The sequence below is a fragment of the Stenella coeruleoalba genome (genome assembly GCF_951394435.1).
Source record: "Stenella coeruleoalba genome assembly, chromosome: 14".
NCBI classification, from domain to species: Eukaryota; Metazoa; Chordata; class Mammalia; order Artiodactyla; family Delphinidae; genus Stenella; species Stenella coeruleoalba.
The window spans coordinates 81,451,455-81,595,633 of NC_137160.1; the positions used below are offsets into that span (position 1 = coordinate 81,451,455).

The window sequence follows — 144,179 nt, forward strand, 5'->3', positions numbered from 1 at the left end:
TGAAGTAAAGGGTGGCATATGAATTTAGTACCTTTCTTTAAGGAAAAACCAAAGAAATCTTCAAATACCTTGTCCAGATGAAGCAGAGAACTTGAGGCACTTCGACAATTTCTTATATTTAAAATAATAGTCCCCCAAACCTAAATACTATATTAGACTTTTGGTGAAAATAAGTAATAATCCTTAAATTTAACACAGTGCTATAACATAAATACTTACTTAAAAAAGAATAAAAATTTACACTATATAAATTTTAAATAAATAGCCATGATATGTGCACCAAGTTTTATTTGTGTTTAAATGATACAAATAGAACAAATATGTTATTCAAAATAATAAATCTTCTTGAATTTTACATAAGAAAAAGAAACTGAAGTGAAACTGTAGGAATTGCTGAACTTCAGATAAATGTTTCTTCAAAACAAGAGATATTAATTCCTAAAAGATTCCTCTAAAGTTAAAAAAAGATTAAGAAAAACATTAAGCCACTGGGTTAGTATGTTTAAAAAAACCTACATGTTTCTTAATGGACATATGTTTACATTTACAGATAGTAAACTCAGTCTCCTGCCTCATAAAACACAGAAGACATCACTATGTCTAAACTAAGCAAAAAAATAAAGGACTCTTTTCCATATTAAAAAACTTTTAAAACCTAAATCTACCTTAACATTATTTTCCAAGAAAACTTAATAGGGAATGGCTAATCTGAAAGCAAAATGTTGTACAAATCACTTTCAAGAAAGGGAATACACCATGGGATTATGCTTATAGCTAGCAGTATCAGCTAAAACCCCAAACAATGACACATGAACTCAGAGTATCAGCCGGTCCTCTCCTCCCTCCTGAATTACCTGACCAATGGAAGTTTGGCTTTGTTGTTTCAGAAAGCACTGTTTCTTACATTCCATCAATTGTTCAAAATCACGCCACATTTTCACTTGTTTCATATTGGGACCATGACTTTCTCGTACAGCTTTTTGTTTTTCCCGGAGTTTCTATTGTTAAAAAAAAAATCAAGAATAATTAAATCTCATATACGGATTTACTTCTATTGTTCTAATCAGAAGAATATGGTATGCTTTGTACATCTGATGAATAATAGCTAAGCCAGGTTCTCCTATGATAGATGAAAACGAAGATGATAAAAGTTAACTAAATTTATGATAGATCTAGGACAACCTGAATTTAAAAAGAACAGAAAAATGTAAAAGAAAGGAAGGGGGGAAAAAAATAAAGGGAATCTGGAAAGTGGAGCAGTAACATGGTATATAAAAATATGCAGATTTTGGAAGTCAGAAGACTTGAGTTCCAACTCTGGCTCTGTCACTAGCTGTAGGGAAGACAATTTCTCTGGACTGTAGTTTTCTCAATTGTTAATTAAGGCTAATAATAGGGGTAATTATAAAAGTATCTGCTTTATAAGATTATTTTTTCCACATGACAATAGATATGGAAAAAATTATAAACTACCATGTGTTATACATGTTATTATTATTAAATACTGTATTCTTTCCTGAATCAGTATGCTCTAAGGGTATGCTCTATACCCAAATAAATCAAATTGTATGTAAATATTCCTCAGGGAGAAGGTCTAGTGATATTCTAAAAAGGCCCAAATCCTTATCAGAGTTGTTTTTGTTACTACTAGCCTATATAGTTCCACCTGCCAAAATTGTTCTACTTACTGACTCTAAAATTATAAATAGGAATAAGAACATTTTTCAATACATTGCAAAACTATACTTTGGTTCTGTATTATGGCAAATTGAGGAGAGTGACAAAGAAAGGGAGGCACAAAGTCAGAGACAATGAGAGGAAAGAAAAGAAGGAAGGAAAGAAGCGAAAAACAGAGATGATAGTACACACATAAGGAAACAGTGTGACAGAAATACATACACTGACACAGTGTGAGAAATCACCAAGAAGGGCAGAAAAACAAGCAAAGACACAGAAACAGATTACACAGGAACATTTCCATCTTTTCCTCTTTTAGTATACGCGGTTGATTTAACAGGTGACCTAAGCACATAAGTGAAAAGGCTGGTCATTGGTACTTGCCCAAATAAGAGGCTAAACTAAACTGAGGCCAGGTTCAAAACGCTTACTAAAGACTGCCCTCTCCATCTATGGTTAATGAAAAGCAAAGTTAACAGCAAATAGCAACAGGAAACAAAAGAGAATTAAGAAAATATAATTTAAACATAACCAGCAATTTTTTGACACAATGCCTGGCATGCAAATACATCTATTTAAGTCTATGTTACAAATAAAGTATCTTACAACAAATTTTTTTATCCTCATAAACTAAAACAAAAGTAGTAAGTCAGATCAAGAGTACTGAGCATGATTTTAAGATTAAGGTACTACTTAACTGTAACTTTTCTTATATTATTGGAATAATTTCCTTGTCAAAATCCTAACAACCTATAAAAAGTTATTTAAAGAACCAAAGACAGGAGGTGGGGACTGTCTGTATCAGAAATATTATATTACTGTCACTTATTACAGATTTATTTTGTGGATAGTTGCAATGTACAAAAAATACTTGTCACAGATTTCATTGTTCTTAAAAGGAAGAGGTGGTACAGGAGGAGGAAAGTTACAACTTTCAGTACAATATTCCATCTTGGTAAGGCAAATTCTAGTATATGATAGTGTGAATTGTAGCACTATAGCTTGGTCTAATTTCAGAAACTCAGTTGGCATGAGGAGGTCTGTGGATGTCCAGTCTTTGCTGGTTTGGAAGGCATATGCTATTGTCAGTTTCAAAGCCTAGGTATGTTCTGTGTTTGCCTTGAAAATTTAGATCCACTCTAGGAGTGAGAGGATCAAGAAGCTTTGTTTCTTAAATGATACAGCCTGACAATCGGGGCATGAACTAATCAGTGGCTCATTTTGCTGGAACATGCTTGACGTCAGACTGCTGCTACTGCTTTCCCCCCAAATCCTGCAGTAAAACACTACACTGGAAGGGGAAAGAATAACCTTTAATCATATTTAGCAATTAAGTTTGGGTCTTTGAAAGGATTCAAAGTTTGACAAATATTTCTCTACACATAGCATCCATCCAGATACTTTTCAAAACAAATGAAATAGAGGAATATTTTCATATAAAAAATTATATTATTTATGAAATACCTGGATGAAAGTCAATTATTGACAATCATACTAAATCCTAAAGCCCCCAAAATCTCTAGTTAAAACACTGTACAAATGAATGTACAACTTGATTCAAACACATAAGTTCAAATATGAAAATTATTTTTTCCTTTTGAGTATGGCATGTCATTTCATAAATGGAATAAGGTGTACAGAACTCAATTTCTCTGATGAAATGGAAGAATCAGCTTTAATGTTTCTTTTTACTTAGATTAATATGATGGACATCTATTCACAGTTCATACAAAAAGAACAGATGAACACTTTTTATAGATATGGCTGATTCCAGATTGGGGACAGGAAATGTACAGAATGAGACTTTTGTCTGGAACATTTTGTCATTCCAGAAAATAAAAAATCCATCAAAACCTAGTAGGATTGTTTCAAAAGGATTCAGGAGCTGACTTCAAGAGGCTTCCACTGGCCAAACATGGGGCAATTTGGATAGGAATAATAATAAATATTAAATAAATAAAAATAAATAAAAATAAATATAATAATAATAATTGCAATGGATTGAAACATATAAAACATGTTAAATCTGGGAGTTATAAACATACTTTTAAAGCATGATAAAAAATGAACTCATCATTTTGAAAACCAGTAATAAACAAATCAAGCAGTTATTCTGCCTTTCCTATATGACCTGTACTTTAGAGTAACCAGAGTTGGTAAGATGCTCTTAACAGAATTATTCCAGCCAATAAATGAAGAAGGAACAACATAATTAGAATATGACTGTTCTGCAACCTCTAATGAATTAATGGACTGAGGAAGTGATTTTCATTGGCTGCCTACATTACAAAAAGAGAGCTTCCCAAATATTGAATCGTATTTAATCAAGTCTCTAAACCCAACTGCCAATTCACAGGACATACTGGGGACAGAAGAACATGCTAACTGACACTACAGGGAGGCCATCAACAAAGCTCAGAATGCTGGAAAATGACAAATGATCAGGTTTTTTTTTCTTCCAACAAATAAATTGTAAAGAAAAAAGATGGACTAGTAACCTAGAGAAAAAGGGACTTAAGAAATATATCAAATAATAGCAATGTATGAACTCTTATTAGGATCCTGATCTGAACAAATAAACCATTAAGAAATTATGAGACAATTGGTGAAGTTTGAACACTGACTGGGTATTGGGTATTATGCAATTATTGTTAAATTATTTTTGGCATGATAATAGTATTGCAGTTATGTTTAAAAAAAGAGTCTTTATGATACATACTGAAATATGACCAGATAAAACAATTAAATCTCTGAGATTTGCCTAAAAATGGGCAAATCTGGGAGTGGGACTATAGATAAAACAAGACTGGTCACAAATTTAATTACTGAAGTTGAGTGATGGTTACATGTGAGTTCTTTACATTATTTCCTCAATTTTTTATTTAGGCTTGAAATTTTCCATAATAAAAACTTTTATTTTTTTAGTTCTTTTTAAAGTTTTTCTCAAAAAGACTTTTAAAAAGTCTACTTAGCAATTACTTCATTGCTTTCTACACTATTTGTTTTTCTGAAGTTCATCGTTAGAATATTACTTACAGGTTTATGGGAGCTAATTCAGCTTTTATGTAAAAGCAGATATATGTAAATATGTTTTTAATAATGACTCAAATGAAAGTAAGAATGAATAATTTTACTATCACCAATTTATTGAGTCAGACCAATAGCTAAACTGTACAATGCATTAAGACTGAAACAAAGCCATATTTTTCATTTGTACTATTAGGATGGACAAGCCTATATATGTATATAAAATCATTTCCAGGCTGCAGCCTCAAGAATATTTGAACGTTGAAATTAGACACCCACATATAATCAGTATTTTAAATGAAAAACTGCAGCCAACAATTTCTAACTCTGATGCTACAAACTTGACACTCCTATTAGAAAAACTAATAAGGAACTTCAATTTTCAACAGTGAAACTAAGTAAAGAACAGATAAAATGGCGTATAGTGAAGCATGGTTAGCATTCACTATGCAACATGGATTTAAAATCATTGAAGATTAGAATCAATTAGAAAAATCAATTAGTCATTTAAGTCCTGATGTTCAAGGCCCCACCACCTCTTCTACTAGGAGTGGCTCAGAGAACTGAGAAAACAAGACTCAATCACATGCTCCTATTTTTAGTAGCCCTCATATAAGACTGGCAGGTAGAGAGTGAGTATCTTAAGTAAAGTTTTTCGATTATTTGTATTAATTGAATCAATGTTTGTAAAGGACTTAAACTAGCCCCTGGCTCATTTGCGTTTATTAAATAAAATAAATGAATAAGTTTACACTTATAAGTATAATCCCAGTATTCCCAGATACCTGGGAATAAACTGAAACTTGTAGTTCATTAAACGTGGCATTTTGTTTGTTACGCATGAACTCTTTGTTATTTAAAACTGGATTTCCCCCCTCCTCCCAAATTCATGTGCCTTCACTTTTATAAAACTAAATTCCTAAAGAAGAGTCTTCATCTTTGAAAGGGAGTAAGAAAGTTCCAATTTCCTCTATAACCTTAAAAAATGACAATGGCATAAACATGTACTGAAAGCCTGAATAGACACATTAAAAAAAACAACATTCTTGGGACTTCCCTGGTGGTGCAGTGGTTAAGAACCCCCCCTGCCAATGCAGGGGACACAAGTTTGATCCCTGGTCCAGGGAGATCCCACATGCCACGGAGCAACTAAGCCCGTGCACCACAACTACTGAGCCTGTGCTCTAGAACCCACATACCACAACTACTGAGCCCACGTGCTGCAACTACTGAAGCCTGTGTGCCTACAGCCCGTGCTCCGCAACAAGAGAAGCCATAGCAATGAGAAGCCCGTGTCCCTGCTCGCTGCAACTAGAGAAAGCCTGCGTGCAGCAACGAAGACCCAACGCAGCCAAAAAAAAAATGCATTCTTACCTTTCCAAGATTTTCCTGTTCAGCAATATTTTTGGTATACTGTTCCCTGGGGAGTAAACATAATGATTTAGTTTACATTTACTTCAATCGATTTGATCATACAACTAAATTATAAATTAACATATCTATCTAAATATATTAGACAATACAGTTTATAGAGTACTAGAGTCAGAATGAAACCCATTATCAAACACTCCCTTTTCCAATCTTTAGTCAGTTCATCTAATAAACAGTAATATAAGGAAAAAACCAAGGCAAAATATCATGTAAGAAGTTAAGTACCATTTCCAGTTAATCTACACTTAAATCAATGGTAATCCATTTGCTTAAATTACACTTTTTTTTTAAAGAGGTTTGCAGAAGAGAGAAAGGATACACATTTTTAAAAAACATTAAATAGCATCTAACCCAGCAATCCAACTTCTAGGAAGTCATCCTACAGAAAAACTCTCACAAGTTAATAAAGATGAAAGCAAAGACTATTACTTCACCATTGCTTATAGTAGTGAAAATCTGCAACCAACTAAATGTTGATAGACGGGGAAATGTTTAAATAAATTATGGTACATCCGTTCAAAGGAATAATACAGAGTTGTAAAAAAAGAATGAGGTAGATCTATAAATACTAAAGTGGAAAAAATTCTAGATAAATTATTAAGAAAAAAACTGTATATGTAGCTTAATTTTATTTATGTATACACACATATACAGACATATTAGCAAAAGCATGGGAAAAGAATATGGGATAATATACAACAAAATATTAACAGTAGACATTTATGAGGTATGGCAGTGTGGACAACATTCAATTTCTGTGTGCTATACTTGATAATGGTTACTTTTTGTTTTTATAAGTATTTCTTTTGTAAGCTAAAAAAGTTACAAATTTTTAATGTAAAAATAGAAATACAAATAACGTATTGTATTTTTAAACAAAGGTATAATTATATTTTAATATTATATAAGACAAAAAATGAGATTTGAAGTGTTAAGGACAAAGATTGAAGGATGAGGACACAGGAACCAAGGACAAAGGAACCAGTGACAAGAAGATAAGAGACTTTAGACCTCAAATTTGTATGGAAAAAGACTATATTTCTGTGTAAAGCTACACAGTAGTACTTAACAAGAAATTAAACAACACAAAATTAGGAATCTAAGAAATCATAAACCACAAACTCTAGCAGCTTAAGTGAAGAAAGATTTGCATTTATGTCAAAAGGGAGGTAAACATGATTAGAACAGAGAGAATGGCAATCAAAAGTACCTGAAGCCCTTACAGAGCTGAAGTGAAGGTAGAATTTGTGCACAGGAATAAGAATGGAAGGGAATAGACACAATCTTGATGAACCTTCATTTTGCCCTTAAAATTTATGAGACACTAAGTCAAAATTGTTTACCTTTCTAGCTCTTCAATGAAAAAAAGCTGGGAGGAACTAAATGACATATCCCTCAAGAAGAATGTATGGTTATTATTAAGAGAGCTTTAAATAATTCATTTATTACCCTAGGCCCGAGGAATGTCCAAACTGTTTTAGAATTTCCATTTATATTTTATCAAGAAATCGACAGGCACATGCTCTTTCCCCATAACAGTAATATGTAATTTTAATTTATTCAATGAATTTATTCAAGAAATAATTACAGAGCACCTGTTATGTACCAAGCATGCCCTGGGATTTCAAAAAGAAAACAGGACAGACAGGGTCCTTGCCCTCTAGGAATTCATACTATATCATTTCTAAAATACTGCTGCATACATTATATTTAACTTGAACCTCTGTGGTATATACTATTCTCCTTATTTTATAGATGAGGAATGATTTGTCCAAGGTCACAAAACTAGGAACTGGAAAAATCAGGTTAGAAACAATTTTATGGTCTCTCTCTAGTACTTTGATATATAATATGCTGCCTCTTTAAGTAAAATTAAAATTTGCAGATGATCTTTCAAAACCAAGCTAATTTCTTACACCTTTGGCCTTACCAGGAAGTACCATAAAAGTAGAAAATGAAATAACATTAAAAATATTGTGTCTACCATAGTCATAATATTTTAAACATGTATCAGTGAGTTTAGAGTATAATTAACTCCATTTTATTCTTAACATTCTTATCATGTACTACTCTAGTCAGGGCACAGTATTTTTCTATTGGAAAACTGAGGAATGGTAAAGGTTTACAATGATTTTTAAAATGATGAAGAGGAATATCTAGCTAGAAAACTGATAAGAAAACCAATAGTTCAGGAGCTATATTTCCTTTTTTACTATTTATATTGATCACTTTGGAAGAAAAGAAACAATTTCTAAAACTTATTTTTCAAGAACAAAATTAACTTCTCACATTTGTGAAATATTAGCATTGACTATACAGATTTAATGAGCAAAGTTTACATTCAATGAAAGAATTTGTATAAGTACATTCAGTATGTTTTTTTTAATGTAGACTTATTATTTTTAAAAAATATTTATTTATTTATTTGGCTGTGTCGGGTCTTAGTTGCGGCATTTGGGATCTTTCGTTGCAGTGCGCGGACTCTCTAGTTGTGGCGCGCAGGCTCCAGAGCGCGCGGGCTTCAGTACATGCAGCACACGGGCTCTCTAGTTGTGGCACGTGGGCTCTGGAGTACGCAGGCTCAGTCGTTGCAGCATGTGGGCTTAGTTGCTCTGCGGCATGTGGAATCTTAGTTCCCTGACTAGGGATCGAACCTGTGTCCCCCTGCATTGCAGGGGGATTCTTAACCACTGGACCACCAGGGAAGTGCCTGTATGTTTAATATGTTAGACTATTAAAAAATAATATCCTATTTATAGGATATTTTTGGTCTGGCCTGCATTATATAAAAAAAATTTAGACTTTGCAAAACATTCTATTTCTTAAATTCCTTTTTGTAATATTAATGTATATGCCACTAGAAATCTCAACTGCAGTCTAGAATAAGTGTGAATCCTACACTTCATTTGAGTTCTTACCGAATGGTAAAAGCAAAACATTTGAATTACGATTAGGGGCAAAGAAAGCTTATCTTGTTCATTACTGCATTTTATCAAAGCTAGCAATTCAACTATAAACGTATTTTTTAAGACAGCATTTGATTTATTACAATATGCTGCAAGCTAGGATTACAAAAAGAAAAAATCACCATATAAGGACTAGTAGTATTTATACACCCTTCTTTGCTTTAAAGGCTGACACACCGCAGTCACACAGTTTCTAGCTGAAATGCAGTCACTCACACTGCACAATGAGCAGGCCAACAACCAGAGTCCAGGCCATGTAGGACTTGAAAAATAGACCAACCTTAGTGCTTTTAAAAAAGCAATTATGAAATTATACGTATTCCTGAGGAGGGGGTAATGGGGATTAACTGCTTAATGGTTGTAAGAGTTTCTGTTTCGGGTGATGAAAAAGTTTTGGTAATATATAGTGGTTATGGTTGCATAATATTTTTAATGTAATCAATGCAACACTTTTAATTATACACTTAAAAATGGCAAATTTTATGTTATTTACCTTTTGCCACAATAAAAAAGTAAGCAAGCAAGCAAGAAAAATTATATGTATTCTTACTTAGTCAGCAGGGCTGGACTATCCAGAAGATGTTTAACAAGATTTAATCCTAGATAATATCTTACTATATGCTTATTTAAGTACTCTGACTTTGTATAATTCCATCTTATTTATAAAACTTCTATAGATTAAAACATTAAGTAACTCAATATAAAAACAACAAAATTACTTGCCTAATTGCCTTTCTTTTTTCTTGTTGATCAGAAGAGACATATGCCTTCATTTCATCAGTAGCACGACAAAGTTGTACTTCTAGGTTCTAAGTGGAAAGACTAAGCTTTAGGTTAAGTCCTTGATACAGAAAAATCTCAGAAAAGTTTTTGATCCACTTTCTTTGTCTTACCTTAATCATACAATTTGTATAATGGTATCTACTTTCGTCTTGAAGACATTCTTCACGGAGTCCTCTGACTTCCTAATGTATATAATTTTAAATGGGCAACATTATCGAAAGAATAATCAGATACAGAAAGGATGACTATATTTACAACAAAAGACATACCATCAGAGTATTTCCTCTTCTGCAACCGAAACTTTATTATAATAGACTAGGTTGCAATCTTTTCTAGAGACCACTCATATCGCTCTACAACCTATAAGTTTAGTTATTTATTAAGTACCTACTGTGTGCCCAGCTCTGTGCTAGGTGCTGGGACAGAGGAGTGAACAAGACAGGTCCCTGCTCTCATTCAAGTAGAGGAAACAGACATAAACAAGGAAACATGTAATGAAGGTAGTTTCAGATGGGAAAAAGTGCCATGAAGAAAATTCTGCAGTGGAATGTGATAGGGTGACTGAGTGGGCAATATTAGGTGATCAGAAAAGACCTCTAGGAGGATGTGACATTTAGGGTGAGACCTAAAAGGTGAAAAGGAGAGATCAAGGCAAATAGTTGGTGGTAGAGTATCCCAGAGAGAGAAGAATACATGCAAAATCCCCAAGGTGAAAACAAGCTTGGCCTGTTTGAAGTACACGAAGGCGGCCAGTGTGGCTGGGGCCCTGTGGGCGAGGAGTAGAGCACGTGGATATGAAAGTTCATGGAAGCAGGTAGGGCCTTATAGACCACAGTTCTGAAGTTAGATTTTAAGTGCAACAGGAAGCCAGTGGAGGGTAGCCTAACTGCTGTATAGGTTTCTTTGGCTGCTCTATGGAGAATAAACCTTAGGAAGGCAAGCGTGGAAGGGGAGAGTAGGTGGGAGGTTACAGTGCGAGTCTAGGGGGCCTGGACTCTGGCGGTAGGGGTGTAGATGGAGAATTTAGTATGTACACATCAAGTCTGAAGAAATAAAAATCTCTGCAGCTTAGGAGACAGACTCGGGATGAGGGTAAAGATTTGGGAATCTTTTGACATTGGTAGTGAAAATACGCATATACAGGCAGTTTCTGCTAAGTTGTTAAAATAAAAACTGTCTTCTTACCTGTTCTAATTTGGACCGATTACTTTCAAGGCCTGCTGCACAGCTATCATACTGGGATTTCTTTTCATCACACTCCTGGGTTAATTCCTAGTATGAAAAGGGTAATTAATTGAATAAGTAAAAAACAAAGGCCTAACATGTGGCTCTGAAACAATACATGCCCTTGTCAGTCTTGTAACTTAACTCTAAGCTTCTTGGCATACTTACGAGTTATTTATACAACAATCAGACATTTGAGAATTATGACAGATGAAGGTGCTGATAAAAACAATAGCTGCCATGTATTAAGCTGTGTGCCAGGCTCTCTGTTAGAAGCTGGGAATAAAACAGCGAGCAAAACAGCCAAAAATCCTTCCCCTCAAGTAATGCTCAGACAAGTAAACAGGCTGAGTGCTATGATGGATGAATGCAAGGTGTTACAGGAGCACGTGGGACGCTCACTGGACCTAACCCAGGCTTGGGGATCAGTGCGGACAACCTGCTGGAGAAATTGATATCTAAGCTGAGGTACGAAGGATTAGTAAGCATAGTTAGAAGGGACAAGAGGAGGAGAATGTTCATAAAAAAAGGAACACTATGTATGAAGTCTTGGACTTGGAACTAGAGAGAAGAAGGACAATTTAGGACATATAAGTAGTTTATTATACTGGAGCATGTCTGGGAAATGTGAGAAGAGGCTGAAGACTTTGGCAGAGGCCTGATCAGAACTTTGTAAACCATGTTAAGGGTGTTTGAGCTTTACCTTTAACAATAACTAAGTCTCAAAACAACCTCTTGAGGTAGGTATTAATATCCCCACATCGTGCAAGGACAAGTATCTTGTAAAAGATTGTACTGCTGGAAAGACGTGTTAGAATTTGAATTCAGGCTATTTGAGTAGTTTCACACTTTCTTCTAACATAATATTTTGAAACTGATAATTTGAAAATCTTCTTCTACCGACACCTGGAAATGCTAAAAGTATCAACAAATGCTTGATAAGGCAGGGCAAACATCCTTTCAGATCCAGAGCTAACTGAACTCTCAAGGAAGTAAAAGGAATTACCAGGACTAGAAACAAAGGATGACAGCCTATGGCTACACTTGGTGAAGGAGTTGGGAGCCAATCTTGATAACAGAATGATTATTATCTCCAGGCAGGGCAAAAGACCTGGAAACCTGTGAATAAAGGGTTAACACCAGGCCTGGATTGATTCAGGCCAGACTGGGAATGGTTTCACACAGCACAGTTTCCTTGGGAACTGGAGAGTTAACATAAATGGGTAATATTGTGTGGTGCTTCTGCTGTGTGGGACTGCATCTGGTTTGGGGTGACTAGCACAGTATAAAAGACTGGTGGGAAAAAGGAGCCATGGCTTTTGTGAATCAAAGTGACCTACAGACATCTAAGGCTCTCATGGTTGACATGAGAAGGGGCAACAGAGGCTGTGTACTTGGGTAGCTGCTGGGCCTGTCAGTGAGATGAAGATACTATAGTATATGAAAGCCTTTTTTTGTTTGTGAGTTTTATGGCCAAACTGATCAGTAAATGCAGTTATGCTACTTCAGAGGAGGATGGAAAAAAGGAGTCTGTCCTCAGGCAGGTTTGGGATTTGGATTTACCCTACCTACGTGGTCTAAGAACTCCCAAGCTGAGACATTAACTCAAATTAGCTCCAAGCTTGTGATAGTCCTAAAACACCTGGCAGAACAACAGCAAAACCACTCTGGAGGGACACACCCTCCATCTTAGCTGCCAGGACTCAAGAGACAAAACCCTACTAAAGATAAACTCACAATCCAAAAGTATAAATATATAAGGAACAATCAATCCATTATGAGTGAGAATCAGAAGATATAAAACACACAGCAGGACTATACCTCCAGGAACTTCGAATACTAGAAGAAAGTCTATTAAATAAGTATGCTTAAAATAATTAAAGTTATAAAGGAGGAACTGAAAATAAAAGACTAAAAAAGGCACAGTGAGTAAAAATAGACAAAAACGAAAAAAAAAGTCACTGAAATTAAAAACTAAGTAGGTGACATAAACATAAGATTGGCTCAGGAGATGAAAGAATGAACTAAAAAACAGAGCTGAAGAAATTATCCAAAATTCATCACAGAGAGAGACAAAGAGATGAAAATATGAAAATGAGGTTAAACAACAGGGAACAGAATAAATACGTCTAACATATATCTAACAGGAGTTGCTGAAGAACAGACTAGAAAGACCAGGGGAGAGAATATTTGAAGATATCATGTAGAATTTTTCCAGAATTAATGGGAGACAAAAAAGCACATATTCCAGCAGAGCAGATAAAACTAAATCTATACTTAGATCATGGCAGTGAAACTGGACAACACCAAAGACAAAAATATTAAAACCGTCTACAGATTTAAGGCAATCCCTATCAAAATACCAATGTTACTTTCACACAACTAGAACAAATAATTTAAAAACTTGTATGGAAACACAAAAGACCCTGAATAGCCAAAACAATCTTCAGAAAGTAGAATAGAGCTGGAGGTATCATACTCCCTGACTTCAGACTATACTACAAAACTATGGTAATCAAAATAGTATGGTACTGGCAACAAAAACAGACACATAGATCAATGGAACAGAATAGAGAGCCCAGAAATAAACCCACACACTTATGACCAACTAATCTATGACAAAGGAGACAAGAATATACAATTGAGAAAAGACAGTCTCTGCAATAAGTGGTGATGGGAAAACTGGACAGCTAAGTGTAAAGGAATGAAATTGGAACATTTCCTCACACCATGTACAAAAATAAACTCAAAATGGAAAAGGGAACCCTCTTGCACTGTTGGCGGGAATGTAAATTGATATAGCCACTATGGAGAACAGTATGGAGGTTCCTTAAAAAACTACAAATAGAACTACCATATGACCCAGCAATCCCACTACTGGGCATATACCCTGAGAAAACCAAAATTCAAAAAGAGTCATGTACCAAAATGTTCATTGCAGCTCTATTTACAATAGCCCGGAGATGGAAACAACCTAAGTGCCCGTCATCGGATGAATGGATAAAGAAGATGTGGCACATATATACAATGGAATATTACTCAGCCATAAAAAGAAACGAAATTGAGCTATTTGTAATGAGGTGGATAGACCTAGAGTCTGTCATACAGAGTGAAGTAAGTCAGAAAGAAAAAGACAAATACCGTATGCTAACACATATATATGGAATTTAAGAAAAAAATGACATGAAGAACCTAGGGGTAAAGCAGGAATAAAGACGCAGACCTCTTAGAGAACGGACTTGAGGTTATGGGGAGGGGGAAGGGTGAGCTGTGACAGGGCGAGAGAGAGTCATGGGCATATACATAGTAACAAACGCAGTAAGGTAGATAGCTAGTGGGAAGCAGCCGCATGGCACAGGGATATTGGCTCGGTGCTTTGTGACAGACTGGAGGGGTGGGATGGGGAGGGTGGGAGGGAGGGAGACGCAACAGGGAAGACATATGGGAACATATGTTTATGTATGACTGATTCACTTTGTTATAAAGCAGAAACTAACACACCATTGTAAAGCAATTATACCCCAATAAAGATGTTAAAAAAAAAAAAAATTCATCACAGAGAGAGACAAAGAGATGAAAATATGAAAATGAGGTTAAACAACAGGGAACAGAATAAATACGTCTAACATATATCTAACAGGAGTTGCTGAAGAACAGACTAGAAAGACCAGGGGAGAGAATATTTGAAGATATCATGTAGAATTTTTCCAGAATTAATGGGAGACAAAAAAGCACATATTTCAGCAGAGCAGATAAAACTAAATCTATACTTAGATCATGGCAGTGAAACTGGACAACACCAAAGACAAAAATATTAAAACCGTCTACAGATTTAAGGCAATCCCTATCAAAATACCAATGTTACTTTCACACAACTAGAACAAATAATTTTAAAACTTGTATGGAAACACAAAAGACCCTGAATAGCCAAAACAATCTTCAGAAAGTAGAATAGAGCTGGAGGTATCATACTCCCTGACTTCAGACTATACTACAAAACTATGGTAATCAAAATAGTATGGTACTGGCAACAAAAACAGACACATAGATCAATGGAACAGAATAGAGAGCCCAGAAATAAACCCACACACTTATGACCAACTAATCTATGACAAAGGAGACAAGAATATACAATTGAGAAAAGACAGTCTCTGCAATAAGTGGTGATGGGAAAACTGGACAGCTAAGTGTAAAGGAATGAAATTGGAACATTTCCTCACACCATGTACAAAAATAAACTCAAAATGGAAAAGGGAACCCTCTTGCACTGTTGGCGGGAATGTAAATTGATATAGCCACTATGGAGAACAGTATGGAGGTTCCTTAAAAAACTAAAAATAGAACTACCATATGACCCAGCAATCCCACTACTGGGCATATACCCTGAGAAAACCATAATTCAAAAGCAGTCATGTACCACAATGTTCATTGCAGCACTATTTACAATAGCCAGGACATGGAAGCAACTTAAGTGTCCATCAACAGATGAATGGATAAAGAAGATGTGGCACATATATATAATGGAATACTACTCAGTCATAAAAAGAAATGAAATTTAGTCATTTGTAATGAGGTGGATGGACCTAGAGTCTGTCATACAGAGTGAAGTAAGTCAGAAAAAGAAAAACAAATACCATATGCTAACACATATATATAGAATCTGAAAAAAAAACAAAAACGTTGTGAAGAACCTAGGGGCAGGACAGGAATAAAGATGCAGATGTAGGGAATGGACTTGAGGACATGGGGAGGGGGAAGGGTAAGCTGGGACAAAGTGAGAGAGTGGCATGGACATATATACACTACCAAATGTAAAATAGATAGCTAGTGGGAAGCAGCCACATAGCACAGGGAGATCAGCTCGGTGCTCTGTGACCACCTAGAGGGGTGGGATAGGGAGGGTGGGAGGGAGGAGAAATGGGGATATACATATATGTATAGCTGATTTACTTTGTTACACAGCAGAAATTAACACACCGTTGTAAAGTAATTTTACTCCAATAAAGATGTTAAAACAAAAAAAAACTAATAAGAAAAATAAACTCAAAATGGATTAAAAACCTAAATGTAAAAAACCATAAAACTCCCAGAAGAAAACATAGGCAGAACACTCTTTGACCTAAATCACAGCCATATTTTTTGGGTCTGTCTTCTAAAACAAAGGAAACAAAAGCAAAAATAAACCAATGGGACCTAATTAAACTTAAAAGCTTTTGCATAGCAGAGGAAACCATGGACAAAATGGAAGATAACCTACTGAATGGGAGAAAACATTTACAAATGGTATCATTAATAAGAGGTTAATATCCAAAATATATAAACAGCTCATATAACTCAAAAAAAAAAAAAACCAGTTAAAAAATGGGCAGAAGACCTGAAAAGACATTTTTCCAAAGAAAATATACAGATGGCCAACAGGAACATGAAAACATGCTCAATATCATTAATCATCAGCGAAATACAAATCAAACCCACAATGAGATATCACCTCACACCTGTCAGAATGGCTATTATCAAAAAAGACCACAAATAACAAATATTGGTAAGGATGTGGAGAAAAGGGAACCTTTGTACATTTTTGATGAGAATGTAAATTGGTGCAGCCACTGTGGAAAACAGTATGGAGGTTCCTCAAAAAACTAAAAATAGAACTACCACATGATCCAGCAATTCCACTCCTGAGTATATAACCAAGGAAAATGAAAACATTAATTTGAAAAGATATATGCATCCCAATGTTCATAGCAGCATTATTTACAATAGCCAAGACATGGAAGCAACCTAAGTGTCAATCAAGAGACAAATGGAAAAAGAAGACGTGGTATATATATATATATATATATATATATATATATATATATATATACACACACACACACACACACACACACACACACACAATAGAATACTACTCATCCATTAAAAAGAATGAAATTTTGCCATTTACAACAACGTGGATGAACTTGGAGGGTACTATGCTTAGTGAAATAAGTCAGAAAGAGAAAGACAAATACTGTACAATATTACTTTTCTGTGGAATCTAAATAATAAAACAAACTAGTGACTATAACAAAAATTAAAACTATATATAGGGAAGACATTATCTAAAAAGAAATGAGAATTAAACCGATAGCAGATCCCTCAACACAACAAGAGAAAGCAGAAAGCAATGAAAATAATTTTTTTTTCTGACCAAGTCACTATTTAAGAAGAAAAACAAAGATGGTTTACTTTTGGCAATGATTCTTTACTAAGAGAACTACTAAAAGAAAAAAAAAATAAAGCAAGGAAATTTCATTTTAGGAAGAAGGAAACTGAATCCAGAAGTAAGGAATAAAGTACATGAAGCAATGGTGAGAACTGCTAAATATGTGGGTAAATCTAAACAGGAAATGACTGTACGAAGTAGTAATTATAACAGTAATGACCACCATGACAACCACTTTTAGAGATGAAGAAATAAAATGGAAATAAAATACCACAGGATAACAACACATGTGTAAGGCAGGAGAGGGTGTTAAATTATTCTGAGGTTCCTGTATTGTTCAGGAGATTAACAATTGTTCAGCTGATTAACTTTAGGCAGGAAAAATATGTTAAAAATTTAAGAGTAAACAATATCAGAATAGAAGAAGATAGAAAGGGAAATAAAGGGAAAAAAGAATATAAAGAAAACAGGATTGGTGCAACGGAGGGCAGAAAGAGGAAAAGAAACATAGAAAAGCACAGTACATAGGATGTACAAAATAGAAATAAATTCCAATGTATCAATAATAAGAGTAAATGGGACTAAACTCACCAATTAAAAGACAGATTCTCACACTGTAAAGCAACTATACTCCAATAAAAATTTTCTTAAAAAAAGATTCTCAAACTGGATGTAAGAAACTATATCCACACAAAATCCAACTATATGCTATTTATGAGACTTACATAGGACAAAAATAAGGACGTAGAAAGCTGAAAGTGAACAAATAAAAAGACATACCAAGCAACACTAATCCTAAGAAAGCTGCCACACTTACGTTAACAGCAGACAAAATAAAGCTCCTAGACAAAAAGCACTGCAAGGAATAAAGAGTCATAAAATAATGATAAAATGAATAATTTTAAGTGTTTTTTTTAAAAACCAGGAATCTTTAAATTGTGGTAAAATACACATAAAATTTACCATTTTAACCATTTTTAAGGCTACAGTTCAGCTGTATTAAAAACATTCACGTTATTGTGCAACCAATCTCCAGAACTCTTTTCACCTTGCAAAACTGAAACTCTATACTCATTACACCACAAGTCCCCATTCACCAGGAAGTTTTGAACAACACATTTAAGAAGCTTGATCTGACAAACACATGGAGAACCCAGCACTCAACAACTGGAAAATACATTCTTTTCCGGATCAGGTCACTAAAAAAATTATGTTGGCCTCAGCTCTCTCCATGGCCACACTTAACTCTCAAAGACTGTGGAGCTACACTTTAAAAATCCTCAAGGAAAGAAAGCATGATGTAAGGGCTTTTATGCTCAATCAAGCAGTTGTTGAAATATTTAAGGCAACAAATTCTAGATTTGCAAGAACTCATCAGGTAATATTGCTCTACTAAGCTTTGAGGACTCTACTAGAAAACAAATGAGAGACAATAAAAAGTAGGAAAATGGGCAGTGAGAGGATTGTTAATGAGCACTGAATCTGACAAGTACAGGTATAATACTAAAGACAAAAGTGGGAACTAGGGTAATAGAACAGAACATAAATGTTATATGCCCTGACAGTGTAGACACGATACCATAAAACCTGCAGGGAGGGGAAGGGGAAAAGAAGGTGGAAGGTAGAATGAATAAGCCAGCTTCCTCAATTTTTAATTGCTGGGGATGGATGGGGGAATGTCAAAAGATATAATTTAAACCTGATGAATCAAGTCATAGTATAAGCATATTACAAGTATAAAGGCAAACAGTAAGAAAGACAATACAAATGACCAAAATTAGGTGCTAAAGCAAAGGGAAGGAGAAGTTAGAGGAAAAATACCAATTTCATCACTACTCATAGTGGGGATTAATACATACTATCAACAGAAATGGATGATTAATGGTGGCATTACAGATATAACCAGTAGAGCAAAACCAGAGCCAGAAAATATGGGAGAGAGACACAGACACAGAGAATGAACAGAGGAATTTATTTTTATAGGATTTAAAGTCAGAAGCAAAACATAAAATGCACAAAGACCAAATATGTCTACATATCAATAAATATGAATTGGCTAAACTTATTTATTAAAATAAGTTTCAGATTATGTCACAACACAAAACACAGTTCAAGATCTATTCAGAGACACACCTAAAACAAGGTAAATTTTTAAAAGCTGAAAGCAAAAGATGGGCAAAAGTATAGCAGGCAAATGCAAACAAGAGGAAGCAAACATTAGTATCACTCAGAGTTGACTTCTGGCACCCCACCAAAAAAAAAGCTTTTGTTGTTTTTAGAGAGTAAGAACAAAGGTGTGGAGATCAAACTTCAGGTAGCCAATAAATAATTATCCATTCATGAATTTTCAGAAAATTTCTGGAAAATATATAAGGAACTGTTATCAGTTATTATTTCTGGGGAGTATGCTAGGGGTGGAGTGTAGAGAGAGAAATAATTTCTATTCTTTCCCTTAACCAATTCCTTACAGTTTGAATTCTGGCCAAGAGCATGGTTTTACTTCTATAAGAAAAAGCAATCAACAAGAAATATTTCAGTGAAATCAATAATTACCACATTGTATATATACTCTAAAACAAGTATTTTAGCTTTTTCCCATATATTAGCAATTATATGTATTATGTCATTTAATTACATATAAATTTATAATTTATGGAACGGCATCTAAAAAAACAAACATGAAGATTTTCAAGATGCTATCTAACTCTAGATAATTATAAAAGATTTAGATAAATATAAGTTGTGATTTTCAAAGTCTTGAGATTTTCAAACAGTTATGAATATTCAAATTTATAACAAAATGCAAATAAAAAGAATGGAAATGTACTAACACTTCACTATAAAATTTCCTAAATATTTGAGAGTTGTCCATGAAAGCAAGAAGTATAAAGTATTTTTAAGAACTCCTGGACTTTAACAATAGGATAATACATCTGTGTAGTTTTGAGTGTTAAATATACTTACACAAGTTAAAAATAAACACTATTCAAAGCAGAGAACAATTATGAATTTCAGTTAATATTTGGCAACAGCTTAAAGTCAATGAAGCAGCTTGTTTTTTCAGTATACTTTTTATTACAAAAGTTTTCTGGGTAAAAATAGAACTATAGGGACTTCCCTGGTGGTGCAGTGGTTAGGAATCTGCCTGCCAATGCAGGGGACATGGGTTCGATCCGTGGTCCAGGAAGATGCCACGTGCCACGGAGCAACTAAGCCCGTGCACCACAACTACCGAGCCTGCGCTCTAGAGCCCTCAAGTCACAACTACTGAGCCCACGCTCCACAACTACTGAAGCCTGCGCGCCTAGATCCTGTGCTCCCCAACAAGAGAAGCCACTGCAATGAAAAGCCCACGCACCGCAATGAAGAGTAGCCCCGGCTCGGCGCAACTAGAGAAAGCCCGTGCACAGCAACGAAGACCCAATGCAGCGAAAAAAAAAAGAACTATACATGGATGTGGGAGATTAACACATGGAGCTAAGCAAAATGGGCATCAAGGACTCACCAACTGCACTGAATTCAAACATTGAAAAAAACTAAAAAGTTAATGAAAATGTGGGCAAGTTCTATACTCTTAGATTTTTTAAATTATGGTAAAATATACATAAAATAAAAATTATTACTTAAACCATTTTTAAGTGTGCAGTTCAGTGGCATTAAGTACCTTCACACTGCTGTGCAACCATCACCACCATCCATCTCCAGAACTCTTTTCATCTTCTAAAACTGAAACTCGGTACCCATTACTTTTCAACATGGCAGAAGACAGAGATGAAAATGCTTAGAGGACCTAGGCGCCCCTTGACTTGATGAATGTGTTAAGAACTGGAGAGTTGTATTATTTGAGAATAGTAGTGAGACAGCTATATTTCTTCGTAATGGAAGAGGCAGGAAGTACTTGACATACAGAGAAACCTAGTTAAATTGTATAAAAATGAACTGCAGGTTCTGGTTACATTATTATAATAAATGACTTTTTTCTAATTTATTTATTTATTTTTTATTTATTTTTGGCTGCGTTGGGTCTTCGTTGCTGCACGCGGTCTTTCTCTAGTTGCAGCGAGCAGGGGCTACTCTGTTGCGGTGCGCAGGCTTCTCATTGCTGTGGCTTCTTTTGTTGTGGAGCACGGGCTCTAGGTGTGTGGGCTTCAGTAGTTGTGGCACGTGGGCTCAGTAGTTGTGGCTCACAGGCTCTAGAGCACTGGCTCAGTAGTTGTGGTGCACGGGCTTAGTTGCTCTGTGGCATGTGGGAATCTCCCCGGACCAGGGCTCGAACCCCTGTCCCCTGCATTGGCAGGCAGATTCCTAACCACTGCACCACGAGGGAAGTCCCTATAATAAATGACTTTGCAGAATTAAAGATCTGGTATATGATTTTACTTAGAAAACAATTTAGTTGAAAAGCAATAGTATTCCTTCCTTTAAAACCATTTTTTAATAGTTATAATGATAAATACCTTTTTTAAAAGTCCTTATGTATTAGTCATTGCTGTTGCAAAGTACCTTATATGTGTTATTTAATTTTACAACCACCCTATTAAGAAGGGAGTAGTTTACAGGTGAGGAAACTGAAGTTTATAGAGATGAAGTCATCTACCCAAAGTTATCTAGGGTCTGCCTGATTCTCTAGCCCATGTTCTTAAATCATTCTATCCATATTGTCTCCCTGTAATTAGCACAGTTGGTACCCTTTGCTTTTCACCTGCTGACATTTAGGATAAAGCTTATCCTAAATCTATGTGACATATGTACTAAATGGCCCAAGACTGACAGATGGCACACTTTAGTTTCATACATTAAATGGTTCTTTTACTGAACTAATAAATTATCAATATATTTCAAAAGAATTAACAAGTGTGAAGCAGAATGGCACAATATAGAGGAAGAGGGCTTTGAACTCACAGAGACTGCAGTTTGAGTTCTTGTGCCAACACTTAAGTCATCTTAAATAAGTTATTTGACTTCTCTAAGCTTCAATTTCCTTATCTAAGGACAATCTGAAAATATTTTATAGTTGTGAATATTAAATGCATGAATGAGAAAGCATTAAGAGAACACTGTGAGGGCTCAATAATAATTATTTATATAATTCTGTAGAGGTCTGCTTCTAGCTCTAGAAGATTCTTGCCACTTATATTTATACTTGATTTTTAAAATACTTTTAAAAATGTTCTGTTAATAAAGTCAACAAATGTTTATTGAACAACTACATTGTCCTAAACGTGGTTCTATAAACCAGACACTCACAACTCTGGTAGATATTACTGTAAGGACCTTAATAGCAAATTTTTTTTAACTCCCAAAATAGAGAATTCCCTGGTGGTCCAGTGGTTAGGACTCCATGCTTTCACTGCTGAGGGTCCACCCAGGGTCAGGGAGCTAAGATCCCACAAGCTGCGTGTTGTGGCAAAAAAGAACCCCAAACACAAAAAACAAAAATAAACTCTAAGTACATGAAGTAATTTCATTTGCATCATATAGTATTAAACCAAAACCCAAGAGGGTCTTTCCTGAAGTCTTCTCAGACTTCATCTAGTCTTACTCCATGCTCTTTTCGGTAACTGCATCTTCTCCTGAGCTATGATCAAACATCACATCTAGGCAGATGATTACACACTTCAACTTGAGCCCCGATATCTTCTCCTGAACTCTTGCTGGATATTAACTTTGAAGTGTCTATAAGAAATTCATCATTTCTCCTCTTCTTCGTCCACTGCTACCACCAAAACTAGCTCTTCCTCATCCCTAATCTGCACTGTTAGTGGTTTCAAACCTCAAAATTATCTTGCTATCTCTTGTTCCCTTGTCTGTAATTAGTGTTCTTCCATATACCATTCAGATCTATTCCTTCTTGTCCATTCCTTCCACCAACACTAGTTTGGGACCTCATTCCCTCTAACTTAGGCTATCGAAAGGCACTTGATGTCACTTTTATTTGTTGAAAAGAATAATTATAAAGACTATGGCAAACAAGGGAAATATATTAACTGAATAGAACCTTAAAGTAATTAAACGCAATGTATACTACCATTCCAACCATGTAGAAAAAGTATATATAAGAGGACAAGGATAAAATGCAAAGATGAACACTGTTCAGCTGTTAATAATAGGATAATGGGTGGTGTAGTAAAGATGTTAAACAGCAGTCCCCAACCTTTTTGGCACCAGGGACCAGTTTTGAGGAAGACAATTTTACCACGGACCAGGGCAGGGTGGGGGATGGTTCAGGCAGTAATGCCAGCGATGGGGAGCAATAGGGCGCGGCAGATGAAGCTTCATTCGCCTGCCTGCTGCTCACCTCCTTCTCTGTGGCCCGGTTCCTAACAGGCCACAGACCAGTACCAGTCCACAGCCCAGGGGTTGGGGACCCCTGAAGTAAAGTACCCAAAGTACCCATAGCCTCTCCAGAAGGAAAATTCTCTAGGCAGCCATATTTAGTACCATATCACCCTCCTTTCTTCTGATCCTTACCCACAAGCATAGCCGGTTACACTAAGGATGGATCCTCGGTCTGACCCAAGGATAGCCAGTAATCTCTGAGGTAGTCTGGTGTGGAAAACTGCCCCCAAAAGAGAGGAGCTGCACCAGGAGTTTAAATTAGAAAAGGCAGAGAAAACAGGGCAGTTATAGTGAAAACGTCAACATATATGTAGAGAGAAAGGCTACAGTGTGAGATATGAACAATGAGGAGCCATAAGCGAGCTAAGGTTACAAGTATGCCAATCCAAAGAATGGGGAGAAACTAAAAGATGGAGAAAAGAAACAGGCAGACACACAGCTGGTGGCAGGCACAGTGAGAAGCCAATACAGAGTGATTCACTGAGCCATGTTATTGGTGTAGTATGAGTATGAAGAACTTGGCTCTGCCATTTACCAGCTGTGTAACCTTGGGCAAGTCCTTTACCCCTCTGTACCTTTATTTGCTCATCTGTGTAAAGGGTGGTTTATCTAACTGGGTGGTTACGAGGCCTGAATGAGTAATGTAACAGTGCCTGGCACACAGAAAGCACTTGATAAATGCTATTACTATCACATTCATCATCATTATCCACAAGCTCCTGCTAAGGTTCCTGAAGCTTCCCTGAGCCAAAATGCTCGGCAGAGAAGTATAGTACCTCTACCTGCTCCAGAGAGACTATAGTTCTGATCCTTGGATTTCCAAAACAGCATATTTCCTTTAATGTTCTAAATATCCTTTCAATAAAACTCCTCATTTAAAATGTAAATGGACTTAATAAAAGAACTACAGGCATACCTTAGAGATATTGTGGGTTCTGCCCTAGACCACTGCAAAAAAGTGAATATTGCAATAAAGCGAATCACATGAATTTTTTGGTTTCCCAGTACATATAAAACTTATGTTTACACTATACTGTAGTCTATTAAGTGTGTAATAGCATTATGTCTAAAAATGTATATATTTTAAAATACTTTATTGCTAAAAAATGCTAACCACCATCTGAGTCTTCAGCAAGTCAATCTTTTTGCAATAGTAACATCAAAGATCACTGAGCACAGATTACCATAACAAATATATAATAAAGAAAAAGTTTGAAATATTGCAAGAGTTACCAAAATGTGACACAGAGACACGAAGTAAGCAAATGTTGTTGGAAAAATGGCACTGACAGACTTACTTGACACAGGGTTGCTACAAACCTTTAATTTGTAAAAAATGTAATAAAATGAAGTATGCCTGTATTTACAAACAGATTTATTTTACTATATTTTATTTTATTATATATTTTACTTTTACCATTAGGGAGAAATTTTACCATCACCAGAAATACATATAAGTGTTCCCTTTTGTCTGTAAGTTGCTGACTCAAGAAAAGCATTAAGAAAATCAATTCTTTAGAACGAACCCATGAAAACAATCCTTGATGTCCTCAATCTGAAAACCCTGCTCAAAAATCTCCTTTCTGGGGGCTTCCCTGGTGGCGCAGTGGTTGAGAGTCCGCCTGCCGATGCAGGGGATGCGGGTTCATGCCCCGGTCCGCAGGGGACGCGTGTTCATTCCCCGGTCCGGGAAGATCCCTCATGCCGCGAAGCAGCTGGGCCCGTGAGCCATGGCCGCTGAGCCTGCGCGTCTGGAGCCTGTTCTCCGCAATGGGAGAGGCCACAACAGTGAGAGGCCAGCGTACCGCAAAAAAAAAAAAAAAAAAAAAAAAAAAAAATCTCCATTCTGAAATCTTCCTTTCCTGACAATCATTTCATTTCCTTATTTCCTTCATTTCCTTCCCTTTTCCTTATCAGTTAAGTATATGATGCTGATTATATTTTTTCTATATTGTTCTTAGGTTGGGTTATCTTTTATTTTTCCTAATTTCCTCATGTGTTTGTTCCCTCTCACCTATGACAGTATGAACCCCAGAGAACAGGGACTTGTCTCTTCCATTTCTTTCGTGGCAGCAGGAGTGTATAATGAAATAAGCAGGAGATTTAAAATAAGATGCTAGAGATGATAGAGTCAAGCCCCAACTCTCTCACTTCCTACTTCTCTCTTTGGATAAGTCACTCAACCTGTCTCAGACTCCATGGCATTTTCTATAAAAAAGGAAACAATATCCATCTGATTTCAAAGTCCATGTGATTTCTCACTCTGCTTCTCTAACTCTGATAGATGGCATTCATGAAGAGTTTTATAGTTCCATCCTTAGGCACATGCAGTACAGCTCACATTCAAACCTAAAATTACTACGCGGAGAACGATAAAATAACAATTGTTAAGGACAAACGGCGAAGGCCACCTTATCTGGATTTGTGGAGGGCATTTACCTTCTCACAGTTTATCTTTAAAGCAGTGCCTGGAATTAGCTTCCAAGTAACTGTATTTCATCACTTAATCATAAGCCATCATGGTTTGCCCCGCATCCTGCTCCCTAGCAAAGCAAGTTCATTAATCTAACATTAATTTGTCACCACTCGTTGGCAGACTCTGAACTTTTACCTGGCCACAGAAGAATGTGACTTCATAACTCTGACATGAGTATGATTTAAAGCAAAAATCTCATTTGGCTGCACTTGTGATTTTAGCTTAAACTCCTTCCTCTCCTTCTCTCCCCTGCCCCCGCCCAAAATTTATGACAAAACAAACAGCATAAATTAAACAAAAACTGTTGTAGGTCACATTATTATTCTCTTCTGCAGAATCATATAAAAAATAATAATTTATTTCCAGAAATTACCCAAGTAAAATATTTGGGATTCTAACTAATACAGCTGAACAAGAGAGAGTATTAAAAGTATCACAAAATTACCCCCTAGGGGGGTGGGACAGGGAGGGTGGGAGGGAGATGCAAGAGGGAGGAGATATGGGGATATATGTATAGCTGATTCACTTTGTTATAAAGTAGAAACTAACACACCATTGTAAAGCAATTATACTCCAATAAAGATGTTAAAAAAAAAGTATCACAAAATTAAATTCACTTACTTGACATTTCTGACGCAATTGTCGTAGTTCTTTTATAACTGGAGCTAGAGCTGATTTCTTTTCAGATACCAGAGAATTTAGTTTTTTCACCTGTCATTTAAACAAAATATATGACATCTAAGAAAAGAACTCAAAAGAACAAAAATACCATAAAGGTATTTATTGAAGTGTTATATATGAGTGAAAAAAACTATAAATTACTTCAATGTCAAACAATGGGGAAGTCATTTAGTAAGTACTGATTCCTCAATAAGAAGGAATATCATTTAACTCTTCAAAATGTCAATTATTAAAACTGCAAACCATTATGGGAAAATATTTACAATCTAGCACTGAATAACTAAAACAAATTACAAAGTTGCCTTTATACAGCTTTGTATTATGTAAAAAGTATACAATTATGTAGGTTATATAAAATACACATAAACATAGACGAAGTGATATTCAAGATAATTAATAACCCAAAAGGCATAAGTAATGACCAATCAGAATGGACACCAGCCATAGAGATGAACAGGGTCTTGGAGGCCTCTGCTGTACTAAATGTTCATCTTTATAGGAGTTAGAATGTGGTGAAATCCAGAGGGTTCTGGGACCAATGTGGACAAGACAGGTGGAGGTGGGTACTCTGAGAGTTTGGGGCAGCAGCTATTTACCAATAAGTAGTGAAAGATTTCAACATTTTAATGCCTGATGAAGCTGTATCCGTGCATTCTGGCTGAATAGCAGTCCTGAATACAGAAAGATACTAAGGACATACACAAAAATGAAATAATTGTATTAATTTAAGTAGCATGATTTGGGGAAACTTGTTTTTTATCTTAAATATTTCTTTAATACCATGTAACTTTTTTTTTTTGGCTGAGCTGTGCAGCATGCGGGATCTTAGTTCCCTGACCAGGGACCGAACCCGAGCCTCCTGCAATGGAAGCACAGAGTCCTAGCCACTAGACTGCCAGGTAATTCCCAATGCTATGTAACTTTTACACACTTCAAAAACCACAAAATTGAACAACCTCTTTACAACCTCATTAGAATGGAAAAAGGTGAAAGAATGTAAAGAAAACATTGTGCAGAAATGAAAATTTGAATGCTTCACTGAAAACAGAACACAAAATATCTGCCTCAGAGGTAGACCATAAAACAAATAAACAAACAAAGCCTGTGTAATCACCATTTCAGACATGTCATCCAGTGTTCGTCCTTTCACTTCATCAACTTCACTCTTCAGGGCGGATACTCTTTCTAGCTCTTCTTGGGTGTAACTATATCCAGATATACCCTTTTTCTCCTCAATAGTTTGCTAAAAGTAAAGAATAAAATAGGTGTAAAAAATGGGGTCCACAAAATGGGTGTCAAAACCTTGATGATTCCATAATAAGTATATAGATTTAATAGGTAACAATAAAGTCGTAAATAAAGTAGTTTAAATCCTAAAGAACAATCTTTATTGACTTCAACAATAATTACGTTCCTTTATACATTATAAACTTATACTGAAGAACTGAGAGGATGGAGCGCCCATTTGTTGAGATGAGGAGGACTTGGGAGGAACAGGTGAGGGAGTAGTAAAGATCAGAAGTTTAGTTTTGGACATGTTACAAATCTGAAATCTCTAGCAGAAATCCAAGAGAGTTCAAGATGTTACATATACAAGACTGAAATTTGAGAAGCAACTGGAGATACAAATTTGTGAGTTGTCTGCATAGACAATATCTTTAAAGCCATAAGAGAATAAGATCACCAAGGGAGTGAGGGTAGAGAAGAGATCCAAGGCCTAAGCCTGGGGAACTCAAACACCTAGGCTTTGGAGAAATGAGAAGAAATCCACCATGGAGTAGGAACAGGAGTGTTAGTAAGGGAAAAACAAGGAGAGTGCAGTGTGCTAGAAGACAAGTAAAGAAAAATTTTACAGGAAGAGGGAGTTATGAACTATGTCAAACACTGCCAATAGGAAGATAACTAAAATGAATCTGTATGGACTAATCTCAGGATATTTTCAGTGGATACAGTGGGTGCTCTGCCCTGATCTGTTTATTGTGTCAGGGTACCCATCCCGTAGCTGTTGTGAGAATTGGTATTTTGATGACAGTCTACAGCTGTCCCTTCTTCAAAGTGTACCCCTGGTTTAACAGGAACTATATCACACCACTTCTTGGGTGGTAGTAAGAGGGTCCATAGCAAATTACTGACTGACACAGGGGTCCAAAGGGGTAGCCCTCTTGCCTAAAGATGAGACCAACTCTGTGATGCAATTTATGCTCCAGAGCTCCTTATGCAATCAGAATGAAATTGGACTCCAACTGAATCCACTTTTTCCTCTTGCTTCATCTTTTTTCCTAAGAGCACTCACTGAATTATTCATATGAGGAGGAATAAAAATTCTTGTTTCAGGTTCTGCTTCTAGAGAACCTGACCAACTACAAGGATGGGCTTCTAAGGTAGGATCACTCCCTAGGTGAATGGAACTGAGAGCCCTATCACTGGGGGCAAGCAGAGTATCGTTAGTCCTAGGCATGTTATAGCAGTACAATTGCTAAGACTGGTGACCTAGGGCAGAATATAGGTGGAAGGGATTATGGTGGGCATGACAATGGAAGGCTTGAATCTCCTTCAAGAGAGTTTGCTGAGAGGAACAAAGTTGACTGACAGCCATAACTGCTGCCCCTCTGGATCCACCATCACGTTCACACCAAGGCCATGCTTCCCCCAGGCTGTTCCCAGCCAGAGGCTGACCCATTCCTGCCTGACAGGGAACTCCTCTAATTGGTGACTGGCTCAGGAACTCCCCATCATCCCAACCAAAACGTCCTTAAAACTGTGCTTACACCCTAAGGCTCTTCCTCTCCAATCCTCCTTCCTTCTTCTTCCTTCACAGAACAGCCTAAAGGCATTTAGAGCCTAAAGGCTTTCCCTGCCGCCTGCTGCTCAATTCCCTTTACCCTTCACAAAGGCTTCCTCCAATAAATCTCTTATACATCTAATCCAATCTGGGCGTATGCTTCTTGGAGGACCTGAACTATCACAGGAACATACTAGCTGGTACAGTGTTGTTGGTGTTCAAGAAGCATGAAGAAATCGTAACTATAAGGACTATGAAATTGGGGTGGCTGTTGCTAAGCTCAAATGACGGGCTCAAATCCATTAATCAGTAATTTAAAGCAAAGTGATAAGTCAGAGAACCTCCTTAGGAGCTTTAAAGAAACCCTCATTTCCTGTGGCTATGAGGCAGAGAGAGCTGAAAACCACGGACAGGACTTAAATTGTAAGACTGGCAAAACTTCAGAGAAGGCTGAATATGTCCTATGTCAAAGTCAGGGCTCTGATAGGGAAGGGAAAGGGTGCTGAGTCTGAAATGGGGATAACTGGATAGGCTCACTTGAGAACCTTAAAACCCCAGATTATCTTTTATCTTCTGGGCAGTGGCAAATGGCTTAGCTTGTTGGGTCAGGGGCCTGGAGGAAGCAAGATAGCAAGACTAAATGACTGGGGACAAGGAGGTCTCGGGAAGAGGCATCTGGATCGAGCTATAAGAGTTAACACTAAGTGTGAAGATCTCTTCATCACATGTATATGGCCACTGGACAATGTCCACAGTAGAAGAGGCACTCAGCAGCCGAGTGGAAAGGATGATTTGGCCTTTCCAAAAAGGCCAAAAAGGCTGACAGTAGATGTCAGCCAGCCTCTGTCATTGGCCACCCAGTGTGTGGACAATGGGCTCATGAACAGAATGGCTATGTTGGCAGAGATGGAGGCTAAGTATGGACCAAATAACATGGGCTCTCTCACTAATGCTCATCTAGCTAATGCTACTGCCAAGTGTCTGAGCTGGTGGCAACACAGACCAATCCTGAATTCTGGGTATGGAATCATCCCTTGAGGAAACTGATCATCTGCTTAGTGGCAATTTGATAACACCAGATTCTTTCTACCTTGAAAAGAACAACACTTCATCCTGAATGAGACTGACCTATATTGTGGGTAAGGGTTTGCTTTTCTTGCCCACAGTGCTTTAGGCAGCACCACTATCCAAAGGCTCAGAATGTCTGGTCTACTGATGTGGAATCCCACATAATATCACCTGAGACCAAGGGACCTACTTTATGGCAAAGTAGGTATGGCGATGGGAATATGACCACAGGATTCAGTCCCTGTACCACACACCATCCAGAAAGCTAATGGCCTGACTGAATAGTGGAAGGGCCCTATGAACGTAAAGCTAAGGTGCCAGCTTGGAATTCATGGCCTGTGAAGATAAGTTCTATTCTTCATGATGGAGTGTATATCTTAAACCAATGCCCATTACATGGTGTTGGGTTCCAAATAGATCCAAAGACCCAAAAATACATGGGTCTTGGAACCATGAGATGAAAGTATGAGTGTTATCACTCACCAGAATTCCAACTCATACACAGGGAATTATACTTCCCTTCTTGACAACTTTAGGCTCTGTGGGTATAAATGTTCTGGTTTCCGTAAGGCACATGCTTCCACCGGAAGGCACATTGAGAAGCCCTTTAAACTTAATGCTCTGCCTACCATCTTGTCACTTGGGCTCCTCATGCCCACAGACCAGCAGGCAAAGAAAAGAGCGATTTATTGGCAGAATATTTTAAGGGTATACAGATGCTGTTATATAATGAGGGACAGATAGGAATAAGTTTGGCATTCAGGTGATCCATTAGGGCATATCTTGGTACTCTCATGCCCAGTTTTAACAGTAAATGGGTAAGTTTACCAACCACAGCCTGATAAGGGCATTGTACTAGAATCTCATACCTCTTAAGGATGAGGGACTGAGTCATCCCACCAAGTGAGTCATCTAGCAGTCCCAACCTTTTTGGCACCAGGGACCAGGTTCGTGTAAAACAATTTTTCCACAGACGGCGGAGGGTGGGGGTTGGGGGGATGGTTCAGGCAGTAATGCCAGCGACGGGGAGCGGCAGATGAAGCATTGCTGGCTTGCCTACTGCTGACCTCCTGCTGTGCAGCCCAGTTCCTAACAGGCTGCAGACCAGTACCGGTCCATGGCCCGGGAGTTGGAGACCCCTGATAGACCACTGGAGGTGCTAGCCAAAGGTGTGGGGAATCTAGGATGGATGGTAGAGGAAGGAGATATTGAGTATCAATTATGTCCTTGGGACCAAATGAAGCAAAGAGAGTTTTAATTTGTCCTCCTCACCCTCCTGTTTTCCTAGAAATTTTGACCAACTGTAATCCTGTATAAACTATACCAGGATGGAGTGACTTTAATGTGAGAAGCAAGTAGATCTCAGGAGTACAAGGGGTGGCTTATAGTGAATGCTGTTGGTGCTCTACTCAAACCTCATCTGCAAGCTGCAATGAGTGTTGACTGCTAATGGCTCACAGATGTCCCCTTCTCCAGAACATGCCCTTAGCCCAATGGGGGCTGCCTCATCTAGAAGGTTATACCGTGCAATAGCCAATGACTGACTGATATGGGAGTATAAAAGGCCAGCGCCCTTGCCTCAAGGTGGAACCAACTTCATGGTGCAATGTGTGCTCCAGAGTTCCTCATGGGATCTAAATGAAGCTGTTTTCAGTCGGGAATACATCCTTGCTTGGCTTTTTTCTGCTGCTCCATCTGTTTCCCTCATTCCCTTTCTTCTGAAGGTACTCCCTCCCTCAGTAAATCATTTGCACCAAGTATTCCCCTCTCAGGCTCTGCTTCTAAGGAACCCAGCTTAAGAAAAGATGTAAAGCAAAAACTGATGGAACTAAAAGGAAAAAGATCATAGATATTCTAAAACATCTTTTTCAATAACTGATGGAATAAGCAGATGAAAATATAAATAGAAACATGAATACATGGAGGCTAAACAATACACTACTTAATAACCAAGAGATCACTGAAGAAATCAAAGAGGAAATCAAAAACTACCTAGAAATACATGACAATAAAAACACGACAACCCAAAACCTATGGGATGCAGCAAAAGCAGTTTGAAGAGGGAAGTTTATAGCAATACAATCCTACCTCAAGAAACAAGAAACATCTCAAATAAACAGCCTAACCTTACACCTAAAGCAAATAGAGAAAGAAGAACAAAAAACCCCCCAAAGTTAGCAGAAGGAAAGAAATCATAAAGATCAGATCAGAAATAAATGAAAAAGAAATGAAGGAAACAATAGCAAAGATCAATAAAACTAAAAACTGGTCCTTTGAGAAGATAAACAAAATTGATAAACCATTAGCCAGACTCATCAAGAAAAAAAGGGAGAACACTCAGATCAATAGAATTAGATATGAAAAAGGAGAAGTAACAATTGACACTGCAGAAATACAAAGGAACATGAGAGATTACTACAAGCAACTATATGCCAATAAAATGGACAACCTGGAGGAAATGGACAAATTCTTAGAAAAGCACAACCTTCCAAGATTGAACCAGGAAGAAATAGAAAATATAAACAGACAAATCACAAGCACTGAAAATTAGACTGTGATTAAAAATCTTCCAACAGACAAAAGCCCAGGACCAGATGGCTTCACAGGTGAATTCTATTAAATATTTAGAGAAGAGCTAACACCTATCCTTCTCAAACTCTTCCAAAATATAGCAGAGGTAGGAACAATCCCAAACTTATTCTACGAGGCCACCATCACCCTGATACTAAAACTACACAAAGATGTCACAAAGAAAGAAAACTACAGGCCAGTATCACTGATGAACATAGATGTAAAAATCCTCAACAAAACACTAGCAAACAGAATCCAACAGCACATTAAAAGGATCATACACCATGATCGAGTGGGGTTTATCCCAGGAATCCAAGGATTCTTCAATATACACAAATCAATCAATGTGATACATCGTATTAACAAATTGAAGGATAAAAACCATACGATAATCTCAAGAGATGCAGAAAAAGCTTTGGAAAATTCAACACCCATTTATGATAAAAACCCTCCAGAAAGTAGGCATAGAAGGAACTCACCTCAACATAATAAAGGCCATATATGACAAACCCACAGCCAACATCGTTCTCAATGGTGAAAAACTGAAACCATTTCCACTAAGATCAGGAACAAGACAAGGTTGCCCACTTTCACCACTATTATTCTATTATTCAACATAGCTTTGGAAGTTTTAGCCACAGCAATCAGAGAAGAAAAAGAAATAAAAGGAATCCAAATCAGAAAAGAAGAAGTAAAGCTGTCACTGTTTGCAGATGACACGATACTATACAGAGAGAATCCTAAAGACACTATCAGAAAACTACTAGAGCTAATCAATGAATTTGGTAAAGTAGTAGGATACAAAATTAATGCACAGGAATCTCTTGCATTCCTATACACTAATGATGAAAAATCTGAAAGAGAAATTAACGAAACACTCCCATTTACCATTGCAATAAAAATAAAATACCTAAGAATAAACCTACCTAGGGAGACAAAAGACCTGTATGCAGAACACTATAAGACACTGATGAAAGAAATTAAAGATGATACAAACAGATGGAGAGATATACCACGTTCTTGGATTGGAAGAATCAACATTGTGAAAATGACTATACTACCCAAAGCAATCTACAGATTCAATGCAATCCCTATCAAACTACCAATGGCATTTTTCACAGAACTAGAACAAAAAAATTTCACAATTTGTATGGAAACAAAAAGACCCCGAATAGCCAAAGCAATCTTGAGAAAGAAAAATGGAGCTGGAGGAATCAGGCCCCTTGACCTCAGACTATACTACAAAGCTACAGTAATCAAGACAGTATGGTACTGGCACAAAAACAGAAATATAGATCAATGGAACAGGATAGAAAGCCCAGAGATAAACCCACACACATATGGTCACCTTATTTTTGATAAAGGAGGCAAGAATATACAATGGAGAAAAGACAGCCTCTTCAATAAGTGGTGCTGGGAAAACTGGATAGCTACACGTAAAGGAATGAAATTAGAACACTCCCTAACACCATACACAAAAAATAAACTCAACATGGATTAAAGACCAAAATGTAAGGCCAGACATTATAAAACTCTTAGAGGAAAACATAGGCAGAACACTCTATGACATAAATCACAGCAAGATCCTTTTTGACCCACCTCCTAGAGAAATGAAAATAAAAACAAAAATAAACAAATGGGACCTAATGAAACTTAAAAGCTTTTGCACAGCAAAGGAAACCATAAACAAGACAAAAAGACAACCCTCAGAAAGGGAGGAAATATTTGCAAATGAAGCAACTGACAAAGGATTAATCTCCAAAATTTACAAGCAGCTCATGCAGCTCAATATCAAAAAGACAAACAACCCAATCCAAAAATAGACAGAAGACCTAAATAGACATTTCTCCAAAGAAGATATACAGATAGCCAACAAACACGTGAAAGAATGCTCAACATCACTAATCATTAGAGAAATGCAAATGAAAACTACAATGAGGTATCACCTCACACCAGTCAGAATGGCCATCATCAGAAAACCTACAAACAATAAATGCTGGAGAGGGTGTGGAGAAAAGGAGCCCTCTTGCACTGTTGGTGGGAATGTAAATTGATATAGCCACTATGGAGAACAGTATGAAGGTTCCTTAAAAAACTAAAAGTAGAACTACCATACAACCCAGCAATCCCACTACTGGGCATATACCCTGAGAAAACTATAATTCAAAAAGAGTCATGTACCAGAATGTTCATTGCAGCTTTATTTACAATAGCCAGGACATGGAAGCAACCTAAGTATCCATTGACAGATGAATGGATAAAGAAGATGTGGCACATATATACAATGGAATATTACTCAGTCATAAAAAGAAACGAAATTGAGTTATTTGTAGTGAGGTGGATGGACCTAGAGTCTGTCATACAGAGTGAAGTAAATCAGAAAGAGAAAAACAAATACTGTATGCTAACACATATATATGGAATCATAAAAAAAAAAAAAGGTTCTGAAGAACCTAGTGGCAGGACAGGAATAAAGACGCAGATGTAGAGAATGGACTTGAGGACACGGGGAGGGGGAAGGGTAAGCTGGGATGAAGTGAGAGAGTGGCATGGACATATATACACTACCAAATGTGAAATCGATAGCTAGTGGGAAGCAGCCGCATAGCACAGGGAGATTAGCTCCGTGCTTTATGAGCACCTAGAGGGGTGGGATAGGGAGGGTGGGAGGGAGACACAAGAGGCAGGAGATATGGGGATATATGTATATGTATAGCTGATTCACTCTGTTATAAAGCAGAAACTACATACCACTGTAAAGCAATTATACTCCAATAGCAATGTTAAAAAAAAAAAACATGGAAGATTTGAGTATCATGGTTAACATACTGGACTGAATTGACTTTTATGGAACGCCATCCCCCACAACTGCAGAATATATATTCTTCTCAACTGCACATGGAACAATGATCAAAACAGACCACATGCTGGGCCATAATGCAACATTCAAAAATTTCAAAGGACTGAAATCACAGAGTATGTTTCCTGGTTACAGCGGAAATAAGCTAGAAATGAATAACAGAAAGGTAACTAGAAAACCCCCAAGTGTTTGGTTTTAAGCAATGACCATAGGTCAAAGAAATCACAATGAAAATGAGAAAATATTTTAAAGTGAGCAATAATGCAGTTACTACATATCAATTTTAAAAGTGCTGTTACAATCTATGTTTAGTGCTGTTAGAATCTATGTTTGATGCACTGTAAATTTTCAATCTTAAATTCCCTAGAAGCAAACAATATTCAGCAGCATGAGACAGAAAAGTTCATAGTGCCAGCTAATTACAACTGGTTCAAATTTCATTCACCTCTACCAGATTATTGCTAGCTGGTAAGCCAACATCCTGATGAAATCATTTCCCCATGGGTAAAAGAAAAAAAAAAAGCCAAATCAAGAAAACTCAGAGGAACTGGTACCCACGATGAGAATAGCTTTGCTGCTAAAGGGATTTCTCTGGGTTTAACTTTTTTCTGACAACCAAGGCACAAATATATAAGGAACAAGCCTGCAGGCAAACCTCCACACAGAACCCTCCCTGGATACTTCTTTCCAAAGCTCCAGGGAAGTGGCTGCTTAGATTTCTGCCCAGCAGGCCACGATAAATAAATTATTTTATAGTCAATCTCTTGGTATGATCATTTTGGTCATATTAACTAGCTAACCAAAAGAAAAACCTACTTAATAGAATTCAACTTCTATTAATTACCCCAAAGTCAGAACACATAAAAAAGTTAGTGCCTACTGCTATAGTAAAATACAAAAAATCAGCTCTTATGTCATCTCTGTAATTAATCAGAGAAAATGAATAATTTTATGGTTTTTCTAATAAAAACAATGACCTCAGTAAAAGGCTATAACCTATAAACCTCCTGGCATTTGTACTTTTAGAACCCCAAGATAACAGTGTATTACCAGTTGATGTTGAATATTTTCATGACGTTGCTTAAGAAGTTCTTCTGTCCTCTGCAAGAGACCAAATTCAGCTTTAAATTCAGCTATTATCTGATGCTTCTTTTTGAAAACTGTACTCTTGCTTCGAAGTTTACTGACATATCGTTTGAACTGTAAAAGAACATAACATGTAGTTTAATAAGTAGAAAAGTAGTTGCTAAATATATATAACCTCAGTGTACTAGAAAAATTTTCTTTTCTACCATCCTACATGTGGGTCACAAGTACATAATAATAACTTAGTCTTATTAGAAAAGTTGGAAAGACTAACTGTTCAGTTAAAATATTTTGTGTATGTTTTTATTTTTTGGACCCATTAAACACTGTAAATCATTATACAAAAGCTATTTATTTTGGGCTTTACAAATAAGGATTAGGAAAACAGAAACTTCAACACTATAAAAAAAGAAGAAGAAGGGACTTCCCTGGTGGTTCGGTGGGTAACACTCCATGCTCCCAGTGCAGGGGGCCGGGGTTCAATCTCTGGCCAGGGAACTAGATCCCACATGCATGCTGCAACTAAGAAGTCTGCATGCCGCAACTAAGATCTGGCGCAGCCAAAATAACTAAATAAATAAATATTAAAAAAGAAGAAGAAGGAAGTAGAAGACCATTTCTGGTTGTGGTCTTATCATGATACCTCTTATGTACTGTACTATTTTGGTGGCACTGGATCTACTGGGGTTAAAATAGCCAACCAGAATAGTCAACACTTGTAGTAACTATTTATCATTTAAGAAAGGTACTGTGACCATATACCCTAAGAAGCATCTGAAGTTCATCCCAAATGTTAAAAAGCTAAAAATATTCCAAATTAGTGGGAACTCATAGTTGCTTAATTCAGCTATTTACCTACTAATGATATTAAAGTTATAACTACTCTAATGGAAAGACTCTGTTATTAAATAATACCAACAAGAGTTTGGAAAAACAAGTGAAGTGGATATTTAAAGGAATTCATTTGACAAGTACTATTTATTAACTATTATGTACTAGGCACTGTGCCAGATGCAGAGAACACAATGCTAAACAAGATGCTCACATGTCCTGCCCTCATCAAGCTTAAGGAATAGTGGGGGAAATAAACACTGAACTGATGTTCACAACCATGGTGAACATTATGAAGCAGTGAAGGGGCCCTGAGAATAAATAACAGGAGTTTAAACTGGGTTGTGATGAAGGTAGGAAATGTGGGGTTGGATTTTAGGGAGGTGGGTTTCGACAAGTTTCTCAAAAATAATTTAAGCCAAGACTGAAGTAGCAGGAATACATTAGAGGAAGGACAAAGAAGCAAGGAAGAGCATTCCAAGTAGAGGAAACAGCAGGTGTAAAGGTCCCAAGGCACTGGCTCATTAAAAGTGTTGCTCAATATGAGAAGCAAATGTGAAAATTTTCTGGTATTTCTGAAACAGAAACATAACACATAAAAAAAATCACTTTCTCTTATGTACCATTAGTACTAAGAATTTTTACTACATAAAATATTTTTTTCTGCTCCAACCTTTTATTAACTACATTATTTTTAAAATGTCCATAGTAAGAATCTGGCTTATTATACTTAAACTCATCACTTCAAAACAAAAGTAAGCCTCCATATTACCTAATATGAGAAAATTCTTTGATAATCTTAGCCTTTTAAATGCCCAATTCTTTACAAGGATAATTGGGGGGGGGTTATAAATAATTTTATAAATAATAAAAGTAATGAATGTATTACTGAAATTTTAGAAAACGGAAAAAATTCACTCAAAGCCACTATCCCAATGCAAGCTCTATTATCATACGGTATTTTACCTCCTAATTTTAAAGGCTAAATCTAAGGTCAGTAATTATAAATTGTAAGGTAGCAAAATAGGAAGGAGAACATTTCTAAAATTTAGGTTTTTTTTTTTTCTTAAAGACTTGATTGATTCCTGACTATACAAAGTCCTTAAAAATAGTAAGATTAAAAATTCTTCACATAAAAATAACCCTCTAATTCCTAGTTTAGACATCTTTTTGGCCTCTCCCGTTGCGGAGCACAGGCTCCGGACGCGCAGGCTCAGCGGCCATGGCTCACGGGCCCAGCTGCTCCACGGCATGTGGGATCTTCCCGGACCGGGGCACAAACCCACGTGCCCTGCATCGGCAGGCGGACTCTCAACCACTGCGCCACCAGGGAAGCCCTAGACATCTTTTTTAAACGTGACTTAAACTTTGAAAGAAATGAGGAACACATTGTGTTTTAGAGGAAGGAAGTTCAAAATATTTTTCTATTCATGACTGAGTTAGTTTTAATATTAAGGAATCCAGCCCACAAAAAGCAAATTATCAACGGCTGTATTACAGAAACAGTTTAAAAAATTTAGTCATACCAATGTACCTAGAATCTAATTACTTGCAATTTTTCCTTTTAAAGAATAAATGTGTAAGCCTGACATAACCACTGATTCAGAATCCCCAGACTAACTATATGTTCTATTAAAAGTGTCCTGGGCAAAGTGCCCAAAATGAAATCAATCCTGTTCATCTGCTATCCTCTGTATTATCTAGGCCAATCTTCCCCTTCTCTATCTTGCTGTGCTCTGGAACTATTTTTAAAAGCTAAAAGCTATAAATGTTTTTGGTGAAAGAACAAACCTACCGATTACTCAATGTGCTCTATGCTGATTGGTTATTATTTGGCATTCACTGGACAAACTACCTAGGGGAAAGGGAGTCAGGGTCAGATTAATGACAGTTCCATAAAATTAAGCAATAGGTGGCCATCAAAGCACTCTAAGGGTTCCATTACCTTAGACTGAATTAGAGGAATTAGAGGGGAAAAAATGCATTATCCATGATTTTCTTCCATTGGAAGTTTTTTCAAACTATCATTTGGATTTTAGGTTATTTTTGAACTTTCAGATTATTGAAAAAAAAACCATGATAAAAATATTGAAGCTAAATCTTGAGACACATTCTTAATAATTTCTATAGGCCATACTCCCAAAAATGGTCAGAAGGAAATTTTTTTTTTACCTTTAACTTAGTTTTATTTTTTTTATTTTTATTGGGTTTTGATACCTTCTGCCAAACTGCCCTTCAAAGGCTATTTATAGTACTGTTTATAATTGTCAATTTAATAAGCAGAATAGTATCTTATATTTTGTTTGCATTTCTTTATTAGGGAACTTCACTTTTTGCCATGTTAATTGTGCATTTGTGTGGATTTTTTAAAATGATATGCCTGTCTTTGGCTCATTTTTTAATTGGAGCCTTTCTTGTGGATCTGTAATAGTGATTTTCAAACTTTTGGGTCTTAGGAACCTTTTATTAATGATCTCAAAGGGATTTTGTTTATGTACATTGCTGGCATGATAAATCTGAGGGAAAAGAATAGAATACTCATTAGTAAACCAAATCCTACAACACGTAAAAAGGATCATACACCATGATCAAGTTGGATTCATTCCAGGGATGCAAGGATGGTTCAACATATGCAAATCAATCAATGTGATAACACCACATCAACAAAAGAAAAGACAAAAACCACATGCTCATCTAAATAGATGTAGAAAAAGCATCTGATAAAATTCAATATCCATTCATGATAAAAAATTCTCACCAAAGTGGGTATAGAAGGGGACATATCTAATAAACCCATTTATGACAAACCCACATCCAGAAGCTGAAAGACTTCCCACTAAATTCTGGAACAAGTATGCTCACTCTCACCACTTTTATTCAACATAGTATTGGAAGTCTTAGCCACAGCAATCAGACAAGAAAAAGAAATAAAAGGTATCCAAATTGGAAGGGAGGAGGTAAAATTGTCATTATATGTAGGTGACATGATACTCTACATAGAAAACCCTAAAGACTTCACACAAAAATTATTAGAACTCATCAGTGAATTCAGCAAGGTAGCAGAATACAAGATTAATATACAGAAATCTGTTGTATTTCTTTACACTAACAATGAAATATCAGAAAGAGAAAGTAAAAAAAAAAAATTCTGTTTAAAATCATGTCAAGGGAATTCCCTGGCAGTCCAGTGGTTAGGACTCCATGCTTTCACTGCCAAGGGGCCAGGTTCAATCCCAGGTCAGGGAACTAAGATCCTACAAGCCATGTGGTACGGCCAAATAAATAAAATAAAATAAATAAGAAAATAAAATTAAATCACATCCAAAAAAAAAAAAAAAAAAACCTAGGAATAAACCTAACCAAGGAGGTGAAAGACCTATACGCTGAGAACTATAAAACATTGAAAAAGGAAACTGAAGATGATTCCAAAAATCAGAAAGGTATCCCAAGCTCTTGGATTGCAAGAATCAATATTGTTAAAATGGCCATACTACCCAAAGCAATCTACGGATTCAATGCGATCCCTATTAAATTAGCCATGACATTTTTCACAGAACTAGAACAAATAATCCTAAAATTTATGTGGAACTACAAAGGATCCAGAATTGCCAAAGCAATCCTAAGGAAAAAGAACTAAACTGGAGGCATAACCCTCCCAGACTACAGACAATACTACAAAGCTACAGTAATCAAAACAGCATGGTATTGGCACAAAAAAAGACATATGGATCAGTAGAACAGAATAGAGAGTCCAGAAATAAATTCACACACCTATGGTCAATTAATCTTTAACAAAGGAGGCAAGAATATACAATGGAGAAGGGACAATCTCTTCAGGAAGTGGTGTTGGGAAAGCTGGAGAGCTGTATTACCCCAGCCCTCACACCATACACAAAAATAAACTCAAAATGGCTTAAAGACTTAAATATAAGACATGACACCGTAAAACTTCTAGAAGAGAACATAGGCAAAACATTCACTGACGTAAACTGTAGCAATGTTTTCTTAGTTCAGTCTCCCAAGGCAAAAGAAGTAAAAGAAACAAATGGGACCTAATCAAACTTATAAGCTTTTGCACAGCAAAAGAAACCATAAACAAAATGAAAAGACAACCTATGGAATGGGAGAAAATATCTGCAAATGATGCAGCTGACAAGGGCTTAATTTCTAAAATATACAAACAGCTCATACAGCTCAATATTAAAAAACACAAAAATCCAATCACAAAATGGGCAGAAGACCTAAATAGACATTTCTCTAAGGAAGACATACAGATGGCCAACAGGCACATGAAAAGATGCTCAATATCGCTAATTATTAGAGAAATGCAAATCAAAACTACAATGAGGTATCACCTCACACCAGTTAGAATGGCCATCATCAAAAAGTCTACAAATAATAAATGCTGGAGAGGGTGTGGAGAAAAGGGAACCCTCCTACACTGTTGGTGGGAATGTAAATTGGTGCAGCCACTATGGAGAACAGTATGGAGGTTCCATAAAAAACTAAAAATAGAGTTACCATATGATCCAGCAATCCCACTCCTGGGTATATATCCAGAGGAAACTCTGATTCAAAAAGACACATGGGGCTTCCCTGGTGGCTCAGTAGTTGAGGGTCCACCTGCCAGTGCAGGGGACACAGGTTCAAGCCCTGGTACGGGAGGATCCCGCATGCCACGGGGCAGCTAGGTCCGTGTGCCACAACTACTGAGCCTGTGCTCTAGAGCCCACAAGCCACAACTGCTGAGCCTGCGCACCTAGAGCCCGTGCTCCGCAACAGGAGAGGCCACCGCAGTGAGAGGCCCACACACTGCAACGAAGAGTAGCTCCCTCGCTCACTGCAGCTAGAGGGGGCCCACACACAGCAACGAAGACCCAATGCAGCCAAAAATAAATAAATAAAATTTAACAAAAGACACATGCACCCCACTGTTCATAGCAGCAGTATTTACAATAGCCAAGACATGGATGCAACCTAAGCGTCCATCAACAGATTAATGGATAAAGAAGATGTGGTATATATACATGATGGAATATTACTCAGCCATAGAATGAAATACTATGAATACCAAAGAATGAAATACTACCATTTGCAGCAACATGGATGGACCTAGAGATTATCATACTAAGTGAAGTAAGTCAGACAGAGAAAGACAAATATCATATGATATCACTTACATGTGGAATCTAAAATATGATACAAATGAACTCATTTACAAACCAGAAACAGACTCGTAGACACAGAAAACAAACTTATGATTACTGAAGGGGAAGGGGGCATGGTAAATTAGGACTATGGAATTAACAGGTACACACCACTATATATAGAAAATAGATAACATGGATTTACTGTATAGCACAGGGAAATGTATTTAATATCTTGTAATAACCTATAATGGAAAAGAATCTGAAAAATATATACATAACTGAATCACTTTGCTGTACAACTGAAACTAACACTGAGACTAACAACTATACTTCAATTTAAAAAAAGAATAGAATATTCAATCATTGGACCCCTTACTTCATAATGCATAAAAATCAATTCCAACTGGATTACAGACTTATATGTGAAAGACAGAATGAAAACTCTAGAATATAGGAAAATATTACTATGATTATTGAGATAGTAAAGGATTTATTAAATAAAACACAAAAAAAGCACAAACTGAAAACAGATGTTGATAAACTTGACTTTGCTAAAATTGAGAACTTTTGTTCATCAAAATATATATTAAGATATTAAGAATATAAGTCACAAGTTGGGAGAATATATTTACAACACATTAATCCAATAAAGAATTTGTATCCAAAAATACATAAATTAAACCTACAAATCAATGAGAGAAAGGCAAATAATCCAACAGAAAAATGGATAAAATACTTGAATAGTCACTTCATAGAAAAGAAAATCCAAAATGGCCAATAAGCATATTAAAAGACGTTTGACCTCATCTGTAATCAAATTAGTAATGCAAATTAAAACCACAATAAGATACCATTGTAATACCCACCCAATTAGCAAAATTAAAAAGTCCTTCAATACTAAGTGTTGTTGAAGATGTGGAGGAAATAGCACACCTATACACCACTGAGAGTGAGGGATACATAATTTAGGACAATAGATTGGAAGACAACTTGGCATACCTACTAAAGTTGACCTGTGTTCACCCCATGCCCCATCAACTCCACTCCCACAAACAGCAGGGTTTCTCACACTTAGCTATGGTGATGGACCAGTTTTTAAAAATTTCTAACCATTTGTGGACTGGATACTTTTATAAAATAACAAAAATGTCTATACAATATCAAATTACTATAAACGTTTCTAAATGCTTCCTCTTAATTTATATGGTTGTGGCTTAGTAACTTAACAGTTTGTAGACTAGAACTGGTCTTCAGACCACACTTTGAGAAGCACTGTTCCAGGGCAGTTCATCCTGAATGGGGTATGCTCCAGTATATTCATGTGGCACAAATATTATGGGTGTGCCAAGATGTGCAAGATATTATAAAGAACTCCAAAGCCAGTCATCCTCAGCTATAAGCAGCCTTATCCTTTTACCTCAGTATGCTAAACAATAACCATTTTCTTTAAGTGTCATATTGTGAAAAAAGGTAAGAAACGGAACACTACCCTGGAAAAACCCTTGCTCATAGTCACTGGGAGACATACATAAGAATATTGATACCGTTTTACTTTTTTTTCCCATAAATTTATTTATTTTATTTATTTATTTTTGGCTGTGTTGGGTCTTCGTTGCTGCGCACGGGGTTTCTCTAGTTGCAGCAAGCGGGGGCTACTCTTCCTCGCAATGCATGGGCTTCTCATTGCTGTGGCTTCTCTTGTTGCAGAGCACGGGCTCTAGGCACACGGGCTTCAGTGGTTGTGGTGCGTGGGCTCAGTAGTTGGGGCTTGCGGGCTCTAGAGTGCAGGCTCAGTAGTTGTGGTGCATGGGCTTAGCTGCTCCACGGCATGTGGGATCTTCCAGGACCAGGGCTCGAACCCGTGTCCCCTGCATTGGCAGGCAGATTCTTAACCACTGCGCCACCAGGGAAGCCCCCCGTTTTACTTTTTAAACTACGTATTTGTATTAATCTAAACAATTATGATTAAAAGAACAATCCACCCCAAAAAAGCCCATCACCAACAAAAACCTAACAGCTGATAGATTTTATTTTGAATAGACTTAGGGTATTAAAAATTAAATTTACTCATAATTCTGTGTAATAATAACTTATCTGAGCAAAAATTCACAAATTTATAAATTAATCATTAAAGGTCCTAGGAGCAGTACAATAGGGTCACAGAAGCAGTTCAGAGAGTTGTTGAGACCAACGGGCTGTGTTGTCAGAGAAACATGATTTCAAATCCTGACCCCACCACTTAAAGTGACCTTGGGGAGGTTTCTAAATAAGATCTATAAAACGTACTAAAGTTCTATAAAAATTGAATAATGGATAATGATTAATAATATCTGTCATTTTGTTTGAACACAGTTAAAAAGTACCTAGAAAATGAGATAATTTACTGTTCCTTCTAAATACTAAGAAACAAGGAAATGTCAAGTAATTAGAACAAACAGAAGAGTAAAGGTCTAGGGGTGACACAATGCTCTTTAGAACTAAAACAGAACAATCACTACTGCAAGAAACTACAAATCTACATACTCTGAGTACAACTATGTAAAATGTTTGTATGTATGTCTATGAACCAAGATTGGGAGAGAATGAAGAAATAAAAATAGCTGTTGTGTTGGGCAGGTAGGGTTATGAGTGAATTCTTTGAGATTTATTTCTTAAATATTTAAGTTAAAAAAATATTTTAAAGGAACTCTGGCATAGGAAATAAGCAATAAATCCTTGGAATATTAAGGAAAAAGTTTTCAATAGTGCACTATAGCAGGCCAATCAAGCAAAGATTGCCATTGTGCAGGAAGGCCCATTATAGCAGTTATTACTAATCATTTGGTCCAATACACATTTGTAATCTAAATTTGTCATTTATGAAAGAGCAGCCATCATTTTAGATGCTGAGATCAGTAAGATTAATGTTTTAATTACTTCTGACTTCAGAACCGATTTTACAGACTCAGCTCCTCTGTGATCAAAATGGTATTTGACAGATCTTCTTTCTCCTTTACCCATTTAATATGTTTTAGAACCTTTAATAGTAATGATCTAGGCAAGCTTTTTAAAAGGACAAGGCAGCTTATTTCCCTAAGTATGTAACCATTTACAAATGCTTTTCAAGCTTATCTGGAACTCAAAAGTATTACTGGATTCCAGACATCATTCTGGATATTTATGTGGAAACAAGAATCTCTGCTCCTGTTGCAAATTTCCAACTCAATATCTGGTGTGAAACTATTTTCACAGTAATTAGCTGTGAAGACCTTATACAATAAGTACTTTATATTGTCCAGAACCACAAAGAACCATTTTTTAAAAATACTATTCCCCCTTTTACAGGGAAGAAACCTATAGAGAAATTAATACAACTCATCAAAGTTCAGAAAGTTAGAAAAACTGGAATAGAATGAATACTTCTGTCCTCAAATCCTGTTAGTCCACTATTCATGCTATTTTCCACTTATTAACTAAATCACATCTTTGTCAGGTATTTCATCAAATGATTTTTAAGCACAGAAAACTACAGAAATAGGCCCAAGAGAGTTAGGTATGAAATGGATAACACCAACTGTTCAAGAGTAGAACGAATATGCCCAAATGGCCATAATTTTTTTTACCCATTTGTCAGTGTTCCTATTTTGTCTGAATTCAGACTTGCAGAAAACCTGAAAAGGCCATCTTTTAAGTCATGCTTCATGTCATAAATCATTTGGACTCCCTGAAGTCTCGTCTCAGAGTTGCTATTTGCTTTAAGGCATGAAAAAATGTTTTAAAGCAACTTTTGTGTTCTGCTAAAATGTTAGTCTTTTCAAATCACCCATCATAACAAGTGCAATATATATAGACATACAAATACTACTCAAACCTTTTTCCAACCTGTTAGTACTATGTTTTCAACTTTAAATTAGAAAATCTCACCAAGCCAAGCATAAACAATGCAATTACCCACATATGGTAGTGGATAGTTAACTGCTGATTCTCTTGAGAGAGTCTATAATAAGCAATATGATATATGCTAGTAGAAATCTGTCTTAATAGAAACTTGTGGTACAGGAACATCCATCTGGGAAACACAGGTAATCATACCATCCAAGGTCTCCCTGCTTCTGTTATAAATCAAATCACCACCACACAGCTGTTACTATATCTCGAATGGAGATTTCAACTGCTGTCCAAGCAGTTAACTCTCAAAAAAAATTTCTATGAAAAGTTTTCACGTTTTGAGTTAACATTGTGGGATTACCTAAACTGCATATATAACACCCTACTTCTATTACAGTGAATTGGGCCAAATTTATTTGATTCTGTTTTGTTCCATCTCCTGGGAAATTTTAGGGGCCTTAGGTCCTGCTATGAACTCTAAAGAGTGTAATGTGATTTGAAAGGCTCTAAAAATATCACAGGTTTGCCTGGGCTCACTTAGAAGGGTGGATGATTCAATTACAAGTGTCAAAATTTGATTCCTAATTTTTCAGAATCTGACAGCTGCAGCTAATCTTGCCAGGATCCCTTATCTTCATTGTGCTTCTCTTTGAAGTATTTAAAGAAGATTTCATAATCTTTGCAATTTAGCTCTAGGATTTCTGTCAGTAGCTGTAGAATGAATTGGTTGGCTCTTTCTTAAGCTGCTTATTCATATTATTTGATCAAGCACATTGTAAAAGTAGCCATTAACTGCAAAACAGCTGAGCTTCTTGTAAGGTTTGGGAAGAAAACATAACGAACTTTAAACCCGTACACCATAAACCAGGAGTGACCTTTCAATGCATGAAATGACAATGGAACCTTAACCAAAGGTTCATTTGTTGCTATAAAAAATTTCAGACTCAAAAGGCACGCATTCATTTCAATCACAGTTCTGAGAAGGGTACTAGCATGACATCATTGGGGCTAATTTTTTGTTTTGCTTTTCAAATAATTAATGCAGAGATTCAGAGGTACCAAGGTGATGAAAACGGTAAAGACCAGTAGCTATTCAGCACTACTACAAGAAGTAGAGCTTCTATTCTTTGCTCTTCCATAAGTGAGACAAAATCATTAGGCTCAGATTGTTGCCTATGAATGGGTAAAAATCATATTTACCATGTGCTGTGTTTTGTCACACAGAGGGTTTTCTTCCCTTTTTTCCCCCAGATTTATTGAGATAGAATTAACATACAATAAACTGCATGTATTTAAAGTACAAATTGTTGCTGTTGTTCCATGCTATGATAGCTTCATATTTTGGGACAGAATTTTAATATTAAGTGACCTTATTTTTCCATAATTTGAAGTGTTATAAAAATGTTTACATAGAAATATCTTGCTTTATGCAGGATTCAGTGTGAGAGGAGATAGAAAAACAGTGTTATAGCATAGTATAATAGTTAATGTTCATAATTATGACTCTGAGTTGTCAATAAAAGGTTGCTGTGATCAGTATGATTTTAAGATAACAGAAAGAGCTGAAGTAGCATGTCTCCCACGAATCATACCATGTTACTATTTTCCCAGCTCACACCCCATAACCCTGAAATGTATTCCCATACCACTCTGTTAATGTGTGTTCTAACATACAGCTCACTTAAGATCACTTGTTAAATTTCTGACTCCCCTAAGAAACCATTAAGCTCTGTGATGGCAGGACCATATCTCTTTCTCACCACCATTTACTTAATAGTTGGCATGTAAAAGACACTTGGTAAATGTGTAGAAAACCTGAATAGAACTGTATAATCTAATCTAGATACATAATTTTTCATTAGAAAATTGATAACATTTAAAATGTCTTGGTACTTCAGTTGATAAGGAAAAATTATTTATATGTAAGTCTTCCTCCTAACCATAATTGTTTATTTTATTGTATAAAGTTATTTTTAAATACCTAATCAGAAACATAAATTTGCCATGTAATACAGTAGCCCCCACTTATCATAGCATGGAACAACAGAAACAACTTGTACTTTAAATATATGCAGTTTATTGTATGTTAATTATATCTCAATAAGACTATTTGGAAAAAACAGGGAAGAAAACCCTCTGTGTGACAAAACACAGCGTATACAAAGCTAAGAGACAAATGACAGATTAGAAGAAAACAATTACCCAGATTAATCCAGAATATAGGTAAAAATATGAGAAACAGATAAGGAAAAACATTCAATTAGTACAAAAATGTGAGCGTACTTTGTGCCACTGAACTGTACAGTTAAAGATGGTTAAAATAGTATGTTTTATATTATGTGACTTGTACCACAAAAAAAATTAAAAAAAAGAAAATACATTCAATCCATTAGAAAAAAATGAAGAAAGACAATAAAAGGGCAAACGACAGAAGAAATACAAGTGACCAAACATGTATGTGGACAGATGTTCAATCTTAATCAAGAAAAATGAAAATTAAAATGAAATACTGTCAGAATGATAAAAAAATAAAGGACTGAGGATCAAGTGCTGTTTTAAATAACAGAGGAAACAGATGCTCTTGTATGCCCTTGGATGGAATAAAGAAATTGTACATACATTCTATAGAACACAATGTAGCAATTAAAAATTTTAAAGTACATGATAATAATTATTATTATAACTGTAGGTAGCATTTATGAAGTGCTTCCTATAAGCCAGCCACTGTTGTATACTGCTAAGTTGTATTAACTCATTTAGCCCTCACAACCACCATATGAGGTGAGTACTGTTATTATCTCCACTTTATAGATAAGGAAACTGAGGCACAGAGCAGTTAGGTAACTGCTGTAATTAACTGTTAGGTTGAACATCTAATAGGTGGCAGAGGTGAGATCTGCACATAGGTGTTCTGGCTTCAGAGCTGATCCTCTTAACCTCTAGAGAATAGCCTCTTCATTTACTGACATGGAAAAATCTCTAAGACGTGTTATTAAAAGCAAGTTGCACAATACACACGGTATAATACCATTCATATTTTTTAAAACTCACAAAACGGTATTATCTGTATCTGTATCTATCTCCAGAGAAAGGACTGAAAGGGTTTACAAAACTGGTGGCAGCGGTTTCTCTTTGGAAAAGGGTCTAAGGGACTGGGAATGGGGATAGGAGGTAATCAATAGGGACTTTTGTTTTATGTGTATTGTTTGCTTTTCAGACCATGAAAATGTATTCAGATATTACTTGCATAATGTGATTTTTAAAATATTATTCTATTTTATTTTATTATTATTATTTTTTATACCCTGGAATAAATCCTACTTGATCATGGTGTGTGATTCTTTTAATGTATTGTTGAATTCAGTTTGATTTGGGGATGGAAAAAGGTATTCCATGAAAATGGAAACAAAAAGTAAGCTGAGGTAGTAATATTAATATCAGACGCAATAGATTTTAAAACAAAGACTATAGCAAGAGATGAAGAAGGACATTACATAATAGTAAAGGGATCAATCCAACAAGGAGATATAACAATCATAGATGCATTCAAGATAGGAGCACCTAAATACACAAAGCTAATATTAACAAACATAAAGGGAGAAACTGACAGTAACACAATAACAGTAGGGGACTTTAATACCCACCTACATCAATAGACAGTTCATCTAGACAGAAAATCAATAAGGAAACACTGGCCTTAATGACACATTAGACCAGATGAATTTAATAGATCCAGAAAGAACATTCCATCCAAAAACAATAATAATACTAATCCATCTGTATCAGGGGTCCCCAAGACCATCCCCAGGTTCAATGATTTGCTAGGAGAACTCACAGGACTCAGCATAAAGTCATATTCTTGGCTATGTTTTATTACAGTGAAAAGGTACAAAGCAAAACCAGCAAAAGGAAAAGGCACATGGGGTGAAGTCAGGAGGAAACCAGGGGCAAGCTTCCAAGAGTCTTCTCCCTTAATTCCTCCAACAGCGAGTTGTAACAATACGTGTGAAAGGCTGCCAACCAGGGAAGCTCATTAGAGACTCAGCGCCCAGGGTTTTTACTAGGGGCTGGTCACGTAGGCATACTCTGCCTAGCCCATACCAAAATTCCAGACTCCAAGAAGGAAAGCAGGTGTTCAACATAAACCACACTCTGTACATACAGTTTAGGCACGTGAGCCATTCTTATCAAGGAATGGTGGGAATTCTAAAATCCAAGCTCCCAGATGCCAGCCAAGGGCCAATCCTGCAAGCAAGTTTTTCTAAGAATAGCAGTTTCAGGCTTGCTATGTTAACTCTTTTCTGCACACCATCCTTTCCATAATCCTTGTGATATTAAAATGCAGTTCTATTATGTCTTTCTTTAGTGTTTTGTTCTCAGCTAATTCATAATTAATTCTTTCTGTGAATGTTTCCAGACTTTTCATTTGTTTTAGTCACCTTCATCTAGACTCTGGCTTGACTATGTCTTTCTTAAAACATGAAGCCAAAAATGTAAAATAATATTCCAGGCATAATTTCACATAAATGGGATATTATATTTTTATTAATCGAGTATAATTAAAAAAAAATTTTTTTTTTTTGGCCAAGCCATGCAGCTTATGGGATTTTAGTTCCCCGACCAGGGATTGAACCCTGGGCCCCGGCAGTGAGAGCGTCAAGTCCTAACCACTGGAGTGCCATGGAATTCCCAACATTTTGTTTTTTAAAGCTGCATTATTATTGGATGATTTCTGAGCAGCAGATAAAACTCAGATTCTATGACATTATTATTTATAATCCCATTAATGACACTTTGTTTGCTTAAGCACAATGTTTTTAACTACCAAGATGATTTTGAATCACAATTCTATCATCTCAGATTGACTATTCCTTCTAGCTTCCTGTCATGTCATGTGAAAATTATTAAGGGTTCTGGAGCCAGACTACTGCAATTCACATCATGGTACCACTAATTACTAGCAATGTGACCTTGGATAAGTTAGCGTAAGTCCTCTGTGTGCCGTAGTTTCCTTATTTGTAAAAACTAGTAATAATAATCATATCTATCTCATATACCTCAATGAAATAAATGAGATAATGTACATAATAAACCTATTATGCTATCTGGCACGTTGTAATTACATAATAAACATTACTTATTATAATTAATCTAAGTTATTGATAAGAATAATAAATAGGTCAGGATCAAAGTTCCATAGCATTTTGGGGTGATTCCTCTCAGAGATGAAGGCAGTCAAAATTCTTTGAGAATATCAATTCCATGAGACTTATACTTTATTATGTATTTAAATCCAATATAGAAAACTTCATGATATAAAGGAGAGTTAGATATTATTATAAATTTTCAGTTATGTCAGAAACTGTAGTCTCTAAACTTAACCTTTTTATCACCTAGCAAACACTTGTTTGAAGAGAAAGAAATCAAGATAGACTAGACTGGCAAGAAAATCTCCATCACTAAGAAGATAATTTCAACTGTTTGAGAAATTCCTACCTATGTCAGAAGTCTGGCAGAATAAGATTTTGCTGTGCTTATTCCTGTATATTGACTACAAGGCAATACAATGAAAATACAGTGTTAAAGTGATAACCAAAGTATAAGAAAAGCAAGAAGTATTTTTAGACTCTTCATCTTTTTTAATAAGAAAAATCAAGGGAACACAAATGAAAACATCTAGTAAGAACAAATGCCCGTAGCACTTGTCATGTGCAATCAGAAGAGCTAAAATTCTTAGACGAAATATAACATCTGGAATATTGACTTTAATGGCAGTAGGAAGCATCAAAATGTACTTCAAAATGCACACCTCTAAAGAGAAAATGACAAAGGAATATAAATTACTATATGTATAGTATTTGTTACATTTATCCTTACACAGTCACATTCCTAAATTTTTCCAAGAAAAGATTAATCAAACATCTACATATGGATAATCAAGGAATGAAGTTTCTAGCAAGTTTCTAGCAGGCTTTTGTTTCCAGTTAATGACTGTCTACAATGTGGTCCTATTTAGAGTCAAATATGAATCTTAAAATTAACTCATTCTAATAGTGTCTTGAAGAATAGCTCAGCATTCACTTAGGAGCACAGCTGCTGAGGCATTCAGATTTGGATTCAAATCCTTGCTCTGCAACTCACTGTGTGACTTCAGGCAAGTTACTTAAATTTCTCTAAGCCTATTTCCTCAATAATAAAATGGAGATAATATTTACCTCATAGGCTTTTTGAGAGGATGAATTAGCATATGTTGTATGTGTGTTTTATTGTAGTTAAATATACTTAATGTAAAACTTACCATTTTAACTATTTTTAAGTGTACAGTTCTGTGGCATTAAATGCATTCACAGCACCAGCAACTTGTGCAACCAGCACCAAGGATATGTTTTTGTTTTTATTTTATTTTATTTATTTTATTTTTATTTTTTTTGCAGTACGCGGGCCTCTCACTGTTGTGGCCTCTCCCGCTGCGGAGCACAGGCTCCAGACGCACAGGCCCCGGACACGCAGGCTCAGCCGCCATGGCTCACGGGCCTAGACACTCCGCGGCATGTGGGATCTTCCCGGCCCGGGGCACGAACCCGCGTCCCCTGCATCAGCAGGTGGACTCTCAACCACTGCGCCACCAAGGAAGCCCTGTTTTTATTTTTATTTTTTAGGTAAGAAGCAGATTTACTTAGAAACACACTCCAGAGTGTGGGTCATCTCAGAAGGTGAGAAAGGCCAAGGATATGGGTTTTTAAAAAAATAAATTTATTTATCGTATTTATTTATTTTTGGCTGCGTTGGGTCTTCGTTGCTGTGTGCGGGCTTTCTCTAGTTGTGGTGAGCGGGGGCTACTCTTTGTTGCGGTGTGCGGGCTTCTCATTGCGGTGGCTTCTCTTGTTGCAGAGCATGGGCACTAGGCGTGTGGGCTCAGTAGTTGTGGCTAACAGGCTCTAGAGCGCAGCCTCAGTAGTTGCAGCGCACGGGCTTAGGTGCTCCACGGCATGTGGGATCTTCCTGGACCAGGGCTCGAACCCGTGTCCCCTGCATTGGCAGGCAGATTCTTAACCACTGCGCCACCAGGGAAGCCCCAAGGATATGTTTTTAAAGTGCTCAAGATTGAGCACACAGGTATTGCTTGGTGAACGGCAGCTAAAATGACTCAGTGCTATCTCATCACATCTTGAATCTGTGCAATTTATTTTATCTCTATTTCATATTTATTTCTACTGAATTGCTCCCAATCTGGAAAATACTAATATCAATTTTTAAGCTGTAAACTGTATTACTTACTTTCAAATTCTTCATCCAGGTAAATAAATACATAAAAATATTAAGAGCTAATACTTATTGAGCACTTAGTATGTGCCTGGTGCTATTCTAAGCACTTAACAGGTATTAACTAATTTAATCCACACAATAATAATTCTAGGCGGTATATACTAATAACTGTCACATTTTACATGTGAATACAAAGAGGTTAAGGAACCTGGCCAAAGTCACCCAGCTAACTGGCTGACAAAGCCAGGATCTGCACTCAAACCAAGTTCTAGAGACCATGCTCTTAGTTATTCCACTATCCTGCTTCTCCCACATGCAGTAACATGGGGCCCACAGGAATGATTACTTTCAGATGCCAGATGTTATATGTTGACTTAACCTCTGAATTTCTCAGAAGCTTGGACATCCATTATTTCATGTGTTCTTCCTAACGACAATGAAGAGCAACTTCTCCCATTTTACAGATGGAGAAGTCATTTTCCTTAAGGTCAATAGGAACATGTGAGAGAGACCTGGATCCTGCTTGGCCACTTATTAGTTGTGTAAATCTTTACTTTTCCTGAGTTTCAACTAATTGTAAAATGGAAATAACAATAATATCTCTTATAAGAAGAAGAGAATATATGTTTGCCAATCATCTAGCAGAGAGCCTTATATAAAAATTGCTCAATAAAGGTTACCCCTCCCTTTCCTCATTCTCCTATTTGTGACTCCGGGCATAATATTCTTTTCAAACACCGTGCTACCATTTCTTGATACCCTCTCACCAACTGCATTAACAGATTGGTGGTAAAGAACATGATTTTTTGGTAATTACCATGTGATACCAAATGAAACCTTAGTGAAGTCCAGCTATATTATATAATTTTAAGTATAACAAACTTTCTCCCTTTTGTCCATATGGTCTACCACTTTATCAGAGTAGAAAACAAAATTGGTCTACCAAGATTTGTTCTTTATAAAATTGGGCTTAATGTTCCCCAATACCTTCTGTTCTTTTAGGTGACCGCCAAATGATTTACTTGATTTGTTCTAGTTTCTGACCAAACATTGTTTAAAAATTAAGTTGACCTCATCATATCCAAAGTTATCTTTTTCCCCTTTAAAAAAATGTGTCTTTTTCTGTCATCAGATACTTTTCCTATTCACCATAATTTGTCAAAGATAAAAGCTAATAGCTTGGCACTAGGTTCTTTTCCATCACATTTGCAGAGAGAGGATATCTAATACTGAATTATAAGCAATATTCATGCCAAATATGGCCATAGCAATTGGTATTTCTGGTCAAACGGGCAGCATTTTCCTAAGAAAAAATTAAAATGCTAGGAGATAGCATGTTCTCTTACAAAACGAAACTGCTGCATAATTAATATTTTTTTCCTGGATAGCAAGGATATCACAAAGCACACTCTGTTGGCTTCCAAGTATCATTTAAAATACTCCCATGTCTTAAAGCAATCTGGAAGTGGATGTTAAAAGCCAAAGGAATTTTTTTTTGTACTGCAGGTTCTTATTAGTTATCTATTTTATACATATTCGTGTATATATGTCAATCCCAATCTCCCAATTCATCCCACCACCACCACCCACCACGCCCTCCCCCGCCACTTTCCCCCCTTGGTGTCCATACGTTTGTTCTCTACATCTGTGTCTCAATTTCTGCCCTGCAAACCGGTTCATCTGTACCATTTTTCTAAGTTCCACATATATGCGTTAATATACAATATTTGTTTTTCTCCTTCTGACTTACTTCACTCTGTATGACAGTCTCTAGATCCACCCAGGTCTCTACAAATGACCCAATTTCGTTCCTTTCTATGAAAGCCAAAGGAATTTTTCAATCAAGTGTTGACTTCTGAATTCTACTACCTTCCCAATAAGCTAGAAGGCATACTGGGAGGCTACAATCAGAAGCACCAGAGAAAAGTGGTGCTGTGGAAACAATTCATTTGTGTTTGGCATAGTTAAGGTTCATTGCCAATTTGTAACGGTATGAATTCAATAACTTTCCAAAGCCAAAAATGAAGTTTGGACCTGAGCAGCTTTTCAAAGTAGCTTTTGCTGAGGGCTAGTACTTAATATAAAATAAAAAAGCTGTTAGAGGTGGTAAAGTGAGGCAATGTTTAAGAATTAAAATATGACCTATTGGGCTTCCCTGGTGGCGCAATGGTTGAGAGTCCACCTGCCGATGCAGGGGACGCGGGTTTGTGCCCCGGTCCGGGAGGATCCCACGTGCCACGGAGCGGCTGGGCCCGTGGGCCATGGCCGCTGGGGCTGTGCGTCCAGAGTCTGTGCTCCGCAACGGGAGAGGCCGCAGCAGTGAGAAGCCCGTGTACCGCAAAATAAATAAATAAATAAAATAAAATAAAATAAAATAGAATATGACCTAGCACTTGATTTGCTAAAAAAAAAAAAGCACTGAGTTAAAGGCAAGATATTTTGCTTCAGTCATTCACTCTTTCTTGAGCTAAGAAAGAGCGAAAGAGCCCCTTTATGAAAAGGAGATGGGGATTATATTTTGTCTATAAATGACAATATTACTTGTCCTACTAATCTCATGAGTCTGACAGAAGGATAAGTGAAATAAGAGCTGTTAAAGCATTGTTCAAAATGTAAAGTAGATAGCAATGTAAGACATAATTATATTTTTAAAATTTGTAAGCATTTACAACAAAGTCATTTTATGGTGCCAGTCCCACTGGCCAACTACACATTACTGATAAAGTAACTTAGTGATACTTTCTCAGCCCTTTATGGAATTATATTTATCAAAAAATATGAATATTTGTCTTATCTGTCAGTTTCTACTCATTTGGTTTCACCTTTATAACTTAATACTTATAATAAATAAACCCAATATAAATCCACCTAATTAAAAAGTGAAAATTTGGAACATTATCTCATAAAAATCACTAAAATCTCCATCATTATATATCAAGAATATCTCAATATTACTGCAAAGAGCTTTCAGTTTTAAATAAATAGGCTTCATAAAATAAATTAACTTCTCATTATTGACAGTCAAAATAAAAAGTAAAAAAAATTAATGGTTTCAAACAAAAACAACACTCATATCCTTGTCCCATTAGACACCTCAACTTACTTCATCTCCCTTCAAAACTTCGATGCCATCAAATTCACGGGTCTGATTTGTCTTCGCTGACACTTCTCTCTCAAGGTTGGCTAACTTCTCCTTTGCCTCCTGAAGTTCCTCAGCTTTGGCTTCTTTTTTACGAGAAATGATGGATGCCTAATTGAGCATTAAATATGAGTGTAAAATAAGATATACAATCAACTTTCTATTATCTTGTGAAATTAAGTATTTTTTAGATTTTACTGAGCTAAATTTTCAATATCAGGTTGACTTCTCCTGACAATAATACCCCTTGCCCTACTACCTACTATCACCAGTTATATATTTAGTATGAGTATGCATTGTGTGTATATATATATATATATATATATATATATATATATATATAATACATTTATATTCTTTTTTGGCTGCACTGTGCGGCTTACAGGATCTTAGTGTCCCCAACAGGGATCGAACCTGGGCACCCGTGGTGAAAGCGCCGAGTCCTACGACTGGACCACCGGGGAATTCCCTGCAACGTATATTAAATAGCAACCTAAAAACATTATGGAAGACAAAAGCCCTGAAAATATAGGACGTATCAGCAGAGAAACAGAAATGCGATAGTAATAAAAATATTAAAATCTTGTTAAGTAACACTCAAATGCTAATGAAAATACCTTCTAGGTAAGTACAGAAGCTAACACTAGGTCTACTGTTTTTCTGCATGGTCGGTTTCCTTTCATTGGAAGAAAACAAGAATGCTTTATTCTCAAAACTACAACACAGGTCTTCTTATCTAAATTCATATCCATACTTTTAAAATAAAATGTTAAAACATTTATTATGTTTGGGGCAATCTAATAAATAAAATGCAGGTTCAAAATCAAACATCTGACTCACCAGAATTATGCAAACGTTTACACAATCCAGATGGCTGCTCTTAGCCATAATGGCAGCATTTTATATTAGTTAGCAACTCACGGGGGATTTCCTTAAATGAACCATGGCTGTACTGGTTTAAGAAAAACATTAGCTAAACTGTCTTCTCAAGTGAAATAGTACAAATATTTTCTTCAAACAAATTTGACAAGAAGGGGGAAATCTTTAGTCTAAACCCTTTAAAAAACTCTATTGTCCTCCCTGTTTAAAAAATGAAAAAAGACAGATGATGAAGGAATGTTTCCCTCTATAGAACTGTTTCAGCCAAAAAAAAAGAGAAGTAATGATTAGAGTACCAGAATTGTATAGGAATTGATGGTATGCTTCCTCAACATGATAAAATAAATAAATATAAACCTCAGCCCAAACCAGGATCTTATTTAATAGAGACATATGAGCATATATCCCGCCAAAGTCTGAAACAAGGTAAAAATGCCCAGCATCTCCACTACAATTTAATACTGTGCTGAAGGTATTTGCACACACCATTAGACAAGAGAAAGCAATTAGAAGCACAAGAATCCGAAAGGAAAAATTGGAATTTTCACAGTATATGATTATGTACCTAAAAAATCAAAAGAATCTACAGGAAATAAATCAATAGCTTTCATAGACAAATCAGTCAGAAAACATTTGGAAAGAAAAGCCCTCATTTATAAAAGCAAAAACCAAAATTAAATATGTAAGCATAAGTTTAACAAGAGAAGTTCCAAAATTTTATGAGGAAAACTATTCAACACTCCTGAAAGATACAAAAATAAACTTGAACAAATGGAGAGACATACCATGTTCTTAGATAGGAAGACTCAATATTGTAAAGATGTAAGTTCTAAGGTAATTGATAAATACAAGGCAACCCTAATAATTTTAAAAGTATGATTTTTTTCTAGAGATAGACAAATTGATAATAAAAGTTATTTGGAAGAACATACAAATAAGAATTGTAAGGGATTTCCCTGGTGGCGCCGTGGTTAAGAATCCGCCTGCCAATGCAGGGGACACAGGTTCAAGCCCTGGTCTGGGAAGATCCCACATTCTGCGGAGCAACTAAGCCTGTGCACCACAACTACTGAGCCTGCGCTCTAGAGCCTGCAAGCCACAACTACTGAGCCCATATGCCACAACTACTGAAGCCCACACGCCTAGAGCCCGTGCTCCGCAACAAGAGAAGCCACCACAATGAGAAGCCCACACACCGCAACGAAGAGTAGCCCCCGCTCACTGCAACCAGAGAAAGCCTGTGTGCAGCAACGAAGACCCAATGCAGCCAAAAAATAAATAAATTTATTTAAAAAAAAAGAATTGTAAGGAAACCCTAAAAAAGTAAAACAACTGGGGATGAAAATGGCTACTTTTATTAGATATTAGAACTTGATGATAAAGTTTCTATAATTAAAACAGTTAATATGGGTACATAAGCAGACAGGTCAACAGAACAACAGAAAATCTAGAAATAGATCCAATAGCATTTAAAAAATTTAAATAAAACAAAGGAGGACTCTCAAATCCATAGGGGAAAAATGGACTTTTTACCAACTGGTATTGGAACAACTGGATAATTGGACAGCATATACAATAAATACCATACACCAAAGAAAAATTCTAAACAGATCAAAGATTTAATTACAAAAATTAAATCACAGAATTCCAAAAAGGAAACTTGAGTAAATTTCTCTATAACTTTCAAGAGGGAAAAACATTCCTAAATATGACTTGAAACCTGAAATGATAAGTGAAAAAATTAATAAATTTGATTTCCTAAAAATGAAGAACTTTCCCATGGCAAAATAATACCATAAACAAAGTAAAAAGGCAAGTACCAAACTGGGGAAAATGTTACACTTATAAGCTAGATAAAGAGTAAATATTCCTGATATGTAAAGAGTTTCTAAAACTAGAAAAAAAAGGCCTACAGCCCTATAGAAAAATAGGTATAGATAGGAAGGGATAATTCACAGAAAAAGAATTAAAATGACTGTTACTCATGTGAAAAGATGCTCAACCTTGTTTATGGTAAGATAAAAAAAATTAAAACTATCATAAGATACCATTTCTCATCTACAAGGATGGCAAAAATCTTAAAGTTTGACAACATACTCTATCGGTGAGGCTGTAAGGAAACAGGTGCTTTCATACACTGCAGATAGGAATGTAAAATGCTAAAACCCCCATGAGGAGGAATTAGGCAATACTTAGCAAACTTACATCTACATTTATCGTTTGATGTAGCAATCTCACTTCTGAGACTATATCCCAAAGATACGCTGGCAAAAAATTGCAAAGACATAAACAAAAAGCTATTTATTTAAGTACGATTTGTAATAGCACAAAAATGGCAACAACCCAAATGTCCATTAATGGGGATTGGTTGAATAAACTGTGGTATAACCACTCAGTGCAGTATGTCTGTGAACAGGAATAAGCATATCCACTAGGACGGCTATAATAAAAAAGACAGATAATAACAAGTGTTGCTAAGAATGTGGTGAAATCAGAACCTTCATACACTGTTGGTGGGAATGTAAAATGGTACAGCTGTTTTGGAAAGCAGTCTGGCATTTCCTTAAAATGTAAAACACAGAATTATCATAGGAACCAACAACTGCACTCCTAGGAGTATACTCAAGAGAAATGAAAACTTATTTTGAAACAAAAACTTGTACAAGAATGCTCCTACCAGCATTATTCATAATAGCCAAAAAAGTAAAGACAACCCAAATGCTCATCAACTGGTGAATAGAAAAACAAAACGTGATATATCCATACAATGGGATATTATTCAGTAACAAAAAGGAATAAAGTATGTACAGATACATGCTACATCATGGATGAATTTTAAAAACTTTACACTAAGTAAAAGAAGCCAGTCACGAAGGACCACATATTGTATGATTCCATTTATATGAAATGTCCATGACAGGCAAATTTATAGAGATAGTTTGGTCTTTGGTAGGATTTGGGGGAAATGAGAAGTGACTGCTAATGATGGCTTTGGGGGTTATTTTTGGGGTGATAAAAATGTTCTAAAATTGATTGTGTAATGATTGCACAACTCTGTGATGCTAAAAACCATTGAATTGTAAATTTTAAATGGGTGAATTGTACAGTATGTAAACTGTATCTCAATAAAGTTATAAAGGAATAAAAATTATTTTACTATTCACAAGCATATATTAAGAAAAAAGCATGGAGAATAAAAGTGTATAATATGCTCTTCTTTCTCTGAGGATGGAAATATATGAATATATGTAATATTATTTTTAATGGAATAATAAACTATAAAATTAAAAAATACCTATGGGAGAAGGAAAGAATAGCATGGATAGCACAGAGGTAGATGCTAGAAACTTCAAATACTTCTTGTTTTATAGGTTTGACTTGGAATCATGTAAATATTTTAAATAATTATAAAATTAATCTCGAAAATGTAATCCATAAAAATCAAAATGACCATATATATTTATCCAGTTTCCTTTGTGGCCTAACCATACAGAAGAATTATTCCCAGTAACTTTAGAACAGTAATTTGAGTATATAACCCTAGGGGGATATATCCTAAAGACAACACAAACTAAAAAACAATTTTCAGCAGTAATCGTATTTTTGATGGTAGTATTGGTACTTTTATTTTGAAACTGTTGCATGTAATGCATGGATTTAAGCAAATGATGAACTATGTTGGTGCCAATGGAATGAAGCAAATAATGAATGCAATTATGTTGATGCTTCTGAGAACCAGAATTTTCAATTTGGGATAAGGAGGAAAATGGGAGATTGATGAGGTGAAGTAAAAACCCAGTAGTCCTGGAGGGCATTTCGTTTGTGGAACAGACAACCCTACACTTTCAAAACACAGATTCCAATGTCTAGTCATGGGTCAATTTAAAAGGTTGAAGAATATCTACCATTGGTCACACTACAGGAGGCCAGGGACCATCATATTAAAATGGGTGTTGGGTCTTTTCCTTCCAGAGCAAAAAAGGGGGAGGTGGGGCTTACTGTGGGAAGTCATAAACCACAGAGAGATTAACCTAATCATCCTGGCTCTTTTCCACACTCCACCATGCCAAGCAAACATCCTCTGAACAGTCAGCATGACAGTGCTTGGAAAAGAGTCATAATAATTACCCAGTATTTTCTGGATAGATCCTTGATACACCTTCTATATGTTTCTTTCATTCTAAAGTTGTTCTCTGAGGAGCTGATGTCTTATTCCAATAATGACCCATGCTTATCTGCTCTGATATGAGGCCATCTACTGAGCAGGAACCAATACTGTAGAATTCCCTCTTTTTCAGAGAAGCCATATCAAAAGGACTGCTAGCCATCAATAACTGAGCAAGAACTGTTTTTCTATAAACAAATATTGGGCAGAATGGCCCTCTCTGACAGCAAAGTAGAGATAAAAAAGTAATTCACCTAACTTCATCTCCTCTGTATTCCAGGGAATGGCAAATTGGAGATTTACTTACCTAGAATTTTAATTCATTCTTCAGGACCAAGTTAATAAAAGACCAAGAAACTCCTGATTAAACTGGATATGGAGTATTTTGTAGACAGGGCTGCAGATTTTGGCTTTGTTATATTTCTGCTTTCTCAGTTAACATTTCAGAGCTGAAACATTCCACATTCCCCAGCAGTGTGGGGGCCAACTCAGGCTTACAATTCTGACTAAAAATCACCCTGTGCTTCTAGCTTATCCGAATTTTCTGCCCCTCACTAAGCATTACACTATCCAGGAGATACACTAGCAAGTTGTGCAACTGAAAAAAACCCACACTTTTCATTTAGATTCTTGCAACTGTATCATATGTAATATTATCACTTTTTCTACATTTTGGTCAAATAAATTTTTATATCAACTAAAAACAAACAAACAAACAAAACCAGTAGTCTTGAATCTGAACTGAAAGGATCAGTATGAACTCATGGTGTACTTTATGAGAGAGAAAGAGAAAAAATACTTCCTAGCTCTGTCCACTAAAAAGACCTAAAAACAATGGCCACCCCAGTAGCAATGAGAAGTACTAATACCAGATTGTGGTCTGTAAATATCATTTCCTACTAAAACATATCAGGCTCATAGAAGAAAGTCTAATTCCAAGACTGGGGTAGGAAATGTAAAAGATGAGCCTAGAAACTATCTTAATCATACCAGAAAGCAAGGATGTTATCAAAGACAAATAGTATTTTAAAAGGACTCAGTCCTACCAGCCAAAAATGGGACAATTTAAGCATCATTAAGGGAAATGTCTGCAACCTAAATTTCATTACATCTATGGTTCATAATAACATTAAATAGATAAGAAACCAAAAAAATTAAAAACTAACCCTAATTAATCATTTTTAATGTTAGACGCAACCAATCCATTTTGAAAACTGAAAAATAAAAATAAGAATCAAGCATGTACCCTGACTTTCCTATATGAACTATACTCCAGGATAACCAAATAGCTGATGAGAGGAGGTTTCTCTTTTCAGAAGTAGTCCAGCTCCAACATCGCTAATTATTAGAGAAATGCAAGTCAAAACTACAATGAGGTACCACCTCACACCAGTCAGCATGGCCATGATTAAGACGTCTACAAATAACAAATGCTGGAGAGGGTGTGGAGAAAAGGGAACCCTCCTACATGGTTGGTCGGAATCTAAATTAGTGCAGCCACTGTGGAAAACAGTATGGAGGTTCCTCAAAAAACTGAAAATAGAGTTGCCATATGATCCAGCAATACTACTCCTGGGCATATATATGGACAAAAACATAATTCAAAAGACACATGCACCCCTATGTTCATAGCAGCACTATTCACAATAGCCAAGACATGGAAACAACCTAAATGTCTGTTGACAGATGAGTGGATAAAGATGTGGTACATATATACAATGGAATACTACTCAGCCATAAAAAAAGAATGAAATAATGCCATTTGCAGCTACATGGATGGACCTAGAGATTATCATACTAAGTAAAGTAAGTCAGAAAGAGAAAGACAAAAACAAGGTCCTACTGTACAGCACAGGGAACTATATTCAATATTCTGTGATAAGCCATAATGGAAAAGAATATAAAAAAAGAATGTATATATGTATAACTGATTCACTTTGCTGTACAACAGAAATTAACACAACACTGTAAATCAACTATATTTCAATAAAAAAAGTAGTCTGCTAATAAATGAAGAAGGAATCATAGTATCAACATTTTATTATCCCTAATGAAATAAATGGGCAGGCACTGATAATCAATGGCACAAAAAAAAAATCACAAAAAAAGAGACAACCAGACATTAGTCCCTCCAAATGAAAGTATAAAATACCACTTAGAGAATATTCTTGACCAAAAAAAAAAAAAAATCAAAACAGAACCTGTTCAAGCTTCTAGATCTAATATATAGGAAATACAGGAAACAGAGGAACATTTTAAAAGGACACCATCAGGCTGCAATCAGTAAAACACCAACTATGGGAAATGCTATAGGATAAATAAACAAGTTTCAATTTAAAAAACTGCAAGAAAATTATTAAATGAGTGGATAAATAAGTAGGGAAGAGAGCCTATAGATTAAAAGAGACAAATATATCAACCAAAGGCAGTGTATAAATCCTGTATGGATCCTAATTAAAACAAAGCCACTGGGGGAAAAAAAAACAGGAAAGGAAAAAAAGAAAGAAAGAGACAATCAAGGAAATCTGAACACTGATTGGATATTGGCCAATATTAAGGAAGTAATAAAAGTTTTCAAATGTGGTATGTTACGTTTTTTAAAAGTATTTTTTAAAGATACGTTCTGAGATATTTGTAGATGAAATTATATGAAGTCTAAGATTTGCTTCAAATAATCCAGTTGGGGCGGGGGGTATAGATGAAATAAGAATGGCCATGATTGCTATAGCTGAGGCACACTGAGGGTTTACTGAACTCTTTTCTCTACCTTTTTATATGGTTAAATTTTTCCATTATAAAAAGGTTTTTTAAAAAATTCTAGCATCCTTGAATAATGCTTTGTTATGTTGCTCAGTATTTTCTGAGGTTACAGAATGCTCTTCACACTAAACTCTTCTTGCCAAGGTTCTTGTCAGGTAATCCATGGCTGTCATTTGAGCCTTCTGTCTATTAATACATAACAACATATATACCCTCATGACTTCTGGATAAAATGATAAATGCCTTAGCACTAAAATTCAATTTATTCTGTATTTTTTCAAACTAACTCTAAACCTGAAAAAGTATATTGCCTTTAGTTCATTAAAGATTATAAATAGTCTTATTTATATCACTTAAAGTAAGCATTCATATAAAAAATCAAATTTCACACTCACAGATATAACCACAAAGAGCTCTATCACCACAGTTGGCAGACACTGAGGAAACTAAGCATTATCAGATATATTGAATTTCAAACCTGAACATGTGTCTTTTGTGTCTTTTCCACAAATTCTTTCTTATAATCTGGAGATTAGCAATGACAGGAGAACATTTATTCTTTGCTTCCTTCTCACTTTAAGACTATCGATAACACAGACCATGGTATTAATGAAAATGTTCACCAACAAGATTACAGACCTAAATATGTGAGCCAAAAGGAGTGGTCTTACCTGTTGCCTATATAGTGACAGTTTGCCTTCAATTGGCTCATTTCTCATCATTTTCTTTTCAATCAGCTGACTGATCTGTGTGTTTATTTCATTTATCTAAAACAGTATGAAAATAAAAAGGTTAAAACTCTGCCTATGATTACCCAAACTAAGGGACATCTGGCCAAACAAAACTTTGAATTTACAGTTGTTATTATCAGTAATTTGATGGGAGGATCAGCTCCATTAACATTATGAGTGGGCTGTTACGATTACTTTTAGAGACAACTTGCATTTCACAGTTCATGATATATATTTACACAATTTGATTACTTACATGGATTTAACCATCTATATCTAAATTATCCTAAAGTATTCTACATGAAATATTTATATATTACTATCAAAAAGATGATTTCTAAAAATCTGAAGTTATCCCTTCACCTAGGCTGTGACTTTCAAGTAACTGTAAGTGATAAAGCAAATCTGGACTAACATTCCCCAGGGATTTAGTACAAGGAATTCACGAACCCAGCTGAGAGTTGACATGAATGACATCTAAAAACCCTTCCTGTTCTAATGAATGATCTATGATTCTATAATAGCTGTCACTTATCCTATTGATTAATCGAAACTTTTCTCAAATGTAGTAAAACTGAATAAAGCCAACAGAAGCATATAGTCCTATAATAAATTTTTTTAAATTACATGGCTTTCAGTATAACTATCCTTTGAAAAACTAGAATTTTCCTGTTAATCTTATAACATTAAACTGAGCCAAATCTGACTTGGACAACTAATTTCTATACATAAATTAAAAGAATAAAATCATTAGAATTATGTATTTAATTGTAGTGGCTATTAAGCACATTAAAGTCAAAATCTTTCAATCAATTTTCATGATATTTAATTACTATTTTAAAAAATATACATTTGATTAGTGTTTTTAGGGAAGAAAAATGTTATGATACCAGGTTTCAATGAGCATTACAAGAAAGTTTAGTAATTCCAAAGCAGGCATAAAAAGCTAATAAAAATCATTAGCTTTAAATACAAAATTGCTATAACATTATTCTTGGAAATAAAAAGTAATCACATTTACGATATTTTAAAAATTGTCAACTAAATTATTATATTCTGAATATATAAACTTATGAGCCAATCATATACATTAATTTATATATCCAAGTTACCCACTTTCCTAATCAGTTGACTAGGTTTATATAACACCATGTGGATTAAGTGACAGCATTATGTGCTACAATTTCTCATAAAGAACAACTCCTCGTAAGAGCTGTCAGCTCTTAGCACAGGTTAACTTAAGAGTCAAGAGTAGGACACTATAGAAAGCAGTTCACATAATTTTCACAGGAGTGGGGATGAGATAAAATTGGAAGCTTATAAAAAGAAGATGATTGTTACTTACTTTAGATTCAAGTTCAAGAAGATCAGAATGACCCATAGCAGGCTCTGAAACCACTTTCTGTAAAAAATGCAATTCTTTTTTCTTGTTCTCTAATTCTTTAGGAAATTTTTCAGTTACCATATATGAATTAAACTTTATCTCCTCCTCTAGCCTCTTCATTAAACCTATAAAAATAAAATAAATGAATATTCAGCCCAAGAGAGTAGGTAAAGTGATGCTTTGTACATTTTAAAACATAAGACCTGGATAGTACGGCACATCCATTGAAAGCATTCTGTATAATACCTAGCATAGAACAATAAAAGATTGGCCACTGAAATTTTTTGCTGTTAATTAGAGTGATAATGAAGGACAATTTACATAGAAGAATATTTAAATTATAGAAAAAGTAATATTATGATCTTTCCAAATTACCACCTAATTCTTTTACAGTCCACAATATGCAAAAATAACCTTTACAGTGCCAAATATTTTGTTGGGTCATATTTTGTCATCTAAGTATTTAAGGAATCCATGAACCAAATGACAACACAAATGAAATCTAATCCAGGTTATTTCTTCTATAAGTGGTCATTTATTCTTCTTCTTTTGCAGTACTTATGATGCAATTTATATTTCTATTCTAATACTTCATAAATGGTAATACATTATCATTTTTAGCTTTAAACCAATGAAGATATTACTAAAGGTACAAGTTAAAATCTGAAAAAGAGAAATTATCTACATTCATAAACATTTTCAGTTTTCCATGTTTGGTAGTTTTGATTTTGTAAAGTATTAGTTTACAGTTAAGTGGCAACTTAAATTACATTTTCTTATTCTGGCAGTATTAGTTTACAGTTAAGTGGCAACTTAAAATACATTTTCTTATTCTGGCAGAGTGAACAAACATACACATTATACAGATTTTCAGTGAATAATGGTTTTGTTATAAATTCCCAGCCTTGAGAGCTTTAAAAAGTTTATTTCAGATCTTTCCATTACACATTTACAAATTCTGGCTTGACTTTTTAAAACACTGGATTTCCGGTTTAAGTAACCTACGTACGTAGATTGCATAATAAATCTCAGCCAAAGCCTTAAAATTATTTTTAGTTCTGCTGTGCTAACCGTATATTAATGTGTAAAAATTTATTAATGGTAAATACACGAGTTTTCCATTCATCCCTACAATTTTCCACCTCTTTTTTTAGGGACTGGGGATAGGAAGGGAAAAGAAAGTGTTTACTGAATCACACTATAATTAGGCAGACATTCCTATATGGTTTCCGATTAACTCTACCACCTGGCTTCTTTGGCTATTAGATGACTAGTTTTTCCACCTTCAAGTTCTTAAACATAGTGCATGTAATCAGAGATGCAAGAAATCAAAATCTAAAATGTTTTTAAAGATTTAAAATTCTTTAATATTACTTTCCTTATTTAAAAAAAGTTTCTAATTCTAGAAAATACAAACCAATCTATAGTAACAGAAAGCAGATCAGTGGTTGCCTGGGGTGGGTTAGAGAGGCAGAGAGGGACAGGAGTGAGATATTACAAAGGGGCACAAGGAAATGTTTAGAGGTGATGGATATGTTTGTTATTTTGATTAAGGTTGACAGTTTCACTAGTGTATATGTATGTCAAAACTTATCAAGTGTATACTCTAAACATGTGCTGTTTACTGTATGTCCATTTTACCTCAGTAAAGCTATTAAAAAACAAAAACAGAGTTTCCATCACATTTTAAATCCTTCTCTTAAAAATTTTAACTTATGAAAAGTGGACACGTTTCTATGCAGTTTTTTAAAAATTATCTTTGAAAATCCTGGTGAAATTAAATATAAGGTCACTTAAGATCTCCGCAAACATTTTGATTAAAAACCCTTTGAAAACGTCTCACTGATCCTATTACAACTGAATGAGTAGCTTCTTTTACATAATAAATCTCAGGAATATGTAGAGTATAAAGATGAATTAACAAGTGAGTATTTTATAATACAGCTGTTACTCTGAAAAAATACAAATTATACTGTTATACTAAAAATACTTTTATGTTATTTAAGCAAACAGAAATTTTTTGTAAGCCATTTGTTGTTACTAAAAAATTTCGATGGACCTTATTAAACTAAATACCTGAAGCAACTGAACATCTGTTTACTCTTTTCCTAGGCTGCTGAATATAATCCTTAAGACTCTGCTTCCCAGAAAGATGTCAACAAATCAGGAACTCCTTAACTTCCTGCTCCCCACTCCCTGTCCATCCACAAAAAACATATATTGCACACATAATACCTTATTTTTATATTTTCAGCCATTTTTTTTTCTTACTTGATTTCCCTCCTACCCGTGGAAAAGATCATTTTCTTCCTATGCAGGGTTAAGGTCTCTACTCCCACCACCCAACTATTTAACAGATTGTTTACTGAATGCTGGCTGTGTGTAATCTGTGTGCTAAGGCCTGAAAATAGAAAGAACAATTATGCCTTGGTGACTAGCCTGTTTAGCTGTGTCAGAGTCAGATATGCCAACAATTAACATATTATGGTAATTGCTGTAGAACATTCAGCGCAATACAGGGACACAATGGGAGCACACAGGAAAGGTTGTTACCAATTCTCACCTTTTCCTCCTGAATCTTCCAATCTTCCTTTGTCTGACTGACTCTCCAGCAATGTGAACACCACTAGACCACTACCCTGCCTCAATCTATGCACAGTACTATATTTCTCAATCATTTGCACACTCTCTCCCTTGCTTTCTTTTCAAAGACAAGCAGTCAGAAGAAGCCTGCCCTTTTATCTCTACTTCTTCCTCCATCATTTGCTTAGCGTACTACATTTATGTTCTTTTAGGTCACTCTGCCTTGGCATGGAATGTCTTCCACTCTTCTACCTCTCCAGCTTTAATTTAACTCAATTGCCACACCTCCAGGAAACCATTTGACTCTGTGTTAGCGTTTAGTGCTCTTTGCCTCTTTGTTCTCATGGGAGCCTGTGCTGAGCTCCATCGGTGTATTTGTCACACTGCATTATAATTGTCCACTGCTTGTCATTTCTCCATTAGACTGTGAGCACTTTAATAGAAATAGCTTTTCTTTCTATTCCTAGCACTTAGCACAGTATCTGACAAGTAGCAGATGTCCAGTAAACACTGAATTAATGGACTATTGGTTTTGAGCCAATTACTTCTGTTACTGCGTAACAACACAATTGACTTTACTGTTTAGCATCATCTACTAACATTTCGAGAGATGCCCAAAACAGAACAACTTTATTTGTCCATTTTATTACTAAATAATTATGTATTTCCTGGCCCAAACAATTCTATTTAGGCTAGAAAGCCAAAGCAAAACAAAGTCTATCAATTCAAACAAAAAATGAAATATTACTAATACTATAAATATCTTTGGATATTCTGTTTAGTTACCAGAATTAAAACATAATAGCAAGAAATATTTAACCAAATAAAACTGAGGATAAGCAGAAACACATGTTCAGGCTAACATTTTAAGTTGTATTAAACTGTACTGATCAATCAATTTTTCTGCATACCAAATCTTTCAATTCTTATATACATTACCTTCATTTTCAAAAATTCACTATTAATGTTAAGTTCTAGAAATTTCTTAGCAAGGATAGACATATGAAAACAAATTGCTTATTGATATTAATTTTTAAATGGCTATAATTTAAGGAATTTCTTTTGAAGATTTATCTTAATTTTTTACAGTAAAGATGTGAAGGACCCTACATCAAACCCAAAGAACATATACTAAAAAGATATACTATATATAATACTAAGGAGGAAAAAAAGCACTAAAAAATTACTTTCTTTTGTCCTAAACATTCTCCTAAAAGGTGAAAACTTAGTGAATAAGGAATCAAATGACACCAACAACTAAATGCATGGCAACTTCCAGGTACTGCTTGAATCTGAATTTATGACTGAGAGGAGTCAGAGATTCTATGGAAAGCCACTAATTAATACGTATGAACCATACATTTTATAGGGAGTACTATACTGGTTTCTTAAATATCAATTAAATATGCCGTATTTCCTTGATTTTAAGATGCCATCAACTAAATTACAAATACCATGTGAAATGCATACATAAAGTATAAGATGTATCTCAATTGCAAAACCAATTAAAATGGTAAAGAACATGTGTCTAGAATCAAGGAAATACTGTATTACCTCTTTCAACAGTTTTATTGAGATATAATTTACCACACAGCCATAAAATTCATCTGTTTAAAGTGTACAATTCAATGGCTTTTAGTAAATTCACAGAATTGTGTAACGATTACCACAATCAATTTTAGACCATTTTAATCAGCTTAAAAAGAAGCCTCTATACCCACTAGCAGTCACCTCCTCCCCCCATCATCCACCTACCAACACAGCTGTCCTCCCCTACAGTTCCCCAACCCTAGGCAATCACTAGTTTGACTTCCATCTCTATGGATTTGCTTATTCTGGAAATTTCATACAAATGGGGTCATATAATATGTTTTTGTGACTAGTTTCTTTCACTTAAGATGTTTTTGGGGTTCATGCATATTGTAGCATGTATCAACACTTCATTCCTTTTATTGTTGAATAACATTCCACTGTATGGATATGCTACAGTTTGTTTATTCATTCATCAGTTTAGGGATACTGGGGTTGTTTTTACTTTTTGGCTATTATGAACAATGCTGCTATGAACATTTATGTACAACTTTTTGGGTGGACATATGTTTTAAACTCTCTTGGTAGAATAAAATTGCCGGATCATATGGTAATTCTAGGTTTAACACTTTGAGGAACTGCCAAACTGTTTTCCAAAGTGGATGCATCATTTTACATTCCCACTAGCAAAGTATGCAGGTTCCAATTTCTCTACATCCTTGTCAACACCTGTTATTGACTGTCTTTTTTATTACAGTCATTCTGTATATTATATCTTAGAGTATAATATTTCACAGAATACTAGAAAAAGATAAATTAACCTTCCCATAGCTGGATATTTATACTGAAATATTTCTCCAATACCAATGAGAACTTTTTACTGCTCTTCCAATTTACATGGTCTCCCTTCTGATGAGCACACTTAAAAAATGCCTAGGATAGGTTTGGTGGTATAATCTGGGATATCAGAACAATGTATCCTCTATGTAAAGCTAATGTGCCAGCAGAGCCAGGGATACCCATGTCATTAGCATAACCCAAAATATGAAACAACAGTTTTAAGGGTCCAGCATTTTACTCTTTTTCTTTATAGCCCTGGCACTAAAACAATATTCACATTTTTTCCATCCATCATTCTCATAAAATACATTCTAAGTATTTTATACATTCACACACCAGAGAGCCTCTCTCCATCGTGGTTTTCATTAGTTCACCCTCTGACAAAACACTGAAAGGGAATTTAAAAACCACAGGTGAACACTTAAGGATGTCTTCATCAGGGCTGTCACTTGCTAGCTAGGAAATGATGCCCTAAAATGCTGAGCTATCACTTGATGATAATTAGTTCCCATTAGTAAGGAAGACTACTGATTTAAATTAATATTCTCGCTAATATGATGACTTATATCATATTATATGATCATCATATAATTTCCACTTACTTTCAGGCTTCGCATCTGCTGCTGCATGGCGCATACTTTTCAACTGGTTTTGTATTCTTTGCAGTCTCTGCACTGCATGAAATAGCTTTAAAATACAATTAGATCTATTACTTCCTTAGTCTAATGAAACCTACCATTCATAGACATGCAATGAAAAATACAAGTTCCACATAATTATTATGCTGTAAAGGGAACAAATGATAAGAACTAAAAAATTACTAAGCTAAACCCAAAATGTAATTGGTTCGCTCAATACCCTCTCATGTAAATCTTAAAAGAAAAGCTTTCAGAAACTTTTTCTTTAGTTATTTGTTGAATTAGGTGATCAAGGAAAAATGCTGGTTAGAAAAGTATATGCACCAGGCTTTTCTTGTTAAAACATGGTTTTCTTTATTCTAAGGAATGCTAGCATTCTCAGAAATGATGGCTCAGGAATCAGAAACTGATGCTAAGTAACCATTCAGGGCGTGGGCAATGCAGCTTACTGCTGCAGGGTAACTATTATGATGCCAAGCCAAGTTCCAAAAGAGCCAAACATCTAAACTGCTCACTTAGTAGGAAATGAAGCTGATTTGAAATATATTTTTAATGTACAAGTCTACTCAGTGTTAAGATAGATTTTTTTTTTTTTGCGGTACACAGGCCTCTCACTGTTGTGGCCTCTCCTGTCGCGGAGCACAGGCTCCTGACGCGCAGGCTCAGCGGCCATGGCTCATGGGCCCAGCCGCTCCACAGCATGTGGAATCTTCCCAGACCGGGGCACGAACCCGTGTCCCCTGCATCGGCAGGCGGACTCTCAACCACTGCACCACCAGGGAAGCCCTAAGATAGATTTTTAATAAAATAGAAGAAATACTTTCTGGCTGGGAATTCCCTGGTGGCGCAGTGGTTAAGAATCCGCCTGCCAGTGCAGGGGACACAGGTTCGAGCCCTGGTCCGGGAAGATCCCACATGCCGTGGAGCAACGAAGCCCATGCGCCACAACTACTGAGCCTGTGCTCTAGAGCCTATGAGCCACAACCACTGAGCCCATGCGCCGCAACTACTGAAGCCCGTGTGCCTAGAGCCCATGCTCCACAACAAGAGAAGCCTCTGCAATGGGAAGCCCGCGCACCACAGCAAAGAGTAGCCCCTGCTCGCTGCAACTAAAGAAAACCTGCGCGCAGCAATGAAGACCAAATGCAGCCAAAAATAAATAAATAAAATAAATATATTTTTTTTAAAAAAGAAATTCTGGCCAAATTATTTTTTCTTTAAGGCAAAGTCTAAAAACGTGGAGTGTGGGTAATTTTGACCCTTTTCAAGATCTGCTTATTTGCCCATGGAGTAAAGTGTAAAGAATACAGTGATCAGTGGAATAAAATGGATGTTTTTTCATAGCCCCACAATCTCAGGACACCCTTTAAGAGATTCTAGAAGTTTTATTAGCAGTTAATCTTACTGCTTAACATTACAATGGATATTCTGTAATGCTGGAACAACATGAGTTAAGCATGGGCCAAAAGATAGTGTATAGATACCTACAGAGAATAGAACCCAAAAGATGGTATTGTTTTTGCTGTTGGTGCCACACAATACTCTTTTTTTGTTGTTGTTTGTTTGTTTGTTTTTATAAATTTATTTATTTACTTTATATTTTATTTTTGGCTGTGTTGGGTCTTCGTTTCTGTGCAACAGCTTTCTCCAGTTGCGGCGAGCAGGGGCCACTCTTCATCGCGGTGCGCGGGCCTCTCACTCTTGCGGCCTCTCCCGTTGCGGAGTATAGGCTCCAGATGTGCAGGCTCAGTAGTTGTGGCTCACGGGCTTAGTTGCTCCACGGCATGTGGGATCTTCCCAGACCAGGGTTCGAACCCATGTCCCCTGCATTGGCAGGCAGATTCTTAACCACTGCGCCACCAGGGAAGCTCACACAATACTCTTAAAAAGAGTATTTCATCATGTTAACAAAGGGAATCGTGAACTACAATTCTAAAAAATCTTCTTTACATTTGAATGATCAGCAGGAACTATTTCTTTCACAATGAGAATATAAACTTTTATGTGGGTACCTGATTCTTTTGTTCCTGTTTCTGTTGTGCAAGAAATTCTTCTCTCTCTTTCTCAACTCGAAGTTGCCTTGCTATTTTAAGCATCCGTTGATGATTCTGAACTGTCTCCACCTACAGTGAGGGAATAAATAGTATATATTACTATCAGGTTTAAGAAAGACGTTAGCATGTCATGTGACTCAGACATCCACTTATCATTTCCTTTTGGTAAACAGTATTCCCTAGAGATGACACTAAAGTTTCAGACTCCAGGTCCTTAACAAGTTTTGGGCTGCTGCCTAGGGAGATTCCCTTTCCATCAATGTATTTGACTCCAGCCTCCAATGTACACTCATGCCTTGCTTAATCTTTATTTGCATTCCTAAATCTTTGCAAGTCCTTGGGAATTGGGGCCAAAGTCTTACAGTGCTAATTCTTGCCTTACCCTTTTCTTCAAACGTTCAACTCTCTTAATGAGCTGATCCTTTTCTTCCTCCATTGCACTGATATCCTAAAAAGTAGTCAAGAAGACGTTATAAGAAAAAGTATTCTTTGTCTGTAGAATTCAGATAAGGTCTTTACATGATTATGCATCTACCATTTCCATCACTTATAACCAGAGCATTAAGGAACAAAGATCCTCTTTTGGATGAAGGGCATTTCTATTCCCACCCCTCACCCCAGGGTTCTTTATGCAGGGTAATTTATTTGGTAGCTTGGTGTTCATCTAGAAAAGCAACTGAAACAGGTTACAAAGCAGTAAGGTAAAGCTGCCAACCAGACATTTGTGTTCTGATTCCAAATATGGGCACATGATTTTTAAAAAATCTTCTATAATGGAAAGTGTACAGGTCTAAAAACATGAACAACAGCTGCTGACATCCCGTCTGCTCTGTTAAATACCAAACTATATATTCTGTCAATTTTCCACCAAAATTATTTTTAAGGCTATGGTGTTTTCAAGACATAAATTTGTATCTGGTTTTGTCAATTAACCAATTCCATCTCTAAAAATAAAGATTTCAAAAATGTCATTTAACCAGCTCCACAATAGTTTCTAGTGAAAACAAACAAAAAATCCTTCCTAACCCAAAAAACTAATAGGCTAACTCTCACAGTAATAATAAAAGGAAAAATATATACGGTAGTCAGTACTGACAGGATTTGGGAAAATAGGCACTGTTACTACTGGTGGCATTATATTGAAGAACAATATCAAAAGTCTTAAAATAAATGTGTATGCATTCTGGCTCAGTAATTTCACCTCTGGGAATCTATAAAGATCCTCATAGATGTCAATTATATCTAAAATTTGGAAATGACCCAAATGTCTGAGGATTATTAAGTAAATCATGGCACAACACAATGAAAATCACTAAAAATCATGAAGAATGTTGAATGACATGAGAAAAAGTCATGATATGACATTACTTGAAAGAAGCAGATTATAACATTTATATATAATACAATACCAAGAAAAATATATTAAATATATTCACTAAAATATCAGTAGCAGTTATCACTAGAGCATGGCATTTTGAGTGAATTATTTTCTATTTTTTGCTTAATCATACTTCTTTACAAAGAATATGTTGAAAAATACTTCGGTAATAATTAATAAAATTAAAATCACAGACGCTAAGTTATTTTATCATTTTAGTTTACTCACATGACATAATGGAGGAACCATAGATAGACATCACTCTTATTCCATACTTTGTGACAACTATCTACTTATGGGTCTTTCTCTTCCATTAGATGTGAGTTCATCTTTCATTTCTTATACATTCTCAAACTCTTATTGAGAACCTCCCACATGCAGGGCACTGTGATAGGCACTGGGGATACTGTGGTGAACAAGATATGTAGACGTGGTCCCTGCCCTCACTGGGTTTAAATACAGTTGGTAAGACAGGCATTAAAATAATCATAAGTGTAATGAGTGTTATGAAACAGAAAGAACTGGGGGGAACTAATCTATCTAGGGAATCAGGGAAGGCCTCCCTGAGGAAGCAACTTCTAATGTTTCCTGTTTGAATGAGAAGATAAAGATGTGATTTCTAAAAATACAAAATCCATGAAAGTGAGAATTAGCAATTGTTTAGAGAAAGAACTTACACACCTAGCAAGAATATAAGGACATTTTTTGGAGAACACTAAGTAACATACATCAAAAGTCCTAAAAATTCTCATATGCTTTAATAAGCAATTCTACTTCTAGGAATTTACTCTAAGGAAACAATCGCAGGTACCCCCAAATAAATTTATGTAGAAGATAATCACAGCATTATCTATGACAGCAAAAAATGAAAACAAAACACCAAAAATTGTTAGACTATCCATACCACAGAATATTAAATTAATATTAATAATTAATTAATATAAATTTAGTCATGAAAAATCATACTTTAGAAAGATAACAATGGGAATATATTCCCATGTAATGATTAAAAAAACAAATAATTATGTATAGCATGATCCCAAATACACACACACATATATTTTTTTTTCTATATCATATATATATATTAGATAAAGACCCAATTTTTTTTTTTTTTTTTTTTTTGCGGTACGCGGGCCTCTCACTGTTGTGGCCTCTCCAGTTGTGGAGCACAGGCTCTGGACGTGCAGGCTCAGCGGCCATGGCTCACGGGCCCAGCCGCTCCGCAGCATGTGGGATCTTCTCGGACCGGGCCATGAACCCATGTCCCCTGCATCAGCAGGCAGACTCTCAACCACTGCGCCACCAGGGAAGCCCAAGACCCAAATTTTAATTGCTTTTAATCCATGGTAATGGTCTATATAGTACATAAGAACTAATTATGAAGTTACCCTGGCCTCATTAATTTCTTCAGTAAAGAATCAGCAAAGGTCCTACAAAAGAAAATTTGCCATTTGCTATCACTAGTTTCCACATAATCTTTTTTTTTTTTTTTAGTATGCGGGCCTCTCACTGCTGTGGCCCCTCCCATTGCAGAGCACATGCTCCGGACGCGCAGGCCCAGCGGCCACGGCTCACGGGCCCAGCCGCTCCGCGGCACGCGGGATCCTCCCGGACCGGGGCACGAACCCGCGTCCCCTGCATCGGCAGGCGGACACTCAACCACTGCGCCACCAGGGAAGCCCTCCACATAATCTTAAGACTCATACTGAATTTAATTCAAGTTCCCCAAAAAATGGTTATTATGTTTTTTTTCCTTTACCCTTCTTATTTCTGCTGTAGAAAATCCAGATGTCTTGAGCTGCTCACATTCTTTATGCAAAGTTTTAAAGGCTTCCATCAAATCTTCATACTAAAAGAACAAGTTAAAAAATTATAAACTAGTGACTAGATCCAGTAGGCTTTTCTTAATCAGGTTATCTATTAAAGTGATTACTTAATCGGTATAGAACAGCATTTAAATATATCCTTAAACATTTATACAGGACACAAAAAAAGTTGGTGTATATAATCTGGCCTCTAAAGATTTCTCTGGTTACTTCCCTAACTAACACTCTATTCACTAGCTTTGTTGATCTTCTTTCAATCCCTGGAATATTCCACCTTCACTTTACACACCCTATTCCCTCAGAGAATACTCTATGACTCCCTCACCATTTGCCAGGATAGCTCCTATTAATCCTTCAGGTCTCAGCACAGACACCACTATCCTCAAAGAAGCCTTCTCTAGCCCTGTACCTATTCCATATCAGAGTACCATGATATCAGAGTAAATATCATATAAAATTATAATTGCTAGTTACTTTAGACAGTGAGAGTCAGGAGGATAAGAATCATACTACTTGTGGAGACTTCTACATTCCTAGGGCCTAGCATAGTGCATAACCAATACAGGTGTGCAATAAAAAGTAGTTAAATGAATGAAAAAAATCACAACTCTTATCCAAAATTTTTTTAAAATAGGTCTTTTTGTGGATAATGACAGAAAATTAATAATATTTTTTCTTGACTGATCATATTCTGCAAGTCTGTAAATCATTCTAAAACTCTTCATTCAGAAAGACAATGTTCATTTTTTTTTTTTTTTGCGATACGCGGGCCTCTCACTGTTGTGGCCTCCCCCGCTGCAGAGCACAGGTTCCGGACGCACAGGCTCAGCGGCCATGGCTCACGGGCCCAGCCGCTCCACGGCATGTGGGATCTTCCCGGACCGGGGCACGAACCCGTGTCCCCTGCATTGCCAGGCGGACTCTCAACCACTGCGCCACCAGGGAAGCCCACAATGTTCATTTTTTATTAGGCTCTCTGCTAAATGGCTAAATGTGTAAGTCATTTTATACATATACTTCAAACATGCTTCGAGGACAAACGTCTTATTATTAATCCTTCCATTAATAATTAGCTGGGCGTGTTTAGTAAAAGCCTATTAATAACCTTCCTCCAGGGACGTCCCTGGCGGTGCAGTGTTTAAGAATCCGCCTGCCAGTGCAGGGGACACGGGTTTGAGCCCTGGTCCGGGAAGATCCCACGTGCCGCGGAGCAACTAAGCCCGTGCGCCACAACTACCGAGCCGGCGCTCTAGAGCCCACGTGCCACAACTACTGAAGCCCACATGCCTAGAGCCCGCGCTCCGCAACAAGAGAAGCCACCGCAACGAGAAGCCTGAGCCCCGCAACGAAGAGTTGCCCCCACTCGCCCCAACTAGAGAAAGCTTGCGCACAGCAACGAAGACCCAACACAGGCAAATAAATAAATAAATTTATTTAAAAAATAAAATAAAATAACCTTACTCCAGAGGAATTGGTTTCTATCAAATTTATTGATGTGCGGGCTTCCCTGGTGGCGCAGTGGTTGCGAGTCCGCCTGCCGATGCAGGGGACGCGGGTTCGTGCCCCGGTCCGGGAAGATCCCACATGCCACGGAGTGGCTGGGCCCGTGAGCCATGGCCGCGGAGCCTGCGCGTCTGGAGCCTGTGCTCCGCAATGGGAGAGGCCACAGCAGTGAGAGGCCCACGTACCACAAAAAAAAAAAAAAAAAAAAAATTTATTGATGTGGGAGGGTAGGGAGGATAAAATATTTCATATTTACAATAAATAAAATAAAATATAAAATAATAAAATAAAATATTTCATATTTATACCTCTCTATTTCTTACATTACGTAAAGCATTCAAAGGTAGGGGCTGCAGTGGTCTCATTCTGCTATACTTTTCTCAAGGCATCTACTGTAACATTTGACATAATTATTTGCATAAATCTTTCAACCCTAGAAATGTCTTAAGAGATCAATACTGACTCTATTTTGAGTGATTGCTATGGATGAAATATATTTCATCCAAAATATATGGATGAAAAAACATTTAGTTGATTGTTTCGATTAATACAAATTTTGAGCACATACCATATAGAAGCAACCCTACCAAACTCTGGAGGAAAACAAAGATGGATAAGACATGATATCTGTTTTCATAGATCTCATAATCTATTGGGAGAGACAGATTGACAGACTACTCACAACAAACTGGCACAAAACGGCCTACATACCTACTATAGAACAAAAGCACAAACACTAAACAGAGGCAAATTTTTTCTTTTAAATCAAAGTTCTTTGAAATCTTAAGCCTAAATTCTTTCTTTCCATAGTCTTTGATCAGCAATGTGCTTTGAAATCCCAGGACCAGGAGCCAGACCAGCCAGAATCCTGAGTAGTCAAGAGCTTTAAGACCTTAAGGCCAGAACCCAGTATCACCCCAAAACTCTGGAGAGGAAAGTACACTGAAATTACAAATTCCTGGTCCTTTCTCTACCTTCTGCCTGACTGGAACATCCTTTGAGATCATAAGCTTGGCTTCTTTGTCTACACACAATCTTTGAAGGTGCTCACATGTACCAATTCGCCTGGCATACTGTCAATTTATACCTTTTGCTCCAGTGTAATTATGATAACCCCTTTCCTCTCTGATTTGGATGACAAATTATACAGTCACAGAACTGATCAACAAAGTATTCTGCAGTCCCAAGCCCAGGATCCTAACTACCCACAATTCTTTTTTTTTTTTATTCAACCCACATTTATTTATTTATTTTTTAAACATCTTTATTGGAGTATAATTGCTTTACAATGGTGTGTTAGTTTCTGCTTTATAACAAAGTGAATCAGCTATACATATACATATATCCCCATATCTCCTCCCTTTTGCTTCTCCCTCCCACCTTTCCTATCCCACCCCTCTAGGTGGTCACAAAGCACCGAGCTGATCTCCCTATGCTATGCAGCTGCTTCCCACTAGCTATCTATTTTACATTTGGTAGTGTATATATGTCCATGCCACTCTCTCACTTCATCCCAGCTTACCCTTCCCCCTTCCCGTGTCCTCAAGTCCATTCTCTACATCTGCATCTTTATTCCTGTCCTGCCCCTAGGTTCTTCATAACTTTTTTTTTTTTTTTTAGATTCCATATATATGTGTTAGCATACGGTATTTGTTTTTCTCTTTCTGACTTACTTCACTCTGTATGACAGACTCTAGGTCCATCCACCTCACTACAAATCACTCAATTTCGTTTCTTTTTATGGCTGAGTATAAAATATGGAACACTTCATGAATTTGCGTGTCATCCTTGCACAGGGGCCATGCTAACCTTCTCTGAGTCGTTCCAATTTTTAGTATATGTGCTGCCGGAGAGAGCACCACAATTCTTAAGTAATAAATTACTCTAAGATCCAAATTTCAGGGGTTTTTTTTCTATCCACATACTCTATCACCAAAAAGGTATTTGTGTGCAAAAGTCAATATTTTCATAAGTGATTACAGCTGAACATTAGCTGATAACTGTTTTACCTTTTGATGCCACTGGAAATACAGAGACAGCAAATAAACTAAAGTGAGATCAATATATATTTGAATGTGTGCACCTTGAAATCCACTACGGATAGCTTAAAAATACCATTTATATATTGTATACCTGTTTATTGGTATCAGCCACGGTTTCATCCTGAAGAAACTCACTTGGTACCTCAAGTTTTATTAAAAAACGAGCTAAATATGCTCTTTTCTTCAGTTCATTAGTCCTCTGAAGAAGCCAGTGGAGCACTGGGTAAATCACAGGTTTACTTCCAATCACCAGACCCTGACGAAAGTTACTCCTATAAAAAGAAAATAAACACACACGCACACACAGAGGCTTATAAGTAAACCTTGAAAAGAGGTAACATTTGCTCAAAATCCAATTTACAATTTCCTGATTGCTTTCCATGATTATTTTAAAAAGATAAAACCAAGGCTAATCTAAAGTCAGTCTGCACATTAACAATAATCATAAAATTAGGCCTTTAATATATCACTGGAATATACAGGGAGGTTGTTTTGGAACCATTAACCGGTACAGTCAGCCTAAATACTTCACTTCATTGACTGGACAGGTTTAAGTCATTGTTTTTGTCTAGGATGGCAGATAAATGATAAAATGGAATCATGGATTTGCCTGACTTTTCTGATTAAGAGAAAGAACTGACTCACTTAAGACTCCTGCATGACAAAATAACATTAAGAATTCAAGATTATTTTGAAATTCAGTGATTTTCTGAGGCCACTGACTTAGGGAAAACAGGTATTGCCAGAAAGACTGACTGTGAAGGTTTGGATATTAAAGCACAGCTCTAAGAAAGCAACACTTGATCAGATTCTTACATGTCCGTGGCATTTCCTGGAGGTTTGTATTTAAGGATACCAAGAAGGCTCAACATCCTTTTGGCTGTCTGCTCTGGCATCTCCTCTCTGATATCAACAACTTGCTAAAAAAGAAATTGAAAAAATGTTATTATTGTGTATCTAACAAAGTACAATATTTAAACTCACTGACAAAATTGTTCTGCTAGAGCATAACAGTCACAATGGTCTCTTCAAAAACAGATTAAGTATGGAGGCCCCCAGATTCCAAGTGAGGGTACATACAAGTACAATCAGGATTCATATTAAGAAGGTCAAGCTTAAAAAAGTCTCAGTGGAAAAGGCCAGTGTATGAGAGACATGAGCCAACTTGCAACACAATTAAACCTTTCGTAAAAGCATCTTCATTCCAGGACCAAATCTATTTATGTTTGGAAGTAGACAAATAATTTCTAAATAAGGTACAAGTAGATAATTTAGTTTTTGAGCTATTAAGAAACCTTAAAGATCATCTACTATCTACAGCTTTACAGGCATGGAAAATTAGGCCCAGAGAGGTTAAATAATTTGCCCTAGATGCACAGATATTTAATGGCAGAAACTGGCCTTCTTGCCACCCTTTTCATCACAGAGAAAAAGAAAACTCTTACCTTTGGGTCAATCTCAGCCAGAACATCACTGAGAACTTGTAATAGTTGCATTGGCTCCAGGGAATCAAATGTGATTAAGTTATAGTTCTTCCTAAAAGGCTCCTTATTGAGATTGTCCACGATGAATTTGATTTGATCACTCATAATTAGGTCTTATAATTTATACTAAAGAGTAAAAATACAGAAAAAAATTCCTCAATATTGGTAACAAAAGTTCTGTATTAACAAAAAACAGTCAACAGAAAGTCAGTATTAAGTTCATAGGAAGTAGGCATGGGAAGTATTCTACATGGCATATAAAATGCTGTGAAGGGGTTATTTTGTTAAAAGAAAAAGAGTATGCAGACTTTCTTAGGAATGCTACAGTACATACTGTTAATATTTAATGACCTGTTTTTGTATATGCATCTGATAGCAATCATCTGAATTAACATTGAATTAATGTGGACAAATGAATACAAAATCCACCGACATTAACATTTCTCCCACTCAGCTTCACAATTTCTACCTAGAGGTAAAAACTTGTTAGCCTGTAAACATACTTCTAATATATATATTTTTTTAATTAGCAGCCCACATTAATCCAAATTACCAATTTCTCTGGAAAATCAGATCTGGCAACCCTGGACCCACTAGGTACATGGCCACAACCACCTGAAGCTGGGTAGAGGCTGCAAGCTTCAGCCTTGGGGGTGCACTCTTTGGTTTTGTTTTGGGTTTCCTCCACCAGGTACTCTTCACACATTGATGCATCAACTCTGCCACCCTTGAGTAATTAAGGCCTTCATTTCCTTTGCCTTCAATAGTTCCAGTCTCTGCCTCTCCCATTCCAAATCATTTTGTAGGCGTCTCATTGCCTACAAAATAAAGTCCAAACTTCTTGGATTTTGAGACCCTTTAAGATCTAGCTCAATTTACAGTTTCTCAATATTATTTCCAATTGTTACCTTACACCCTTTCAAACTTCAGCTGACTGAAATAAGCACTGCTCCCTAAATAGCTTTTCCATCTCTGCCTTCAGTTAATGCTGTTTTTTCTGCCTAGGACTGTTCTCCCTTTCCCCCGTCTCCAGAGGTGCAAATCCTAACCATGTTTCAAGCCCTGCCCTCCAAATCCAAGTTCCTCTAGGAGATCTTTCTCAAGCTATCCCCCAGTTCTGCATCAGAATAGCAACATTTGCCCTCCAAGCTGACCACTTTATCTGCACTGCTCTCCTGGAGTTACTTTTCCGTTCTGTACTAGTTACTTACCGACAGTTTCTCTTCTCTACTAAACTGTAAATTCCATGAGGACATATCTGTGCCTAATTCTATCTCTGAATATCCACTGCATCTAAAACAGTGACTTCTTCCACTAGACTGAATTTGTTCACAGGCCCAAGGCCAGAAAATAAGCATAAGCCTAAATAGAGTGGCAGTGAGGAAGATCATAACTTTTTAAAAAATTGATTACCTGATTATTTAACTGCTGAAACAGTTTAACCAAGGCTATTAGTGTTTCTTGCACACAGATATCACTTGTTTAGTATGAGAAAAAGTGGTAGAAATTTGCAGACAGGCAATTTTTTAGAGTAGCTATTTTTAAAAATGAATTAAAAAATGAACTACTAAAAAAAGAAATAAAGAGGGCTTCCCTGGTGGCGCAGTGATTGAGAGTCCGCCTGCCGATGCAGGGGACACGGGTTCGTGCCCACGAACACGGTCCAGGAGGATCCCACATGCCGCGGAGCGGCTGGGCCCGTGAGCCGTGGCCGCTGGGGCTGCGCGTCTGGAGCCTGTGCTCCGCAATGGGGGAGGCCACGGCAGTGGGAGGCCCGCGTACCGCAAAAAAAAAAAAAAAAAGAGAAATAAATACTTCAGTGCTCCCTAATAGCGCCTAACCATGAAATGAAGAGATGCTATTTTATTTAAGACATTCATTGGAGCTGCATGCACCTTGCTCTGAAATAGGTTTTTTAAAGTGGGTGGGTGGAGCTAGATACCTAACATTGAAATGTAAAAATATTATCATTTCCTCATAAGTATGATAAAATTATGAGTAAATGATTATTTTTGAAAAATAAGCCAAAAGATGGTAGAAAAGATAACCAATGTGGTTTAAAATTTTGAGGTTTCCTCCATACTGTTTCCTTTAAGCTATAAAAGGAAAACTTTACATAAATGAAATAAAAATCCACACTGGAGATGCAAATTTTCCACTGTTGAAAGTATTTTAAGTATAAGTCCACGTCACAACCTTCACACACAGATATATTAATTTTTAACTCTTTAGAAATTATATACATGTAGAAATTACACATACACAAAACGTAACATATACACACAGATATATATTCTTTTTTCCCTTCCCAAAACCAGAATACTTGGACAAACAAGTAAAACGTTCCCAGGAGACAAAGATGTACTGAACAGGTAGGTTGTCTGTGCCCAGTGGGCTCTGCGCTCTAAAATTAGCAAAAGCAATCACTCTCCCTCTTCCAAAGGAAAGTCGCCACACTAATTCACAAGCACTCACCCACATAAGAACCCGAGAGGGTGGGGGAGAAGAACTGAAACCAGGACATGCGTTTATCTGGCACAACTCGGCACAGAAACGACGCTGCCCTGGTCCCAGGCTGGCACGCACGCTGGACCAGCAGCCTCCCAAGATTCCCCAAAATAGTATCTCCCCCACCCCCTCACGCCCCGGGGTTCGCGAGAGCGGACAGAGGACCCCACATCAGACCCAGGCACCTCGCGAGGGCTGCTCTGGGCTCCCCTGCGGTTCATCCCGCGGGGGAGCCGCCCGGATCACTGCGAGGCACCACAGGGGCCGACCCCCGATGTTGGGGTTGAACTGCTGCTACCCCTCCGTTCTCGAGGTGCTGCACTGGGAAAGGAAGGAGTTCTCTCCTACTTAGGGGTTTGGGGGAGCTTCCGACCGCGGCTTGGCGAAGTTACCTCAAATTCTCCTCACGAAACCACTTCCCCCCCCGGAGGCATCCGGGCTCTAGTGAGTTCCTAGAGACGAGCTCCTTGGCAACGGTTGCTAGGCCGTGGACACATCACTTCCGGGGGCGGGAGGGTCGGCGCGTTTCCGCGAGGCCCCGGGCGCGCGCTCTGTGGCCAAGGCCCTGGAGGCGAAAGAAGGAGGGAGGGGGGCCCACCTGCAAACTAGGTTCACAATTTCTGAGCCACTGCGGACAGCTTAGAGAGTTGCGGGTTGTTACCGTGGCAATAAACTTTCCCCAGCGTCCTGCAGTTTGCAGTTTACGAAACACTCTCTTCGTTTTTCACCCATGTTAAATTCGTGTGCTCTTTCCTCCTTCCCTCCTTCCTGCTTTCCTTCCCTCCTTCCTTCACCAAACATCGGTGATGACATCTTTGAGGCAGGGCCAGTGGGATTTGGGTTGAGAAAGCATTTAGCCTGGGCTTCAAATTTAGATTTTTGACATAAGTATCTCCAAATTAGGTTACACGTAGGAACAATTGTAGTCTCTTCTGTGAATTGTAGATTAACAGAAGGCACATTCATCATAGAGATGTCAGCTTCTTTGTCACATTATTGGGCCACATAGCCCGTACTGGGAATTAATTTTTTTCATCCAGAGTTTCTTTAATATTCTGAGAGCCTAAAAAAAAAAAGGAAATGGCCTAAGGCTCTCTTTGGCTTCTGAGAGTCTATTTTTAGGCACCTGCAGAAATGAATATAGTTCTTACATTTTCATGCGGTTCACGTTCTACGAGGTAGGCGTGGGGGGCGGAGATCTTCATGTCTAGATCACAGAGGAGGCCAGGAAGACTGGAGCCGAGAGAATCCCGGGACTGCACTAACTGGCTTCAGGGGAGAGTTTAATTGATGAATGGTATTTTGAACTGCCCCTATTAGGGTGGAAACCACTGTACTCCGTGATGTCAGCTGGCAATGGAGAAATGAGAAGAAAAAAAAATGAAATTCCTCACACCCTGAAAACTTAGTTGCCTGCTCAAACATCTTGGAAGAAACCAACTACAGATTTAGCATCAGACTTACAAAATAAAGCAAGACAAAACAAAAAAAATTCCATATTAGGCATCTCCTGTAGGCCCTGCTCTTTGCTGGCTGCTGGGGATGCAGTGGAAGGCAGGGAATTACCTGGCCCCTGTCCTCACGGAGCTGACAGTCTATGCAAGAAGAGAGACAATTGAACAGGCAACACCAATATAACTATGACAAATGCTATAAAGAAGGACCCAATGATGAGAGAGTCCAGATGAAGGGTCACAAGTTTATTTGGAGCTGAAGGGATTGTACTGTTAGGAGAGGTTCCATCGGACAGTGTGACGTTTAAGGGTCAGTAAAAATTAGCCAAACAAGAAAGGGGAGGGTTTTTTGGGCAGAGGGAACAAAACATTCCAAGATGGGTACATTGCTGGCTGCAGGGCGCTTGGAGAGAAACTAAGACAGGTCCCAGCTCACAGATGCTCAAGACTAGTTGGAGGAGGCAACACTTAAAACCTTGAAAAATTAAATAACTCTGAGAGAAACAATAAAAGGTGCAAACAAGGGATTGTATAATTACTTGATCCTATTGGGTGTGTTAGGAGATTCTCCTGGCTCCCTGGATTTGGGTATTGGATTGCCATTGTATGGCCTCACGTGAGATTTCTTTTCCTCATCTCTAAAATGTGGCTATAATAATACGAGGATTACATGGGTTAAGCGATTAGAACAGTGCCCGATACTGGAAGAGCTAAGGACATTTTACCTTTTTTGTCCCCTTTTTTTTAAAAAAATGAGATGGTTAGATTTGCTCCTTCTATAGTCTAAAGATGTCAGCTATACAAAGGTAAGAGTGGCTTTTCTAGTAGTTTTTAGTTCCTCCTCTGCCTGTTGCTGCTATTACAGTTATAAGAACGTGTCAATTCAAGTAAGCAATGGAATCTACTCTTTGCACTCAAACTTGATTTTGTGCTTAATATGATTGCTCTGGAACACAGGAAAGAATTGGAAGCCAGTCTGCATGCTTCCTGGGATCCATATACTGAGAAGCTTATATTCCAATCTGGAGCAAAGAAGAGAGACACTGAGCAGCCTTGCACATGTTGGGTCCCTGCCTATCTATCAGACCCACATACAGACCAAAGGAAGACTTGTAACCACTTGTAACCACCCCTTGATTCATTTAAGATAAAAAGATTCATTGAGGTATCCAAGAAGAGCTTACCAAGCAACAATTTCACAACAGTGGAGGCATTGCTGAGTACATCCCAAGCTTAGCCACACACACGAAGGCTTTTTTTTCCTTAGATGCTTTACTGAGTCTTCCTTGTAAACCCCCAAAGCTGCCTCTTGGCTGAACTATAGTTGACACTTTTAACAGGTGAAGGGAAGCCTCAGTCATGTGAGACAGCCTCTCTGAAAGATTCCCACTCCTACCCTGACTCTTTTTTTTAATAGCTTATTAAGATAAAATCCACATACATACAATCCACCCATTTAAAATATACAATTCAGTTGCTTTTAGCATCTTTACAGAGTTGTGCAACCATTACCACTATCTAATCCAAGAACATTTCATTACCCCAAAAAGAAACCCCATTCCCTTTAGCCATCATCTCCCAGTTTGCTTAATGTGATTAAGCAAACCCACCACCACTTCTCAGCCCCTGGCAACCATTAATCTGCTTTCCTTCTTTATGGACTTGCCTTTTCTGGACATTTCATATAAATGGAATCATAAAATATGTGGCTCTTTGTGTCTGGCTTCTTTCACTTAGTTGTAATATTTTCAAGGTTCATCCAAGTTGTAGCACATATCAGTACTTCATTCCACTTTATGGTAGAATAATATTTCATTGTATGGATTTTTGTTCATCCATTTATCTATTAATAGACATTTGGATTGTTTCCACCTTTGGGCTATAAAAAACAGTGCTGCTATGAACATTCATGTACATAACTCCACTGTCTAAAGCACTTCCATTAGCTAAGTCAGGTAAGCAAGGTATGCACATCAGGGACATGGGTAAATGGAGGGGTGGCCTTTCTTGGATTTGTCTTTTCCTTTCAATTCTTGTTAATTTTGGCTTCTTGGGTGCTCATGGTTGCAGACTATGGGATCTAAGATATGGATTCTTTAGCAGTTTTTGGTTGTAAAATCAGACTGTTGTTGAAACATACTCTACCCTTGCTACCAAAGCACTAAAAGAAAATGCTGTTATTTGGTATTATCCTTTAAATGTTCACCAGCCACCAGTGGAGGAGAAGGTGGGGAGGAGTGCGGAGGAGATGAGAGAGAAACTGGAAGCTGCCCCTTCTAGCTCCCTTATTTAACCTTATAGATACTGCAAAGACCATCCACAGTTGTGAACCTCTGCTCTGGTTATTCAGAGGGGAAAAAAAAATCACTCCTGGTCAAGTGTTTTTTCAAGACTGAGTTTAGTACTAGATAAAAAAAATAAGGAGAATGGTCATTATTTCATGTAATTGTAAAGTCCAAGGAAATCACTACCTTCAGGTATGGTTTGATCCAGGAGCTCAGTGATGTCATCTTAACTTTCTTTCTCCCTCCATCTTCCTGTCTCTCGTCCCCACTTTTCTCTGAATGGGCTGTTAGGAGCAAGAGGCTTACATTCTTCAAGCATAGCATCCTCAATAAAAGTAGAATCTTTGCTTCAATAGTTCCAGCAATTTCCCAGTGCAAATTCTCATTGGTCTGAAATGTGTCAGATTATTCTTGAATCAATTGTTATGACTCTGCTGGACACAGTAATTGATTGGGTAAGGGTGGTTTCCCAAAAGAAAGGGCTGGATTTTCTTACCAGAGGTAGAGACACTGTGCAAACAAGAACAACAGATGTCCCGTTCAGGTGGTCAGGGAAGGTGGTTAAATCTCAAAAGTTGGGTAAGCAAAACCAGAAATGAGTCTGCTTATTGTGGAGAGTTTGTGTGTTAGTGCGAACCTTCTCCCTGATTTCCTTCCAACAAATTATCTTTCTTCAATGCAGACTCCCATCATGGGCCAAATGAGGTCTTGGGATAACAGCAGACCTTCCAAATCCCTGTAAAAATCTGAGGATGCCATGAACTTAATGTCTCCAGCCCCTTCTTATTTCAGAACTTTCAAACAAGAACTTTCCTGTGCAGAGTACAGGGAAGCCAAGCCAATTTTCTGTTTTTGGTATTAAATTTAGACCTTTCATCCTGACCATGAGATATTTCTGGATTCTGCATGAGTATTCAGCGAATGCCAGTGTTCAAGATGCTATCCCATCTGGGGCTACTCTGCACACTGCCCACTTTATCTCATTCTTTTAAAACTGGGAAAAATGACCCAGACATAGGAACAAATTCAGAAGTAGGTTATTCCGTTATCCATTAATTGTCATTTAATGCCTTTGCCATCTAGGTTATTTGGAGATGAAAGAAATTAAATTTAAACCGAAACCTGAATTGAGCTTTGCAGAGACCCTAAATTGTCTCTGCTCTGGCAATTTAATCTTGTGGGTATGTTTAGCAGCAGAATCTGCTTTCCTAAAATGTTAAAAGGTAAATAATATGTGAAAAGTTAAACTGCATGGATGGGATTCCAGAGGTCTTATTAAATGCGTGCCTGGTACTACATTTTTGTCAAATGGTTTTTTAAAATGGATTTTGTGAGATTAATGGGTAATGTAGAGGAGCCAAAATAATATGCAATTCATATTAGTTCTTTGGTTATAATTATGGGCTGAAAAATAGAATGCACCTAACATTCTTACTGTGCTCAAATAATAATTATAGCATCACTTATTGAGCGCTTACTGTATGTCAGGGACTTTGTCAAATTCTTCACGTATGTGTCAGAATTTATTAAAATGTTAATTTATGTGTGTACTCCTTCTGTTTCCCCTCCTCTTGAAGCAATTTGCATTGCCTTGAGTTTTACAGGCTGAAATTAGAAACAGTACTTATGCCTTTTGTAAAGGTCTGAAGTCTTTAGAGGAGCTTATACTGGTTGTCCTCAAGGGGGGAGTGGAGAGGAAAGTTCCTATTAGAGTAAGAAGAGAGTAGAGAGATGCTAAGAAGATTGGGAAAGGATCACAGGTGGTAAGTTTGGGGCAGCTCTTGAGGAGGCCACACCATCAGTCCGGTGGCTTCCAGTGTGGCCCAAGCTTTCCTTGTCCCAGGTCTGACATGGAAGCATCAATGCCATTGGACCTAAAAGGACCAGGCAGCCTGGGATGATGGGTGGGTGACCAAGCAAGCACCACGATGGGCCATCAGCAGAAGACTGCAAGTGATTCTCTGAGGCCTTGTCACTGCAAAAGAACCCAGAGACTTGCAGCCCCCAGGAAGTGTGTGAGGGAGAGATGCTCAGTAATGACAGGATGGGGGCTCAGAGTTGGATTTCAGTTGATTATAAAATAATATACTTCCTCTAGCAAATCTGAGTTGTGAACTAAAATGGGTGACCTCTGCATCAGTCAGCTTCCTGGCAGGATAAAGATGGCACATTCTGGACAACTGATGAGAGCTTAATAAAGGACTATGTATAAAGGTGTGGGTGGGGTTTAGGGAAACCAGCAAGGGTCCAGCAACAAAGGCAGCTATTGCATCCCTAAACCTGAAGCAGCCAGAGAAGGGAACAGGCACCAGAAGCCCAACACAGAAGCTGTATGGAAAAGGTTACCCAACAGGAGCCTTTAGATACAGCCAGTCTTGAACTCACTCTCCTTCCACTCTCTGATCTCCTGCCTGGCCTCCCCTTGGTTAAACCCAACAGGGAACCAAAGGAGCAGGCAACCCCTTGAAGACCATCCATGCAGACTGGCCTCCCAAGAGAGAAAATGGCAGAGTGGGGATCTGGAGGGGCAGATGGACTGAATTATAAATTGAATTATACAGTCAAAATGATGGGCAGGAAGGCCCTGTGAGGCCACCCAAGCCACCGCCGCATCTCTAAGCTTCCCTGGTTCTCCAGCTGAAGATCTAGGCATCGGTGGAGTTAGGTCTAATTCTATTTCTGCACACTGCCCACACCCACGTCACCTCATTTAATCTTCACAATAGGTCTGCAAGGACAGTATTGCTTTTTCCATTTTGTAATTAAGGAAACTGAGTCCTGGAGAGTTAATAGAGGGCCCAAGGTCACATAGCCAGCAGCCGGCTGAGCCAAGATTCACACACAGGTCTCCCTGATCCCAAAGCCATTTACACCAACCCACTAAACTGTCTCAAAACTGGCTCAGCGGAGTCTGGAAGAAGGATCATAAATCAGGCCGCTGAGGCAAAGTGATTTTCTGTGTGAGGCAGAGGGATTTTCTATGTGTGAGGGCCAGGGCTAACATGCTATCTGGCTTTCTCTGCCTACAAGGGCTTTGCCAAGGAAACTCTTTTCTTTCCCAGGTAGGGCTAGTGGTTTGAAATCCAAGCGCTTACCCTGGAATCAAAGAGGGAGAAGATGGAGAGAAAACACTTGGCTGATGATGGGAAAAAAGTGTATTTTCATTTCAGATGCCTTTCAAGTTCTTTTTTTTCCAGCTGAGTGTTGGTGTATTTATAGAATTCAGGGGGAGTATTTAAGGGTAACCAGCAGTGGAGCTGCATTTTGGGACATCAGGAAGCTCAGAATCATGCAGGAAAATGTTGATGGGGTGGGACAAGAAAAGGCCAGGAGCAGCAGGGCACAAATCTTCTTCTTCATGTTGTCAAGACCTTTTCTCCCTTCTGGGATGATGACGTCAAATCAAGGTCTATAAGAGTGCTATAGATGGAATATAGAATCAAAATGACGGGCAAACGGATGGAAGGCTGAACAATTTGTGGTATAAACATACGGCAGAATATTATTCAGCCATAAAAAGAAATGAAGTATGAATACATGTTGCAACAGGGATGAACCTTGAAAACACCTTAAGTGAAAGAAGCCAGACACAAAAGGCCACATATTGTATGATTCCATTTATATGAAATATCTAGACAAGCCAAATCCATAGGACAGAATGCAAGCTGGTGATTGCCAGGGGCTGGGGTGGTGGTGGGGGTGGGAGAATGTGGAGCAAAGGCTTCAAGGGTATGGGATTTTCTTTGAGGACGATGGAAACCTGGAAATAGACAGAGGTAGTGGTTGCACAATACTGTGAATGTACCAAATGCCACTGAATTTTCCCTTTAAAAAGGTTAATTTTATGTTATGTGAATCTCACCTCAATTTTTTAAAAAAATGATGGGCAGTCAGGCCCTTAGGAGGTCACCCCAAGTCTTCCAAGCTGTGTTTGCTCCCTATGGTTGAAGTTCCAGGAGCTGCATGGTATAAGGTCTGATTTCATTCTAGGTTTCCCTTCTCTCTCTACTCCTCCGACCACTCGTTTCCATTCAGTTGCTCAGACAAAACAAACCCATCCCAGCCTCAAGATCTTTGCACTGCTGTTCCTTCTGCCTGGCCGTTCTTTCCCCAGATCTTCACCAGCCTGGCTCTGTCTCCTCAGCCAGGTCACAGCTCAAATGTTAGTTTCTCATCTAACATCTGAGGAGGTCAGGAGGTCTTTCCTGACGCTGTTACTTAAAGTAATACACCCACCGGTCATTCTCCATCATTGTGCTCTGCAGACTGTCTGTTATGGCCCATTAGTGGGTACTGAAATCAGTTTAATCATTAAATCAGTTTAATGTAAATCATGATTGACATTTTTAAAAACTGAAATTAAGTGGAATAGAAAATATCACACAGAATAAGGGTAAATATTTCTTTGACAGAAATATTTTTGCTGCATTCAAACCACTCCGAATTTATTGGCTTAAAAACAATACCTTTTGGGACTTCCCTTGTGGTACAGTGGTTAAGAATCTGCCTGCCAAAGCAGGGGACACAGGTTCGAGTTCTGGAACGGGAAGATCCCACATGCTGTGGAGCAGCTAAGCCCATGCACCACAACCTCTGAGCCTGCGCTCTAGAGCCCGCAAGCCACAACTACCAAGCCTGCGTGCCACAGCTACTGAAGCCCATTCTCTGCAACAAGTGAAGCTACCTCCCACCTCAATGAGAAGCCCGCACACCACAACGAAGAGTAGCCCCCGCTGGCCACAACTAGAGAAAGCCCACGCGCAGCAACGAAAACCCAATGCAGCCTAAATAAATAAATAAATAAATAAATATTTTTTTAAAAAACCCTTTCCCCCCACAAGTCTGTGGATAAGCTCAGCTGGGCAGTTCTTCTGCTCCATGTGGTATCTCCTGGGTCATCATGTGACTAAGTTAGGCTGGGAGCTTGTCTGGGGCTGGAACATCCAAGATGGCTTCCCTCCTTTCTGGGGCCTCAGTGCCGGCTGCCATTTCTCCCTCGTGTGGACTCTTTCTCCTTGCGGTGTTTCATCACTCAGTGGTCTAACCTGAGCTTCTTTACATGGCAGCTGGGTACTAATGGCATAAAAGTGAAAGCCACCAGGCCTCTTAAAGCTGAGGCCCAGAACAAGTACAGTGATCATTTCCATTGGTCAAAGCAAGTCATAAGACCCTCTCGGGTGCAGAGTCCTAACCACTGGACTGCCAGGGAATTCCCTAGACTCTACCTATTGACTGGGGAGTGGCATGTGCATACCAGGAATGATGCTTGCCAAACTGCTGGCAGATATCTTCACAGACAATCTACCACAACTGTTCTGTGAAAGTTTCATTTCAGCTTAATGAACATGCATGGGTGTTCACTGGGTCACACAATAAGCATATTTCTTACTGTGAATCACAGTCAAAAGGTTTAAAAAACACACTTCTTCCACATCCCTTTTTTAATATCTTCCATAGCACTTAGTACTCTCAGAAATTAATTTACTTTATTATGTCACCCCCATGAGAATATAAGCTCTCTGAGGGCTTGTCTGTCTTGTTCACTGCTATATCCCCAGCACCTGTCAGGGCCTGGCACCTAATCGGTGCTTAATAAACATCTGTTGTTGTTGAATAGGTAGTAAGAGTTATTATTAGGTGCTGAGCAGTTAAAAGAATTATCTCATTTAATTCGTTTAACACATCTGAGCTCCTACTGTGTGCTGGTGAGACAACAGTGAACAAAACAGACAATAATTGCTGCCACAGAGTTTACATTAGACTAAGATACTAGAATAGTATTGAGTAGATTTGTTGATGTTATTTTGACAGATAAGGAAACTGAGAGTCAGAGGACTCAGTCAATTTACCCAAGGTCACATAGCTAATAATTTCACCCTGATACCTGGCTCTTCTCTACCCTGCCGCAGAGGCTGGGCTTTGCCCAGAGATGGGCCTAAGTGGTTACTGATCTCAATTCCTGCAACTGATTCTCTGAAGGATCAGACATCTTTCTGGGAATCAGGCACAAGGTAGTGGGAAGAGGAGAGTCCCATGACCTCAGGGTCCCTGCCTTCCCCACTCCCTGCCCCCCCCCCACTCCGTGATGACGTCTCACACCTGGGGTGTTGCAGATTTGAGCCACAGGTCTCAGTCACCCCCGACTGTCTTATCGGCATGTGACATCCCCAAGTGGCTGGGGCCTGCAGGCCTGGCAAAGAATGCAGCCCGAACAAAAATAAACCTGCCACATTCTTTGGCAGCCCCCTGCCCCTTCCCGCTCTCCAGCCATCCATCCTCACAGCAGAGCCTGCCAGCGAAGGCCGAGAGAGGGAGAGCAGGGTGGAGGAAGTACTGCTGCAGTCCAACCCTGAGAAAGAGAGGGAGAGGGGAAGAGAGGAAGAGAAAGAGAGAGAGAGATCACCTTATATGGGAACGTGCGCAGACAATATGTGGCAATGGCTTAGAGGGCAGCAGAGGTCAGATACCAGACAGATGGAAGAAATTAAACATGGGACAGAGAGTGTTCCTGGGCCCTGAAAACAGCTCTTGTTTCACAGCGAGTTCGCACAAAACCTGGCCCGTTTTCCTTTTTAGCCTAGGCCAAGCAAGATTTGCGTCCTAAACGCTACATGACTTTGAATCAGGCCCCTGACTCTGGCTGGCCGAGGTCTCAATCCTCTCAAGTCATTTCTCTGACGAACAAAATTCCTCTTTGCAAAAAAAAAAAAAAAAAAGACGGGGCCTGTTTCCCAAGAGTTTCCAATACCTCTACAAAGCACATAAATTTGCTGTTAGTGAGTAAATACCCCTTCATTTCGCATTCTTTCATTCATTCAACAAATATTGAGGACCAATTATACCCCATGCACTGAGCCAGGGTCTGGAAAGACAGTGTTGTTGTTGATGATGATGATGATGATGATGATGATAATAGTCGTAATAATAATAATAATAGTTACCATGTGTTGATTTGCACTCATCTGGTAATGTTTCAGTTCATAATAATTTACTTAGTACCTTCCATGTTCTAGTCATTGGTGATACTGAATGTTGACCTAGAATCATCTGGTCCCTGCCCTTGTGGAGTTTACAAGGGAGTGGGGGAGTAGAAGTGACAGATATTGAACAAGTGATCCCCCTGGATCCTCACAACAGTTTTTTGAGTTAGTTACCATTACCATCTCCATTTTATACGGGGTTTTTCAGCTTCAGCGTTACGGACATTTTGGGTTGGATCATTCTGTGCTCTGTGTGTGTGTGTGTGTGTGTGTGTGTGTGTTTGGGAGCGGCTCTGTGCACTGTAGGATATTTTGCAATATCCCTGGCCTCCACCCACTAGGCATCAGTAGCAATAACCAACACCCTCAGTTCCTCCAGTTGTAACAACCAAAAAATGCCTCTAGACGTTGCCAAATGTCCCTGGGGGACAAAATTGCTTCTGGTTGAGAATCACTTTTTTCAACAGATGAGGAAGTAGGAGGGGTTATAAAACTTCCTCAAGGTCATACCACTGGCATGTAGGGCTCACACCTCCGTCATTTTGATTCCAAACCCCACGGGCCTAACCATTACAGTGTGAAAACCTGTATCCTTGACAACAGATGACTCTGGGTTTGGATGATTGTAGACCTCACTAGCTCATTTCACAAAATGGAAGTCATCTGTGTTAGTTCAGATCCTCTGAGAAGCAGATACCACGTTGAGCACAAATTTGCAGATTTACTGAGGATTTATTTATTTATGCCTATGAGGGATAAAGGGCAAGGGAGTGAGAATAGGCAAGAGACTGTTCAGACTGTGATGCTGGTCTGATACCTTGGAAGGAGAGGGGGACAGAAGGATTGGGTAGGAAGAGCCTTGGACAGCAGCACAGTTCTAAGAAAGTTTTGGCCATGCTGAAAGGGAGTTCCCCAGCCACAGTCAGCTGTGAGAGGGATTCCAAGTCGGGCAGCAATGGGGCTTCACTAGCACTCCCAGTGTGCTCTGTTATTGGCTGGGAGCAGCCCGGGGAGGTATGGCCTTGGCATGAGCTTGGTGGATCCAGAGGGGTGGGAACTAGTGCTGTCAGTCAACCATGCTCTTCGAAGCAGACACTCAGGAAGGAGTTCTGAGTGGTGCACTCCAACCATGGCTGCCACATCATCAGAGAAGTGCTGCCCAGTAGTTACAGTCACCTTAAGACAAGGAGATAAAGGCACTGGAGATGCAGTGGGCAAAAAAGCCAGGTTGGCATCCTTTAAGCAAAAGGGTTCATTTTCCTTGCAATGTCTTAAACTTCTTAGTGAACTTTGAAGTCAGCTCTAACTTGGGTACCATCAGCAAGGAGGTAAAGAGTGCAGTCTTGAGGGTCTAGTTTGTAGTTTGTGAAAGTGGGCACTCTCTGAGCCTCAGTTTCCCCATGCATGTAATGGAGTTAACCTGCTTTATCTCATAGGGTTGATGTGAGGATTGAATGAATGTTCATGGAATTGCTTTTCAGAAGAAGATGGAGGTCCTCCTGCACAAACTTTCTGCCCATCCTTTGGTTTTGTAAGGACATCTCCCTGCTAGCCACCCTCTCATCCTTCCAACTAAGATTCATCTTGGCATATACCCAAGGGACAACAAACTAGCATCCCCAGGCTAAGTATGACAGATAGGCAAGTTGTGTTTGGCTCACAGAGCACTAAACAAACAAACAAGCAGAATGAACCAACATCTGAAAATCGAGATATTTCAGGATGAGGCCAATCAAAACCAGTGAGACTCAATTGCATTTGTTGGGACTGTCTGGATTTCTGGAAATCTGGATATACTATGTGGAACCTTGGCTTAAGCTGAGAAGAGGCTTCCTGCTTCAGATGGGACATGCACTGACCTGTTTGCCACAGTTCCCCCTGCTCCCTAACATGTGTGATCCGGAAGCCACTGTCAGTTGCTGATTATCGTCACGTTTGTGCTGCCGTTCTTCCTAGAATAACATTCCTTTGTCTCGTGTACCTATTGAAGGGGAACGTGTAGACCAGGAAGCCTATGTTCTTTCTTGTATCTGCTCCTACTTCACTCACTTAGACCATCTCCTGGTGCCTGTAGCATCCAAGTTTACCTTTAAGCTTGCCATCCTTTTAAGCCCTTCTGGAATCTTCTTCCTAAAATTATCCCTGCAATTTCATAAGAAATCTCTACATTACACCTAGAATCTTCCCCCACCACTGACTCCTTCCTCTAGCCTTCCCACTATGCACCAGTCTTCTTCTCCACACCCACCTCCCCTGCCTTGTTCCTGGGACATTGCCTTCCTCTCATGGGAAGGCCACCCTCATACCCTCTTTCCTCATTCAAATTGACTTCAAGACCCAGGTCAACCCCCGCCCCGATTCAACCATGCCGGGCTACAATGAAATTGTTCTGGGAACTCCTAGTACAGTGAGAATCTGAACCACACACACCAGCACTCAGCTCCATAGCTGTTGAATGAATGAATGAGGGGATAATCTACATGAGTTGCAATAATTAGAAAGCAAGGTCAAGATTAGGACAAAATAAACAAAAATGTTAGTGGGAGCTATTTTGATAGGTTATGGGTGATTCTGGCTTTTCTTTATTCCTTTTAGTTTTTCCTACAATTGAGAAAAAAAGATAATAGTGAAAAGGAAGTAATGTGAGTCTGGTTTAAACATCTAGACTATAAGCAAGGTGAGGGCAAGGACCAAGTGTTAATTCTAATATATCCTCCTAACTCCCAGCAGCAGGGCACACACAGTGAGCTAGGGAGAGCTCCCTGGGAGCTAAATTAACAGCACCAGGGCTTATAACAGAGACTGTCAATTCGCTTCTCGAAAGCTTCTTAGTGAAGATGTCCCCCTTTCCTCTTTCAGACTCTCCAAACCCCAATTTTGTGTGGTGTCCTCTGCCTCTTCTTCACTGCCGTGTGCTTCATGGAAGAAGAGTCCAGTCCCAACCCCTGCACTGATCAGTCTAGCCCAGGGTTTCTCAACCTCAGTACTATTGACATTTTGGGCAGGATAATTCTGCTAATCTTGTTGAGTTGTTGTACGTGCCACCTTGGAGTTTACTTGTTATATGAAGTAAAATTTTCCTTAATGTTGAAGTGTTTAAGCTAATTTGAGTTGTGCCTTTCTGTTGCAGCATCTTAACCAACCCAGGGATGTCTTAAAGACATTGCACTCACATACAAATAAAACGACCCTCAAAAACAGTGATGATCTGGGTGGTTGAGGGCAGATATCAGCATCTGGAGTTGGGGATAGGTGTGTCAATTAATAGTCCCTTTTTTTTTTTTTTTTTTTTTGCGGTACGCGGGCCTCCCACTGCTGTGGCCTCTCCCGTTGCGGAGCACAGGCTCCGCACGCGCAGGCCCAGCGGCCACGGCCCACGGGCCCAGTCGCTCCGCGGCACGCAGGATCGTCCTGGACCGGGGCACGAACCCGAGCCCCCTGCATCGGCAGGCGGACCCCCAACCACCGCGCCACCAGGGAAGCCCCTAATAGTCCCTTTTGAGTACCATTGCTGATCTAAAGCTATTCCAGTTCTACGTGAAATTTCTGATAACCTGTGCAGATGCTGGGACAGAGAGAGAGGAGTTTAATTTCTTTTGCAAAACAAGGAGCAATATCTGGACTCGAACCCACTATGTCCCATCATATGAAAACTGCTGCAAAACACCAAGTTCTGTAGTTGTTAAGCTAATATTCCTGGGAGTCTACCAAACAGCCTCTAAGATGGAGCTGATTAAGAAAATGCTAAGCCAAATGGCATAACCTCTAGAAGCCTCAGTTTTCTCATCTGTAAGCTGGGGAGAACAAGAGGAGAATCCCCTGGTATTGAGGATCAGAAAATACTTCATGAACCATAAAGAAGGTAATGTGTTATCAATACTAAGCAGACAAGACATACAGCAATGCTGTTCCTAAAATTGGAATGTTCTAAATTTAGGATGTGGTATGAAAAAAATTATCTGTTGATTGTTTGTATGTAGTCTTGTTAAATTTCTTATGCCTCTGAGGTTCTGCTTTCTCATTTGTGTACTGGGGCAAGACCTCATTCTGACTGTGCGCTGAGGATAAAATAAGGCTCTTTGAAAAAGAGAAACATACTACTATCATTATTTCACCACAGTTTTCTTGCCCCGGGTCAGATGATAGCAACAGGGCAAACAAGACTTGCAGGCACGGACTCTACAGTGAATGTCGGCTCACCGCTACCCTCTACTGGTCATTAGCGGTGCACAGGTAGATACAGAGAAGAGAGGGTCCTTGGAGAGGGACCCCAGGAAACTGAGGCTCAGAGAGGGAAAGGGACTTGCTCGAGGGCATGGAGATAGTCTTGGACAGAACATTTGGGACTCCTGATTCTTAGCTTTTTCCAAAGGGAGAAAAATGAGAGCTGGAAACTCATTATGGCTTCACTCTTGCTAAGTTCTCACGAGCTTTTCTAGATAGTCTGATTGGGACTTTTCTCTCCTGTTCTTCCCTCACCACCCAAACTGCTTGGATTTCCCATCCTTTTCTTCATACCAAGGTGGCCACCATCGGCCCTGAGGCTAAGAGTCCTGTTGGGTGCTGGATGCTTCACAAAAATGATCTCAGATCCTTACAACTGCTTTATAAGGTAGGCCGGGAAACTAAAGCTCAGAGAGATTAAGACTCTTGCCCAAGGTCCAACAGCAAGTAAGCACAGGAACCAGGATCTCAACTCTCACCTGAGACCCCAAAGCCCACATTCTACCTGCCACCAAAACACAAAACAAAGCAAAACATCATGGCAACTTGTGTTGAAGACATGATTAAAGGTAATCTTGTGGTTTTTTTAATGCCCCAAATGGCATTTGCTGGGCAGACATATGATGAAGCAACAAAAGAGGGAAATTTTTTGAGCACTACCACATACCAGTGACACTCATATATATTATCTGTCAATTCTCCAATGACACATATATGATCTTGAATTCTGTCAACAATATTGAGTCACAAATGAGGAAATTGAGTTAAAAGAGATTAAGAAATTTGCCTAAAGTCACTTGGTGAAAGCTGGCATTCAGACTCTAATCCTCCTGCTTGGTGTTAGTATATAAACAAATTATGCTCTTAGAAGCATAAATAGAGGAGAGTATATGGTAGCCTGTGTCAGGCTAGACTGCAGGCCACCCAGCCACAAAACCCCTCAGGCTCTCCTATAAACCATTTTCTTCCTGGAGGCCTCAGGATTTGAAGTCCTCCTGATCTGAGTTCAAACCCCTTTCCTTTTTTTTTTTTTTTTTTGAATTTTATTTTATTTATTTTTTCATACAGCAGGTTCTTACTAGTCATCCATTTTATACACATCAGTGTATACATGTCAATCCCAATCTCCCAATTCATCCCCCCCCACCACCCCCCGCCACTTTCCCCACTTGGTGTCCATACATTTGTTCTCTACATCTGTGTCTCTATTTCTGCCCTGCAAACCGGTTCATCTGTACCATTTTTCTAGGTTCCACATATATGCATTAACATACGATATTTGTTTCTCTCTTTCTGACTTACTTTACTCTGTATGACAGTCTCTAGATCCATCCACGTCTCTACAAATGACCCAATTTTGTTCCTTTTTATGGCTGAGTAATATTCCATTGTATACATGTACCACATCTTCTTTATCCATTCGTCTGTTGATGGGCATTTAGGTTGCTTCCATGACCTGGCTATTGTAAATAGTGCTGCAATGAACATTGGGGTGCATGTGTCTTTTTGGATTATGGTCAAATCCATTTCTGAGCCCTACTATGTGCCAGGCCCTGGCTGGGTATATATTTAATTTAATTCTTGAGAGAACACTGCGAGGTAGGTAGCAATTACTATCCCTATTTTACAGGTGAGCAGATTGAAGCTCTGAGAAGTACAGTTGACTGTTGAAAAACATGGGTTTGAACTGCCTTGATGCACTTCCACAAAGATTTTTTTCAATAGTAAATACTACAGTACTTCATGATGCATAGTTGATTGAATCTGCAGATGTGGACAAACCACAGATACAGAGGGTTGACTCTGTATATACTCGGATTTTCAACTACGAGGACAGTCGATGCCCCTAACCCCTGTGTTGTTGAAGGGTCAACTGTATCTTGCTCAAGTATGTGGGCGAGCCCAGGTGTTGATAATTTGCCAATATTCTATGTGATATTTTCTTCATGGTCTTATTCTTCCCCATTAGCATACAGGAAAATAGAGTTAAAGACAAGTGAAAATGACTTGCCTCAGGGCCTTTGCACTTACTGTTCCCTCTGCGTGCAGTGCTCTTCCCAGACATCCTGGTGGCTTGCTCCCTCATCCTCCTAAGGTCTTCACTTAACAATCATCTTCTGGGACTTCCCTGGTGGCGCAGTGGTTAAGAATCTGCCTGCCAATGCAGGGGACACAGGTTCGAGCCCTGGTCCGGGAAGATCCCACATGCCGCGGAGCAACTAAACCCGTGCACCACAACTACTGAGCCTGCGCTCTAGAGCCCACGAGCCACAACTACTGAAGCCCACGTGCCCTAGTACCCGTGCTCCACAACAAGAGAAGCCACCACAGTGAGAAGCCCGCGCACCACAACGAAGAGTAGCCCCTGCTCACCGCAACTAGAGAAAGCCCACACGCAGCAACGAAGACCCAACACAGCCAAAAATAAAAACAAATAAATTAATTAATTTAAAAAGAATGTGATATAGCCACTCAATGGAATATTACTCGGCCACAAAACGGAATGAGCTACTGATGCACTCTAAAATATGGATGAAACTTGAAAACATTACACTAAATGAAAGAAGCCAGTCACTAAAGACCACGTAGTGTATGATTCCATTTATGCGAAACGTCCGTAATAGGTAAATCCATGAAGACAGAAAGAAAACTGGTGGTTACAAGGGGCTGGTAAATCCATAGAGACAGAAGGTAGATTGACAGTTGCCAGGGGCAGCGGGGGAGGAGGGAATGGAGAGTGACTGCTTAGTGGGTAAGGGTTTTCCTTTTGGGGTGATGAAAATGTTTTGGAACTAGATAGAGATGGTGGTTGCACAACACCGAGAATGTACTAAATGCCACTGAATTCTATACTTTAAAATGGTTAATTTTATGCTGTGTGAAGCTCACTTCAATTTTACCAAAAAGTTCAACCCTAAGCACATCTTATCTTCCTTCCCTGTTTGATTTTTCTCGATAGAGCACATGGCCCTCTCACATACTATATATTAGTATCTATTGTTCATCCTGTTTCTTTAGAATATAAACACCAAGAGGGTAGGGATTTTGATCTCTTTAGTTATCTCACCCCAAAGAGTCCCTGGCACTCTGTAGGTATTCGTTGCATAAATGAATTAGAAAAAGTGTGGTGATGAACCAGAGTCCCGCCCCACCAACCCACCCCGCTCTCTAATTCTAACAGGCTCTTGATCCTCAAGCAAATTAACAGTAATCTTCAGTATGGGCTCATTTTTTCCTCCTTTTCCTAAAGAGCTAAATCCATAGGCTCTCAGCTCAGCTCTTTAAACCCTTCTCTGCAGAGAGTCTGAGAGAAGAGGGGCAGGAGAGGAGACAACGAATCCATCACTATGTGGAGAAACACTGTCCACTCTGCCGCTCTGTGGCTGCCCGCAGCAGTTGATTGTAACCCCAAACTGATGCTGTGAGGCCATCTTGTCCCTCAGCCAGGAGGACATCATTCCCAGCTGCTGCACAGGTGGCTCTTCAGGAGGGATATTTACAGGAACGAGTCAATAACCATTTATGAACAGCCATTCTGACACAGCTGTATACCAGGCACTTGGCTGAGTTACAAATGTAAGATATAATCATTCATTTGATCATTCATTCACTTATGTGGTTATCAAACATTCATTGAGCACCTACCATGGGTCTTACATTATGGCCCTTGATTTCAGTTTACAATTGAATTTACAGCCAAGGCACCAACACAGTATAGACCAGAGTTTCTCAGCCTTGGCACTATTGACATTTTAGACCAGACAGTTCTTTGCTGTAGGCGTTGATCTGTGTATTGTCGGATGTTTAGCAGCATCTCTGGCCATTAGATGCCAGTAGCACTCCCTCGATCATGACAACGAAAAATGTCTCCAGACATTGCCAAATGTCCCCTGGGGGTGAACAATCACCCCTGTAATGAACCACTGGTTTAGATGAGTATTTTTTCCCCAAACCCAGATAAACCACAATTATCAGAGAGAAGAAAAACACATTTAAAATTATTTTTGCTGTTCAATCTTTCCTCTCTGTCTCTTTCTGTCTCTCTCTGTCTATTTCTTTCTGTGTCTCTGTCTCTTTCTCTATCTCTCTGTCTCTGTCATTCTCTGTCTCTGTCTCTTTGTCTCTGTCTCTCTGTTTCTCTCTATGTATATACATATATGTATATATTCTTTCTTTTGCTAGTTAAATTGGAAAGGGAGAGCATAACAGCTAACATCTGTAAAGGGCATATAGTGTTAACTTTATTATAATAATAATTATTACGAACCTGCACCATTCAACACTTTAAGTCCCTTATCTCGATTACTCTCACAACCACCCTATGAAGAAGATGCCATCAATGCCCATTTTACAGATGAAGAAATTGAGGTTCAGAGGTGTTAATCAACTTGTCTAAGGCCACACTGAGAGTAATGGGCACAGCTAGTGTTCAAATCCAGTTCTGTATGATTCCAAAACACGAGCTTTTCACCACCACATTACATATTCCCAGCTCCTGGCACAGAGCCTTGCACATAGTAGGTGTTCAGTAAACATTTGTTGTCTGAATTAATAAACAAAGGGATGGGGAAAGGATTGTAAGAAAGGTCTGGAGAAGCATAGGCTCCTACTTTGGGGCCTGATGCTCAGGAGGGACATGTACTATTTTACTTCTTTCTATTATTCATCCATCCACCAGTCCATTGGTCTATCCATCAATCCATTCATTCATTCACCAAGCATTCCCTGAAAACGTGGGTTGTGCCTGCTACCTAGGTGGGATTCTGGTTTCAAGATACTTGAGGAGACATGACATGTGTTCAGAAATAATTGCAACCTCAGGTTCAAAGTGATAAGCCATATTATGAAGGTACACATAAAGGTTCTACTAGTCAAGACTCTTTTGGTTCAAAGTGATAGGAGGGTCTGCTTCAACTGGCTTAAGCAGAAAAGGGAAGTTACTCGCTCCTGAAACTAGTCAGGCCTTCTGGCATGGCTTGATCCAGATGTTCAAATAATGTCATCAGGAATCCCTCCATCATTTCCCTCTGGATTTCTGTGAGTTGACTTCATTCCCTGCTGCCAAATGGCCACCAATAATTTTAGGCCCATATCCTACCAGCTTAGCAACTCCAGCATAAAGAGAGCACCACTGTTTCAGTAATTTTAACCAAAGTTCCAAGACATATCAGACTGACCTGGCTCACATGTCCAGTCTTGAACAGAGCACAGTAGCAATGACGAAGTGTCTCAGACTGGTCCTGGATCCACTCCTGGGGCCTGTGGGTGGGGACAAAATCAACTGAGAATGTAGAAGGCATGGTTCTGTCAAAGGAAAACCAGAAGAGAAAATAAGGCCAGACAACAAAACCAACAGATGTCTACTCCAGGTATGATGGGGGTTCAAAGGAGAGAGCAGCCTCTTCTAGCTGGCAGATCAGGGAAGACTTTTTGGATCTTGTGGAGTCTGTGAGCTTTGATATCACCTAAGGAACCCAGAACAGGACACAGCCTAGGAACTGATTGGAGACTCCAATACTCCACACCCAAGACTTTGACTTTCAGACACCCCCGTCAGTGCCAAGATAGGGCCCATTCCCTTGGGAAAAACACAAATAGGTCATTATTTACCTGGGCAAATAAATTCTCTATAGAGCTCTTCCCAGGCTGGGCCATATTACATGCCTTATAGCTGTCCAGGTCCCCTATGAACACAAAGATTTCCTTCCGCATGTGGGAGAGGCTACTCATTCAGCTCCAGGTCAAAGGACCATTCCATTGGTACCAGTGGCAGGAACTCTTGCTTGTCTTTCAATATCCATTCTCCTTTCTCAAGAAAAGTAAGAAAACTCCTGATCCAATTTTAAGCAAGCAACATGGTCAAACAGAATAAGGACTACATTTCCCACCTCTTGTTGCAGGTAGGTGTGGTCATGTGACTAAGTTCTGACCAATGAGCTGCAAGTGGCAGTGACAGGCCACGCCCTTGAAGGGAGGAAAATGCCCTTTCTTTCTCCTTTCCTCCTTCTTCCATCCTTCTATTTGGAATTTGATCCTGATGGGGAGCCATTTTTGACCATGCTGATGAGGGCAACACCCTAGAGATGGGTCCCTGATGAATTCATTGCTCAGAACCGCCATACCAGCCCTGGACCATTTTCATCCAGACTGCATGTGAGAAAGAAATCAATTTCTACCTTATTTAGGCTACTGTTATTTGGGGTCTCTATTGCATGCAGTTGAGCTCTGTATCCTAACTGATATAGTGCCTGTATCTGGACATTTCTAATGACCTTTGGGCAGAGAAGGGAAAAAAATAAGGATGTACGTCCTTGATAAATGCTAGTATGAGACTGCACTACCTCATTTAATCACCAGGACACCATAAGGTAGGTATTACCATCCCCTTTTACAGATGGGGAAAATGAGGCTCAGGGAGGTTAAATAACTTTCTTCAGATCACATAGAAGTGGCAGAGTTGCAATATATGCTCAGAACCACCTATTCAAATTAGCTCCAGAAAATGATTTTCATATTAAAGACATAGTTCTCATGGAATCTCCTACAAAATCTATAGCCTTAGGAAGGGCAAGAATCAGGGTGATTCCAGGGACCACATCAGTTAGAGCTGGAGGACTTTCACCCTAGAGCTCCTCCTTTTACTTGATTCCCTTAATGCCTTTGTCTCTTAATTTAAATTCTTTTTTTAAAAAATATTTATTTATTTATTTGGCTGTGCCAGGTCTTAGCTGCAGCATGGGGGATCTTTTAGTTGTGGCATGCGGGATCTTTAATTGTGGCACACGGGCTCTTTAGTTGCGGTGTGTGAACACTTAGTTGTGGCCTGTGGGATCTAGTTCCCTGACCAGGGATTGAACCGGGGTCCCCTGCATTGGGAGCGTGGAGTCTTAGCCACTGGACCACCAGGGAAGTCCCTTAATTTATATTCTTTTTTTAAAAATTAATTTAGTTATTTATTGTGGCTGTGTTGGGTCTTTGTCGCTGCAATCAGGCTTTCTCTAGTTGTGGCGAGTGGGGGCTACTCTTTGTTGTGGTGCGCGGGCTTCTCATTGCAGTGGCTTCTCTTGTTGTGGAGCACAGGCTCTAGGTGTGTGGGCTCCAGTAGTTGTGGCACGCGGGCTCAGTAGTTGTGGCTCACGGGCTTAGTTGCTCCATGGCATGTGGGATCTTCCCGGACCAGGGCTCCAGCCCATGTCCCCCTGCATTGGCAGGTGGATTCTTAACCACTGCACCACCAGGGAAGCCTCTTAATTTGTATTCTTGATAGAGAGATCCCAATTGGTCACTGGCCAGCCACTGTGCTGACTCTGCTTGGCAGTTACCCATCCTGGTCCAATCAGCCCTGGTTAGGGATATGAAGGCCTGCTGATTTCAGGTTGAGCTAGAAGAAGTTAGGCATGGCAGAAAAATTTATAATCTCTGCTAAAATTCAATCTTTGAATATTGGGTTATTGAACCTGGGCATAGAGCAACCACTCTCCTTGTCTTCTAGGAGCTTATATCCTCTTATTATTATTGTTACTATAATTAATAACATATCACTATTAATGAAAAGCTGCAATTCGCTGAACACTATTATGTACCAGCCATGGTGCTTTTAATGAGTAATCTCATGTAATTCCTTTAAAGAAAATCAGTCAATCAGAAACCTTTCATCATGTATGGCAACACAGGGACATTTGGGATTTAAGAGGTGTGCTTTGGGAAAAGAAGTATAATTATTCCATTTTCACTTAATTGGAGAAACTAAGTGGTAGGTGCAGTTGTAAAGGAAGGCAAGCTCCTGGGCAGGCAGATGGTAAGTAGGAGGCTGTTCAGGCATAAGGGAAATGGGGGTGGGAATGAAAAAGAGACAGACAAGGGAAATTAAGTTTGACTGGATAAAATGGACAGTGAGAGTTTTGATAAGAGCAATGAAATGGGCAGGGAGAAGTACAGAGGTCTTCAAATCATGGACTCTCTCACCACGCCCTCCCTCTTCCACCAGAAGAGAACTCGGGTGCTCTCCCCACCTCTTCTTCCTGGGGCCTCCAGAGACCCTGAGCTCAGCCTGCTGGCCTGCCCCTCAGCTAGGGGCCTCACTTCCTGTTTGCTGTAACTGCTCTATTCCATGTCACCATCTCCATGTGTCCAGATCCAGCCTGGTGGCCTGATCCCTGTTCCTATCCATTCCATTGGCTTCTCCATTTGGCTTGGAACTCTTGAGCTAGACTGAGACTATGCTGATGAATGCCACATGACTGGCTCCACAAAAAGGGTGGAAGTAAGTCAACATCTTTGACGTGAAGATGCTGTCATTTTGACAGGGGCCAAGAGAATGAGACTATTTTAGTTAAACTTGTTTGATGGTGAGGCATAAATACTCAGTCACACTATGTCACTGTGATATAATAAGAATATATATTAGGTCTCAGCCCCTGGTTCCTGACACAGAGCTCCTAAAACCCTTGTAATTTCCTGAGTTATAGGGGTGCTAGGAGCATCTTTTGTTTGAATGTTTGGTCTTTGTCCCTGATTCCTGACACAGAGCTCCTGAATTTCTTGGAATTTCCTGGGTTATAGGAGCATCTTTTGTCCTAAAGAGGCCACTCTTGGTGGGCTCCTGGACAGGCTCAGGATAGGGCTGGTCACCAAGAAGACCAAGCCATGATTAGAGGCTTGGAACTTTCAGTCCCATCCCCATCCCCCAGGGAGGGAAGAGGGGCTGGATATTGAGTTAATAACCAATCATGCCTAAGTGATGGAGCCTCCATAAAAATCCCTGTACTATGGAGCTTGGAGAGCTTCTGGGTTGGTGAACATGTCCATGTGCTGGGAGGGTGGCAAACCCCAACTCCATGGGGACAGAAGTTCCTGTACTTGGGCCCCTTCCAGACCTTGCCACCCTATCTATGTACCTCTTCACCTGGCTGTTCTTTTGTCTCCCTTTTTATGTCCTTTACAGTAAACCAATAAACATGTTTCCCTGAGTTCTCTGAGCCATTACAGTAAATTACTAAACCCGAGGAAGGGGTCATGAGAACCCCCAATTTGTAGCCAAGTCAAACACCTGGGACGCACTACTTGTGACTCGCATCTGAAGTGGGGGCAGTCTTGTGGGACTGAGCCCTTAACCTGCGGGGTCTGTGCTAACTCTAAGTAGTTAGTGTCATGATTGAATTGTAGGACACCCTTTTGGTGTCCAGAGAGCTGGGAAATTGGTTGGTGTGGAAAACCCACATATTTGGTGTCAGGAGTGTTGTGAGTGTAGAGACTGACAGTGGCTTTTCCTTTTAGTCACCATTATTATACATATGATCAGAGAGAAATATATAACATGGGATTTCATGAAAAAAAAACCCCAAAATAAGTTGTAAATGGGTCAGGGTTCTTGGACTCCAGAATTAATGAGGAATTCTCTGTTCGGGGTCACTCTAGGGAACTTCGGAGCTGGTGGGTCTTCATGCCGCAGCCCCACCCTCAGCTCCTCTGTGCTTTCTCTCTGTCTCCCTGCTTCTGCTTTTCATTTCATGTCCTAAATTTCCATCTATTCAGCATAACTTTATTCTGCTTTCCCCTCTATGCTCTGTAACAGAATGCCCTGTTGGAATTAAACTAATGGTTTTTATCTCTGCTTTAATGAGAGAGATGGTGACTCACTGATACAAGGAAAGTATTTCGCCTCCTGAGGGTGATGTATTCAGCTTTGGGGTTAAAAAGGGGAAGCTTTCAAGCACATGTGGATATCCTGGTAAGTTAAAAAAACCCAAAGAACAGAAAACTTGGTTTCTAAAAAAAATTAAACATACAATTGCCATGATCTAGCAATTCCACTTCTGGCTATATACCCCAAAGAATTGAAAACAGGGACATGAACAGAAATCTGTACAACGATGTTCAGAGAAGGACTATTCACAATAGCCAAAAAGGTGGAAACAAACTAAATGGAGAGAGAGAGAGAGAGAATTATTCAGATTTTAAAAGGAACGAAATTCTTTTTCTTTCTTTCTTTCTTTCTTTTCTTTCTTTCTTTCTTTCTTTCTTTCTTTCTTTCTTTCTTTCTTTCTTTCTTTCTTTTCTTTTCTTCTCTTTTCTTTCTTTCTTTCATTTATTTTTTGCGGTACGCGGGCCTCTCACTGCTGTGGCCTCTCCCGTTGCGGAGCACAGGCTCTGGACGCACAGGCTCACTGGCCATGGCTTACAGGCCTAGCCGCTCCACAGCATGTGGGATCCTCCCAGACCGGGGCACGAACCTGTGTCCCCTGCATCGGCAGGCGGACTCTCAACCACTGTGTCACCAGGGAAGCCCCGAAATTCTTTTTTTAAATTGAAGTATGGTTGATTTTACAATATGTGTTAGTTTCTGGTGTACAGCAAAGTGATTCAGATTATATATATATGTGTGTGTATGTGTGTGTGTGTATGTGTATATTCTTTACCATTATAGTTTGTTAAAGATATTGAATATAGCTCCCTGTGCTATACAGTAGGACCTTGTTGTTTATCTATTTTATATATAGTAAGTTATATCTGCTAATCCCAAACTCCTAATTTATACCCACCCCCTTCCCACTTTGGTAAGCATAAATTTGTTTTCTATGTCTGCAAGTCTGTTTCTATTTTGTAAATAAGTTCATTTGTATCATATTTTAGATTCCACATATAAGTGATATTGTATGATATTTGTCTTTCTCTGTCTGACTTGCTTCACTTAATATGATAATCTCTAGGTCCATCCATGTTGCTGCCAATGGCATTATTTCATTCTTTTTAATGGCTAAGTAGTATTCCATTGTATATATACACGACATCTTCTTTATCCATTCATCTGTCAATGGACATTTAGGTTGCTTCCAAGTCTTGGCTATTGTAAATAGGGCTGCTATGAACATTGGGGTGCATGTATCTTTTTGAATTAGAGTTTTCTCTGGATATATGCCAGGAGTGGGATTGCTGGATCATATGGTAACTCTATTTTCAGTTTTCTTAAGGAAACTCCATCATTTGCAAATATTTTCTCCCATTCTGTAGGTTGTTTTTTCATTTTGTTTATGATTTCCTTCACTGTGCAAAAACTTGTAAGTCTGATTAGGTCCCATTTGTTTATTTTTGCTTTTATTTCTATGGCCTTGGGAGATTGACCTAAGAAACATTGCTACATTATATGTCTGAGAATTTTTGCCTATGTTCTCTTCTAGGAATTTTAGGGTGTCATATCTTATATTTAAGTCTTTAAGCCATTTTGAGTTTATTTTTATGTATGGTGTGAGGGAGTGTTCTAAATTCATTGATTTACATGTGGCTGTCCCAATACTGTTTGCTGAAGAGACTGACTTTTCTCCATTGTATATTCTTGCCTTCTTTGTCAAAGATTAATGGACTGTGGGTTTATTTCTGGGCTCTCTATTCTGTTCCATTGATCCATATGTCTGTTTTTGTGCCAGTATCACACAGTTTTCATTCCTTTGAATATTTTGTTGAATATTACTTTGAATGGCTTTGTAGTATTGCCTGAAGTCTGGGAGGGTTATGTCTCCACCTTTGTTCTTCTTCCTTAGGAGCGCTTTGGCAATTCTGGGTCTTTTATGGTTCCATATAAATTTTAGGATTATTTGTTCTAGTTCTGTGAATAATGTCATGGGTAATTTGATGGGGATCACATTAAATCTGTAGATTGCTTCGGGCAGTATGGCCATTTTAACCACATTAATTCTTCCAATCCAAGAAGAGATGAAATTCTGACATGTTACAACATGGACGAACCTAGAAGACGTTATGCTAAGTGAAATAAGCCAGACACAAAAGGACTAGTATGGTATGATTCCACTTTTATGAGGTACCCAGAGTTGTCAAACTCATAGAGACAGAAAGTAGAATGGTGGTTGCCAGGGGCTGGGTGGCAGGGAAGGAATGAAGGGTTATTGTTTAATGGGTACAGAGTTTCAGTTTGAGATAATAAAAAAGTTCTGGAGATAAATGGTTGTGATGGTTGTACAACAAGGTGAATGTACTTAATGTCACTGAACTGTATACTTAAAATTGGTTAAAATGTTGGGGAGGGAAGGATTGGGCATTTGGGATTAGCAGATGCGAACTGGTATATATAGGATGGATAAACAACAAGGTCCTACTCTATAGCTCAGGGAACTATATTCAATATCCTGTGATAAGCCATAATGGGAAAGAATATGAAAAAGAATATATATATGTATAACTGAATCACTTTGCTGTACAGCAGAAAGTAACACAACATTGTAAATCAACTATACTTCAATAAAATGCTTTTAAAAAACTGGTTAAAATGGTAAAATTTGTTATGTATATTTTACAACAATTTTTAGAAAAGTTTTTGGTTTTTGGAAAGTTAGAGGTAGTCAACCCATCTGTCATTTGAGTGAGAGCATCTCTTGTGTTAATTGGTCTAAAGGAGAAGCTGGCAGAACTCTCACAGAGAATTAAAAAAGGGAAGAGAACTGAGGCTTTGAGTATACAAGGTAGCAGATACCTGAGCCATATTCTGATAACATATTCCAGAGTTCAAATATGACCAGGAGATTCCAGGGTAAGGACATCAAGGAAAAGATGACAGGGGCGGGGGGTTTGTCAGGGTGCTGGACTTAAGATGCATCCCGGATATTGGGCAGGCTGCCTCTTGGCAGTTGAGTCCCTGCTGTTTCTGTACCTCAAGGAGGCAGCCCACTGTCCTTAATTACCCCATAGATTGTATATCTGCCTGTTCTGTGCTTCAGAGGTATTGTCTGCCAGCCTCCTGATGAACTTTATAGCAGTTGCCTAGCAATGCTTCTTAAATCAGAATGCTTTAGCTATGATGAGTAAAAGAAAGCCCAGTTAAAATGGTTTAAACAATATATATATATATTTTTTTCTTTTTTAAATAAATTAATTTAATTTAATTTATTTATTTTTGGCTGTGTTGGGTCTTCGCTGCTGCGTGCGGGCTTTCTCTAGGTGCAGCGAGCGGGGCCTACTCTTTGTTGCAGTGCAAGGGCTTCTCATTGCGCGGGCTTCTCATTGTGGAGCACGGGCTCTAGGCGCGCGGGCGTCAGTAGTTGCGGTACGCGGCCTCAGTATTTGTGGCTCGCAGGCTCAGTAGTTGTGACACATGGGCTTAGTTGCTCCGTGGCATGTGGGATCTTCCCGGACCAGGGATCGAACCCGTGTCCCCTGCACTGGCAGGCGGATTCTCAACCACTGCGCCACCAGGGAAACCCTAAACACTATATTTAAGAAAAGAAGTCCTAAGGTAGGATGGCTCCAGAGTTACTTAACTCAGTGGTGCCAACAAGTTCTTTCCATTGTTCTGCCCTGCCACCCTGAGCATGTCACATTAGAAAGACCATTTCTTCTCATGCCTCTCTCTTAGGAATGACATCTTTCTTTAGAAGACCTCTAATAAACTTTCATGTTTTGGTGGCCATAATTAGCTTTCATATTCATTCCTACCTAAACCAGTCACCCACAGGTAGAATGGGATTAACGTGATGCCCTTGAGGTGGGTACAGAGTTATCTTTCCTGAAGGTTTGAAACCTGGACAAAATTGGGGATTCTCTTAACAAAGAAAAAGAGAGCAGATTTCAAATGAGTAGCTGAGTGTCTGCTACACCCCTAGATACTGATAAGCTTGGGGGATTAATGGACATTTAGGAAGGGTTGTTTTGGACTTGTTTCTATTATTAACCAGTGGGTGAGGAGTATGAGTTCTCATACGCTGGATCGAATATGGCTCACCTCTGGGTTTCATACCAAATTGTGGGAACGGAATAGAGAACAGTGGAAGGCATGCTCTTTTCTTTTTCAGGTCATGACCTCAACATACAGAGTTCCTTCTACTTCCTGCCTCCCGTAAACTTGGTTCTCCCCTGACAGTCCTGAAGCCCTCCCCAGAGGATGCAAATCCTTCTCCGACTCTCATGGTGTCCCCCATGGTCCTCAGCTCTATCAGTGGTCCTTCATCTTGATTAAACTCTGAGGCTCAAGTCATCTACGTGTACCACCTTCAATACCTTCTCATTGCTGATGTCTACTAATCAGTCAGTCCTTGTTCTTAAGAGGACTATAGCATCTGGCTCATCCCTCCTCCCCATCCCAGTTCCTACCACCATACTAATGATTTTGATGACGAGGATGACCCAAGACTTGGCCAACCTCCTGGCCCCTTGGCTCCTGTCTCTCCTCATTCCAGTGATCTTCACCTCCACTCCTCTTGAGCCACCCCCTCCCTTGACCATGTCCTAGACCTCAGTTTTTCCTGGAACTAATCTTCCTCCAAAGGCTTACATTTCTCTGACCACACTCTTGTATCCTCTGTTCTTTCAGTTATTGCAGGCTTAGCAGTTCTTTGAACTCCAGAATCCCAGACCCTTCGACTCTCTCCCTCTCAGGACCCTCCTTCCTCCACTTCATTCCCTATCCAGCATAGATCCTGTGGTCCTCACTTCAGCTACTTTATTGCCAGTCCCCAAGTAGTGGACATTATAGATGAGTCCCCAATATCTACTTGAACTCAGGTGATTGGTCCGAGTTGGTCATGGTCATTTCCTCTCCCTTGTCAGTAAAGGAACAGGCATGTGACTCAATTCTAGTACTAGAGGGTAGAGTAAGGTGGGGAGAGAGGGGCTCTGGGAAAGATTTTCCCATGAAAGAGACAAAAGAATTGATGATCTTTCTTTCTGAGGATGAACGCAACAACAAAGGGGGTGGTGCAGAGAGATAGAAAGAACCTGGGTCCTTGATGATGTTGTCAAGCCACAAGATCAACCCAATCTGAAGTTTGTCCTCCCTCTCGATATCTTATTATATAAGATAATAATTTATTTCATATTAAGCCAGTTTGAATCAAGCATTCTATTACTTTCACATGAAACACCCTAAATGACATAGTTTTTAACTCCCAGCAAAAGCTCAGCCCTGGATCAATATACATATCCTTCTTTTTTTTTTCTTTTTCTTTTTAAAAATTTATTTATGGCTGCATTGGATCTTCATTGCTGCATGCGGGCTTTCTTTAGTTGCAGCGAGCGAAGGCTACTCTTCGCTGTGGTGTGCGGGCTTCTCATTGCAGTGGCTTCTCTTGTCGTGGAGCATGGGCTCTAGGCACATGGGCTTCAGTAGTTGTGGCATGCAGGCTCAGTAGTTGTGGCGCACGGGCTTAGTTGCTCCACGGCATGTGGGATCTTCCCGGACCAGGGCTCGAACCCATGTCCCCTGCATTGGCAGGCAGATTCTTAACCACTGCGCCACCAGGAAAGCCCACATATCTTTCTATACTGTCTTCATACCTGTCCTGCTAAGACTGATGGAGAAAACAATAGGTTTTCTCCTCTAGAAACCCCAAACACCTCTCTCCCATCCACCATTAGAAGAAGAATGACAGTTTACCCCATCCTTCCCCATCCTCTGTGTTTAAGATTGCAGAACACCTCAGTTATCACCTGAAGTGGCCAGCTCTTGACTAGGAAATGGATTTTAAAAGTTTCCAAGAAGAGCATATGTATTTGGCTTGGATGGAGTGGAGTGGAGAGATGATCTTGGGATTGAAAGAATCCAGCACCCATGAGAAGGATACAAGAATTACACCCAGAATAAATTGAGTGAAACAAGACATTCCTAGTGCTTGGGTTGAGTTAGGGGGAAAAGAGGAGCTTCTTGCCTTGCATTGTGGGGCTGGCAAGGGACACAAGCCCCAGGAAAAGGGTGACTTAGGTGGAAGGCGAGGCAGAGACGTAGCTTTGCTCACAATGTTTCTGGAACAAATGTAGAAGACCAGAATAAAGGTAGTAGATATCAGTGATTACAAACTCTAAAACTATCTGAACCACTTGGCAAGAGCTGGTTGGTCTCTGGGTGGGGAGGTGGGAGGTGGATCCTGTAGGTGGGAAGGCCCTTATCATAATCTCGGTCATGCAGACTATTGCAATAACAAATTCATAGTCTTTAATTCTCAGCACCACCCTGGAATTCCTGTTTTCTTTGTTGGCGCTCTTCTCCTGGTTACCATAGCAACTGTTTTGAATCTTCTTCACTCTCATGGACCCTCCTACTCCTCTGCCTTCCCTTTCTCTCTCATCAGGCAACTTTGCCTCCTATTTCACACAAAAAAATAGATGCCATCTGACTGGGACCGCCCTCACCTTCCTCATTTACTTGCAACTGTATATCACCTTTTCCTCTATCCCACAGATTTAGTCAGTAGTGCTGCCCGATAGATCTTTCTCCGGTGGTGGAAATGTTCTACATCTTCACTGGGGTAGCCATTGGCCACATGTAGCTGTTGAGCACTGGAATAATGGCAAGTGGGACTGAGGGACTGAATTTTAAATTTCACTTGATTTTAATTAATTTAAATTTAAATAGCCACGTATGGCTAGTGGCCACTCCCTTAGACAGCACCAATTTAGTGTAACTCAAGGAAAAACATTTTTGAACACCAGGGCACTGGGTATTTCTCCTAACTCTGTGACATCCCTAAGCAACAGACTCTTGACCAACTTATTATAAGAATTATGAATTAGGTGATGAGAAGGAAGGAAGAGAGGGTTAGAGTGGCAGGTTCACAAGAAATTGCCATGGAGAAATATAGGTGAAATTAACATCATTTTGACATGCTTTTTTTAGTAGCTCCAGTTACCAAGAAAGAAACCACAGTGAATCCTGGCTGAAACATATTCCTGAAGGAGAGTAAGAGGCTCTCATCATCATCTTTTCATCACTGCAAATCCATCCTAGTCTTTTTTTTTTTTTTAATTTATTTTTGGCTGTGTTGGGTCTTCGTTGCTGCACGTGGGCTTTTCTCTAGTTGCAGCAAGCGGACTACTCTTCATTGCGGTGCTCAGGCTTCTCATTGCGGGCTTCTCATGCTTCTCTTGTTGCAGAGCATGGGCTCTAGGTGCGTGGGCTTCAGTAGTTGTGGCTCACGGGCTCTAGAGCAACTCAGTAGTTGTGGCGCATGGGCTTAGTTGCTCCATGGCATGTGGGATCTTCCTGGACCAGGGCTCAAACCCGTGTCCCCTGCATTGGCAGGCGGATTCTTAACAACTGCGCCACGAGGGAAGTCCCTCCATCCTAGTCTTGACACCAAGGAGGAGTCTGAGTGGGAGAAAGAACCAAGCATCAGCCCGGTGCTGGTGTGGTATAGTTATCAGTTGAGTTATTTCAAAGGGCATCCAGTTATCTTTGCATTTCTACGATAACGCAAAATGTGTGCAACACAAACAGAACGGTGACTTGAATATCCCTTTTGTGTAACTGATTTTGTTCACTTTCGATGATTCTATTACATTTCAAACAGCTACACATCTTTTATTTATTTATTTATTTTGCGGTACGCGGGCCTCTCACTGTTGTGGCCTCTCCCGTTGCGGAGCACAGGCTCCGGACGCACAGGCTCAGCGGTCATGGCTCACGGGCCCAGCCGCTCCGCGGCATGTGGGATCTTCCCAGACCGGGGCACGAACCCGTATCCCCTGCATCGGCAGGCGGACTCTCAACCACTGCGCCACCAGGGAAGCCCTACACATCTTTTTAAATATGAAAAGTTAGAATACCACATCCCCTCCCCTCCACCGACCTCCTGTAAATAGCTGGCCAATTGCTGTGAGATCACATTTTGAGTAATTTCTTTCTCCCCTGATTTTATTTTTGGTTTTGTTTTTTTTTTTTGGTTTTTTTTTTTGTGTGTGTTTTTTTTGCGGTACGCGGGCCTCTCACTGTTGTGGCCTCTCCCGTTGTGGAGCACAGGCTCCGGACGTGCAGGCTCAGCGGCCATGGCTCACAGGCCCAGCCACTCCGCGGCATGTGGGATCCTCCCGGACCGGGGCATGAACCCATGTCCCCTGCATCGGCAGGCGGACTCTCAATCACTGCGCCACCAGGGAAGCCCTCTCCCCTGATTTTAAAATGCTTTTATCATATGCTAAGTTCCCACCTATCTTTGGGTTTAATACTTGACTCGATCCTGTTCCATCACCTGTCAGCTTCCTCACTAGTGCCCTTTAATTCTGCAGCATTCTAGTCGCTCTTAGTATGTCCTGTGGCCCCTGGCTTATTTGTGAACTGCTCTCCTGTTGGCTTCTGAGTGCACACCCCCCCTTGGTTTTCCTCGCCTTCCCTGATGCCTCTGCTTAGTCTCCTTGGTGTTGGATTCTTTGGGGATCTGCCCTCAGCCGCTCCATGTCACTATGCCCCCTCCGTGGGCAGAACCCCGCCTCACTCTTACCCCATCTATCCACTTCCACAGTGCAGCCAGAGTAATTTTACTACAGTGCAAATAAGATCATGCCACAACGCTGCTTAGAAGTCCACCTATTGCTCTCAGAGTAAATTCCCAACTCCTTAACGACAGCACAAGAGACTGAAATAGACTGGGTTTCCCCAAAGCAGACCCTGGGTGCAAATAGCTTATTTGAGATGAGCCCAGGAAGGGGAGTGGGGAAGTGGCATGGGGAAGGAAGGGAAGGCAGCCAATACAGGAAGCATTCAAGAGCATGTCACTGCTGTGGGCATCTGGGGCCCAAACTCACTAGGGACCTCTGGGAGACTGCCTAGGCTGCCTTTGAACTGTCCCACCTGAGAGAGAGGGGTTGGGGTATTTAAGCAGAGCCCCCCAGCCTAGGAGCCTCTATTCTCTGAGAGCCACACCTCTCTCTCTCCCTCCCTCCATTCTTTCTTCCTCCCAGTCCTGTCTCCCCTCCCTCTCCTCACCAAGGCAGGGCCCCTGACGCTGTATTTGTTCTGTGACGCTATCCACAGCCATAGCTGATTGGACCAGAGGTAAATAGCCAGAACAATCAGATCCACTCCCCTGGGATTCTGGAACCGGGCGTTGATCTGGGCTTTCACTTGAACTTTCACGTGGACAGCTGACCATGATAGCCTTGTTTGGCCACAGGTCCTCAGAGAAGAAGAGATGGCCAGTGTTTAGAGAGACACATGGTGGGTGGACAGAGAGACAGGTAGAGGTGGGACCTCATAGCGTCAGGCAAATTGAAAGAGCAGCCTCAGCGTGGGACATTTTAGTTTCCTGTCCTGCTCATGAGTTCTCACGATTTGGAGCCACATTTCATGCATTTGAGTTCTGGGAGATAACGGTGTTTCCTCAAAAAAAACTTGCTTCTTTTCTGAAGGAAGTCACTTGATTTTCTGACCTGTAACCAGAAACCACACACACACACACACACACACACACACACACACACACACACACACACTTAACTAAGAGAAATTCACCCAAGCCCTCCAACCTCTGTTCCATTCATGACCTGAGTTCCTACTTCACAAAGAAACAGGTCACTGTTCTTGACATTCCACTTTGAACATCTTTGAACGGCTCAAATGTTTCCATCTTAACCACACACACCAATCTTCCCTTGACTCTATGACCCCCATTAAAAAATCTCCCTTACCCCTCTTCTCACATAGCCAAGCTAACAGGAAATGTAGACCCCATTTACTGTCTCCACTCTTTTGCTCTCATTAGTCCTTGCTCACACTATTATTTTATGGGAAAATGTTCCGTTTTTAAGTTGTGATTTGAAGTGTCTGTGGGATATTTAGGTCTGCAGGTTCATAGACCACAGGTATGGAGCTCAAAAGGCAGGTTTGGTCTGGAGATATAGCTTTTAAAAATCTATCAGTGTGTGTGTGTGTGTGTGTGTGTGTTTTTAAGTAATGCATACATATGGTGGAGAAAACTTCATAGAAAGGTGATAAGTCTCTTGACACTGACTAATCCCCCTGTTCCCTCCCCAGAGACCATCTTTTTTTTTTAGTATTTATTTATTTATTTGGCTGTGGTGGGTCTTAGTTGTGGCATGCAGGATTTTCATTGCCGCCTGTGGGATCTTAGTTGTGGCACACAGGATCTTTTAGTTGTGGCATGCAGGATCTTTTAGTTGTGGCATGCGGGCTGACCAGGGATGGAACCCGGGCACCCTGCATTGGGAGCGCAGAGTCTTAACCACATTCCACAGACAGGAAGAGCAGAAATGGGTAAAGTCCACAGCACAGGGAACACGAAACAGTATTTCTGTGTAGCTGTAAGGTGATAATAGCCCCCATCTTTGAGTGAGTGACTGCTACTTTGTTACTTACTGAGAAACATCACCCTCTAAAATCATAGACTATCACAAACTTTGCTATTTGAAATTGCATCTGTAAGAATGAAATGTTCCTGTTTTGCCTGGAGGATCTAAGTCACCTTGAAACAGAGAGGCAGCCTCGATTTGCAGCTCAGGTGCAGAACTTCAGATATTGGGTTTCTGGAAACAACAAGCAACATCTATCTTAGCTTTATTGCTTCCAAGGAAACAGGGCCCTGGGTCCACTTTGCAATCCAGATCTAAAGTTGACTGTTTTATATAAAACTGCTTTGCTTTGAACCTGTGAAAACTTGATTTCATTTAAATTTGATCTAAACTCCACCTTCCCCAGAATCTGATGATAATTCTATCCCTTTGTTTGTATACTCCCTCATTGAATGGGTCAATAAACCTAATTTTGTTGGATGGCAGGTTTGTTTCTTAGGCTGATTGGGCTAGGTCATGGGTTGACCTCCCGGGGGAATGAAGCAGAGTGGAAAGTGGATCTTGAGGGTCAGGCAGGAAATATCCAGCATAGAAATAAAGTCCTCCCCCAAACCCAGCCCCCAGCAAATCTAATTCCTCCTCTACAGACCAGAGTGTTGTGAGGACGTGAGGGAGGGAGGAGCGGGGAGACCTTCATTCATCCAGTGTTCACATACATCTGGGGCTAAATAAAGGGTTGTAGAAATGAACTAATCAGTCTCTGAGTGGGGCTTGAGGCAATGGAAAGATCTAGGCTCTTTCTTAAGGCACAGTGGAAGCTCTGGGTCTCCTGACATTTGAAGGGCTGCCCCTTTACCCCAACTGAAATGAGCCCCAAAAAAGTGAAAGGAAAAAGGGGATAAGGCAGAATTCTTAAAATGCCTTTCCTTTGAACACCATCTTTGTGCAGGCATCCGGGGGAGGCCAGCTGGGGCGGGGACATCTGCAGCTGGGCCTGTTGGACTTGGCTTTTCTTGTTTATTCTCAGCCACATCTTGGGCAGCTGCCAGTGCCCGCCCCGACTCTGACATCATTGGAGGAACTGAAACTTAAAGGTTCCTGCTAAGAATAAGGACGCTTCATTTTCCTCTTACTGTTGGGTCTGCTGTGGCCGGTCTGGGAGGGTTGAGCCCTGGTCCAGCCCCGAGTGGAGAGCGAGCCTCTCACCATGACAGCCTGTTGCAGCTGGAACGATGTTTTCCAGTATGAGACAAACAAAGTCATCCGGATCCAGAGCATGAAGTATGGCACCATTAAATGGTTCTTCCATGTGTTGTTCTTTTCCTACATTAGGTAAGTGGGCTGTGGGGATGACCTTAAATCTCTGCAGTGGCTGGCAGCACAGAAAACCTCAAGGTCCAGCTTCTTGTGCACATCCTGAATTCCCTGTGGTTTTAAAATCTGAGACATGAGGCTCACAGCAAGCTGGGGAGAAGTGGGAGTCAGGGGAGGAAGCAGCAGGCGGGAGGAAGTATGCCAGTTTCCTGCAGGGAGAAGCCACAAGAAAGGAGGGTGACACTTTGGGTTCTAACCCAGGACTGCTGGGGTGAGCTGGGCAGGGCATGCCTGGGGCAGGTGGGAAAATGCAGGGCAACACCCTGGATTCCCAGGGAGGAGTCAAGGATTCAGGGCACGCCTGGTGATAATGCTGGCATCTACATGAGTCATCACCGCTTAGGGGGAGGAATAGGACCAGACCTGTAAATGTAACTTTAGGTCCTCACCAGGGTCAGAAAGACCCTCCTTGCTCTTTTTTTTTTTTTTTTAAACAACTTATTGAGATATAATTCACATACCATTCAACTCACTCATTTAAAGTGTATAATTCAGTAGTTTTTACTATATTCAAAGAGTTGTGCAACCATCACCACAATCAATTTTAGAATATTTTCATCGCCTCAAAAAAAAAAAAACCAACCCACTCCCTCATCCCTTAACCATCACTCTCAATCCTCCTATTCCCCTGCAGCTCCAGGCACCCACTGATCTACTTTCTGTCTCTATGGATTTGCGTATTCTGGATATTTTATTCTAAATGGAATCATGCAATATGTGATCATTTGTGTCTGGCTTCTTCCACTTAGCATTATGTTTTCAAGGTTCATCCATGTTGGAATAGGTATCTCTACTGCACTCCTTTTTTTTTTTTTTGGCTGAGTAATACTCCATTATATGGATATACCACTTTTGGGTGGAAATTTGGGTTGTTTCCAGTTTTCAGCTATGATGAACAATGCTGCTGTGAACGTTTGTGTACACATTTTTGTATGAACATGTCTTCAGTTTTCTTGGGTATGTACCTAAAAATGGAATTGGTGGATCGCTTGGTAAACTTTAATTTTATTTTATTATTTTATTTATTTTATTTTATTTATTTATTTTTATTTATTTATTTTTGCTATGTTGGGTCTTCGTTTCTGTGCGAGGGCTTTCTCTAGTTGTGGCAAGCGGGGGCCACTCTTCATCGCGGTGCGCGGGCCACTCACTATCGCGGCCTCTCTTGTTGCGGAGCACAGGCTCCAGACGCGCAGGCTCAGTAATTGTGGGTCATGGGCCTAGTCGCTCCGTGGCATGTGGGATCTTCCCAGACTAGGGCTCGAACCCGCGTCCCCTGCATTGGCAGGCAGATTCTCAACCATTGCGCCACCAGGGAAGCTCCTAAACTCTAATTTTAATCTTTTGAGAAACTACCCAGTTGTTTTTCACAGTGGCTGCACCATTTCATATTCCCACCAACAATGTATGTTCCAGTCCTTCACATCCTCATCATCATATCACTTGTTATTGTCTCTTGGATTATAGGCATCCTAGTGAGTATCTCGTTGTGATTTTGATTCCTATTTCCCTAATGGCTAATGCCCCCTTGTTCTTTGTGATGGTGGTGATGATGATGATGATAACTTGCATCTATTAGAGAGACAATGCAGTTTACCAGCTAAAAGTTAAAGCAACTTATTTCATAAACCTGGCTAAGTTTCCTTGATCAAGTCACTTAACATATTATAATTATACAAGAAAAGGCACGACAAGCTCTTATCAATGCCTAGCATAGGGTAAGAGCTTCACAAATGGTAGCTATTTTTTAAAAATAATCTTTTTGAATATAATAGGTACTTTCATATACACTCTCTCCTTTGACCCTCAAGGTAATCATGCCCAAGCTTGGGACTTCAGATCTGGAAATGTGGATTCAAAACTCCTTCGCCGGGTTTCCCTGGTGGCACAGTGGTTGAAAGTCTGCCTGCCGATGCAGGGGACACGGGTTCGTGCCCCGGTCCGAGAAGATCCCACGTGCCGCGGAGCCGCTGGGCCCGTGAGCCATGTCCGCTGAGCCTGCGCATCTGGAGCCTGTGCTCCACAACAGGAGAGGCCCGTGTACCACAAAAAAAAAAACCAATAAAAAACAAAAAAAAAACCTCCTTCGCCTTTATGAGCCTTGGTTCCCCATCTGATATTATTAGGATTATCATTATTTGAGTCATATGTTTTCTATGCAACAAATATTAAATAATAAGCATGTATATTAAAATTCTAAAGACATATTACTTAGACCAGATATCACAGAATGGATAATAAAGAATATAGTTAATAAATTCTCCCTTATGAATCAATACATAGATCATATGTCACAATTCCACATTGTGATGCAGCTTCCTGGTATTCTTGGGCCTAGCACGCAATGTCTTAAAAGAAGATTGCTGTATATATATGAACAGATTATTATGAGAACACCTTATAATGATATTTTTCTTTCATATGGTGGAATCTTTTCTTACAAGCTTTTAATTCCCTCAAATTCAGTTGTACATGTTCCACAGGAGCATGGAGAGAGAGAGCACAATTTAAACAGTGCAATGATTCAGCAGTTGGGTGCCCCAGAGTAAACGTGAGAATGGGGTTCCCTCAGTCAGTTTCTGTTCCCACACGCTTCTCATAGCATGAGCATCTTGCCTCCCTACCTGTGAACATTTTCCACTCAACATGTCCCCTAAAATAAGCCAACTCCTTCACCTCCACCTTTGAGACCCAAGCTTTTCAAACATATGCACCATGCAACAACACTTTGGTACACAGGAAATAGCATAGGGTGCTGGGCATGAGCAGAATTCATCTTAAGGAATGGATGGGGACAGTACCAGCCTTGACCTACACAATAGGGACCACTTCCTGGACCCCACACTTTAGAGACCCCACCCTGGCCCTCTGCTAGCTGCAAGCTTCCCCACGGAGTGAGGAACCTGTGGGGCTGTATTAGTTTTCTGTTGCTGCGTAACAAATTACCACAAACTCAGTGGCCTAAAACACCATCACTTATTAGCTCACAGTTCTGTAGATCAGTAGTTTGGGCCTGGCGTGACTGGGTGCTCTGCTCAGGGTCTCACAAGGTTGAAATCAAAGTGTCAGCTGTGCTGAGTTCTCACTTTGGGACTCTGGGAGAAAATTCACTTCTAGGCTCATTCTTCCTGTTGGTAGAATTCAATCCCATGCCGTCATGGGATTCAGAGCTCTGTCAGCCAGAGGCCACTCTCAGATCCTAGAGACCACTTGCACTATTTACCATATGGCCCCTTCCATCTTCAAGCCAGTGATGATACAATGTTTTCATGCCTCAAATCTTTGACCTCTCTTCTGGGACCAGCCAAAGGAAATTCTCTGCTTTTAAAGGACTCATGTGTTTGGGTCAGGCCCACCCAGATGATCTTGCTAGCTTCAGGTCAACTGTATAGTATAATCTAATTGTGGAAGCATTTCCATCATACTCAAAGTTTGGGGGATTAGGCAGGGTGTGTATGCCAGGATACAGGAAATATGGGTGTCCCCTTAGAAGTCTGCTGCCTCAGGGGCAGAATGTGCCAATCCAGAGCACTGGATGCACTCCCCCCATCCCACCATGCTCGGTATGTAGGACCCCAGAATTCTCTTCCCAAATGGCCCTTAACCTTTTCACAGATTTATCCTCTTGAGAGGAGACCATAGCACCCAGGGGCATGCTCCTGAGATCAAGGGATGGCCAAGGGGCAGCTGAATGCAGGTGGAGGGTGTGGAGGGGGCTTAGGCATAGAGCGCAGGGCATCCAATAGGTACACGAGGCCCTCACAGAGCTGGGAGGAGCTAGAGTGAGATGAGAACGGGGGTGGGCTAAGGGATAAGGGTCAGAGGCCTCTTCAACCAATGCTTCCAAGTTCTGGCACAGAATTCTGAGGAGTCCAAGAATTCGAAATTTGAATCTGGCCTTCCAGGTTGTAATGAAGGTATGTCTGGGTAGATGAAAAAACACGTTTCATTTTAAAGTCTGTTATGACTTTTAGGGACTTCCCTGGTGGCGCAGTGGTTAAGAATCCACCTGCCAATGCAGGGGACATGGGTTTGAGCCCTTGTCCAGGAAGATCCCACATGCTGCAGAGCAACTAAGCCTGTGTGCCACAACTACTGAGCCTGTGCTCTAGAGCCCGCGAGCCACAACTACTGAGCCCGTGCACCACAACTACTGAAGCCCACGTGCCTAGAGCCCATGCTCCACAACAAGAGAAACCACCCACGCAATGCAACAAAGAGCAGCCCCTGCTCACCACAACTAGAGAAAGCCCACGTGCAGCAACGAAGACCCAACGCAGCCAAAAATAAATAAATTTATACAAAAAAAAGTCTGTTATGACTTTTAAATGTCTGAATAAGCAGTATGTGGACCTCCACTTATTCTCTTGCCCAGTTGTCAGTTGCCTGTCATTGCTGTAACAATTAACCACAAACTTGGTAACTTAAAACAACGATTTATTCTCTCACAGTTCTAGAGACATCTAAAATCAGTATCACTGGGCCAAAATCAAGGTGTTGGCAGGGCCACGCTCCCTCCAAGTCTCCAGGGGAGAATCCTTCCTTGCCTCTTCCAGCTTCTGGGGGTGGCCTGTGTTCCCTGGCTTGTGATCACATCACTCCAATCTTCAAGGCCAGCATCCTTGACTCTGCTCCACCTTCACAAAACTTCCTCCTGTATGTGTGTGTGTGTGTGTGTGTGTGTGTGTGTGTGTGTGCGTGCATGCGCACGCATGCATGAAATCTCCCTCTGTCTCTCTGTTATAAGAACACATATGATGGCACGTAGGGCCTACCTTGATAATCCAGGATCATCTCACCATCTAAAAATCTTTAACTTAATCACATCTGTAAAGACCCTTTTCCCAAATAGGGTAACAGTTATAAATTCTGCGGATTAGGACCTGATAGCTTTGGGGCCATTATTCAGCCTACTATAGGAGGTATAGCCCCAGGCATTCAGCTCATTGGGGATGGCAGTGACTAAGATTCTGGCAGTCATTCCCAAACATTATTGGCATGAGTTCCCACCTTAGGGCTTAGCAGTGGCTGGCCGAGTCTTTTCTCTGGAACAGTCCCTGTTCTCTGGGTGTTGTTCCTGGCTGTGTAGTGTCTCAGCAATCCTGGTTTTTGGTCCTCCAAGAGATTGTAAGAACTGCCTAATGTCCTTTAAAATCTCTTTCTTCCTTTACTTTTTAACAACTTTATTGGGGTATAAATTTATATATCACAAAATCACCAATTTTAAGCATACACTTCAATGATTTTTAGTAAATTTGCCAAGTTGTACAACCGTCATCATAATCCAGTTTTAGAACATTTCATCACCCCAATAAGATCCCTCATTCCCATTTGCAGTCACTCCCCATTTCCACCCCCTGGACCCAGGCAACCACTAATCTATTCCCTGCCTCTATAGATTTGCCTTTTCTAGACAATCTTTCTTCTTAAACTAGGCAGAGTGAACTCTGTTGTTTAGAACTAGAAACCCTGACCAATATAATATTAATATCCCCTAATTATAGAAGAAGAAATGATGACTCAGAAAGGCTAAGTTACTTACATAAAGTCATGTAGGTAGTAAGTGGTAGAGCCAATGTTGAACCCAAGTATCTCACCCCAGAGTCCAAGCTCCCACTAAAGTACTGCAGAGAATGGAGGAGGTAAGAGTACAAACGGAGGGAGGGAGACAATGTAGGAGGCTATTGGGTCATCCAGGTGAGAGTTAATGGTGATCTGGTGATCTGGTCTGAGGAGTGGTAGAGGAGAGAAGTAGACTGTTTTGAATAACATTAGGAAGATAAAACAAAAAAATTTGACAATTGAATGGATGGGGGGAATGAGGGAAAGGATGAATCAGGGTGTGTGCCATGTTCTGGCTTGGGCAATTGAAGAGTGGTGGAAGAACTTATGGGGATAGGAAATGTGAGGAAAAAAAGCCCATTTAGGGTGGAAGATGAATTCAGAACTGAAGGCTCTGAGCTTGACAAATCTATGGGACACACAAACACAGATGCTTAGCTGGATATATGAATCTGGAGCTGGAGGTGTAGATTTATATATCACCAGCATACAAATGGTAACTAGAAATATGGAAGTAGCTGCAACTGACCAGCAAGAGAGGATGTAGGTGAGAAGGCAAGAGGGCTTAGAACAGACCCCTAAGGAATGCTAACCTTTAAATGATGGGAAGCACAGAGGTCTCCAAAGGATTCTCAGAAAGGGCGAACGTGGAGAACCAAAGAAAGTCAGGAGAATGTGGATTCTGGGAAGCTGAGGGAAGAAGGGGAGGCAGGGAGATGGTGCATGGTCACTGGTGTCAAATGCTGCTGAGAATTTGCCAGGTCTGTGGCGTGTCTATTGGATTTACCGATGGTGGTGTTGTTCACTTGGCACGAGAAGCTTTATAGAAGTTCTGGGGCTGGGCGGGGAGCCAGACTGGAGTGAGCAGAGGAGTGAATGGAGATGCGGAAATGGATGTGATGACTCACTTTTTCAAGGGACTTCGCTACAAAGGAGAAGAGAGGCATCAAGTGGTAGAAGGAGAAGAATGTGGGGTCGAGGGAGGGTTTATTTTTAAAATGGGAAATGATGTTGAAATGCAGATGGAGAGGAGACTCGAGAGAAAAGGAGATGATGAGATAAATGAAAATTATCATCACGTTGTCATCGTTATCGACACCATCATCATCATCATCATCGTTGCTGTCGTCACCAACTAGCAACCACAAGGAAAGCTTGTTCTGTTCTGGGACTGTTCTAATTGTTAGACATTTCTTCCTTACATTGAACCCAAATCTAACTCCCTCTAATTTTTCCCTTTGATTAGAGTTCTGCCCTGTGGTCCATTTTCTACTGGACACTTTCCAAATGGCTGCAGCCTGCTATTATATTTCTCAAATTCTCCAAACTAATAGCCCCAGTCCCTCTGGCTATGTCCCCCTAACACAGTATCCAGACCCTTTACTATCTCAGCCAACCCCACATAACCACATTCTCGTTTGTCAAGGCTCTCTTAAAAGGTGGTGCATGCACACTTTTTTTTATACATCTTTATTGGAATATAATTACTTTACATTGTTGTGTTAGTTTCTGCTGTACAACAAAGTGAATCAGCTATATGCATACATATATCCCCATATCCCCTCCTTCTTAAGCCTCCCTCCGACCCTCCCTATCCCACCCCTCTAGGTCATCACAAAGCACCAAGCTTATCTTCCTCTGCTATGCGGCTGCTTCCCACTAACTACTTTACATTTGGTAGTGTATATATGTTAATGCTACTCTCTCACTACTTCCCAGCCTCCCCTTCCCCCCTGTGTCCTCAAGTCTGTTCTCAACGTCTGCATCTTTATTCCTGCCCTACCACTAGGTTCATCAGTACCATTTTTCTAGATTCCATATATATGCATTAGCATATAGTATTCGTTTTTCTCTTTCTGACTTACTTCACTCTGTATGACAGACTCTAGGTCCATCTACCTCACTACAAATAACTCAATTTCATTCCTTTGTATGGCTGAGTAATATTCCATTGTATGTATGTGCCGCATGTTTTTTATCCATTCATCTGTTGATGGACATTTAGGTTGCTTCCATGTCCTGGCTATTGTAAATAGTGCTGCAATGAACATTGTGGTACACGTATCTTTTTCTTGTGGTACGTGGGCCTCTCACTGCCGTGGCCTCTCCCGTTGCAGAGCACAGGCTCCAGACGCGCAGGCTCAGCGGCCATGGTTCACGGGCCCAGACGCTCCGCGGCATGTGGGATCCTCCCAGACCGGGGCATGAACCCATGTCCCCTGCATCGGTAGGTGGACTCTCAACCACTGCGCCACCAGGGAAGCCCCAGTACACGTGTCTTTTTGAATTTTCTCAGCGTATATGCCCAGTAGTGGGATGGCTGGGTCATATGGTAGTTCTATTTTTCATTTTTTAAGGAACCTCCATACTGTTCTCCATAGTGGCTGTACCAATTTACATTCCCACCAACAGGGCAGGAAGGCTCCCTTTTCTCTACACCCTCTCCAGCATTTATTGTTTCTAGATTTTAATGATGGCCATTCTGACCGGTGTGAGGTGATATCTCATTGTGGTTTTGATTTGCATTTCTCTAATGATTAGTGATGTTGAGCATCTTTTCATGTGTTTGTTGGCCATCTGTATGTCTTCTTTGGAGAAAGGTCTTCCATCCATTTTGGGATTGGGTTGTGTTTTTTTTATATTGAGCTGCATGAGCTGCTTGTATATTTTGGAGATTAATCCTTTGTCAGCTGCTTCGTTTGCAAATATTTTCTCCCATTCTGAGGGTTGTGGTGCATGCACTCTTGCTTTGCTGGTGAAAACAGGAAGTGCTTCAAGATTTTGTGGTTTGGCAAAATGAATCAAGATAAAAAATGTGCACATCCTTTGACCCAGAAATTTATTTTAAGGTGTGAATTTACCTCAGGTGTGAAAATATTCTTTTATTCATTTATTTATTTATTTTTGGCTGCGTTGGGTCTTCATTGCTGAGTGCAGGCTTTCTCTAGTTGCGGCGAGCGGGGCTACTCTTTTTTTTTTTTTTTTTTTTGTGGTACGCGGGCCTCTCACTGCTGTGGCCTTCCCTGGTGGTCCAGTGGTTAAGATCTGTGGGTTTGTGCCCTGGTCCGGGAAGATTCTGCATGCCACGGAGCGGCTGGGCCCGTGAGCCATGGCCGCTGAGCCTGCGCATCCAGAGCCTGTGTTCTGCAACAGGAGAAGCCACAACAGTGAAAGGCCCGCGTACAGCAAAAAAAAAAAAAAAAAAAAAAAAATCCATTGTGTTTCTATACACCCACAATGAGCAATCTAAAAAAGAAATTAAGAAAACAATTCCATTTACAATAGCACACAAAAGAGCATAAGCTGTGGAGCCAGTTTTGCTACTTACTATGTGTCTTAGTTCACTGGGGCCACTATAACAAAATGCCATAGACTGAGTAGCTTATAAACAACAGAAATTTATTTCTCATGGTTCTAGAAGCTGGAAATTCCAAGGTCAATGCACCAGCAGATATGGTATCTGGTGAGAACCTGCTTCCTGGTTCATAGATGGTCATCTTTTTGCTGTACCCTCACATGGAAGAAGAGGTGAAGTTTTTCTGGGGCCTCTTTTATAAGGGCACTAATCCCATTCGTAAGGGCTCCACCTTCATGACCTATTCACTTCCCAAAGGCCCCACCTCCTCATACAAACGCATAGGGGTTAGGTTTCAACTTATGAATTTTGGGGGGTCTCAAACATTCAGTCTATAGCACTATGTGAACTTGGGCGCACTTTCTCTGTGCCACAGTTTGTTCAGCTATAAGGTGGGGGTAACACTATAGCTTCTTTACAGGATTATTTTTGGGAAGGTTAGGATTGAAAGAGTTAATATTTATTATTAATATACACTTAGAAGAGTGCTTGGCATGTAGTAAAAGCTATATCAAGATTATCAAAAATGTTTATAAGTGGGAAAAATGAACAAAAGTTCCATTTAAATATCCATCAGTAAGAGACCAGCTGGCAAATTTTCACAATTCACTTCTTAGGCTGAACCGTATGAAATTGCCAATATTCTACTGTTTTGGTCTACAAAATGGGCAATTTCATATGTTCCAACCTGAATACTAGAATACTCCGTAACTATTCAAAGTGGTTACATATCATAGATCTATCTTTATCATACATTTATCAATACTGTTGTGGAAAGAGTTAATAACATATTATTGAGTAAAAACAGCAGGTTATATAATAGCATGTAGAGCATGGCCATGTTTGTGTGTCTAGGTGGGGGCATAAAGAGACATCTGGAAGATACTCTCAAAGTTTCCACAGCGAAAACCTCTGGGAGGGAGAACGTTGGAACCTTTTCATGTTCTTTGTGCTTTTCTGTGAAACTTCTACTTTTACAACAGCAAAAGGGATTCTCTTAAAAAATGTGGCTTATAAGACCTGAACTCGGGGCTCCCACTGCTTGCTGCCTAATTAGGGCATAGGGCATTGGCTTATCACCACCCTCAAGTGGAATATTCTACTTCTCTCACCAAAGTTTTAGACAACACTAGTTTTCTGGGTTTTGTTTTCTAGATGATATAACATAACATTGGTTAATATGGGTTTAGAGTTATTTGAAATTTGGGGTCTCTAAGATAAACCTCTGCCAATCTGGGTGGTCCATGGCCTGTATATGCATAACTGAGTTTTGGAGCTCAATGCCTTTACATGTATCCATTATATTTCCTCTAGCTGGTAAACGTTAACTAATAGGTTAGGACTCACTCTCTACTCTCCATACAGTAGGATGCGTAGAAAGTATTGTGTTCTGCAGTAGGCGTTTTTTGAATGAGGGGGACATAGTTTGGGAAGTATGAAAAGGAAGGGTTTTCCAGGTATACTAGATGGTGGAGAAGAAGTGCAATAGTCAAAGTGTATTAGAAGGGCGGGTGATGTCTTAGCCAAGCTGTGGGTTACAAGAAACTGAACCCTAGCTAGCTCAAGGAAAGGCGGGGCAGAGTAGAACAGGCTGAATAATGCCTCCCCGCCCCACACCAAAATCTCCATGTCCTAATCTGTGGAACTTGTGAATATGTCACCTTCTGTGGCAAAAGGAACTTTGAAGATGTGATTAAGTTCAAGGTCTCGAGATGGACAGATTATTCTTGATTATCTGAGTGGCCCCAGTGTGATCACAAGAGTCCTTATCAAGGGGAGGCAAGAGGGTCAAAATCAAAAAAAGGAGCTGTGACAAGAGGAGCTGAGGTTGGAGTGATGCGGCTGTGAGCCCAGGGATACCAAGGCAGTCTCCAGAAGCTGGAAGAGATGAGAACAGACTCTCTAGTGGAGCTCCAGAAGGGACCAGGCCTGCCATCACCTTGATTTTAGTCCTGTAAGAATGATTCTAGGCATCTGACCCCCAAAACTAAGAGAAAAATGTTTCTGTTATTTTAAGTCACAAAGTTCATGGTGGTCTGTTACAGCAGCAAAGGGAAACTAACACAACCGGCATTTAACTTGCCTTGGGGATGCAGGCTCTCCTCCACTTGCTTCTCGGTGCATCTCTGGCTGCCCCTGGCCCTTTCCTGACCTCCACCTACAGCTGAATGGATCAGGGTTGGACATAATCAGATTCTTCTCTTGGGATTTTAAATATAAGACACAGAGGATGCAGGCTCAACTTCTCCATGAGGCACAGAGGGTGCAGGACCAATGGTTCTCTTGGAGGCCCACGAAAATATCTATTGGCCCCCGGTGTAAGCGTCAGTTAACCTGATGGAAGGGTAGTTCACTTTCAGGTCACATCCTTTCACTCTAGTGTTACCTTTGTTCAGTGAGCTCTGTGAGGGCAAGTCAGGCTTTGCTGAGAGGCACTTCCTCCTCGTGGTGCTTTGAGGACTCTCTTACCATGGCTTACAGTCGATTCCACCTGAGCTGCCAGCATACGTCTGCGAAAGTTGTTCTCATTGAAAACTTATGGATTGGGACTCTGAAGAAGCTCTTCATAGTGGGCACCTTGCTCTACATCTGGTGAGTCAGGTGCAGTGTGCCACTGAGGACTCCCTGGGCTGACCTCACTCTCCATCCTTCCCTCCTCTGCCCCTCTACAGCTCTCCTCTTCAGCCAGCCTGGCCTGTGAGGACCCAGGCTTCTATCACATTCATTCTCTTCCACCTTCCCAGACTCTTCAGCTTTCCTCTCCCCGCTCTCTACTCATCCTACAAAGCCCGGCTGAAACCCCAGCTGCCCTGTTCGCTCCAGGGACCAGTGGTTTTGCCCTCTTCAGAATGCAGAGAATAGTAGCTTCTTAGAGACAAAAGGTCATAGGGATTAGGGAGCCAGGCAGTTATCCCCTCATTCAGGGACTAAATCCATGGCCCAGAGAGGTGGCATGGCTTGTCTGAGTCACCAAGCAGGTGAGGAGAGAGCTGCTGGGACAGTCATTAGAATGTTCCTTCCATAGGGCAGGATACTGCAAACTCTTTCTCTTCCTTTTTTTTCCCTTTGATGCATCTCTGAAGCATTTTAATTCTTTTTTTTTTTTTTTTTTTTTTTGCGGTACGCGGGCCTCTCACTGTTGCGGCCTCTCCCGTTGCGGAGCACAGGCTCCGGACACACAGACTCAGTGGCCATGGCTCACGGGCCCAGCCGCTCCGCGGCATGTGGGATCTTCCCGGACCGGGGCACGAACCCGTGTCCCGTGCATCGGCAGGCGGACTCTCAACCACTGCGCCACCAGGGAAGCCCCAATTCTTAAAATGATATGTTCATTATTATATAAAAGCAAGTTTTCTGATTTATGAGAGGGTTGGATTCCATTAAGGCTGATCTATAACATGTGCATTTTGGGATGAATATGAGAGACTGAGCTTCCCAAATGGAGGGCCAAACTGACCCAGTGTTATACTGGGAGGCTGTTGCAGCATCCAGCACAAAAGAACATTGCACATACATGTGCACGTTGTGATGCTAGACTGAAATATATTGTTGAGTAAGTATTATTGTATTTGTCTATGGAATTACATTGAATAGCTCTGTCTCATATATGCTGACTGGATCTCAAATCTGGATCTCTGGCCCCAACGTCTTTCATTTTTTAAAAAATATATTTATTTATTTAGGCTGCGCCAGGTCTTAACTGCAGCACGTGGGATCTTCGTTTTGGCATGTGGGATCTTTAGTGGCGGCATGCGGACTCTTCGTTGTAGCATGCAGACTCTTAGTTGAGGCATGCATGTGGGATCTAGTTCCCGAACCAGGAATCAAACCCAGGCCCCCTGCATTGGGAGTGTGGAGTCTTACCCACTGGAAGGCCAGGGAAGGCCAACCCAGCGTCTTTCTTGATGAGCTTTCTTGATGAATGTTATAGAAATATGAAAATAGATCGAGAATAATGAACACTCAGGTAGGACCATCCAACTTAATTACTAACCCAGTTTTTGCTCCCTGAAAACCTAGCCTTTATCCCACTCTCTTTCATCTTCCCTTATAAATATCCCCCTTGAATTTGGTGTTTGTTATTCTATGTTTTTTTGTTTTTTCTGTTTTTTTTTTTCTGCAGTACACGGACCTCTCACTGCTGTGGCCTCTCCCGTTGCGGAGCACAGGCTCCAGACGCGCAGGCTCAGCGGCCACGGCTCACGGGCCCAGCCGCTCCACGGCATGTGGGAACTTCCCAGACCAGGGCACGAACCCGTGTCCCCTGCATCAGCAGGTGGACTCCCAACCACTGCACCACCAGGGAAGCCCCTCTATGTTTGTTTTAATATTTCTACAACGTATGTCTATATTTATAAAAAATATTTTTTCCTTTTTTAATTTAATTTTTTTTATACAGCAGGTTCTTATTAGTCATCCATTTTATACACATCAGTGTATACATGTCAATCCCAATCTGCCAATTCATCACACCACCCCACCACTCCCCGCTGCTTTCCCCCCTTGGTGTCCATACGTTTTTTTCTCTACTTCTGTGTCTCAATTTCTGCTCTGCAAAATGGTTCATCTGTACCATTTTCTAGGTTCCACACATATGCGTTAATATATGTTATTTGTTTTTCTCTTTCTGACTTACTTCACTCTGTATGACATTCTCTAGATGCATCCATGTCTCAACAAATGACTCAATTTCGTTCCTTTTTATGGCTGAGTAATAGTCCATTGTATATAGGTACCACAACTCCTTTATCCATTCATCTGTTGATGGGCATTTAGGCTGCTTCCATGACCTGGCTATTGTAAATAGTGCTGCAATGAACATTGGGGTGCATGTGTCTTTTTGAATTATGGCTTTCTCTGGGTATATGCCCAGTAGTGGGATTGCTAGATCATATGGTAATTCTATTTTTAGTTTTTTAAGGAACCTCCATACTGTTCTCCATAGTGGCTGTATCAATTTACATTCCCACAAACAGTGCAGAAGGGTTCTCTTTTCTCCACATCCTCTCCAGCATTTGTTGTTTGTAGATTTTCTGTTGATGCCCATTCTAACTGGTGTGAGGTGACACCTCATTGTAGTTTTGATTTGCATTTCTCTAATAATTAGTGATGTTTAGCAGCTTTTCATGTGCTTCTTGGCCATCTGTATGTCTTCTTTGGAAAAATGTCTATTTAGGTCTTCTGCACATTTTTGGATGGGGTTGTTTGTTTTTTTAATATTGAACTGCATGAGCTGTTTATATATTTTGGAGATTAATCATTTCTCCGATGATTCATTTGCAAATATTTTCTCCCATTCTGAGAGTTGTCTTTTCATCTTGTTTATGGTTTCCTTTGCTGTGCAAAAGCTTTTAAGTTTCATTAGGTCCCATTTGTTTATTTTTGTTTTTATTTCCATTACTCTAGGAGGTGGATCAAAAAAGATCTTGCTGTGATTTATGTCAAAGAGTGTTTTTCCTATGTTTTCCTCTAAGAGTTTTATAGTGTCCGGTCTTACATTTAGGTCTCGAATCCATTTTGAGTTTATTTTTGTGTATGGTGTTAGGGAGTGTTCTAAGTTCATTCTTTTACATATAGCTGTCCAGTTTTCCCAGCACCACTTATTGAAGAGACTCACTTTTCTCCATTGTATATCCTTGCCTCCTTTGTCATAGATTAGTCAACCATAGGTGCGTAGGTTTATCTCTGGGCTTTCTGTTCTGTTCCATTGATCTACATTTCTGTTTTTGTGCTAGTACCATATTGTCTTGATTACTGTAGCTTTGTAGTATAGTCTGAAGTCAGCGAGTCTGATTCCTCCAGAAATGCTTCTTTCCCTCAAGACTGCTTTGGCTATTCGGGGTCTTTTGTGTCTCCATACAAATTTTAAGATTTTTTGTTCTAGTTCTGTAAAAAATGCCGTTGGTAATTTGATAGGGATTGCATTGAATCTGTAGATTGCTTTGGGTAGTATAGTCATTTTCACAATATTGATTGTTTCAATCCAAGAACATGGTATATCTCTCCATCTGTTGGTATCATCTTTAATTTCTTTCATCAGTGTCTTATAGTTTTCTGCATACAGGTCTTTTGTCTCCCTAGGTAGGTTTATTCTTAGGTATTTTATTCTTTTTGTTGCAGGGGTAAATGGGAGTATTTCCTTAATTTCTCTTTCAGATTTTTCATCATTAGTGTATAGGAATGCAAGAGATTTCTGTGCATTAATTTTATATCCTGCAACTTTACCAATTCATTGATTAGCTCTAGTAGTTTTCTGGTGGCATCTTTAGGATTCTCTATGTATAGTATCATGTCTTCTTCAAACAGTGACAGTTTTACTTCTTCTTTTCCAATTTGTATTCCTTTTATTTCTTTTTCTTCTCTGATTGCCATAGCTAGGACTTCCAAAACTATGTTGAGTAATAGTGGTGAGAGTGGACATCCTTGTCTTGTTCCTGATCTTAGAGGAAAGGCTTTCAGTTTTTCACCATTGAGAATGATGTTTGCTTTGGGTTTGTCGTATATGGCCTTTATTATGTTGAAATAGGTTCTCTCTATGCCCACTTTCTGGAGAGTTTTTATCATAAATGGGTGTTGAATTTTGTCAAAAGCTTTTTCTGCATCTATTGAGATGATCATATGGTTTTTATTCTTCAATTTGTTAATATGGTGTATCACATGGATTGATTTGTGTATATTGAAGAATCCTTGCATCTCTGGGATAAATCCCACTTGATCATGGTGTACGATCTTTTTAGTGTGTTGTTGGATTCTGTTTGCTAGTATTTTGTTGAGGATTTTTGCATCTATATTCATCAGTGATATTGGTCTGTAATTTTCTTTTTTTATAGTATCTTTGTCTGGTTTTGGTATCAGGGTGATGGTGGCCTCACAGAATGAGTTTGGGAGTTTTCCTTCCTATGCAATTTTTTGGAAGAGTTTGAGAAGGATGGGTGTTACCTCTTCTCTAAATGTTTGACAGAATTCACCTGTGAAGCCATCAGGCCCTGGACATTTGTTTGTTGGAAGATTTTTAATCACAGTTTCAATTTCATTACTTGTGATTGGTCTGTCCATATTTTCTATTTCTTCCTGGTTCAGTCTTGGAAGGTAATACCTTTCTAAGAATTTGTCTGTTTCTTCCAGGTTGTCCATTTTATTGGCATAGAGTTGCTTGTAGTAGTCTCTTAGGATGCTTTGTATTTCTGCGGTGTCTGTTGTAACTTCTCCTTTTTCATTTCTATTTTTATTGATCTGAGTCCTCTCCCTCTTTTTCTTGATGAGTCTGGCTAATGGTTTATGAATTTTGTTTATCTTCTCAAATAACCAGCTTTTAGTTATTGATCTTTGCTATTGTTTTCTTTGTTTCTATTTCATTTATTTCTGCTCTGATCTTTATGATTTCTTTCCTTCTGCTAACTTTGGGTTTTGTTTGTTCTTCTTTCTCTAGTTCCTTTAGGTGTAACGTTAGATTGTTTATTTGAGATTTTCTTGTTTCTTGAGGTAGGCTTGTATAGCTATAAACTTCCCTCTTAGAACTCCTTTTGCTGCATCCCATAGGTTTTGGATCGTCGTGTTTTCATTGTCATTTGTCTCTAGGTATTTTTTTATTTCCTCTTTGATTTCTTCAGTGATCTCTTGGTTATTTAGTAACGTATGTTTAGCATCCATGTGTTTGTGTTTTTTACATTTTTTTCCCTGTAAATCATTTCTAATCTCATAGCGTTGTGGTCAGAAAAGATGCTTGATATGATTTCAATTTTCTTAAATTTACTGAGGCTTGATTTGTGACCCAGGATGTGATCTACCCTGGAGAATGTTCCGTGCGCACTTGAGAAGAAAGTGTAATCTGCTGCTTTTGGGTGGAATGTCGTATAAATATCAATTAAATCTATCTGGCCTATTGTGTCGTTTAAAGCTTGTGTTTCCTTATTAATTTTCTGCTTGGATGATCTGTCCATTGGTGTAAGTGAGGTGTTAAAGTCCCCCACTATTACTGTGTTACTGTCGATTTCCTCTTTTATAGCTGTTAGCAGTTGCCTTATATATTGAGGTGCTCCTATGTTGGGTGCATATATATTTATAATTGTTATTTCTTCTTCTTGGATTGATCCCTTGATCATTATATAGTGTCTTTCCTTGTCTCTTGCAACATTCTTTATTTGAAAGTCTATTTCATCTGATAGGAGCATTGCTACTCCAGCTTTCTTTTGATTTCCATTTGCATGGAATATCTTTTTCCATCCCCTCACTTTCAGTCTGTATGTGTCCCTAGGTCTGAAGTGGGTCTCTTGTAGACAACATATATATGGGTCTTGTTTTTGTATCCATTCAGCAAGCCTGTGTCTTTTGGTTGGAGCATTTAATCTATTCACGTTCAAGGTAGTTATTGATATGTATGTTCTTATTACCATTTTCTTAATTGTTTTGGGTTTGTTTTTGTAGGAACAAAACATTTGTGTTTTGTTTGGGAAACTCTTGTGTTTCCCACTTAGAGAAGTTCCTTTAGCATTTGTTGTAGAGCTGGTTTGGGGGTGCTGTATTCTCTTAGCTTTTGCTTGTCTGTAAAGCTTTTGATGTCTCCATCAAATGTGAATGAGATCCTTTCTGGGCAGAGTAATCTTGGTTGCAGGTTCTTCCCTTTCATCACTTTAAGTATATCATCCCACTCCTTTCTGGCTTGTAGAGTTTCTGCTGAGAAATCAGCTGTTAACCTTATGGGAGTTCCCTTGTATGTTATTTGTCATTTTTCCTTTGCTGCTATCAATAATTTTTCTTTGTCATTAATTTTTGCCAATTTGATTACTACATGTCTCAGCGTGTTTCTCCTTGGATTTATCCTGTATGGGACTCTCTGTGCTTCCTGGACTTGGGTGGCTATTTCCTTTCCCATGTTAGGAAGTTTTCGACTATAATCTCTTCAAATATTTTCTCAAGTCCTTTCTCTCTTTCTTCTCCTTCTGGGACCCCTATAATGCAAATGTTGTTGCATTTAATGCTGTCCCAGAAGTCTCTTAGGCTGTCTTCGTTTCTTTTCATTCTTTTTACTTTATTCTGTTCCGCAGCAGTGAATTCCACCATTCTGTCTTCCAGGTCACTTATCCGTTCTTCTGCCTCAGTTATTCTGCTATTGATTCCTTCTAGTGTAGTTTTCATTTCAGGTATTGTATTGTTCATCTCTGTTTGTTTGTTCTTTAATTCTTCTAGGTCTTTGTTAAACATTTCTTGCATCTTCTCGATCTTTGCCTCCATTCTTTTTCCGAGGTCCTGGATCATCTTCACTATCATTATTCTGAATTCTTTTTCTGGAAGGTTGCCTATCTCCACTTCATTTAGTTGTTTTTCTGGGGTTTTATCTTGTTCCTTCATCTGGTACATAGCCCTCTGCCTTTTCATCTTGTCTATCTTTCTGTGAATGTGGTTTTTGTTCCACAGGCTGCAGGATTGTAGTTCTTGCTTCTGCTGTCTGCCCTCTGATGGATGAGGCTATCTATCTAAGAGGCTTGTGGAAGTTTCCTGTTTCCCTTTTTTAATTGAGGTGAAATTCATAGAACATAAAAATTAACGACTTAAAGTGAACAAGTCAGTGGCATTTAGTGCCTTCACAATGCTGTGCAACCACCACCTCTGTCTAGTTCCAAAACATTTTTATCTCCCAAAACGCAAACTTCGTTATGCGGTTACTTCCATTTACCTCTTCCCCCAGCCCCTGGCAGCCATAAATCCACTCTCTGTCTCAATGGATTTACCTATTCTGGACATTTTATATAAGTGGAATCATACACTAAGTGGCCTTTTGTGTCTGTCTTCTTTCACTTGGCACAATGTTTTTTGAGGTTCATCCACAGTATAACACGTGCATCCTTTCATTCCCATTTGTGGGTAGATAATATTCCATTGTTTGGATAGAGCACATTTTGTTTATCCATTCATCTTTTAATGAACATTTTGATTGTTTCCACCTTTTGACTATTGTGAATAGTGCTGCTATGAATATGCGTGGACAGGTATTTGTTTAAGTATATAATGTTTTTTGAATTTCTTTAAACTTTCTCTCATTCTGTGGCATGCTTTGCTTACTCAATATTATGTTATTTCCATATTGATACAAGCAGCTCTCCATTCATTTTCACTGTTGCAGAACATCCCATTGGATGAATCCAACAATTTATTCACCCATTCAATGTTCAAGGACATTCAGGTTTTTTCCAGTTTTCCCTATTGCAAATAGTACAACTTTATACTTTCTTGTATATGACTCCTTGGGCACATGTTTGAGGGTTTCTCTGGGGCATGTACCTAAGAGTGGAATTGTTGGGGCGTGGGGAATGCATTTCAAATGTACAGTACTTCATATTGCCAAATGTGACCTGTCTTTCCGTGAGTGTCCCAGGGGTCCTCAACCCTGGCAGTGCATTAAAATCAACTTTAGAAAAATATATAGGTACCTGGTTAACTCTCTAGACCTTCTGAATCAGAGTTTCCAGGGATAAGACTGGGGAGCTGCAATTTTGAAAGCTCCCTAAGTAATTATACTGTACAGCCAAGGTTGAGAACAGCTGGGACCAAGCCTTGGCCCACTGTGTCTTGGTTTCCCAATGTCAGCTCATAGAGGGCATCCATTGGCTTAGACTTCCTAATATCATTCAGATATCAGAGACTGAGCAGAGGGAAGAGACCAAAATAGGCACCTGCCAAATGAATAAACAAAGCATTTAAAATAAACTCTTAAGGACTTTCCTGGCAGTCCAGTGGTTAAGACTCCATGCTTCCACTGCATGGGAGTGTGGGTTCAATCCCTGGTCAGGGACCTAGGATCCCATGTGCCATACGGCATGGCCAAAAAAAAACAAAATAAACTCAATTATTCAGGGCAATAGGAGACAGGGAAAAGACATAAATGGGGATGGAATCTACCATTTTTAGTTATCAATTCCACTTTCTCCCTCTCTTCCCCCACCATATAATTTAGATTCATATTCTAAAGAAGATTTAAAAACAGCTAATGAATGGATCAAAAGGCAGGAAACCAGAGGCAGAGCCACATGATGCAGGTACAAGTACAGTACATGGTTAAGAGGTCTGGCTCTGGGCTATAAGGTAGACCAATCAAGGACCTCAGTCCTGCCACTGACTACCTGTGTAACCTTGGGCAAGTTCCTTCACCTCTCTGAGCCCATTCCCTCATCTACAAAAGGGTGATGACTACAGTAACCATCTCCTATTGCTGTTGTGAACATTAAAGGAGAGGATGCATACAGAGCACATGGCATGTACTAAGTGCTCAATAAAGGGTAGCTGCTATTATCCATATTATTTGTAAATCAGGTGGGTGTTTCTGGAAAACAGGAGGCTGACCTGCTGGACACACCCTTAAAAAGATGCTAATGTGTTACTGAGCCCCAAAACAAAGCTGGTGGACCAACCTGGGGTGGACTTTGGTATCTGAGAAGGCAACCTATAAATTAGGGTGTATATTAGGCAATATTAGAAGTTGGTACTGGGGCCAATAGTTTCTATGTAGTGAAAGCTCACCATGCTCCAGATATAGCGCTGTGGAGTTTGCATGCATATCTCGTTCCATCCTCACAACAACCCTATGAGGTAGGTATGACTATTCTTCCCATTTTACAGGTAAGGAAAATGAGTCACAGAGATGGCAAGTCACTTGCCTGAAGTCACCCAGCAAGCTAGGATTTTAATGGAGGTGACTTTCGGAACCTGCATCCAAAACCGATGCACTGTGCCTCACTTGAGAAAACCATTGATACTTTTCTGTGTCTGCCATTTAGCTTTGCTTTGGTGAATGACAAGCGGTACCAATGGAAAGAACCTGTCATCAGTTCTGTGCATGCCAAGGTGAAAGGGGTGGGAGAGGTGAAAAAGGAGATTATGGAGAACGGACTGAAGAAGGTAGTGTGGAATGTCTTCGACACGGCAGATTACACTGTCCCCTTGCAGGTGAGCACTTATCAGCATCCTCCCAGGACTCATCCCTGGTCACTGTCCCCAGGACCTCGCACCCCTCCCTGGGACCTAGAGCCTCACTCCAGAAAAACACTGGCCCCATTTAAAAAGCTCTGTGAAAATCCCAACTGAGAAAACCTAAAAATTGCAAAATTGGGTCAGATCCAGCAACTCGAAGGAGATGATTCTTTGCTTTATCAAGTCCTACAGGGTTTCTCAAAATAGCAGTGTGTCCTGGTGCATTGAAAACATGATTTGATTCACTCACACTTGATTTATACACAGTTTTTCAGAAGCAGGGCCATCAAGTTAGCAAACTTTGCCTAGATCCAGAAAGGTAAAGAACTTTCTGCCTAGAGGGGACCAGCCCTTCTATATTGTTTGTGTGACATTTTATCAACAAAAATGTCTCCAGAAAAACACTCTTGGGTACAGTTTTGCGCAACGGAAAGGAAGGGTGTGGCTCACAAAGAAAGGGCATGAGATTGTCTCAATTTGCAAGAAGAGAAAATGAAAGTAGAATTCTCAAAAGGGAGAAACTGAAGTGGGGTTGAGAACAAAAAAGAACAGATGGGGGGTTGGAGGGACAAAAGGGCACGTTGGCAGCCCTTGGGAGCTGGAAAGCTTTTCAAAACCATAAAAGCCAAGCTGCTATCCGTTTTTGTCTCTAACAGTGGGTCATTAAAACCTCCAGCTATTTCCCAGGTGGTGGGATGACCTACTGCCCTTTCATTAAAGTCCTGGATAATCTGAACAGCGTTCTGATGGAGGTGACACCTCCACCTCTGCCTCCCCAGGTCTCTTGAATTTCAACTTAATGGGTTTTCACTGTGTCCGAAAAATGAAAAGGCTGCTTTTGAGGCTGGAATGGAAAACCAATGCTCAATCAATTTGAACTGTTCCTCTGCTCTCCCTCAGCTCAGCAGGGCGGCTCATCCAGCTTTGCTATTAGGCCTCAGGGCTGTCAGTTGCTTCTAGACCCTGATTTCTAGACTGAAACTTAGAAGAGTGGAAAGGTTTGCCCCCAGGCACTGGGCCAGCTGGATTATTATGATTAAGTAGTTCTGTTCTCAAGGGCTTTACATTTGCCTTCTCTCCTTTTTCTCTGCAGGGGAACTCTTTTTTTGTGATGACAAACTTTCTCAAGATAGAAGGCCAAGAGCAAGGGTTGTGTCCTGAGGTAAGATGTGATGGGTGACAAGAGTTCCTGGAAGAGACACAGGTCAGAGGAAATGGA

General features: G+C 39.2%; 2 protein-coding genes across 9 annotated transcripts in view; one reads left to right on the forward strand and one right to left on the reverse strand.

Annotated features, from left to right (window-relative positions):
* Positions 1-252: 252 nt before the first annotated feature.
* IFT81 (intraflagellar transport 81) lies at positions 253-106,213 on the reverse strand. Of its 4 annotated transcripts, none has more exons than XM_079942315.1 (19): positions 105,861-106,213; positions 83,194-83,358; positions 82,565-82,668; positions 81,840-82,020; positions 78,137-78,226; positions 75,379-75,444; positions 74,955-75,065; positions 72,907-72,991; positions 67,313-67,476; positions 65,908-66,003; positions 57,397-57,543; positions 37,144-37,293; positions 27,927-28,055; positions 26,753-26,842; positions 11,070-11,156; positions 9,995-10,066; positions 9,825-9,910; positions 6,079-6,124; positions 253-998 (listed from the first exon to the last, which is right to left on the reverse strand). In XM_079942315.1, the coding sequence occupies exons 2-19, from the start codon at positions 83,335-83,337 to the stop codon at positions 816-818; spliced, it is 2,031 nt and encodes a 676-aa protein (XP_079798441.1). In that variant the 5' UTR covers positions 83,338-83,358; positions 105,861-106,213; the 3' UTR covers positions 253-815. The 4 variants fall into 4 exon arrangements, with proteins under 4 accessions (XP_079798441.1, XP_079798440.1, XP_079798442.1 ...); XM_079942314.1 differs by lacking the exon at positions 105,861-106,213 and adding an exon at positions 86,133-86,820; XM_079942316.1 differs by lacking the exon at positions 105,861-106,213 and adding an exon at positions 83,848-83,946.
* Positions 106,214-121,654: 15,441 nt separating this feature from the next.
* The window catches only part of P2RX7 (purinergic receptor P2X 7), a 55,254-nt gene continuing 32,729 nt past the window's right edge, over positions 121,655-144,179 (forward strand). For 3 of the 5 annotated variants that reach the window (XM_079942318.1, XM_079942321.1, XM_079942322.1), the window contains exons 1-3: positions 121,655-122,037; positions 142,768-142,936; positions 144,054-144,122. In XM_079942318.1, the coding sequence (XP_079798444.1) occupies positions 121,913-122,037; positions 142,768-142,936; positions 144,054-144,122 (363 nt within the window). In that variant the 5' untranslated portion in view covers positions 121,655-121,912. Of the gene's footprint in view, positions 122,038-129,787; positions 129,869-133,464; positions 133,589-142,767; positions 142,937-144,053; positions 144,123-144,179 lie in introns of those variants that run through there. The other 2 variants (XM_079942320.1, XM_079942319.1) reach the window with 2 other exon arrangements.

Coding starts and splice junctions, on each gene's coding strand:
- IFT81 (XM_079942315.1), bottom strand. CDS start 83,337: ATGAGTGATCAAATCAAATTCATCGTGGACAATCTCAATAAGGAGCCT. Junction 28,056..37,143: donor AAAATATTCAACATCAACTG/GTAATACACTGT, acceptor CTTTACTTTTAG/CAAACTATTGAGGAGAAAAA. Junction 999..6,078: donor AACAGGAAAATCTTGGAAAG/GTAAGAATGCAT, acceptor TTTTAACAATAG/AAACTCCGGGAAAAACAAAA.